Source organism: Zonotrichia leucophrys, chromosome 2 (genome assembly GCF_028769735.1).
Source record: "Zonotrichia leucophrys gambelii isolate GWCS_2022_RI chromosome 2, RI_Zleu_2.0, whole genome shotgun sequence".
NCBI lineage: Eukaryota > Metazoa > Chordata > Aves > Passeriformes > Passerellidae > Zonotrichia > Zonotrichia leucophrys.
The window spans coordinates 26,168,416-26,281,539 of record NC_088171.1 but is presented as its reverse complement, the minus strand read 5'-3'; the positions used below and the strand labels follow the sequence as shown (position 1 = coordinate 26,281,539).

General features: G+C 45.1%; 2 protein-coding genes and 1 long non-coding RNA gene across 5 annotated transcripts; 2 read left to right on the top strand and 1 right to left on the bottom strand.

Moving 5' to 3' along the window:
* Positions 1 to 24,448: 24,448 nt before the first annotated feature.
* On the top strand, positions 24,449 to 27,303 carry DLX5 (distal-less homeobox 5). The gene is made up of 3 exons (XM_064704352.1): positions 24,449 to 25,005; positions 26,150 to 26,334; positions 26,556 to 27,303. The coding sequence occupies exons 1-3, from the start codon at positions 24,651 to 24,653 to the stop codon at positions 26,886 to 26,888; spliced, it is 873 nt and encodes a 290-aa protein (XP_064560422.1). The 5' UTR covers positions 24,449 to 24,650; the 3' UTR covers positions 26,889 to 27,303.
* Positions 27,304 to 32,022: 4,719 nt separating this feature from the next.
* LOC135443754 (uncharacterized) lies at positions 32,023 to 109,000 on the top strand. Of its 3 annotated transcripts, none has more exons than XR_010439103.1 (2): positions 32,023 to 32,161; positions 105,976 to 109,000. It is a non-coding gene; the product is annotated as an uncharacterized LOC135443754 (long non-coding RNA). The 3 variants fall into 3 exon arrangements; XR_010439104.1 differs by lacking the exon at positions 32,023 to 32,161 and adding an exon at positions 33,623 to 33,888; XR_010439105.1 differs by lacking the exon at positions 32,023 to 32,161 and adding an exon at positions 40,320 to 40,641.
* On the bottom strand, positions 34,668 to 39,500 carry DLX6 (distal-less homeobox 6). Its single transcript, XM_064704353.1, has 3 exons — positions 38,640 to 39,500; positions 37,553 to 37,746; positions 34,668 to 35,770 (listed from the first exon to the last, which is right to left on the bottom strand). The coding sequence occupies exons 1-3, from the start codon at positions 38,998 to 39,000 to the stop codon at positions 35,519 to 35,521; spliced, it is 807 nt and encodes a 268-aa protein (XP_064560423.1). The 5' UTR covers positions 39,001 to 39,500; the 3' UTR covers positions 34,668 to 35,518.
* Positions 109,001 to 113,124: the final 4,124 nt, after the last annotated feature.

Here is a 113,124-nt window from a genome sequence, read left to right as displayed (position 1 = left end):
TTAACTGGCCTCACGTTAAAACACTTGGCATCACCTTTGATGTGCAGCCTTGGATAGGCATCTCTTGTCTCTATCCAGTTTCTGATGTTGTAATCAATCAGGAAAACAAATCCAACATGAAACTGTGTAGCTCTGAAACTGTTTGTGCTCTTTTGTTGTGTTCCCTGCCCTGAAACTCAGCACCACACTGCAAACTGGGGGTGTATCTGGATGGCTACTCATCCAAGGTTTATTATTCACTGGATCTGGTAATATTTGTAATTACATTTCTTGATAGTCAGGATTTTCCTATGTGGTTTCTTGATATAACATCTTGTGTTAATGGTTGGGATTCAAGATAGAACTATAGGATACCACATGAAAAAAAATTATTTAAAAATATTTAAATAAATACTCAAGGTTCCTTAAACCCTTTTTATCCAACATCACTATCACTGTTAATCAGTTCCTCCCTCCACCCCCTCCCCAAACCACCTGAAGGCAGGATCAGTGGTGATCAAAGGACACGTAGCATTTCTTAGTATTGAAATTATCACCTCAGTGAGATATGGTTTTTAATAGTGAGTTTATTGCTGTTGCTCTGTGAATAATGGCTTTTCACTGCTCCTAAACCAAAACAAAATTTATTTGCAAGGTGCCACAGGAATAATTTTTAGACTGAAAACAAGTTAGTGATCACAAATTGCTTGTTGCTTTGTGGAAGTGGCATTTGGTTTTTGACTTCTTTGAGATTTGCTTTTAAACTGAGATGTTGAAAGATAACTTGTTCTTGTATGCTATGGATCAGTAGCAGCTCCAGGTGCTGTAGAAAGCACAGACCAAAATGTAGGGGAAAATTTTCAACTGTTTCATTCTAATGTGTTAGACAGTAGGAGATCACAATCTCTTGAAAGGAAAAAAATTGGAGACTTTTCACTGGTGGAATATAGCAATTACAAAGTGTTCTAGCATTGTTTATTCTCCAGTTTTATTTTCCCACCATATAGAAGTTAATCTTTTTTTATATTCATTAGTAGGGTGTAAAGATAATGTACATTTTAAAATCCTTTAAAATTAATCTTGAAAGCAAACTTTTTAATGGTGCAGCAATGTACTCCTGGAGTTTATGGTGAAAACAACATTCTGTAGGACAGAAGATTTTTCTGTGAGCTCCAAAATTCATATAATTGCTGTGGCATCTTGAAAACTTGGAGAATCCCATCTAGGTCCAGGGTACAGTGTCTATGTAAAATATCAGGCTGTGATATCAAAACATGTTCTTGGGGAGGTCAGCACTTCAGAAATTCTTCAAAAGGACAAGGATTGTACCCCTTCTGTTGTTCAGCTTCATATATCAAAACTGTACTCTTCTCAGCTTCCAGAGGGCTTTGCTGGGACTCATTTACTGTCTTCCTGCACTCTGCTTTCAAAGTTATGCCCTGGGAGCAAAACTTCTCATTAAAGACCTGGATTTCAAAGTGCTCTGAAATCCACAGGCATCTCCAACATGTTTTGAAAATTGTTACACCTCACCAGAGCCAGAGGCATCATTATCCATGCAGGTCTGAAGTCAATTGGTCTAACAGGTCTTCAGATAATACCCCTTCTTTCAACCTTCCCAGGAGAGCTGCATTTTATATGCTTGAAAATCCACTGGGATATGATGATGGTCTTGAAAACTTAGTCGTGACAATAACTGGAACATTTCCCAGTGTAAATTTGGAGTAATTCCTCTCTGCCTGTGAAACTGCTAAGCAACTTTTGGTTCTTGATTTTTTAAATCTTTTTCTTGTAACACAATTCAGAGAAATCTGAGGGTATGAAACCCATGAAATATGTACTTATTGCAGACTGATCTTAAGCTGAATTCTTCAGCTAACCAAACAGACACTTGAAATTGGTAAACAGCAAGTTGAAAAATATTTAACACTAGAATGATAGCTCAGAAAAAGCAAAACAAAATCAAAAATTACTTTTCTGATACTAGAACATGAATCATTTCTCTTGCTGTCAGTAAATACTTTCAATTCCTTTTCAAGTATTGTCTGTTTGATTCATGTGCTGCTGTACAAGCAAAGGAATAGACATGCCACACAAGTAGTATGAGCTATATGTGCATGTACCTGTTTTTTTAAAAATGTATATACATATACTTACCCCCACATGCCCCTCCAAACTCAGTTATCTATGACCATGGACACAAATACACACACACAAGTGCACACAGAACTTTGTTACTGTAACTTTCTGAAATAACATAACAAAACCTTTTCCTGGCTTACTTTGTAATCAGATTTTTAATATGTGCTTTTTTTTTTCTTTCTGGTAGCTCTTTCCAGTACTTTCCACAATATAAACTGTGTCCTGTGCATGTGTACTTGACACTCACTGATTGGTTTGCACACTTGCCTATCAAAATGTGCCTCCAGGTGCACTGAGATTGTGTGAGAGTACCACATCACCATTCAACATATTGAAAACTTGAGGAAGTGGGTCATCATGCCAACCTAGCCTTCAGTAAGACAGTGTCAGAGATGGTACAACAACTTAAGGCTTTCCTGTGTCTCAGTTCAGTGCTTCAGTTAATAGTTGATATTGTCTCTGAGGTTTGGACAACTTTGTATTCCACATTCTTATCAGTGTGTCAGTTTTTATTTAAAACTTTTTGGACAATATATCATTGTCATCATCATCAGATAGATTACCTGTACAAATCAACCTAAAGCCTATGAGGATTTTAGTAAATGCTTTCTATACATCCTATACAGGCTCTTTCAACAACAGCAACGTGCAGCTACTGAGATCTGAAGCCTTAACCCTAAAATGAACTGAAAGGTGTTCCCACAGCAAAGGTGGAAATGCCCTAACAGCAAAAGACTTGAAAGATACTGATTGTCTCTATCTGACATTCAGTAATAGAAATATATCTTAAGGCAAGATTAAAACATTCATTAAAGAGTGAAAATAAAACATCATTACAAAAAAATGAGGTTTCCCTCTTACTCTTTAGTAGTTACAAAACATTCTTCTGGTTCTTTAATTGCTGCTTGCAAAGGCTCTGTACTGAGTCATTTCGCTTCTGAAAGTAACAACACTGTCCTAGCCTTCTTATTGGCATCTACTCCTATGCCACCCACATTGAGCTCCAAATCTGGATGCAAGGATTGCTGAGCTGTGAAGACTGTATTTGTGTAATTCTGCCAGCAACCACCCATATAACCTCAGAAGAATCAAAGAGAACTAAAGATATGCTGAAACATTCAAAAGTCATATGAACACCAACTACGAGGAGATGCTTACAAGCTTAAGGATATTTTATATACATCCTGTTCCATTTTCTGGTTGGTCTTTTCAGGGTGGAGAAGGATGGGAAGTGGTCAAAGATAACTCTTTGTATTTGGTCATTTAGCAAAGTGGAAGTTTTTTATTCTATGCATCTCATCTCCAAATGGTGGTAAGCCAAATCTCAGCATTGTGCCACACTGCAGGACCAGAGAAAGGCAGTTGAATGTTGCCACAGGATGAAAAAAAAATTATTTTAAAGGAGATGAGGACTAAAAACTGCTAAGAATTATTAGCATGGTTATGTTGTTTAGCCATTCCACAGTTGGCTTATTCACTGTCTAGTAATTGTCCCTTCCTCACTGGGTGTCTCCTTGCTGAAGAAAATGAAGAGATTTACCCAGGACCAACAAGGGATCAAGGCAAGATGAGAGTAGCTTCAACATCAACATCCTCACCTGCCTCTCTTGGCTTCACCCCTCACCCAGGGTGTTCCTGTGCTCAGTTTTGCATGTCCTCGAGGAGTTTTGTCTTTAGGCTTGACAGATGAGGCTCTAAGGCTGGAAACAGTGTTCTTCATGCCTAGAGTCTGGATTAAATGTCCCAAGGATGGTATAGGCTCTGTACTCCCCAAAAGCAGGATCTTCCAGGATGTCTCAAAGTGAGCACAAAATGAATAATGCAGTTCAGCCCTGAAGTGGATCCTGCAGATGGAGACTGCAGTTCTGTGCATGCAAAGTTCTCTGGTTCATCTCTACATATGTATATGGAGAAGGTACATACTTATGCAGACAGATCTCTGTATTGAAGACAGAAATGAAGAAAATTATGTAAAAGGCTCCTCCTAACTTTGTTTAATTGGAAATAGCAGTGATCTAGCACACCTGAAGACAAATGTTCTTCCAACGGTGTTTTTAACCAGAGTGCTTAAACCTCCCACCTTTGCTTTCTGAGATTTCATAAATATTTTTCAAGTATTTAGCTGCCCCTCTGTACTTTCTCACTCTTCCAAATTAAACAAAATTAGTTGATTCATTGCAAGTTTAAGTAATGAATTTCTCATAATTTTTACTCCCTAACTCCCATGCTGCATTGTCTGGGATGACTGGCTGAGTGGAAGATGTTTATTTGCAATAAGGATTCAAGAAAATCCCCTGTATCCACTGGAAATTATAAACATAGAAATGTCTCCAGGACTCTTTGGTTTGTTAAAAGAATTGTGTTTAAAGTTGCTATCTTTAGGTCCCAGTTTGCCATCACAGTATCTCTTTAAACAAATAACCCAGGCAGTGCAATGCTTTTTGGAGGGGGAGTGAAGGTTACCAGTGAACATCTTCTTGGCTGGCCAAGACAGTCAGCAGATTTTTGGGGTTTGGAAGGAAGAAAAAAAACAAAGCTCACCCTTTATTATCTAAACAAATATTTTTTAATATTTCTATAAGTACATTCATAGGAAATGTAAATGAAAGTCAAATGAGGGAAGACAATAACTAGGGGGACTCCACAGAGTCCAAGTAATTATTCTGGTAATAATTATTCCCTAGTAATTATTCTGGTAATAATTATTACCCAGAATTGTTGTGGAATGCACCCATGGGCACATGGTGCACCCGCCTGCCAGCATGAAAGACAGAGGGTTTATATTGGTACTGAACAGGGACATGAGTATCACACTGGCTGTTTTCAGGCTGCATCCCAGCTACTGCCATGTGAGAACCACTAACATACATGACCACTTGCAAAAGTCATGGATGGTGTGATGACAGAGGACAGCAGCCCAGAAATCTGCATCTGATTTATTTTTTACTCACTGTTAGGTGTCACTATGTTTAACATGACAATTCACATCCCATAAGAGCTCTGTTTATAAAAGTTACACATATCATAAAAATATGGAAGACATTTCCTTGTTCTTGGTTATGTTTTCTTGTCTCAATAGAATGTAGCCTTTCAGAACCCAAATTCAGGATGACATATGCAAACAAGAAGCTTCACAGATATACACATTCCTGTTTTGTCCCACATTCTGAATGCTGCCAGTCAGGAATCAAATGCCAATTCTGACGCTCTGAAATTATTTGAGGAGGGAAATCCAGCCCACAGTTGTCCCATTGCTATACAATGTGCAGAAGGAATCATCTGCTGTATATGGTCTGGTAAGAACTTCCTGCAATATTTTGATGGTCAGACCACTTTTATCACAGATTTCTCTTTTATTGCTATGAGGAGGACCCTTTTAGACCTTTATAATCACAGACTGAACCATTTTTTGCTTGTTTGTGTTATGCCATCTCCCTTCTCCCCTTTTCTTTTCTTCCTTGCAACAGCACTGTGAAAGGCCCATTGTTGAGCAGTAGGGTTGTGACATTAAGGTCAAGTCCTTTTGCTCACATTCCCTCATCTCCTCTGTAGGGGATGAAATCTAAGTGAGGGAGTGACATGCAAAACTGTACAGAGCTTTGGAGCATTCACTTACATTATACAAGATGCTGCTCCAGTTCAAGCACATTCTTGACTCCTGCTAAACCCAACATGAAATGGTACTAAAGTCTCCATGGATTGCCGTGACCACATTTAATGCATTGCTCATATTTGCTACTCTTACTTCCATGCACAATATTCGTTAATTTTAGACAGCCTCAATTTTCTTGTCACCACCTAGAAGCCTCTAAACCATGGACAGGATCTAGTCAATGCTGCATTCGTTAGTTCTGGATTGATTTTCTTCCATGGATGGAAGCCAAAGCCTTCTTTTCCACTCAGTTCCTCTTCTGGATGCTGCACTGATATACTGGCTGTATAACATTTCCAACCCAGTGCCACTTACTCAGTAAATTGCACAACCTATCCATTTTAGAAAGCTAGCATGATGATTTTCAGAGGCGCTGGTTCTGCTGAACTGCATCATCTTGTTGAGGCAACACAACTAAAAATTATAGGAGCAGAGTTGATAGAAGACAAGGGATTTCAAATCATACACATTTTGAACATAAGAAGTGTGAGCTGGTAGAAAATTCATTCTCAATTAACTGCTATTGTTAGCATTCACAGTTTCAGAAACAGACAAGTTTTGATTGCCTGCTTTATTTATTTTTAATAGCACTATTTGCAAGAGAAATACCATACTGCTGGAGCACCATGCCTTTGGGGTTGATTAGGTATAGTCTTCTGCACAAGACTTACAGAGATTGCATGCATCAGAGAAAAAATGCACTAATATCAGTGCTGTGCAGAAGTGTGTCATTTCAGGGTATCAGAAAGTCCTGCCTGCATGCATCCCTTTTTTAGGAGGAGAGGAGGCACTTGTGCATTCTGGATCTGGTTTGTGAATTTTAGCTGGCTACACCCACTGTAAATTGCTTCAACTTTTTTAGCTCTGACAGCCATTACTGAGGACAATAGAGAAAATTTGCACCATCAGAGGATTTGTGTTGTTTGTTTGTTCGTTTTTCAACTAACAATAAACAAGTGGTACCTAAATAAAATACCTTATATTTTCTGGTTTTCAATCTCTATTGTATTTCTTGGGATATCTGTGGGTGTTGTACTGATTTATCATCCTGCCTCTCAGAAGAATGCCATGCCCTTTCCTTGCAGAGTCGACTCTGGGCTTTTGTGCTCCAGCAGACACTCTGACAGCCATCTTCATTGGCCAGTAGATGTCATTGTGTTTCCACCACAGAAGCACATCAAACATATTCATCTGGCTGCAAATGCCTGTCTGGTCCTGCAAACAATACTGTTGAGTATTTAGGATTTTCTCTACCCTGCAGCAAAATATTTCTTAAAAATTCTTAGCAAGAAAAGAGTGAAAATTAAGTTCCAAGCATTTGATAGCTGTGACTAACTAGCCAGAATACCCTTGGCTTCAGCTAATGTAGTGCCAATGGTGTTATACAAACACAGCTTACTCAATAGGACACAAATCATTGTTAATAAACTATTACAAAAGATGCCAACAGAAGAAGATAGAAATAATGTCTCGTAGATTAGCCAGCTTCTTCAGGCCACCAGCTCATTCTGCTGTGAGGTCATCTGTCCTTCAATACTCAGACAGGATAGAGAATTTATACTTCAGAAGTTTTTAGACCTTCAGAGTGTAATGAAAAGAGGCTGTAGTCTGTTATTTTTCAGTTATTTAATTCTGAACTATGTTAACAGGTTCCAAATTTGCATGATATAATATTTGTGATGTAATTAGAAAGTTCCATTTGAAGTCAAAACTTGCTAGCAATAGAGAAGGAAACACTTGGCAGTGGTACAAGATGTAGGGTTTTCCAAAAAGTCTGACATATTTTTTTATCAGTAAAAACTCAAGAGAAATCATTTAACCATCATCTTGCAACATCCATGCTGGAAATGGCACAGAGGGCCGAATTCCCTACTGGCAGCAACCAGTGAGGCCCTGTTGGCTCTAACAACACAGGAGACCCTTGACAGATTCAGCAGAGCACTGGTGTTTTGCAGTGTATTTTGAGTCCCAGGGGCCAGTGTGAAACTGAGTGAAGTCAACGGAAATGTTTTGCTTTTTGGCAATGGGCTGTGGATGAAGCCATGAATCAGGTTTTCTGCAGGCTGGCGCAGCACATCTGTCTTGGGGTGAGGCAGCTGAAAGGCATAGGCTTGGATTTGAAAGGACAAACTTCATTTCACAAGTCTCTACTCAGGCTTCACCAGCTCAGGAATACCCTGAGATGGTGCAAGAGAAACTCTGTTCCTCCCTTGGAGTGGCTCATTCTCTTGGTTGATCATGGAAACATCTAAAACTCTTCCTGGACTTGGAGACTTCTGAACAGGTAGGTGGCTGGTTTGGGTTGAGAGGGTCCTTTAAAGATCATCACATCCAACCCCCTGCCATAGGCAGGGACATCTTTCACTCAATCAGGTTGCTCAACATCCCATCCAGCTTGACCTTGAACACTTCCAATGGTGGACAGAGTGGCTGGACAGTGGCCAGGGAGAAAGGGACCTGGCCTTTCAGCCGACTGAACATGAGCCAGCAGTGTGCCCCAGTGGCCCAGAAGGCCTGAGGCATCCTGGCCTGTGTCAGGAATAGTGTGGTCAGCAGAAGCAGGGAGGTCATTCTGCCCCTGTACTCAGCACTGGTGAGGCCACACCTTGAGTGCTGTGTCCAGTTCTGAGCTCCTCAGTTTGGGAAGAACATTGAGATGCTTGAACACATCCAGAGGAGGACAACAAGGCTGGTGGGGGGCTTGGAACACAAGCCCTGTGAAGAACAGCTGAGGGAGATGGAAAAAAGGAGGCTCAGGGTGACCTCCTCACATTCTACAACTCCCTGAAAGGTGGTTATAGTTAGCTGGGGATCAGTCTGTTCTCCCAGGCAACCACTGACAGAACGAGAAGACACAGCCTTAAGCTGCACCAGGGAAGTTTAGGTTAGACATCAGGAAAGAAAGTCTTCACTGAAAGAGTGATTGGGCTCTAGAATCATCTGCTGAGAGAGGTGGTGGAGTCACCATCCCTGGATGTGTTCATAGAAAGACTGGACGAGGCACTCAGTGCCATGGTTTAGTTGATGAGATGGCGTTAGGTCATAGGTTGGACTTGATGATCTCAAGGTCTTTTCCAACCTAGTTCATTCTGTGATTCTGTGGGTCACTCACAATTATGGATGGGAACTGCGGCTGTTTCCAAGCTTGGATAGGAGGTGTTTGGCATACATACATAGAGGTCCTGTAAATGAAGATCCCTTGGACAATCTAGACCACCAAACTCCTGAGCTTGGATGAACAGCCAGAAGTCCACAGGTACTACAGCAGTGTCCTCTGGGCTGTATGTTTAAGGATCACAGCAGCTTCACCTGCTGTCTTACAGATAAATTCACCTGCAATTTTATCTATCCAGGGTGCAGAACTAGTCTTTATTAATATTCCAAAGTAGTTTCTTGCACAAAAAAACCAAAAGAGTTGTGCAAAACATCAGCTTAATAATTCATGGGTCAGGCTACAGGTGGCTTACCCATTTCCTACACACCACTCCACATTCATGACATACCTGCTATGGCTGCTCACTTTCCAAAGCACATGGAGGAAACTTTGTGCTCCTCAACTGAGAGCAGTGTCAGGCTGCTGAGCTCCCAGTGCTGTGCCTCCAGACTTTCACATTTACCTGGGATTTCTCATTCGAATAAGATCATTTAGAACTGCCCCTGGTAATTTTTTTGATCTACATCATCTGATCCATAAATATCAAATAAAAAATATGCAGCACTGTCTTAAATAGTTGTATTCCCAGTTCACTACTTCCTCATCTGATTCCTCTCAGTCCTGTTCCCTATCCCATGCAGCCAGGGTTTGCTGGAACATTTATCTGAGGATTTAGCTGACTAAAACACACCATAAATTTTTCTTCTTTCAGGTGCACATTTTTTCACATGCAATTGACTATATCATTGCAGTGTGAAGGTGTAAAGGAGAAGAAAAATGTAAAGGATAAAATGTAAAGGAGAGGAAAATAGATCTCTGTTTTTCTATCTGCCTGAGGATATCCTCACAGAGGTGGAGACAGTGGTGAGATGGATGTGGGAGTCCAAATTGCTGACTTTAATCTGGACTCCAGTAAATGTCCTCTGTCTCATTTTCCATCTAAAACAGTGGAAGTAATGCTATTCACTGTCTCATTTCACCTTAGGAAAAACATTATCAAGGTTGTTAAAGCATTTTCATACTACAGAAAGTAGAAAATTCCCACTCCTGCAAAAGACCATGAAGAAATGACTGATTCTACTTGTTGTACCAAAAGCACTAGTGAAGAAGATCACTAATTTAAAAATGAGAGTAAAGATACTGACCTATCTCACTTCCTAAGTATGCCTTGGATATCCTCACCAACACAAATGTTCCAATTTATTATTAAAAAATAGTAATTTATGGTGTAATTACAGCCTGTGTTAGAACACACTTCCAGAAGGAGGATGAATGAAGACTTTCTGAATATCTGTACATTTTAATAAATCTACGTTTTGCTGTATTTGATTCTGCTGCTATTTAAATATTCTCTAACTTTCCTTGTAATTGTGCATGAGTTTGCATATCTTTTCTTGCTTAGAGCTAATCCAAGTCTGGGAACGCTCAGGTGCAGGTGGGGGTTTTGCAGCAGAGTTCAGGTTTTAAGGGAACGACCCTTAGATCCCAGATAGCCAGATCCCAGTCTGAGCACCCATTCTGAGGCCTCTGCCAGTCACATTCCCAAGAGCAGAGACTGGGACTGCTGGGACCAGAGGGCCTTCAGAGAAGGCAGCTCCAATGGGAGCCCCACTTGACTCGCTCCACACTGCACTCACACACTCAGGCCAGGTTCCCTTACCAGTTTGGCTCTTGTTTTCCCATAGCAGAGTCTCAGATGTCTAGTTCCATTTATTCACAGCACAGTAACATAGAAACTGCCAGAGCTGGTGTGTCAAAGGAAGACCCTCAACAAAGGAATCTTCACCTGTCTTCATTTCCTTTATTATCCAAAAGGTCAGCAGTTCCTGGCTCCTGAAGTGTCTCTTAGTGTCCCTTCACCTTGACTCTTCATGGCCTTTGTTATCCCAAAGGTTTGGAGTCCTTTTGTCTCAGAGCTCAATCTGCATTTCAATCTGCATCTTAATCTGCATCTTGCAAGACCAGCTACCTGGAAGAGAGGTGTTTCTTGACTCAGGGAGCCAGGGACACCAGCCATGGCACCCACGGAGATGCCTGATCCTGGGGTGGCTGCACTGCCAGCCTACATGAATGTCACCTCAAGAGCACCTCTGCCACCATGGATTCCCTCTAACCACAGAGGCCTCAGAAAGGCATCTGTCTTAGACTTGTCACTTGGGATTCCTTTGCACACCCTAGTGCAGCCATGAATCTCTAAGACACAGCACTAAGAGACATAAGAAATGTGTTGGAGGTTAGGGGTTCTTCCTTTTTTGTTTGTTTTCTGTCATGGCATTTTTCTCCAGTTTCCTTTTTTTTTTACCTATTTGGCTAGAACTAGACTCTCCTAAGTTTAATTTTTTTTTTTTTTAATTAAAGCAGTGATTCTAATTCACAGAATCATAGAAACATAGAATGGTTTAGGTTGGAAGGGACCTTTAAGATCATCTAGGTCCAGCTGCCCTGCCATGGGCAGAGACACCTTTCAATTCTCCAGCCTCCTTCTGCAGTTGGTACCACCATGGTCCCAACAAAATCCCATCACACCTCAAGAAGCTGGTCTAACACTTTCAGGTCAAGCTCCCTTTGGTTCCTCCTGCTGTCTGTGATGGGAACTGAGACTCCTGGGCACCTTGCTGCCCAGCTCAGGCACCTGACTTCCAAGGAACCAAAATGATGAACTGACTCGGAGTGAGTGCAGTGCCCACTTTTGCTAGCTGTAACAGCAGTCAATGAACCCACCAGGATTGCATCCTTCAGTTGCAAGGTAGCTTTACCTGTAACTTGAATCTCTTGACCAGTTGTAAAAGATAGAAAATACAAAATTTTGCAGCAGCTGAAAATTTAAGCAAGAAAACCTGTTCATGCTCATGCATAATAATTAATCTTTAGTGAGGTTATTTGTAATCATGTTAATAACCTATTTATTCTAACTGTTCTTAGTACAGCATCATCACAAAAGCCTCTTGGTGTGCTCAGTGTGGAAAGTTGAGATGCTATAATGATGTCAAAATGAAATGCTGTCAGTGCAAATCCATAAAATGACATAACGGTGTCAGAAATGAAAGGGAATCATATCAGAGTGTGTTCCAGCACCACACAAAAATTTGTGAGAGGAAAAGGTCCCACAACTGGGGGACAATATTTGTTATGACAGAAATGCTCAAGAAGCTAAAAAGGGAAACTATGTTTACCAGCCATATCAATTTTAAATCCAGCAGATTTATTAAGAAGTTGTGCTAATTTTCTCTATAAATATCTCAGTGAGCAGAAGAGTGCTTTGTGGTGGAGAAAGTGGTTTTTAACAAGTTATAATTCCAGGTTTCTTCTGAAAGGGAATAGAAAGTTTCATTGCATTGTTTGTATAAGTAAACAGTCATTTTTCTTTTGAAAGAAAAAGAAAACCAAAATACTTATCCAGTTATCCCACTTAAGGAAACTCGCATCCCGTAACTCAAATACCATCCTAAAGAAGCAACTCTACGCATTGCAGGACAAATCTGTCCCTATATCTATTTTTTAATGGTTACAAGTTCTTAGAAATTCACACATCCTTTCAGGAAGGATCAGTGTTTTACAGCTGCTCACCTCCTTACCTTGTAACATCACGCTCAGCAATGAAACCTGAGGCAGAAGAAGGAGGGATGCAGAGCCAGTTTCCAAGTTGGTCAAGTTCAGCAACTGCCTGGGCATTGGTCTGCCCATGGGAGGTGGTGAGTGTTTGTCTTTGCTTTGCTTGCTGTTTTTTCCTCTTTTCTTCACCAATGAAACTGCCTTTCTATCACTTTGAGAGTTCTCTTGCTCTCTTTGCTCTTCCTATTTCTTCTGGGTGGGGAAGTGAGTGAGCAGCAGTGTGGGTACTGAGATGCTGGGCAAGGCCAGCCCACCAGGGATGTGAACTGAATGAGTTAAACACACACCTCCCAACTTTAAGCAATTGCTTGCATTTACCTTATTAAATTTGTGACACAGACTCTAAGAGCTAAGCTCTCTCATAACCAAAAGCATTTCTAAACGTATCTCAAAGTCTTATTTAAAGTCAGGTGCTGTGGAGAATGTAGTAAAGGGTGAAATAACGTGCTGTAAGAGCAAGCAGCCAGCTTCATCTGCTGCAGCAGAGACACAAAATTTCATCTGGTCACTCTCATCATGCCTTATTCAGTGACTAAACTAGAGCCCATGACAAGAAGCTGAGTATTTGCAGAAGCTGGGTGCTGACCTGGCTTGGCTTCTGGGGAAGGCTCCCCTGGCACCAGTGGGAGCAGCCTGGCTCCAAAACACTGTTGACATGATTTGCTGATGGTAATGAATTTGTCATTACATTTGTTTAGACTATGGTGTCTGAGGTTTAATTTTCTTCATTATTAAGAGTTGTGTCAGTGCTGTTTGGAGTATTCTGACTTTAGATTCTCCTGAAACCAAACTACACTTGTCCCTGTAATTGACCACCTGTCCATAGTTCCTGGAGTGGCACTCATGCTAGAGGATGAGTTTAGCTAAGAGTTTGAAGAGTCAAAGACTAAACTCATGGAATATGCGCACACAGAACAAAACCACCCTTATTTACTGGCTCTTGGTGATTGTCCTGGATTATATGCCCATACAGTGCTAAATATTCAAACTGTGTTATAGGTGATCTGGAAAGTGTTCCTGACAGGTTATACTAGCTTACATTAGTATCCACCTGTATCCTAAAAACTTGAGTGTGACCATATTCTTGGTAGAAGTTCAGGGTTGCATCCCTACTGCTGTCCCATAATGTCTCTCCTAGTAGAGAGTGATCCCACCTTGAGACACATCCAATCCTTCTTCACGTCAACAATGGAAGCTGAAGGTACTGGACTCAACTTGAAACCTGGATTTTATGTGGCTAAAATAAGACTAGCCTCAAAGACCAAGTTAATGAAGATTACTGACCAGATTATGCCCAAGGTCTATGGGCAGAACCTTCAAACAAGACAAATGAGATTGCCTACAATTTCAGCTGCTAAGAACTTTTAGAATCACAGAATCATAGAATGAATTGGGTTGGAAGTACTTAAAAGATCATTTAGTTCCAGCCCCCCAGCCATGGGCAGGGACACCTTTCACTAGACCAGGTTGCTCAAAGCTGCCTCCAAGCCGGCCTTGAACACTTCCATGGATGGGGCAGCCACAGCTTCTCTGGGCAGCCTGTTCCAGGATGTCACCACCCTCTCAGTAAAGAATTCCTGCCACATATCCAACCTAAGTGTCCCTTCTCTCAGTGTGAACCATTGCTTCTTGTCCTGTCACTGCAGTTCCTGACAGAGTCCCTCTCTGGCTTCCCTGTAGGGCCCCTCAGATGCTGGAAGGTTGCTGTGAGGTCTCTGCACAACCTTCTCTTTTCCAGGCTGAGCATCCCCAACTTTCTCAGCCTGTCTTCATGGCGAGGTGCTCCAGTCCCCTTATCAACATCATGACCCTTCTTTCCTAAGTGCCTGTCTGCTCTCAGGGCTTACACTTCATTGGCCAGTGCTTGATTTAAACAACAAAGTAGGTTCCTATCACTTGTTTTCAGCCAAGGCAGCTTTTTTAACAAAAACTGTAAATTTGATAGTCAGAAATAGTCCATCACTGGATTTTTGAGGTTTTTATCTTCAGCTGCCCATACTAACGAAAAAATAAGACAAAATAGTATGGAAGACTGAAAAGTCCATGTTGATGTTTTAAAACACATTTTCATTCTGTGATTACAAAATTTCTTTCATTTTCTTTACACAAAACAAAAGAACTGAAAGAAACACTTGAAGTTGAAATAAAATGTTTCATTTCAGTCAGGAAAAATGTATGTTTTACATGACCTAAAAATTTTGTCAGAATTTCTGATTCCTACAGCATTTGGAATTATTATTGAGTGATGATTCAAAGTAAGTTTTTAAAAGATCATAAAACTTTCCAGTGAAATAAAATCCTAAAAATGTCTGAACTTTTTGAAAAGTGGTTATATCATACTAGCAATGGGTGAAAATCAGAAAGCAATATTGACTATTTCAAGGGAAGGATACTTTTCTGCAGTGAATTTGCAACTTATTTCTTCTACAGAAATGGCAGTAAAAAAAAATTTAATTTCTCAACAGATATTCAAGAAGCTTAAAACTCTCCATGAAATCTCTGCTGATTTCAACTAAAAATCAGATATTTTCAATTTTGACAAAATATTTTCATTTTACTAGGAATAGCTCATTAGGCTATCATTTATGTAAAATATGCTCCCCAAAGTAGTAAAGAAAGTGGAAGATCGTTATTCACATTATGGTAAAATGGGGATCTCTTTTAAAATTTTTCCATTAAAATTTTGATTTATTCAAGAATGTTTGAATATTTTTTAACACCCCCATATGAGCAGAATTTTCACTCAAAGAAATTCTCCAACATCTTATGTACATTCATATATTTTAAAAGTATGTCTATTGATGTGTCAAATGTATCTCACTGGAAAAAGCTATTGACTTTTCCATTCTATTTCTTTAATTTTCCACTACTCCTGTGTGTTGGAATACTCCAGGTAGGTGCTGTGTATGCTTCTGATTATGCTGTGTTTCACAGCAGGGAAACCTCTTATCTCAGACTGGTTGCCTGGTTAAGGAAAAAATAACACATTTAAGGTTGTAAACACAGCTGTGGAAGAAATATTTTCTATTTCCTTGCTGTTTGTTTTAATGTACTAAAAAGACATAATTACAGAAGTTTGCAAAAATGCCAAAGTGTAAAACACAATAGTTGGTTGGTCTATGTGTTTCTATTATATGTCTGTATGTCTTCAAATGAAGCTTTAAACAGTCCAAGAAAATCTTTAGAAATGTTTTCTCTACTTTACACACTGATTTGCCCTCATAAATAAAGAATTTTCAGAAAAAAAATAATTTAAAAGTAATCTCATAGCTGCACTAGTATTAAGAAGTGTTCAAATCTTGTTCTTGCCATTTTTCATGCCAGCTTGAAGATTTGTGTTTCTATTGTTTCCTTTTTGACTCTGCGCAAATACTTTAAAGATAGGAAATTTGCAGATCTGTGGAAAAAAAAAAGAATAGAGGTTTTGTAAATCTAACCACTTCAACTTCATTTGAAGAAAATGAAATCTGAACTCTGAAAGAGGACAATGCCTTTTTTTTTTCAGCTTGCAAAGAAGTAGAGTAATGCAATCCTTTTTATTTCCTATTTAAATAAAGGCAGAAGCGTTTTCATCTGTGGCGTGTAAAGTCTGCTTTGCAAAGAATAAATTCAGAGCACACACATTGTAAGTATTTGCCAAGAGCAGTGGGTTTATATTGGTTGAGTAAACAGCACTATAATATTACAATTATAAAAACAAAATGTGCAGAAAAATGTGATTCTCGCTCTTTTGTTAACACTCTATTAGTTTCTGAAGTCCTAGTGAGAAAAGATTAAATGTGAAGCCCTCAGCAAAGAGCTCTGCTCCATTCAAGCTGCAACACCACCAATTACTTCCCCAAAAAAAGAACTAGGTTTGATAGAGAACCTCAGTCCAAATTCTGGTCATGAACACCTGAAGCCATCTCCCCTGAAATCCTATGTAAAATAACACTAATGACATCCTGGTCACTTCAGTCCATGGAAGATTTCACCTTTTATATCACAGTGTAAAAGCAAACAAAGGGCTGCACACAGTTCCTTTGACTGCGGCTGGAAAGACTCACACTGGCACCAGTGCACATTTGGATCTCACTGTGCCATCCTTTCACTCCACCCACAACTATTATTTTGTTGCCCAGAATTGTTGTAATATGACTGCTTCCCTTCATAATCTCTGCATTTTATCTAGCTTCTTTTCCAAAGCCAGAGAGGATAATTGTCATCTTTTGTATAGCACAGCAGAAAGGCTGAGGACAGGCGTAAGGGCAATGGCTTTCTCAATCTGTACCTTCTCCAGACTACAAGTTCACTGAGGCAGAGAGCAACAGCAAGCATGACGAGGTTTTCTCAGCTGTCTAAATTCAGTAACAGTGCCAGAGGAAGAAAAGATTTTGTCCAACCCATCACAGTGGAGCCCTGCAGCAAAATGGGATGGAGAGAGGACAGCTGAGAGCCAAGCACCAGTGCTACAATGAGTAGGGTAAGGCAGAATCTACAGCTCTGTGGCTCCAGGTATTGAACAAGGAGAGGGAAGGCGGGCACACACAGAACTTCCATCTGCTCCCACTGAAGCCAATGGAGACCCTTTCTGTTGGTTTAGCAGGACGTGGATCATGGTGGTGGTTTGTGTCAGGTGGGTTCCCCATGGAGATTAGGGGAAAAGGAAGATGTGGCCATGCACACCGTGTTGTACAGAGCTGTAGGGTTAACTGCTGCTCTTTCACGGGAGGAAAAGTCCCAAAGCCAGGCTTCATCACACACCCACCATTTCTAATACAGAATAATTCTGAAATCAGGGTGATGTGATGTTGTTTGGCAGCATGGGAGGAAAAAGTGGAACTTTTTATGAAACTGACAAAAAGATGTGAAGGCCAGAAGGGAACACAGCAATCATTTGCTCTGGTTTCCTGTACAGCATAACCGTGCAACCTTGTTTGGTCATGTCTCCATCATTCTTTCTTCTTCTGCTTGACCCAAAGATCTCACTTGGAAAAGGAGGCATCTTCATGAAAAACAATGAGTCATGCAGAAGCAACCATAACCTTTTGGACTTCTTTTCAAAAATTAATTTATGCTTTTTGAAAGAAGGAAAGAAAAATTGTAAAACATGTCTTATTTCTAATCCAAATGTATTTTCACTTAAATATCTTTAATGAAAATTCTTTTCCTTCTGTAGGTATCCACCCAGGGGATACTTTTCTTCAAAATATGTGCCTGCATATTCAAAATCTGTCTCTGAAGAAAACCACTTTATTTCTCATTCCCAAACCAAGACATTTTCTTAAAAATACAAGAATGAGCGGGCTTACAGAAGCCCAAATTATACAGCCCCAAGAGGTATTTTTCAGTCACTGACTAGAGAACATTGTGATAAAGAAATCTTAGCTGAAGAAGAAAATAACCTCCATTTTTCCAATAAATTAACATCTTCACAGGAATGTAAAATGAATCTTAAAGCAGAGCATCTTGATGTTTCTTGCAGCAGGCCCTCTTTCAAGGACAAGGATGTAATTCAAAGATGAAAAAATGAATATCAGGAGAAGAAAAGTCTTTTCCTCTGTGCTTATAAATATGGTGGTGACCTTACAGAGCTCCTTGAAGAGACAGCACTGACAACACAGCCAGTGACATCCAACTTCCCTGCAGGCTGCTGGCAGCTGCAGAGTGGATTGTGAAAGATGAAAGAGAGGAAGGTCCTCCTGTACTGCATAGGGAACTTTTAGGAGACCAAGTTTGAATTATGGTAGTGTACGTTTCAGCGAAGAACATGAAACCTAAGGCAGGAGATGGGATTATATGAAATAAAATAAAATAATGCAGCCCTGGAATTGCATGGGGAAAGCCAAGCATATACTTACTTTAGAAGTATTATTAAAAAGGCAAAGCTATAGCACTTGACACAACATGGGTTTTATGTCAGATGCCAGATGTTATGAAGTAATTTTCTAGATATATTCTACTGCTAGCTAGACTATGTACCATTGGTGAGTGCATATTGATGAAATTAATAGGTAAGGCCAGGCAGACCATGTAAGGAATAAGTAATAGGGACAGAACCATATGACAAGACGTGCATTTGCCATTTTAATCTTTAACCTGCACATTGTCCTTGTCCCTTGTTCAGTGTCCCTTCTCATATTCACTGCTCCCACTGTTTAATTGCTGTTGTTAATTTCTTCGTGGATTTCTGTATGGTCTGACACTGCCTGACTTGAGCTGATTGCACACACATTAGCTAAGCAGGAGTTTTCGAGATTTTTTTTCCTAAGGCTGCCATCATCTGCAAATCCTTCAAGGTCTAAATTATAAAAGTTTGGCTGACCTCTGTAGGAAAACAACGTATTAGATCATTATAAAAAGAGCAAAAGGAAAATTGCAAGCTTAATTCCTGAGATTTGTAAGCTAAAATCCACAAGGGCCCGGAGGCAGGCTTCCCTGAGCCCCTGAGCCAACAGCCCTGCCCTGCTGAAAGCACTCCAAAGGGCCTGAAGAGCTGTGCCTCGAATTCCTTGAGCGGTCATCTTTTAACAGGGATGTCAGAGGTCTAGGAAAGCATTCCTGTGGCATTGGGATGCAAAGGGATTTATCTCACATCTGAAGTCCTGCAGAGAGGCAGCAATCCTGCTCCTATCTGAGAGGCCGACAAGTGAGTTACAGCTGAAGGAGATGTGACAGGAGGGAGAGAATAAGCAGAGAGAATGTCTGTGCTGGAGATGAATCAACCCTGTTCCTCAAGGAGCAACTGCCTTTGGCTACCCAGAGCTGAAAGCTACAGTAATAAATTTTAAGGCCTGAAAAGATCATTGCAGTCATCCAGCCCAGCTGCCCACTCATCCAGGATGCTGAATTTCCTCAAGTCGTTCATGCCTGCCCCTCCTGCTGCCACAGCTGAGGTCCTTTCCTCCTCTGCTCTTGCTTGGAGGCCCTTCCCAGGATGTCACTGCCATTACTGCCTGCCGTGCCAGATGTCTGCCGTGCCCTCCCTGTGGCACCACCTCTGGGCAGCAAGAGCAGCTAGAGCAAATATTTTCCCTTTAGTGTTCCTGGCAAAGAGAGATTTTACATTCAGATCTCTCCAGAGCTCATGCTCTGCATCAGAGCAGCAGCTTGGCCCACGCAGTTCCAGATCCATGCTCAAACATCTGTTATGGAAACTTCGGGCAACTGTGCAGGGAGCCTTGATTCTGCAGATCTCACTGCTGACTCAAACTGCAGATCTGGAGAGGGCTCTGCCTGGTTTGTGTCTTGGCTTTCCTTGAAACCACTGGGCCTCACATCAGTTGAAGCACCTACAGTCCGTGGAATAACAACATGCAGCTGCCTGAGGAGCAGGCAGGTAGAAGAAAAACACCACTGGGAGAAGTTGGGTTTTCTGATTCTGGGTCTCTGCTGGCCTCCATGACCTTAGAAAGATGCCAGTGCTACATTGCAATGGAAGCATGTGGGCTGGGGAAAAAAAACTAGGATAGACTTTTCCTGAAATATCCTGCCCAGGGCACATCTCCATATTTATTGAGATGGGTCCCGTCCATGTGGAGCCCATGAATGGAAGAACAAGGTGAGCTCCCCATCTGCTCCTTGAGCTTATGTGGACAGAGCTCCAAAAGGTAGAGGAATGGTCCAGTTCACTGAATATTTCTCTTTCTGGAGGAGCAGGCCATGACTCAGCTGGGACTGCGAGGCAATGCCCTGCCTTGGGAAGGCTGTGATGCATCAAGAAACAGCTAAGCAAGCCCTCAGCAACCCTGGAAGGCATGCCCTGAGATAGGAGGGAAGGGGGGATGCAGGCAGGAATCTCTTAACATCATCTTGTGCCCCGCATCTGTCTCAGCCTGCTACAGCTGACATTAACAGGAAGCCCAAGCTCCACTCTTCAGTCATCTGGTGCAATCTGGGGGAAATGGGTGCAAGTGTACTCTTTTCCTGTCAGCTCCTTGGCAACTGAAAGAGACAGTCACAGGCTGCCCTAAAAAGCAAATTCTAATTCCTAACATTGCATGTCATGGTTTTTATGTGCTGTGCAATTTACAGGCTGGACAAGTGAGGCCAGCAGAGCCCAGTCTGTGGCCAAGCCTGGCAGGGAATCCATCAGCCATGGAAATGCCAAAGTGGCAGGTTCACTTCATTAACCTGAGGCCCAGTGATTCTTGGGCACCCATAAGAAACTGGAAGAGAAGAGGCTGTTCCAGGGATGGGAAATGACCCTTTTGGATGGAGGTCTAAAACAGTGCCTGCACCAGCATTTGAGGGACCACACAGGCTTTGATCCCAAGTTCACATGTGCATCCTTCCATTAAGACAAATGGTCACCTTCACAGGAGCACAAGCATCCTTTCCTTTAGGAGTGACTTCAGTTCCCCAAAGCAGAGCATGTTGTGCCTATGTGGAGACATGACCATTTTCCTCTCCCTGGACCAGCTGCACCCAAAGCCAGAGGCTCTTCAGAAAGCTACTGAAATGTGAGCAAAAAGTCTTAGATGCAAGTCAAACCCTCCTTGAGTTTTCTGTCAAGTTTATTATCCTTCTCTGCTTGCAATTGCTGCTTTCCAAAATCCTTTCCTGCATTTCTCCCTTTCTCACTGTCTCGTGAAGATTTTTCTGGGCAGTTCACTAGCTGTCACCACCCTGCTAACTTTTGCCCATACTGAAAATTTCAATACTTTTGTAGCGCAATTTCTTTTTTGGCCTTAGGTGAGAATACAAGGACTTTCAGTCCCTTTGCCTCTTCATTCAGAAAAAACTCCTCTAGGTAAACAAGTCCTAAGCCTACGATGAGGAAGGTCCTCAGTTGTAGAAGTTGTTGAATGGTAATCACCATTTTCTGATGCTGTAAAACAAGAGTTAATCTATGTTTCCACTGCGGAGGGCTGTTTGGGGCTTTTTTTTTTTAAGGAAGGGAAAAAATTTCCTTTCATTCTTTGCCAGCAATTTCCATGCAAATAAAGTTTCCCAGCAAAAAACTCGGTGCCCAAGAGAGAATATTTTATCCAGAAAGTGAAAGATTTTCTGTGAACAATTGTAAGATTTTATCCAAAACTCTGAGAGGCTCATCCGAAATATTTCTCTCGTTGGCTGGAAACAAAGCGCTGCGGAGCGAGAGGGGACGGAGGGTGGAGGGTTCGCGCGGAGGGTTCAGCCGGTGGGGACAGTCCCGCGCAGGAGCGGGGCAGGGCGGGGCGGCCGCGGGCACCGGCCGGGGCTCAGCGCCCGCTCGGCCGCGGGGCTCGGCCGGGGCCCCAGCGCCGCCCCCGCGGCAGCTCCCAGGCGCGGGCGGGAACAATCGCCGCGTTGTCCTGCCGCGGCCGCCGGCCCGGCGGCTCCCGCGCCCCGGTCCCCGTGCCCTGAGGGTGCAGCGCTGGCGGGGCCGCCCGGCTCCGCGCCCGCCGCCGCCGCTCAGTCTGGCCCCGGCGGGGGCGGCGGCGGCGGCGCGGCGGCGGGGGCGGGGGCGCGCAGGTAGCGCGGCTGCGCTGCCGCCCCGCGGCCACCGAGCGGCGCTCTTGCCACGGGCACGGCCCGCGCGCCTCCGCACAGCGGCCGCGGGACAGACGGACACGGCGGCGCTGGGACAGACGGACACGGCGGCTGCGGGACACACGGACACGGCGGCGGTGGGACACACGGACACAGCGCCCACCTCCCCCGGGGGTCAGCGGGGCTCGGGCCCGAACGGGCCGCGGGGCCCCGGGCAGCCGCTCCGGCGGCGCGGCGGGCATGTGCCGGTAAACAATGACCATATTGTGAAATGGAAAACAGACTCCGGCTCCCTCCGAACCGCCCGCTCCCACCGGATGTGTTAAATAAAAACCGCTGGGGGAAAACAGCAGAAAGGCAAGAAAATCGGGTTCGGGCTGGGAAGGACGGGGGGCAGGAAACCCGCAAACAGGCGGATTTGTGCACCCTCAGCCCGGTAATCCTCGCACGGACTGCAACGGCTGCGGATGCCTTCAGAAAAAAAATCAGCTTGGGAGGTTTGCGGTTGGCTCTGTTGGGCTCCTGCCTTTTTTTCCCTATTAATATCGAAGCTTTTTGTTTGTTTGTTTGTTTTTTGTCCCCTGCCCTGCTACTGAATAAAACAAGAGGAAACTTTCTCTGCTGCAGAGATGCAGATTTCCCCGGTGAGCTGTTCAGGCAGCCTGTCGGGACGGCTTGGTCGGGACCCACCGCGGCTCCAGCGCTGCCGGGGCTGGCTGGGTGCGAGACCGGCGCCCAGCTCCTCTCCCGTTCTCTCCCCTAAAACGGCACCTTCCTGCCCGAACGTGTTGAAGTGCAGTGCCCTGGAATTTATGACACAAATGGGCTTTCCTCCCCCTCTCCCCCTCTTCGTCTGCTTAAAACCTCTACCGTCCCTTCCAGCTGGATGCAAACTGGGAGCTTTTTTTCCCCTTCCCCAGTCATAAACATATATCCCTCTCTGAGTCCTCTCTTTACAATAAAAAAGAAAAAACTGGGGGGGAAAGGGAAGAAATAGAGGAGGGAGAGATATTTCCAATGGATTTAAGTAAGTGAATCATGTAATGAAATGCTTAGGGATTTGTTTAATGTGATTTTATATGAGCTGTGGACATTTCCAAAGCAAACAATAAGTTCAAGTACAACATGCACGGTTGTGTTACAAGTGTTACTCAGCTGGCTGGGAGATCTTCGGTGAGCAAACAGGCTAAATCTGGAGAGTAAACAACTTCAGAAAAATCTACAACTCCAGGTCACTGAAAACAGCCTTTTATTTGTTTTCCTTAGTGTCTAGTAAAATTTGATCCTTTTTTTTTTGCAACACTGCTGTAAAATCAGCAGGGACGGGCATCAGCAGCCCGTGGCTCTGTCCGGCCCGGGCATGAAACACTCTGCGGGCACCTGAGAGCACAGATGGGTGCAAGAGGACGGGTGCAGGTGAAGGAGGGAGCTGCGGGCCCGGGGGCTGTGGGGACGATTCCCCGCACAGCGCCGGCCGCTGCTGTGGGGCTGTCACCAGGAAAGCGGGCTCTTGCACAGCCTCCGATGGAGAAGCCCCACGGCGGCCTCACAGTGATCCAGTGATCCCCACGCGTGAGGAGGATTTGAGCTCCCTTCGTGAGGGGGATTTGAGCGCCCTTCGTGAGGGGCTCTGACCACCCTGGGCCGGAGGCGGACCAGACGGTGAGCATCGCCCCGGGGCTGCAGGAGCACACGTCCGTGGGGCCGAGCGGTCACAAGCCAGCCTTGAGGGGCTCCAGAGCTGGCGAGAGAGTCGGGGGCTCTCCAGCCGCGGGCATCGTGCCGCAGGCAGGCTGTGTTTCGCGAAATCCCGGGGTAGGTGGGTGCCCCTAGGCCGGATGGTGCCCCTGGCAGCTGCCCCACACCCCCACGCAGGGCATTATGCCGGGAGTCTCCCGCTGGCTCCGGGCCGTGCCGGGGTCTTGGAAATGCAGGAAATGATGTAACTAAAATTCAAGGTACTTGGGGGTAATGGGGTTTGCTGTGTTTAGCGCGGAGGTCCCGGACGTTTTCCCGGGAAAGAAGGACGGTCCGAGGGACGCAGCCCGGCCAGACGCTAATGGTCATTGTCACCAGATCAGAAATAGAGCTGGAGCCAGGAGCGCCCGGTGCGGTGTTCCCAAGCCATCGGCGTAGCCAAGGGGGACCGGACGGCAAATCCGAGCGGCGTGGCTGCAGCCTCCCCCGGGGCGCTGCGGGCGGAGTGCGGGGGCACCGGGCTGCGGGCTGGCCGAGCCCCCTCGCCGGCTACAGGAGTAGGGGGAGCCGGAAACCTCCCAATCGCGGCGCTCCGACTCGGAGATTGCTGTTGGTAATCACTTTAAAAAGAGGTTGAATGGGACTTTTTTTCCTCCTTTTTTCCCCCCTCTCTCTCTCTCTCTTTTTTTTTTTTTTTTTTTTTTTTTTAAGCCGAAGCTTTGTTGTGCTAAACTAGTTGGACGAGTTAGGGTGTCGCTGCTCCCGATTGCTCTGGCCAATGGAACCCGATCCACCCTGCTGTGCGTAAGAGCGCAATTAAGGATTTAACCAAGCCTATGCTGCGCCCCAGCCAGCAGTCTGCCGGAGACAGACACCGCGCCGCAGCCTCCTCCCCCAGACATGTCTGCTTAGAGCCGAGCAGCCCCGCCGCCAGCCCCTGCCCGCCGCCGGCCCCGAGCTATGACAGGAGTATTTGACAGAAGGGTCCCCAACATCAGATCCGGCGACTTCCAAGCTCCTTTCCAGACGGCTGCAGCCATGCACCACCCGTCCCAGGAATCTCCCACTTTACCAGAGTCCTCCGCCACGGATTCCGACTACTACAGCCCGGCGGGGGGAGCCCCGCACGGCTACTGCTCGCCTACCTCGGCTTCCTACGGCAAAGCGCTCAACCCGTACCAGTACCAGTACCACGGCATGAACGGGTCTGCCGGGAACTATCCTGCCAAAGCCTATGCAGACTACAGCTACGCCAGCCCCTACCACCAGTACAGCGGCGCTTACAACCGCGTCCAGAGCTCCGCCAGCCAGCCAGGTGAGGGCCGGGGACCCGGGGTGTGCGGGACCATCCCGCGGCTTTGGGGAGGCTGGGGGAGCGCTCCCCGGAGGATCCCTGACCCGCGGAGCGCGGGGATGCGGCTTTCCCTGAGCCAGAAGGGAAACTGAAAATAAATAAATAAATGGGGGGGGGGGAAAGAGAATTGGGAATGGAAAAAAAAGTGGAGAACTGGTTTACTCGTCTACTTTTTTTGACCAGCTCGCATGAGCTAAACTACAAATTGTAGAACTAGCGCTTTAGCGCTTCTGTCAGCTGCCCCCGGGCCCCCACGGCTGCCTCCCTCCTCCTTCCCCCCGCAGGAAGAGGGAGAAAATAGCCGAGCCTTGTTGCGTGTCTCAAACTCAGGTTCGCGGTGTTGAAGAAAGTTTCCTTCCCTCTGTGCTGGAGGGGCGGGGGAGGAGACTGGGAGGGGGAGACCAGCAGTGGCGGGGCTGCGAAGCCGGGAGCGTTTTTCGCCAGAAAGCGTCGCGGTTTTAGTGCTTTACTTCTTTGTAACTTGCTGTAGGGGAACAAAAAAAAAAAAAAAAAGAAAGAAAGAAAGAAAAAGAAAAAAAAAAAAAAAAAAAGAAGAAGGGGTCAGGGAGGAAAAAAAAATAAACAAGTCCGTGGTAAAGCCAAGCGGCTGGGGCTTGGCTGGGACGAGTGCGGTCGCGGCGGCGCTTGGGGACACGCCGGCGGCGGCAGGGGCTGGCGCGGCAGTGCGGAGGAAGCGGTCGGTGCTTGGGTCCGACCTCGCTCCGGACAGAGCTGTTCCCAGCAGGGCCCCCCATCCTCGCACCGCCGCGCATGCCCTGCGCTCCCGCCCGCGCCGCGCTGCGCGCCCGGCAGGATGCCCGGGGCGGGCGTGGGAGGCGGAGGAGGAGGAGGAGGGCCGGGGGTGGCCGAGGCCGGTGTGGAGGGAGCGGGTTCCCCCCGTCTCACCGCGGGGAGGCTGCGCGGGGCCGCGCCCGGCTGCCGGAGCCCCGGGGGGAGCCGCAGGGGCCCGTCGGGCCGGCGCCGCTGCCCAGCCCGGCCCGGCCCGGCCCGGCCCGCGGGCGGGATGCCGCCCCGGCGGCGCGGAGCGCAGCCTGTCCCGAACTTAACAAGTGTGCGTCTCTCTCCCGCTCTTGCGCCCGTGCAGAGAAGGAGGTGGCGGAACCCGAGGTGCGGATGGTGAACGGCAAACCAAAGAAAGTGCGCAAACCCCGGACTATTTATTCCAGCTTTCAGCTGGCAGCGTTGCAGAGGAGGTTTCAGAAGACCCAGTACCTCGCCCTGCCCGAGAGGGCCGAGCTGGCAGCCTCCCTGGGACTCACGCAAACACAGGTACCGCGAGCGGCTCGGCCCGGCCCGGCTCGGCCCGGCTGGTCCAGAGCCCGGGCTCACCCCGGCGCGGCGGGAAGGGCCGGATCGGGCCCCGGAGGGCGGGAGGGCGGCGGGGCGCCGCAGCCGCGGAGCACCGGCTTGCCAGGCGGGCATTAATGGTGTCGCTTTCCCTCCCCACTCCCCCTTTCCTCCCTTCTCTTCTCCTCCCGCCCTGCTCCCAGGTGAAAATCTGGTTTCAGAATAAAAGATCCAAGATCAAGAAGATCATGAAAAACGGGGAGATGCCTCCGGAGCACAGCCCCAGCTCCAGCGACCCCATGGCCTGCAACTCTCCACAGTCACCTGCGGTTTGGGAACCTCAGGGCTCGTCCCGCTCCCTCAGCCACCATGCCCACGCACACGCTCACCCTCCAAACTCCAACCCGTCCCCTGCATCCAGCTACCTGGAGAGCTCCACTTCCTGGTACCCCGCTGCCAACTCCATCAACTCTCATCTCCAACCCCACGGCTCCCTACAGCACCCGTTAGCGCTGGCCTCTGGGACGATTTATTAGAGCCTGACCATTTTTTTTTTTTTTTTGTTGCTCCTTGGACTCCTGTGTTTTACTGTTAAGGAATAATAACGAAAGGAATGCATATGGGGAATTTTTAAAAGGGAAAAGAAACAAACAAAAAGATTAAAATGTGTAAAGCTTGTGCATGTAACTTATTGCATTTCAAAGGAAACCCTTTTTTATACAATACGGACGTTTTTTGGCTCAGCTGTGGACACTATCATTGGTGCCTTGAAATCTATGACCTCAACTTTTCCAGAGACTTTTTTCAATGTTATTTTAACCCTGTAAATAATTGTAGATAGAGGAATTAAACTGTATATTCTGAATAAAATAAAATTATTTCGACCAAGAGAAATGTTTCCAAATTACCCCTTCTTCTATTAATAAGAGGGAAAAAAAATATAATACTGATGTGCTTTCAGAAAGAAAGTGAGGAAAGAGGCCGGGAGCTGGGAGTTCGTGTTCTGCTCCAGTGCCTTGCGGTGCCCCCGCAGTCCGGCGGGATCTGGCCCCTGCAGGTACCCGCGGCGCTCTCTCCCCGCTGGGAAAGGGGCTCTGGCAAGACCGCGTCCATCCCATGCACAGCGCTGTAGGCTGGAGGGAAAGCTGCCCATCCTGATGCGAGAAAGCGAATCTCTCGCCTTAAGCCGCCCTGAATCCTTTCCTGAGAGCAATTAGCGTCGAGAGCTGCACACTCCACAGCCCATCAGTCGCCCGTGTGCGCTCGGCTAATTATACAAATTACGTTTCCGTCAAAGGGAGCCACTAAATATGAGAAAAGAATAAAATGAGGGCCCCGCTCCCCTCGCTCCTGCTAAAAGCCTGCGGCGGCTTCGACTGAAGGAGGAACGTTTCAGAGGTACTTTTATTGTCTTTGTTTTATTTCTACACGATTTAGGGAAAAACCCGTGCGTCAAAGGGCTGCCCAGTGCTGGGGCACGGCGTGGCCGGTGTGCTGCGCGGACCCCTCGCACGGAGCACGGGCTCTCTCTCTCTCTCCCAGCCGGAATCCCGGCCCGGGGCCCCGCGGCCATGCAGTTCCCACGGGGACCCCCATCCCGGGGGCAGCGGTAACTCACGGCCGTGCGGGTACGGCGGCAGCAGTGAACGTGCCAAAGGCGCCGCTGGAAGGATCCCCGAGATGAAAGATGCCCCTCTGGCAGCTGAGGCTGGCGGGGAGAGCGCTGGAACGGGGGGAGGCGAGGCCTGAAAAGGCACGCTCCTGCCCTGGGGCGCCCTTACCTATCTCCACTCTTCCTCCCCGCTGCCCTCCCCCTCCTTTTTTCTCCTTCCTCTCCTGCCTGCCATGTTTTGTGCGTGTGAGTGTGGTTTGTGCAGTTTTCTCCCCAAAGAAAGAAGCCCGGTTTGCTGTTGTGTAGCAGGTTTGGGGGCTGGTAAATGTCTTGCAGTACAATGGAGCAGTTTGTTCGGTTGCGCTCCCTGCACGCCGGGGAGGCTGCGGGGGTGCCGCGGGCGCTGCTGCCCACCCCTGCGGCCGCCGCTCCCCATCTCTTCCGCCCTTCTGGGGACCGTCTCCTGCTCTTTTAACTCGCAAGGTTTCAGGGACTTCCCGCGACTCTGGGGCTGACGAAGAGCTCGGCTTCATCTCTTCTGCTCACTTCCATCCTGTGCAAAAATTTTTTTTTTAAAACTTGACCCTTTCATTTTCTTCCGCTCTTTTCCTCATTTCCCTCTAGACAAGCATTCAACCTGCAGTGAGAAATTCTCCCCTCCCGGAGGTCACTTCCCTTTGCAGAAAGGTTTGGACACAGGAGGTGGAAGTCAATTTCCCAGGTGGGTCCACCCACCCCTTTCTCTGAGGAGCTGTCGGGGGCTGTTGGGTTACGGTAACCTGCCGGGGCCGGGACGGCCCGGACGGACAGCGCAGGAACAGCTCCGGGAAGGCGGAGTGCCGGCAAGCAGCATACCGGGCAGAGATGGGAATTCACACCGCGGCCGCTGGACCAGGCATCGCTCTCCTCTCCAAGCCAGCCGAGTCAGCTCGGCTTGGTTTCCATGCCAGTCCCCCACCCTGCTTAATTTCTCCTCCTCCCAGAGCGGGTTGGTGTTGGGCAGGTCGGGAAAAGCCTGGCATCCCTTCCCTGGAGAGGATAAGAAAGAAATGCCCTCGCCGGGGCTCCCAGTCTCATGGCCCCGACCTCGATGAACGCTGAGCGCCGCCCGCCCCTCCGGAGAGCCCCGGGCCGAGGGGACGGATGCTCCTGTCCCCTCTGTCCCCGCACACAGGCAGGCACACCCCGGCGCCTCTCCTCGCCTGGGCGCACCCCCTGGGCTCCGGCGGCGGCCGCAGGGAGCCCGGCTTGGCCAGGCCTCCCCCCTGCTTCCCCGGGAAAGGATGGCATGAACTGTCCTTTGTCTGATGCCGGGTTTGGGCTCGGCGGATTGCTGGCTCGGGGCTTTCCCCGCCCCTCCCCCTCTTCCCCTCCCTTCTGTTTTCCTGGCGGCCACTTCCATGTGGAGCCGGGGCAGTTCGGGGAGCAGAGAGGAGCCACATTCCTGTGGGTGCCGAGCGGCTCCAGGGCTGAGCCACAGGGCCTGACACACACACACACACACACAGGCGCGCAGACACACAGACACACACGCACAGGGCAGTCTGCAGCCCCCGCTTCCCCAAATCGAGAGCTCCTGACACCGCCTGCCCCCCGTGGGGCTCTCCCGCAGCACATCCACATATCCACCCCCGGCCGCGCCAGCCCCCGGCCGGGACGCACCCCTACATCGCCCCCAGCCAGACACACGCAGTGCCCGCCCCCCCTCGCACGGCGGCGGGGGCAGCGCCTTCCCGCATCCGCCCGAGCCCCCGCTCCTGCCCGGGCATCTCCCGCTCCGCCCGCGGGCACGGCCTCCATCCTGCCGGGCACTGCCGTCTCGCCGCCGAGCGCCTCGGTTCCCCTCCCGCGCCTTCCCGGGGAAAGGAAAAACACCCCTTCCGACCTGTCACGGCGGCAGGGCAGCCCGCTTGTCGCGTTCCTGTCGCCCCCTTACTCCCCTGGGTGTCCCCCGGGCATTCGCTGCCCCGCGGCCGCGCTGCCTGCGCGGGCCTCCGCGCTCTGCCCGCTCCACCGCCGGCAGCGCTGTGTCCCCAGAGTGCATCCCACATGTGGCATCAATTAAAGATTTCTGCCACGCAATTTTGCGACTGACAGACTTTAGGTGTTTCGGTTGTGGATTAAGGAAAGGAGATCTATTGCTTCAGGAAAATCGGGGCGGGGGGAGTGGGGTGTGGGAACCCCCTCTTCTTGCTTTCAGTCATTTAAGCGATTGCTTGCAGTAACTCAATAACCTGTTTTATAGGTCAGATAAGAGCTGTGAAAATAGGAAACGCGAAGTTTACATTAAGCCCCTCTTTCTCTTTTTTTAGGGAGAATCTGTGTTGCATCAGTTAAATAGTTCTCTTTGTTCCGTGGTGTGTCTATTTACATGCGATTCAGGGAGGATGATAAACAATAGTTTATCTGCCTGGAATATAGACCTGATAAATCCCGCCATGCACGCACGCCCCGGCTGTCTGTGAGAGCACCTTCCACTGACACGACCCTCAAAGCCGCGGGTAAAACTCGCGACTCCCTCACCTCCTTCATCCCCTTCAGGTGAGGGCCCAGAGTGCCGGCCCCGGCCAGAACCGGCGACAGATCGGGCATTTGGCGAGGAAGAGCTTGGGGGTGGTTTCTGGCTCCTCTCCCGCTGCCGCCTGCCCCTCGGCAGTCCCGGAGAGGCTGTGTCAGCCTCAGCCTGGGTTTTGCAGGATGGCTCCGGCAGCCTCTCCGGGCCGGATGCTGACCCGGCTTCGTGCTCTGCAGCGGCATCATCTGCCTGGCTGCGGAGCTGGCCCTCCATTCCAGGAGAGCTTCACGCTCTCATCGATACGCGCCGTACAACGCGTTTTGTAGGGTTTTCGCCTCGCTCTGTCCACTGAGCTTTCTTTTATTCTCCTGTTTTTTACTAACGCGCAGGGAGAAAAGGGCGCGGGGCTGGAGTGCGGGCTGCCAGGAGTGGCTGCGGTCGGGAGAGGCCAGCAAGGGCCGGGGACGCAGCCCTCCTGCCCATGGGGCCGGCCCCGGGCGCTGCTTCTTCTCATCTGGACCCTGCGGAGACCAAGCGGGGACCAACCGGTCCGGTGGCAACGGCGCTTTGATGATCTAGGTCATTAAAAAATGAAGCGAGTTTGTGTATTTCGTGTCCAGGGTTAATAAAAGTTAATCAGGAGTCGAAAGCCAAGCTAGCCCGGTGAGTTAACCTCGCTAGCTGCAGGTAGTCCTGTTAGCCAGGCTCTTTTGATTAATTAATTACAATTGAGTCAGTTCTGTGATAATTTCCCTAAGGACCCCTGAGGACCGGTCCAGCGGGGGCGCGGGGGCGCATAGGGCTCCGCGTCCCGCCGCGGAGAGTGCCCGGCGCCGCATCCCGCACCCCGCGCCCTCCTCCGCCCGGTGCCGGAGGTCCCGAGGCCGCTTGCCCGAAAGTGACGTTCAGAGGAGGCACAAGACAATGGCGAGCTCTCTTTTGGGGATGGGTGGGGAGCTCGGGGATGCTCCGGGTGCCGGGGAGAGCCGAGCCGAGAGGCGGACTGATGCGAGGCGGGAGCCGAAGCTGCAGTCCCTGACTGCACATCAGGCTCGCAGTCGTTGAGATTTGGACACGTAACGCTGCAGACCACTGATTTGCTATTTTCTTAATTCCCGCTCTTCTCATTCCCTATGAATCAAACAGTCTTTTGTCCTTCAGAGTTTGATTTGATCGCTACTGTTCACATTTCACTTTTGTATTTTTCCCTCCCTATACCATTACTCATTGAGTGCCCCGTGAAATTACAATCGTACATTTTCAACTCAGCAACCCATTTGCAGTGCAAAAATAGGGTCTAAATAATGGCTGAATTAGCCCTACTGGACAGTTTCAGATGTAACACTCTGTAATAATTATATTGCAGGCTGGATTAGGATGCTATTATCATAATCTGGACGTTTACAATTATCTGTAATTTGCAAAGATGCGCCAGGTCTTGATTACAGCAGGTTTTTTTTATCAAGCTAACCATCACTAAACAGTGACAGTAATAACAGCTAATTTTGCTGGCAATATAAGAGGTGCTGGGGTGTGCAAACAATTTCACACCTGGATGTGCTCACTCAACCAAGAATATAGAGAAAGAGCTTCTGCCCTGAGACTCAGAAAAATATTCTCCACTGCTTCTGTTCAGTACAGATTTCTAGACCCCGATCCTTGCTTAGCAGATTTTCAGAGGGGTAAGTTTTGGGGCTCGCTCGGGTTTGGGGCTGGTTTGTGGCTGCTCCGCGCCTCGCCCGTCGAGGCACGCTCCGTCTGTTCTCCCTCCCCACACCGGCGGTCATTCCCGCGCAGGTGGTTTCCCTCGCCGGCCGGACCCCCACGGATAAGCGCCCCCTTTGCCCCGATGCTGCCGGGGATGCGGCGGGAGCCCCGACGGGACGGGCTGCCGGAGGGGCGGCGCGGGACTCGGCGGAGGAACCGTGCGAACCCCGGGCCAGCCCGGTCCGCCCGTGCCCGCGGAGGGGTGGCATAAGCGCCTTTCCGCGGCTCCGGGGCGGCGGCAGCGCCCTTCCACAGCTCCCGGGGCGGCGACAGCGCCTTTCCGCGGCTCCCGGGGTTCTGGCAGCGCCTTTCCGCGGCTCCCGGGGCGGCGGAGCCCGGCGGCGGCGGGCGGGCGGTGTCGGGGCCGGTGCAGGCAGCCGGCGGCGGCAGGTTTGGCGCTGCCGTGGGAGCTGCCGGGCTCCATCCATAGATGACGCTGTTTCACGAGAGTCTCCCGGGGCGGCCGCCGCGCGAGTGGGAGCCGCCGCTGCCATTCACTCCCACCCCGCTCCCGGGCAGGCCTACCTTTCCCACCTTCTCCCACGCCACTAAGCTAATGGGGCTTTTATTATTGTTGTTAGCGTTTATTTGCTCGCTCGCTCGCTCGCTTGTTGTCTGGGCTTTTTCTGAGCCTGTTTGAGGAATCGCTGGCGGGGGAGGAGGGCACGGCGCAGCCAGAGGCTTTCCGCGTAGGCACCCACGCGCGGCGTGTGGGGGAGGACGAGACCCCTCGAGGGGCAGCGAACCTCCCGCTCCCCGCCCGCAGCGCCAGGACGGGCGGGCGGACGGACGGACGGACTGCCCGCAGCCACCCCGCGGGGCGCACGCAGCGAAAGGGTTAAAGAGCCTGCGGGGGCCGTGCGGGCCGGGCCGGGCTGGGCCGAACCGGGCCGGGCTTCCCGGGGCATCCTTGGCCCTTGTGCGAGGCTAGGGGAGCCCGCACAGGGGCCGGCGTGGGGGAGAGGGGGGGTAAAGCGGGGTTTTCTGAAAGATGCACACAATGCTGTTGGTTTAAATGTATGGTAGCTTTCTCTCCAGTGTCATTTGAATAATTCAGTGAGCCCCACTACCAGCTGTACTTCTGAAGCCTCTTCCATTCTTTTCAGCATTATAATTTTGGTTAATTTTCAATTTTAGGCCCTACGTCTCTGCAATTTGTGTATGAATAACAGAATAATTTTCCTCTTTTGTTTCGCCTTTCCTGTTCCTGAATCTAAATAAAGATGGCTTTTTAGTATTAAAAGTGGAAGAAAATTACAGGTAATTATCTTTGACGGTAAAAACGCTGTAATCAGCGGGCTACATGAAAAATTACTCTAATTATGGCTGCATTTAAGAGAATGGAAAAAAACCTTCTTGTGGATAAAAACCTTAAATTGTCCCCAATGTCTGCTTCAAATTGGATGGCACTGCAGCTGGAGGCTTTGTTCAGAATTGATCCTGGGGAGCTCTGAACCCAAAGTTTCACAGTGGGAAGGGGAAAAAAAGAAAAGAAAACATTTTTCCTAATGTAACAATACGAATGGTAGAAAATGACAAGACTGATCGGTTTTAAAGCACTCTGAAGACTGACTGAGCGTGGAAGTTGCTCAAAAAAAAAAAAACCAAACCAAAAAACACCCCCCAAAAAACTGGTATATTGGTAAGTAGTCTTTGCTTTGTGTCTAATTATAGTGACTGTCCTTTTGCACGACTGTATGTAGCTGTCATTATATGGAGCACTCTGAGGATCTCTATTGACTTCTGATAAATGGCTCAGTGGTTTCAAGGTTCATAATTTGAAGGATGCCCAGGTCTCTAGCCATTAATTCTCGCAGTATGGGGCACCCAGCTTGGATGAGGAAAAGGCTTTTCATTGTCAGTTGTTGCTGTGCTTTCCACAAGCCGGTGCGGCTGAAGCTGGCTGGACAGCGTGTTGTGTGCCTGGGCACCTCTCAGGGCTTTGCAAAACATTCCTCAGCTTGCATTGTCTGCTCTTTGAAACAAAGGAGGGCGCCTCCTTTCTTAATAATTTGGAGTCTCCAACCTTTGGGAAGAAAGACAGGGCTCTGAGCTTTGCCTCGGCGAGGAAGCTCAGTTGAGCAGCGGAGCAGTGAAATCGCAGCAGAAATGGCCGGGTGATTAGCAACTTCGTCTAGGCGTATCTTTGTGGACTCGGTACTCCTGTCTTTCAGCCGTAGCCTTAAAACCAACTAAACCACCAGCTACCCCACCCCACTTCATCCTTTCTTTCTTTGCTTGCAGATATATGCTTTGGTAGGGGTGTCTGTGCACTCAGGCAAGCTGGGCACAGGGATCCCTCTGCCCGGGCTGATCTGGGGGGCAAGTCGGGGCAGGTGGGGATCCGCTAAGGTGAAGAGAAATAGGAGCCAGGCGGGCGTTTTGTGGCTTTTACTCTATATATGAAAGAAGACAAAAACATACAAAGTATATGTACAACTAAAATTCAACAATATATACAGAAAGGTTGCTCGGGGAAAGGTCCCTCTCGCTCAGTGGTTGAGGCTGCCGCCGGGCAGCGCTGAACCGCCCTTCCCCAGCCCGCGGCGGCGCGCCTGGCTCCGGGTCCGGCCGCGAATCCCTCGCTCTGTCTTTCCTGCTCGTCTCCGGGAGTCCGTCCGGCTGTGTGCGGTGCGGGGCTGTGCGGGTGAGGGGGCTCTTCGGGTGAGAGACGGTGGTTTCTTCTGAGCCGCAGCCCATTACATTTTGAGAAAGCATGCAGATTTTGCTTCGTGGTAATGTTCCAATCTTACAGTATATTTGCATTTTTTTCAACCAGTTCTCCTTTTCCACTCCCCAATCTTAATTTTTTTAAAAAATCACTTCTTCTGTCTTTTAATCCTTTCCCCAGTTCGGATTTGGTGAATAAAAATGAAGGAGCTTTGACTAGTCTCTCTTTCATCATGTAATGTCTTTAGCTCATTAAACAAGTAAAAACGGCTGCCATGGTAGATTCAGGTTCTTGTGGGCAAAGTCTGTAAAAAGTTTGTTTTGACGTATACTCCACAGAGAAAGAGGCTGGTGCCTTGGAGTCCAAAGGAAAATATCCTAAAGAGAAGTGTCTTCTGTGCGCCAGAATGAAAATTGTGTCTTTCTGTTCAAGATCAATCGCTGAGGTTACTTAAAAAAAAAAAAAAATAAAGCCACTCTGTCTCTTTGCCGCATCTACAAGTTCACACAGAGCCTGTTAGCTGGCACGGCTTGGCAAAGCAGGGGAACTTCTTGCCATGTCGAGACGAGGCGTTCTTGGGAGATTATTTCTCTTGGACAATTCACATCATTTGTGGTCTCTGCATTGTGTCTTGATGTGGAGAAGAATACCAGTGAGAATAGCCAGGCATGTAGCTGTTTGGAGGCATATTGACTCCCTTGGCAGAGGCTGAAACGTCCCAGACTGGAGGCAGAGCGGGAGAGCGAGGGGAGAGGGCAGCGGAGCCGGGCAGAGGGTCGCTCTCGTGGGGGTTACTGCCCTGCTTCAGCAGCTTCTTGAATTTGGAGCGCTTGTTCTGAAACCAGATCTTCACCTGTAAACCGAAACGCATCAGATATTAGATATTAGGCTGCCGTCAGCGCCCAGGGCACGGCAGGGAGGACCCTGGGGGCCGGGGGTCTAATCGGGAGAAAGTCTTGAGGGCACACGCCACTCGGGTGTGGAGCTGGCGATGGGAGAGGGGAAGGAGGGGTAGCTGCGGCTGCTCCCGGGCTTTGGATGCAGCTGGAGAGAACAGGGGAGGCAGAGCAGAGCTGGAAAGCGAGAGGGATGCAGGTTTTAACCTGGGATGTTGTTTTCCCTAGCAGGCCACGTTGTTGTTTCCCTGAGCAGACCACATGCTCTGAGGTGTCCCGTTTTAGCACCTCATTCAGAATTTTGGAGGTCATTTGATCGTTCGGGCAAACTGTTGTCAAACATGGGCAATCATATGATTTTGTGCCAGGAGACAAGAGCCAATAGACAAAGGGCATCTTACAAAGAAATTGTGCTTCTGAAATCCTCACGATCAGATCAAGCAGTCCATGCTGATGTGGCAGGGGAGGAGGCATAATAGAACGAGGATTGTGGCTTTATATTAAAATGGATTAGTAAAGAAAGAATATTTTTATTTTCTCTATGAGTAATAGTATATCAATATTGTTTTGGGTCTCATTCTGCTCCTAACCCAGCAGAACTCCCGAGGAGGGAGCCTGCACTCGACAAGGTGTGCAAGGATCAGGCCCACCGGCAGGTCAGAATTATCATAGCAATTATATATAGGTAAAGACATGTATACAGAATGTAATTTTTTTAAATCAATCAAACAGAAAACAATTTCCCCATGCGTATTTGACCTCTTAAACTTTGCAATCATAATGTATGGGGATAAGCAGGGGTTCTTCTCTAGCTGCAAGATCAGGATCGGGCCCCTAAAAAAAAATCTATGCATACGAGCAAGAAAGAGAGACAACAGTGAGACAGAGCGTGCATGCTGAGGATACTAAAATCCCATTTGCAAAACCATCAGGCCCATTCCCATTATTAATGTTTGCTCCGTATTTAAAAATCGCTGTCTGTAAGAGACTGTTACCAATGACATTGATAAAATCCTGAAGTTATTTGCTAGGCTCATAGATTCACATGATAACATTTTGCCCGGATTGATCCCATCTATCCATGCTCTTCTCCACAAACCCCAGCCTGGTAAGCCTGTAATGCCTCGTATGTCTTTCAAGCTTAAATTAGCAGAATGGCACAGCTACTCCAACCACACTTAACTATGGCTTAACCTGCCATAATTTTGTACACGGCTGTCTTTGATCTTCAGATCTATTATCACCTTCCGTACATTTTGCCCAAGGCTAACCACTGCATTTGCGTTAGTCATCCAGGGTGAATTAACTATTGATTTAACAGGTATTTCCTAACGCGTTCCTGCTTCCCCTCTACCTATAAACGTTGCGAGGAGGCAGCTTTGCTTTCAGCTCTACCTCAGGCCCAGCGATTCCTTGCCTTTGTTTTGTTCTCCTTTTCACAGCTGGGCAATTGCATCCCAGTGCCGGAATTATCTGAAAATACAGGCAATTTTAAAATATCATGTGTGGCATCAAAAGGGAGCGCTTGCTCGCAGCCGGCTGAGGGAAGGGCGCTTTCAGCTCTCTCTGCCCGATCTCTGCCGCGCGTTAGGTGAGTCCCAGCGTGCAGAGATGGGAGCCGTGTGCTTTACCTTTTCTACCGTTCCCGACAGAGGCCAAAATGTTTAGGGAGCATCATACTTTGCTTGGCCTTTGTTGCTCGAGCAGGGTTTCGGTGATTTGGAATTCCCAGTAATTACCTGTGTCTGGGTAAGTCCTAATGAAGCTGCCAGTTCAGCTCTCTCTGGAAGTGCCAGGTACTGAGTCTGCTGAAAGCGATGATTTAAAGCCTGGAGTTGTAGACTAGAGTAAATGGTTCGAGGCTTCCGAATCTTTTTCCCTTTTCCATTAAATCTGATTTCACCGTTTTCAATCACTGTGGTTTTTTGCTGATCTGCAAGCAAAACAACACAGCTGAAACATCACCCTCCTTAGCTGTTAAACGCGGGTATTTTGGCTGCCACGGCTCCTGAAAACGCCAAAGCCCGTCCCGACGCCTGTTTAACCCCACGGCGCAGGCACAGGCTGCCGCTCGGGAGCTACCGGGAGAAAAATCAGCTGTCCGGGCATGGTGGGCACGCTCTCCTTCTTCCCGGGAAGAAAAACAAACAAAAAAAAAAAAACATTTTTTAAAATTTAAAGTGCAGCGCTGGCTTTGCGAAGGTATGCCTCGTTCCAGGGCCATCCAGGTTTTACTCGGCTAATTGACTTCGCGTCGCCAGCTCGGTGGTCAGTGAATCACCAGTCCGAGACTTTTAACAATGCTTTCCCCCCCCCCCCCCTCGCACCCCTCCCGTGCCCCTCTGGATGGATACGTACGTCTCCCTGCAAAAAAAGAAATACATAAATCAGACGGCCCCCGAGCGGAATGCGACCCGCTCGCCTGGAAACTTTCACTCCTCAGGTGTTAGCAGGAATTTTGCCTAAAGCCGGTCCCGCCGTAACAAAGGAGCGCCGAGCGCAGCCCCTCGCCGCCGGCCACGGGGAGCGGGGAAGGCGCCGGTGGCAGCGCCACGGTAGCGCCGGCAGCCGCCCGAGGCGCGGAGGGAGCGCGGCGGCCCCGCCGCCGGTACCGCGGCACAGGCCCGGGAGGGGCAGAGGGAACGGGCACCCCCCGCCGCTCCTCCCGCCGTCCGCGCACCCGGGGCTGGCGCCTGCCTCGGCGGGAGCGGGGGCACGGCGGGGGTCGTTCTGCAGGTGCCCGGAGGGGGGGCCGGGAAGACGCCCGGGGATGGAGGGAGCGGGGGGAGAAGCTGGCAGCGGGTTCGGGAAGCGGTGCCGGCTCACCTGCGTCGTCCGCCCGCGTCTGGCTGGCCGAGCTGCTGTTGTGGTAGGACTGGAGGTAAGGGCTGTGCTGCGAGTGGCTCACGTAGGGGTAGGCGGCCAGCGAGCGGTGGTTGTAGGAGCCGGCGCTGCCGGAGTAGGGCGAGCTGTGGTGGTGATGCTGGTGGTGCGGGTGCGAGCCGGCGGCGGAGTGCAGGCAGTGCAGCGGGTAGTGGGCTCCGGCCATCGCCGGCGAGCTCTGCTGGGAGTGGGGCGGCGGCGGCGGCTGCGGCGGCGGCGGCTGCTGCTGCCCGAACTCCATGAAGGCGGATTTGGAGGAGTCTTGCGCGTCCAGCCCGTCAGCCATCGTAGTCATGGTCATCATCAAAGTTTGGGAGGGAGAGCGCGGTGCTCCCCGGCTCGCCCCCCGCGCTCTGCCTCCTCTCTGCCCAGCCACCGCCGCTCCCCTTACCCGCCGCGGCACCGCTGGAGAGGCGGCGGTGATTTAATTTAATTTCTTTTCTTTTTTTTTTTTTTTTTCTTTTCCGCCTTTTTTTTTTTCCTTCCCCCCCTCCTCTCCAAGGAGCCGTTGTGCGAGGGGCCTCGTTCACTGAGGGAGGGGAGGAAGGGGAGGGCGGTGTGCGGGGTGTGTGAAGGGGGAGGGCGGGCTACTCCCGCCGCTTTTTTGCGCCGCTCTTTTCCCTCATCCCCCCGGCGCGTGGGGTGGGTGTTGTTTTTTTGGTTTTTTTTTTAAGGTTTTTTTTTTCTTTCCTGGAGGGGGGGGGCGTGGAGGGGGGGGGCAGTTTGAGGTGGGAGCCGGGAAAGTTGGGGCTCCGGCGCTCCGACTCCAAGGGCAGGGACGCGCACGAGTCGAATGGTTCGGCTCCGGAGGGCAGCGCCTCCCTCATTGGTCACTCGGCCCCCTGACGTCATAGCCGGCAGCGCGCGCGGAGCCCGCGCCCGCCCCCCTCGCGCGCCCCCCCCCCCAAGAGCCGCGCGCGTTGCGCGCCCCGCGCGGGAGGGGAGGGGGGGGGAGCGCCCGTGCCCATCCCCCAAACCCCCAACCCCCAAACCCCAAATCCCAAACCCCGAACTCCGCATCCCCCCCGCGCACCAACCCCGCATCCCCCCGCACACCAACCCCGCATCCCCCGGCGCACCAACCCTGCCATCCCACACCTCCCCCCCGCCGCCTCCTTGCGCGGTATTTTCGCCGCGGCGAAGCGACGCGCAGCGCATTTTCCCCCGCTGAACGCAGCAGCAGCAGCGGCAGCAGCTCCCGTAATGGCTTTCAAATATATGCAAATGGCTACGTGCGGTTGGCGGTTTTGGCAAAAAGCTTGATTAGGATATAAACGACCCAAGGAAAAAAAAAGTGCCTGCGCCCTAAATTTGTCTTTAGATTACAATTCCAGTTGATTTTATTTTATTGTCAACATTGTTAATGATAAAAATAGAGTCGTTTTACAGTTATTTTTACTTTCTGGAAGGAGGCAATTAGACTTCTAATCAGGAATACACAAAAATCTCCCATGATTAACTGCAGTACTTTGTTCAAATTGCTGCTATAAAATTCAGAACAATTTGCCTGTAATGATTATGGACTGGGTTTATTTTGGGAGGTGGAATAAAAGTGGATATAGCATAAATTATCCTCTAATTATACACCAGTGTCGCCTCAATTATCCTCTTATCAAAATGGTTGTCTAACTGCCGCATTTAGTTTCAATTCTCTCCTTTTTTCTATAAAAAGAACTTCATACCTTGTTATTATTAATCCATTTATTATTTGCAAGGGGATTTATATCCGAACATCCAGGTGGTATTACCACTTCTCTTTCAAAGATGGACTAGGGAAAGACATTAAGTTTGATCCAGCACGGCGGAGGATCTCTCTCTCTCTCCTCTCTCTCCCCCCTCTCTCTCACCCCCTCTCTCTCTTTTTTCCCCCCTTTCCCTCGCTTAAATCTCCTCGCGTCCAGCTAAGCATGAACTCCAGAGACAGACCCCACCGGAGAGGACTGAGGTAGGAAGGACCCTGCGGAACTCGCTAAGCCTAAAGAAATCCGAAAGTTGTTCTAGATGGGGAAAGGGGCTGGAGGCTTCGGGCTTTGAAAGTCAACACCGGCACCAGCAGCCGCTGCTTCCAAAACCTCGCGCAGCCCAGAGACGTCCCCAGACCGATCCCAGGTCTTGACACTGGCTCTCAATGCGACATTCCCTGAGGATTGGTTTTCAGATTCTGCAGATGTTTATATATATATATATATATATATATATATATATATATATATATCTCTAATATATATTTTTTTTAACGTGTCGCTTGTGGAAGTACTTAGAGGGGTTCAATTTTTCTTTCTGGGATTTTTTTCTCTTTTTCATTTTTTCCTTTATCTTGGAGTTGTGCTTGCCCACAGCCCGATTATTAGCTCTGGGAAGCCGAAGGATGCGAGCCCCCTCTTCGCATACCGTTGGGGAGGGGGGGAAGAGGGGGAAGGAGGATGCCAAGCGATGCTCTGTCGGTGGAAGGGCATAACCCGTAGTGTCTCTGCGCTTGTAGTTCATATGGCTTGTTTCAGGGGGGCATGGGGGAGGCATGTCTTTTTTTCCTGTGTGGCTGGGATGTTCTGAGCCCCCTTAGCCACCCTCTCATCGTTGTTTCACTTCTTGAGCCCTCGGAGTCGGTTCAGTAACTCTGAATGCAGTTGTAAGTGTCTTGCCTTGTTCTCCGGCTCTTAACAAGGGTTCCACTTTAACACGCGAAAGGGTAACCCGATCCAGGCGTTTACAAATCTACAATGAATAAAAATATAGAGAAAAGGGGACGAGAAAGGAAAGAATTCCTACTGAGACTCTTTATTCATAGGTGTAGGTAATGTACTCAACAGGAACAGGTACATTTGGCAGTTTTATTGCTTTATACCCTCCAGCTTGCTGTTAACATCATGAAGGCGTTTTTTCGCAGGTGCACATACTAGCATTTTCTCCAGCAGCAAGAGCATGCATAACAAAAGATGTCAGAAAATAGGCTGGGGAGTGTTTGCAACACGTTGTTTTCTTGTTTCGAAATAATTCCTGCCTCGTAATGGATGCTAACCCCGGAATGGGGGAAAGTTGGGCAGGAGAGGAAATCGCTTTGAAATAATACCTATATGCTGCCTTGGCGGAGGGAATAAGGCGTCTGAGTGAGACAAAAAGGAGAAGAAGAAAAGACAGGGAGAATCTGCGGGAACCGCTTCCTGCCATAGGCAGCAAACGGAGTTGCTTGTGCATCCATCTCTCGTTCAGCCCAGCTGACGGACGAGATGCGGTGGGGCGAGCGGGACGAGCAGCGGCTCCGGATGTGGCCCGGGGGGATGCGGAGCTCCCGCCGAGTCCTCGGTGGGCGCCGGCAGGAGGGAAGAGCTGCCAACCCGGCGCTGCTCTTCCCCCGCGCTGCTCACACATCCCCGTCTGTCGTCAAGACTGTTGACTCCGTCCAACCTCACACCGATAATTTTGCTCAATTTAATTAGGCCCACCGGGGGTCGCGGGGGGCGTGGGGGTGGAGTGGGGAGCAATAGGGACCCGAGCCGTGCCCCGGCAGAAGCGGCAGCTGCAGGGATATTTCTTTTCCCAGGTTCAGGTGCTGAGCCCGCGTTCTGGAGGGGGATGCCAGGGCACAGGGAGGTCCCTCCCGCTGGGGACACTGGGCTGCCGGGCACTGCTCCTCCCCGGCTCCCATTTGCGCGCAGCCGAGCTCCGTCATCGGCCTCTTTCTGGAGAAATTAGACCTGAATCAATAGCTTTGGACGCATCAGAACAGCGGAGTGTCCATTTCCCAGGGTGGGTGACTCGTGAAAAAGGGGTGGGGACGGGCACCCCACACCTCCTAGTCCCCTTGCCCTGAAGTGTCTCCGAAAGTGAGCGGGCAGAAGTCACGAGTGAGGGGCGGGAGCCCACGAGGGGAGCTGCCTTGCTCAGCTGAGCTTCCCGGGAGCCGCGAGGGGCCGGGCGGGCAGGGAGCCTGGCTGGATGGGGCAACGTGCCAGTTAGGGGGAGGCTGGGCACTGTCCCGGGCCGGGAGCCCCTGCACGGCCTCCGTGAGCACAGGTCCGTCCCTGGGAAAAGGCAGCAGGAATTACCCGCATGCCACCCCTCTTCCCGGCTTTCCCGCTCTTTCCGGGGCCAAGCCGGGCTCCCGGAGGTCTGGGCTGCAGCCCTGCTCGGGGGTGATGGGGATATGCCCTGTGCACTGTTCTGCGCTCTACTCCCTCCATACCCTCGGGCCCTGCCCGCGCCTCCCTGGCGGCCTTCTCCTCTCCCCACCCCGCGGTGTAATATTCCCGGAGAATGCTCTCCGCAAGTCACTCTCGCTCGTATGGAGAGCAAGGAGGCCTTTGCATCCCGAGCGGGATTAGGGCCGGTATCTCTGCACGCCCGGGCTGGCTGAGAGCCGCGGGGTCAATGCTACGCTCCCTTTCCTTCTCCCCGCCGTCCTCCCCTGCTCCGCTGTCGGGCACCACGCACGGGCTCCCTGTGCCCCAGGACGGGGTGACTTCGTGCGACAGGTCTTTGGTGTCACCTTAAACCGCGCCGCTTTAATGATGTTTGTGGGTAATACTTTCAAAGGGCCAAAGCGTGTTTGCGTGGTTTGAGGTCACATTTCTGAGTCGAAAGATGTCACACAACAGACACAACAGCTAGAAGGAGCTGACAAACAACAGGAAACGGGGTGCTATTTTTAGGGTGTAATAGGAAGTTAATGTAAGCGGTCAGAAGCTTCCTATATGCCTCCGAGCACCTTCTGTTCCATTCATTCATTCATCCATTCATTCATTCATGCGTTCAACAACAACAACAGGGGAAAACAAACATTCCCGTTCCGTTTCTCATCCCATCCCTGTCGGGAAGTCCTGCTGAGGCGTTTGCAAGGGTGGGCTCTGCAAGCGGAGTCCCTCTTTCGGGTTTTATCTTGTTTTGTGGTTCGTGGGGAGGGGTGCGATAGCTGACGGCGTTCCCCAGGCGAGGTTCCTCAGAAGGAGTGTGCTCTGGGATTATATATCCCCTCTCCCCAATTCACACCAGAGTCCAGGAGAGTGCTTTCTGTCTCACACCGGTCAGAGGAGCTGGGAAGGTCCCAGATAAACTTATTTCAGGAATTACGTAGGTTCGTGTGTTTTTGCGTGAGAAGCCCATGTACCCGCGTGAAGCAGATCTTGCAACAGGATTTTTTTTTAAGTGGCAGAGAAATGCCGGGTGGGGCGGGGGGGACGGGAGGGAGGGGAAAAGGCAAAGATTAGATTAGTGAGGGATCGCCTGTTTTTTTAGCAACAGTACGGAATCCACAAAACATTCGAAGGTGCTCGGGGAAGAGCGGAGGTCTCCGGCAGAGCAGTATGTGGAAAATCTCGAGGGAAGCGGAAAGCCAGAAAATATTCCGGCTGGCAGCGATCTGCTCCAGATGCGTTTTTGCGGAGAGGCTCCCTCCGCGGACGCACGGGACTTTCCCCGCAGGAGCGCTCCGCGGGTGTCCGCGGCCACAGCACGCTGATGTGAGAGCAGCTGCCCGGCACGGCTCGGCAGCCGCTGTCCTGCCCTGGCAGCGCAGCTTCGCCCGCTGTATTTACAGCTCCCAGAAGCTCAGCAAAATAGCTCTCCTTGCATCTGCCGATGATATTTTTTTCTCCCGGCCTCTCAAGCCTGTTTACCCCAAAACACAGGTCCTCCTCTCCTTCTGCTAGTATGTCATATTGTCCTGATAGCAGCTGAACGGTGAGGAAAGGCACCGGCAAGAGGAGTTCACCTCCTCACGCTGGAAGAGATTCATTTTAAGGAGAGACTGCGGATTTTTAGCGCTGCCAGCGCGAGAGCAAGAGCGGAGCGGAGGCTCCTCTGGATTTCAACCCACTAACATTATAACAGACAGGCAGGCGTCAACGGCTTTCCATACCGCGAGTGTGAAGGAAGTGGCAGGGAAGCGGAGGGGGGGTAAACCCCAGCCCAGCCTTGCAGATGGATCACACACGCCGCTTTCTATATTGTAGCCTGGGTCAAAATAATAGGAGTCAGAAGGGGAAAGATCCAGAGGGAACCAGCCACTGTCTCTTGTACAGATTTGTAGCGAAGCCTTAGCTGTGATTAAAACCTTACAGATAGATTCATTCAATGTGTGGCTCCGTAGAGAGTCGCAGATTGGGGCTTTTTGTTTGGTTAATGTTTTGTTGTGTTGTCGTCGTTGGTTGTTGTCCCTGATGGGGGGTATGTGTATGTGGGGGGGTGTATACCTGCTTTAAAATGCAATTAGGTTTCAAGCGAGTGGCTGCTCAGCTGGAGGAGGGAACCCCCGCGGAGGCCCCGGCCGCCCGCCTCTCCCGCACCTGGTCAGGTGTGCAGCCACACCGCCTTCAGTGAAACCCGCGGACAGCTCTCTCCCCTCTGCCCGCACGGCAATCCTGCTCTGGGCATAGGTGATCCCCGTCGAGAGACCGAGCGGGGGCCGTGCCTCCTTCGCCCCTCCGCCGGGACCCTTACGTGGCAGCGGCGTGGGGGGATCTTCCCCTGCGAGGGCCAGGGACCTCCCCGAACGCAGCCGCAGGTTTGCAGACCGCCGCCTGCGAGGCTTTCACTTGGCAGGCGTCCCCGCCTGCCCGGGTGCTGCTGAAGCAGATGTTTGTTTTAGCGGGGACTTATGTTGTTTTGTTTTCTTTTCAAATGAAAGAAAAAAAACCCCAACAACAATTAAATAAAAAACTTTTATCTGGCAGAACAAGATGAAATGCAATTAAAAAATAAAAACAAAACAAAACAAAAAACCCAAGCCACCACCGCTCTTAAGTGCCCATCTTGGAAGGGCTCAGAGGAGCATGGAAACTCGCGGCTCTCTTAAGTCATCAGAGAGGCTGCAATTTCTCCTGCGGTAGCGGCCAGTCTCAGCCCCGAGCCAAGCGCCGCGCCGAGCCCTCCCGAGCCCAGACACGCCGGATTCAGCCTCGGCTCCCACGGCCACTCGTGAGCTGAGCCGGTGACACCAGCGGGGAACGTGTCACCCCGGCTGCGCTCTGCAAGTCTCGGATTCCGGCGAGAGAAAGCAGAGGCTTTAATTACGGCAAACGAGCGCGGTGTCCTCTCTCTTCAGTCTCTTTGCCTTCGTTTATTTTTAGTACACTTCAAATGTCTACACATTTCCCTTGTTGAGATCACTGCAATTATTTACTCTGCCTTTAGGGATGCATTTACCCAAGCAATGAATGGAAATGTAGTAAACACTGCGCAAAGTCAATGCAGTTATTGAGGTTTATTTATTAGGAAAAGAAGTAAATATCTCGGCTTTACTTGTTTCTTCGGGCAGACACGTTATCTAGAGTAGATTGCAAGGAGAGTTCTTCACTTATTCCCGTGTAATGAGCCTGCTTTATACGTTTATCTCGTATCTATATCTAGCTACAGCCACTTTTGTCAGGGTCTCAGCGGACTATAAAAACAAATCTAAAAGTTAATTTAGAAGGATAATCCGGAGGGATGCATTATCTGATCTCTCCATAGAAACTTAGCTAGGTAAGGTCCCGTATCTGAAAGCGTAAAGAGATACATACAAACAGAGCATCGCCTCCAGCAACCTGGATCCCGCCCGCATCTACCGTCCGGAGCGGGAAAGCTCCTGACACTGAGAGAGCGGTTTCACTGGCAGAGTGAAACTGCTTTGCCGGACTGACTGGTCCTAGTGTGACCACGGCGTTATCCTCCACACCGCAAGAATTATTATTATATTTCGCGAGTTGAGACCGTCACCTTTCTCCACCTGCGTGCCCTGACCCCTCTCTCCCCGGCCATCTCTGTCACGGAAAAAAGACAGGAGGAAGGGACGCGGGGGGACGTGGGCGGTTGGAGGGCGTTAGGGATCTGCGGCGTGAGGCGCGGGAGGTATTCCGGGTTTCTGACAGCTGGATCTGAAACAAATCAGATCTGGATTATCTTGCCTGTTTTGTGAATTGTCTGCATTTGAGCAAGCAGCCCTCACCCACTCCGCTTCTGGCAGGTTTTGTTACACGTGCCTCTATAAATATATTACCCCAACCCTCTTTCCTCGTTGGAGATCTCTGTTTAACAAAACAGAAAACAGAACGAGGAGAAGCGATTTTCCTTTTTAAATGAAGACATTTATAAGTAACCTAATTTCGTATCGTGGAAGTAAATTTCATGCTAGGATATATTTTCCACAACATGTAATCTTTTACAGCCGGAAGACATTTAATTAAAGCCATATTCGGAGAAGTACGGCTTCAAAGCAGTCAGACGACCACATACCTCATTCATATTCAGGATCCGTGCGCGAATTCATATTGTTCTAACGTGGGACATCGCCCCTACGGCATAACTCTGCAAGGCCTGGGCAGTATGAGAGATAACACAAAGGAGGGCAGGCACGGAACAGCACGGGCGCGCTTTACCAGGCACAGAGGTGTCTGTTTAACCCAAACACCACCGCTTCCTGCTTCTCAGCTCTCCACATTGGGTCGGAGGAACTCCCAGCAATTCACATGCACTAGCTGGGGGCTGGGAGGAGAGGGAAAAGTCCCCCGAGGATGAGCCGGGGTTAAGCATCCCGAGTTGGGTGCTCCCACTTGGTTTCCACACGCTGCTGCCCACTTCATGTCGCCATGGGAAATACGTGTGTGGGACAAGGTTTGCTCACACACTTTGCCACCTCCACAGACTAAGGCCGGGGATCTTGTGGCAGCCCCATTTCCCAGCATTTCGGGCTGATCGGGAAGCGGTCATGCAGACTCACACACCCTACGGCCAAAGGGGGGTCTGTGGAGAGAGAGGGGATGGCGCCCTGCCGGCACTGCTCACAGACATCTGTGAACTTTTTATCGCGCTCACACCGTCTGAAGGACAAACACACTCTCTGTTCAAGTTTGTGCCCAATCTCCTGCTCGACTGGTGAGTTACTCAGATGGAGATCAGGGGCCCTCGAGAAATGGGGGTGAAGGAAGGGAATAGCCTAGGCCCGAGATGAGAGCGGGGTTCAGCCGGACATCCCGGGGCTCAGGTGCCACTGTCCCTGTCCTTCCCGGCTCCGTACATGGGACACTAGCTCTTTCGTTGAAATCACTGGTAAAACTGCCCTGAATTCGGGAGAAGGGAATCGCCCCCGCCTCCCTTGCACAGTTTCTCTATGGTAACTTTTGCCGAAGCGGGTGCTTGCTGCCTCCCGCCTCTCCCTTGCCATTCCCGGGGCCGCTGGTGCGAAAGGCTGGTTCTAGGGGAGCCGAGGCACTTGTGTGCTCCGGGGTCGTGTCAGCAAGCACTTTTGTTTTCTTCTCGAAAGGGATGGCAAAATGCTTCCAATGAAGCGGGGAAAAGCGAAGCGAAATAAACCCACAACAATTTTCCCCCCTAAATAAATCATCTCCCTGTCCAGCCCGAAGCAAAATAAACCCGCAGCAAAACGAGTCGCCCCCGCGGCTGCCCTGCCTCGAGTCGGGGCTGCTTCGTTTCAGGGGTGATAAAATTCAGCAGCGAAATCAAATCAGAAAGGTTCTGGTTAGTTTCCTTGTAGTGGTAATTAAAAGTATTAATTGGTTGTGTCGACAGCTTAAAAAGACAGGTGTTGCTAAAAAAGCGCCATTAATCTTCCAGTCATTGCCAAGCGGCGATGGGAACGGGACTGGGAGAAGGAGCCGATTGTTTACGAGGGTCTTTCAAGGTTTAAGAATGGAGATTATAATAATACTACTGCTAATCGGACGACTTTCTCCATTCCTTTGAAAAATGAAAATAAATCAAATGGCCTGCCTGCAGCCCTCAGCTAGAGCAGAGCAGGAAGTCTCTCACGGACTTCGACCAGTTTAAGATATTTTAACGTTAATTTTTGGTGCATATATATACGATTAAAAGTGGGGACAATTATTCATTCTTCCTGTCTTCGGATTTTTTTTTTTTGTCAAGTGACCTGTGGCCCGTGAATAAAATAAGTTTTACACAAGTTTTCGGCACAGCAATCTAAACTTCAAAGGCTCTGACTAGCTACTTTGTCCATTGGGCAAAGTAGGAGTCAGTGGCATTGCAGCCTAGGTGTGTAAAACTCCTAGGAAAGGAGTGAATCCAGGCCCCGGCATGAGACCCGAGGCCAGCTTCTCAAGTGGGTGTCTTGGGGGGTTGTTGGTTGGCTCCTTTGTGGTTTTGGTCCACACAGCCGCGGGTGGTGGGACCGAGCAAACCTCCCTGAGGCGAGAGAGCTGCGGGTGTGGCGGGGGAGCGGCTCCCCTTGTCCGTGTGCGCACGTCGGGCGAGCCCAGAGCCGCCCTTCGAAGGCGATGCCCGGGGCTTCGGCTGAGGCCTCCCCAGAGAGAAACCCGACTGCCCCTGCTGCCTCCAGGAGACGCGGGGCCCGGTGCCCTCCCTCTGCTCGAGGCAGCGTGGCCGAGAGCCGGCGCTGCGGGCCGGGCTGCCTGGGGCGCTCGGCGGGGCCCAGCGGCCTCCCCGCTCCGCCGCTCCCGCCGCACGTGACGCGGCGCGGAGCATGCGCGCGGCGGCGGCCCCGACGGCCGCGCCCGAGGACAGCCCCGAGCCCGAGGGCGGCCCCGAGCCCCCCGTTCCGCCGGGACCCCCGGGTCCCGGCCCGCAGCCTGGCCGCCAAGGCCTCGCGTCCTCACGCCGAGGAAAGCTCCGAGGCGGCGAAGCAGCCTCTGAAGCCGTCCCGCCCGACGGGTTGTTTTAAGTCCTCCCGATGGGGCTGTCCAACCCCTGCCCTCCTCTCGGTGTCTGCGGCGCTCGGGCCGTGCCGGTTCCGTTCTGCCGGGCCCTTCCTCTCCCCGGCCTGTGGCACCTCACGGCGTGCCCGTGTGCTTCTGTCCGCACCGCCCTGCTCTGCTCCCTGGGCAGGGCCGCGGGGTTCCCACCACAGCTTCGAGCACCGTGAACGCCCCCCACGCTCCTGCCTCAAACAGTCTCCGAGCGCCTCCGGTCCGCTCGCACGGGCTGTTCCCGCAGCCGTGTTTGTTACCAGGGCTCCTGTGGCGGCCGGGCAGAGCCGGCTCTCGCCGCTGGCACCCCGCGGGAAGGCGCCGGCGTTTGCGGGAGCTGCTGGGGCGAGGGCCGGGGATGAGCGGCCGGGGCAGCCCCCCAGCCCAGCACCCCGCTCCCACCGCAGCCTTCCTGACGGCTCCTGGGGCCGAACCCCCACGGAAAGCAAAGACAGCACACGCACAGCTTTTGCCTACTACGCATCGGTAATGACTTTCCCCCCTACTTGTTCTAAAAAAACAAAACACAGACTTACCTGAAGTGGTTTTTATTTTCACAACAAGGGATATTCCCTGCATTGCACACACACAAACGCATGCACACGCGCGCACACAAACACACAGGCACACACACACACATATTAACCAATAGAAAAGCCAGATATGAGGGTTTGATGCTCTGCTGTGACATGAATAATTGTTGCATCGTGTAACTTCCTACATCTTGGTTTTAATTTGCAGTGAACCAAACAAAGATATTTGCAATTTTTAAATAAGCACTCTATGTAATAAATGGGAACATTGTGCATGAATGCTGTTTCTTCCCCTTTTCTTTAGAAGACATTATTAGCTCTGACAGCATGCAGCTCAGGTTTGGAGGAGAGGATTTTGTAAAGGGATGATAGACAGGAAGGGCAGCAATCATGGGCTTCTTGGGCTAAAGCTTTTTTTCTTTTTTATCAGAATGTTCTGTTCGATGCCATTTATCCTTGATGATAGAAAATTGCTCTGTTGCCAGGACGCTGCTGCTGAAATAGAGGGCAGGAGCCACATTTCCATTTTGCAGCTTGAAAGCTATTCAAATGAATTTGCAGAAAGGGGGAAAAATCTAGAGATAAACAAATGAGAATAAATCGAGTTCCCCTTTCCTCTATTTTCTTTCTCTTTTTCTTCCCTTTTTTTTTTCTTTTTTTTTTTTTTGAGGTGTGTATGTGTGTACGTGTGAGGGACCTATTCATTTTCTACATAAGGATTTTAGTTCATCAGTGTTTGCAGCACCTGGAAAGTGCTCCAAATCAGGGAACACTTATTTTGCTGCTGTTCCCACCGCTGAACATATAAACATATTAGAGAAATTTACCTGTGTGTGTAGATATGCAGGCACCTAGGATTTCCTTACACGTGTGTATATACAGCCAGACCCAAAAATGCAGTGCTGTGTGTTCCTCTGCGTGGATACCAAAGCCATGCACGACCACCTTACAGTAAATGTGATTTCTCTCAGCATTTGTTTGTTGATTCTGGTGAAATACCTCGTTGTTGTAAAACAATTAAAATCTATGCTTAACTTATAGCACTGTCCTTCCATCATAGCTAATTGTGTGGGAAATCTTCATTTTCCCTCCTAGTCCATTTAGATATTTCCGGAGTCCCAAGGAGAAGTAATAACGCATCTGGCTATAATCCAGCACGCAGCCCAAGGGCTAATATTTAATCATTATTTTTAAATTAAGCATTGAATAAAATAAAGCCAGAAACATTATTTATAAATTGGAATGAATATAATGACAAGTAATTATGCTCTTCCTTCGCTGGTGATTCAAGGCTCAGCTCAGCTCCTCAGTTCAAATCCAAATAAATGAAACGTGTGAAGCCTGTTAAACACTTCCATTTCATTTACTTGTTCAGTCTGTAGGCTGCTGATGTGTCAGGCTGGAAATATTGGACATACCTTGACTGGGGCTGTAAAAACTCTCAGAGGTCTGAGAGCCCGCTTACCACAAAATAACTTTAAATGAATTCTAACTTCACTTCTCTGAGTAAAAGCCGGTGCCAGTGAGTCATGGGGTTGAGAGGATTATGCAGCCTTCCCTTAAATATAGGATTTTAAACGAGCATAATATGTTTGATGACATACTATATTTGATCACCTTGGGTTTTTTTCACTATGTCACTTCAACAGAGTTTCACCTCCTGTTAATCTATAATTAGCATGTTGGCTTCAAACATGATGTATTTTAAAGTGGCATCTTGTTAGATGTGGGTTCCCTTCTGCAAGGAAGAAAATTCTGGAAGTAGAAAAGAAACAAACAGGACTGAAAAAGGGGGATTGATTTATTGGCCTTGGCCAACAGCTTTTCCATAAGTGTCCAAGCAGTCAGGCATGTGACTTTACTATTGATTTTTAAATCTCCCTTCAGCTGAAAAGTTCAGCGCGCAAATAATAATAAACTCTAATCACTGCTGCTATTAGATTAGGCTAAACATGGGGATCCGCGGGACCGGCCGTGCCCAGCTCTTCCCCCGGCCCGGGGCAGCGCCGTGCCCCCCGTGCCGCGGGGCTCTGCGGCGGGACCCGGGGGCCGCATCCCCGCTCCGCTCCTGCCGAAGCCCGATCCGGGGGCGAGGGCACCGCGGGGCCCCGAGTGCGGCACCTCAGGGAGGGCGCAGGGAGCGGAGCGAGCGGCCCTCGGGGACCCACGGCCTCCCTTCCCCGCGTCCCTCTGCGGGAGCCGAGGGCGGCCGAGCTGCCGGGGCCGGGCGGGAGTGGCCGCGGGGCCCCGGGCGCGGCGCACCTGGGGGGACTTCCCGGGCCCCGCGGGGCTGGCGCCGGGCAGGCGGCGGAACCCGCCACGCCGGGAACGCGCCGCGGCCCCACCCGCGGCCCCGGCCCGGCCCGGCCCGGCGCCTGTGGCTGCAGCTGCTCCGGTGTCAGCAGCCCGCAGCTACCGCGGCCCCCCGCGCTCTGTCATGCGGGCACAGGCGGCGGGCAGGGGCACCAGTCCCGCCCTCATGCCGGGCGGGCCATCCCGGCGGGTCCCGGGCTGCTCCTGCAGCCGAATGAGCGCTTTGCGGGAGAGATCCATCGGCGGGGGCCGGGCTCCCCCTGCCAGGTGCCTCACTGTCAGTAGAAAAGTATAAATTTTAATTCGAGGGCCGAGATTAAAGCCGGCCTGGCCTAGTCTCCTGCTATTATCTGGGAGATGAGAGCCTCTGTCTGGGCTTCCTCCTGCCATCCTTAATGTGGGGACTCGGGCTCAAGGAAGTCAGTGCCTGCACGTTGAAGTGATTGTGGGTGTCAACCCAAATATCTCTAATACCCTCTGCGGTTCAGAGGGTGACAGTGCATTTTCAGGCAGCAGGTGATTCGTTGTAACAATTATTTGTAGATCTTTTGTTTAGGAAAAGTTCAGGCCTCCATGAGTCCATGCTTGCTTAGTGACCGCTTTTGAGTACTAAAAAAGCAAAGATAACTGGAGCTGGGTGTAAAGTTTCAAAGGCACAAGGCTGAACAAAGAAATATGTAGACAAGAGATGACAAAAGCCATGGAACTGCCAGGAAATGCTAGAACCACCAAAAAAATCCTAAAACCAGCAACAAAAAACAACAACACAAACAAAACCCCCCAAAAACGACAAAAAAACCAAAACAAAGCACCAAAATCCCGCCAAAACCCACCACAACTTTGCCAGTAATGTACTCATAATGTGAACCAGATTGTCTCAGAAATCAAAATGGGTCATAGACTAGTGAACCTTGGCTGCAGCCTGCCCCTGTTCACAGTCATTTCCTTGGTGGTGTGCAGCAGGCCATGGTGCTGCAGCCCAGCCTGCTATCTCCATTTCTCCTCACTTGTGTCTGCAGGGGCTTAGGCAGGTGGAAGGGACATGCTGATACGGCAGCAGGGCATTTCACAGCCTCCCACCTCCTGTCCCTGGGCAGGGCTGGCTCTCTCAGCCCATTACTTGCCATACAGACCTGATCATTCTCTTTTGTCACAACCCTCCAACACAGTGCATAATACTGCGCTTTGCTCCTTTAAGTCGTCAGGCTTGCACTGTCTTTGTCTTGTGGAAAAAAATGTGTGTGGCCATGTGATTAAAGCATGTCTAATCATGAGTTCACCTAAGGAACTGAATTTGGGTTGCATATGTAACCAACCTCATGTCTGGCGCTTTCTACCTTTTGAGTGACTAACTTCACAACCTTATTGTTCTTTTGGCTTAGAGGTATAGGTGTGTGAGAAAGATCTTAGTGTAAACCAAAGCAAAACCAGCAAGCCTGCCATTTTTATAAAGTTGGCTTTTTGTTGTTTTGTTTGGCTTTTTTAGTTTTTTTTTTTTTAAAGAAGGCTGTCTATAGTTTGGTTTTGTGCCCTGAAAGCAGAAGTTTGTCTTCTCTTTGAATTCTAGCAGACACAGTACCTAAAAAAACCTCTCCAATTTGGGTTCAAATACAGCCTCAGTTTCATGAGAATGGCTTTAACTCACAGCCCAGTTATCACTCCATCTCTGGCGCCTTCTCTTCCCCAAAAGAGAATTAGAATGCCACTTTTCTGATTACACTCATTTAAGAGATTAGGTTTGGAAACATTAAAGAGATAAACGTTTGAATATGCATCTGTCTCCTTATTACCACTTTCAAATGGTACATTCCATTAGTAAACCATTAACTTCAGTTTAAAACCATAAAGTTTTTGCTATATAAGAATCTTTTAAACAGACTTACATTGTTAATTAAGGGCTTAGGAATGCATGAAATCTTCAGTTTACAGATCCACAAACTTTGTGAGACTTCTGTCACTGAGAAAACCACAGACCCGATTTGGTTGTCCAAAGTAACACTGGCTTGAGCAAACTAGATTTTAATTTCTCAACAAGTTCTTTTGCATTTTCAAATGCCAAATAGTTCTGCATTCAGGCTGGTCAGATTCAATACCAGTATACTAGTTTATTTCAGCTTCTTTGGGGCTTCTTTGCACCTTCCTTGAGGAATGCTCTTCTCCAAGCAGCAGACATGCTTTGGGGATCAACTCAGCCAGGTACGGCATCAGGGTAAGGACGGGGCACATACACGCAGACTTCTGAGGTTGATGAACATTCCAGATCCATCAAGTATACAGTTTTTAACTTTTTAAAAATTTTTGTTGAAGCAGATTCAGAAAGTTACCTTGGTAGAGGCCTATTGTAGGAATCTGGTACTGTTAAACAAATGGTAAAACTTCTGGGCTATAAATGTTTCTGTGTTCTATACTGAGTGAACTCTCTAAGGTGCTTTAATGGCCCTCCCCATCACAAAACTTTCCAAACACAGCTCCGTGGTAATCAGCTACATGTGAAGACTGATGTTTTACCATCAAGTCATGTATGTCTCAGATGAACCTCAAGCAGGGTCAGACAACAAACAAAAATTCATAGCAGTTTTATTTGAAAGCATCCGTGGCAGAAAGTTGTCATATTGGCTGCTTCCAGACAGTTGAAGATCACACCCATGTTTCTTAAGCATTTAAAAACTGTGGAGTTAAGGAAAATTAACCTAGAGTTTGTAATGAAAACTTCTTTTTTTCCTCTTTGAGTTACTCAGTAAACTGTGTAATTTTTTGTAGGCTGCTAGAGAAGAACTTCTCCCAGCCACCACATGAAGAAAACATCACCAATTTTAATAATATTTAATATAAAAAAGAAGCACACCTATGGTTATGTTTTGCAATGGTTGGTTGTGGCACTGAACGGTTACTGTACCAGCTATGCAGAAGTGAGGGCTCCTTATGAGGTTAAAAACCTGAAGATTTTTGTCATCTACTGAAGACAGTAGGAAAACCTTATGTTGTCTGTATGGGTATTTTCACAGGCTTTCAGATGACTGAGCAGTTTCTACCCCACTGCTGAATATTCCCACCCTTGGGGAAGACACATTTGCTCACCATCCATGGTGTCCTTTTTGTGTTGCAAATGCGAAGGGAAGTGCGAGCTGGCTTTGCTCAAGCCAAGCACTGTTGACTACTGGAGGATAAATTACATCTGTTCATTCTACCGATATTATAAATTAGATACAAATTGTAATAATTATGCTTAATTGCTACTTAATTACTGATTAAAAGAAACGTTTTTATGATTCTTTATTACAATCCCATGCATTTTTTTCCAAGGATGTTTAATCAGGCAGACGTTCTGAAGAACAGCCACAAATCATATTTTAGTGGTAGGATTAGAAAGATGGTGTTGTGCACACCATTTTGAATATGAGCATTTGCATATGACCTAAACTTCAATACAGTTGGAGCATTTTTGTCCAAGTGTTGCCAAAAAATGTGCAGCTTTTCAGAACAAAGATATTGCAGATATCCAGAGCACGCTAGGACACTAAATTAGCAATGCATTCCCTCCCCTCCCCACCGCCCAGTATCATAGCCCTTTGTTAAGCAGATGAACTTGCAGGCAGCAAAAACAAAGAACTTTTAAAATATACCTGGGATTTTTGCTCTTACCAGTAAAGTCCTCAGTTCAGTGAATCAAGAGGAACAGGGGCGAGGAACTTAATTTTTGTGTTTGGTTGTAGAGTAGGGAAAATAGATGGGGATTTGTCTGCTTGAATCCAAAGAGCCAGGTGAGTAATTAATCAAGATCATGTCTGGATAATTGGCCAAAGAGCAACAGCAGGGTTGATCCTACATTTACAGCTTTGAGAGAACAGCTCATATCAAAATGACTTTGACTGTTCAGCAAATGCTGATTTGGGCCCCATTCTTCTATATGAATTGACTGTCCTTTTTAAAGTCAGCACAGACACGCTACTAACAACTGCTGATATTGGACTCTAGGAACTTAACAATCGAAAATAATCCTATTCTGTAGCTACGAAGTCTATTTAAAATAATTTTCCAAGCATTACAGAGACTAACTGCTACTAGTGGTTTTGAGTGTTGGATTAATTCTGCCCATTGCGCTGCACAATATAAAGCATTTATGATTACTACATGGATTGTTTATCTGGGGGGAAGGGGAGGGTCTTGACATTCAGAAAGGAAAAAAATAATCACCCATTTTTTTATGTCTCTGCTTGTTACAGAGCCCATTGAAGTCAATGGGAGCGTTGCCATTTTTTTGTGTGGGCCTCCATCAGGTCCTGTATATGCTGCTGTGAGCTGGAGGGGGAAAAGGAGTATTCTTAAAGGGAAGAGAAGCAAGAGGGGAGGAGTTAAACAGAGGTGAAGAATAGAGGTCTTTGTCTATTAATTAGGAAAGCAGCATTCCTCCAGCACTGGGTCCCTCTGCTCCACTATTACATTTTTACATCTTCTGTGCTAGTTGCTCTTCAGATGGAAATAGTGCTCATGTATTATGCACTGAGTAGCACTAACCATAGCACTCCACTGCTCTGGTGCACAGGAAAGGAAGGCACTGAATTGGACAAGCTTCTCTTGGGTCAAAAATGCTTTCTGTTTCTGCAGATGATGCCCACTCTCCCTGAAACATATTTTCCAGCACAACACCTACACATATCACAAGAATTTTTCTCTGAGTAACTCTATCTAATCACTTGCTGCCTATAGAGAAACAAAACCTGGTGAAACCACGGAGTTCTCCTGACAAAGTCTTGCCAACATGCTTCAGATGAAATTGGAAGGGCTCACTGGACAGTGCTAGTTCATTCCCATGTCCATTTTCTCCTGGTTACACCCACCAAAAGACAGTGACAATTGGTTGCAATTAGAGAGGAAAAGTGCCATTGTATTTGGCACTAGGCTGGACTCTGGGGATGTTCTGTTGCTGGGTGTGTCTCAAACTGCTGGGTGACCTCGGGTAAGACATTTGGGACTCAGACTTATGATCAGTTTATAACAATTTAACAAGCTATTGTGTCTCAGTTGAACAGCAGTGACTGTCCTTGTGTGCACTTTCACCCAGAGCAAACGGGCTGATGTGACCCAAAGTGTAGTTATATGAACAAATAATCAAATCAGTGCAACCAGTTCTGCTGCCGTGAGATCGTATCCCTGAGAAGGCAACTAATCTGGTTTAAAATTTGTGAGGTTTTTGTTTTGTTTTGCTTTACTTTTTTTTTCTGAGTTGTTTTTAATCTTCACCAGTTCCCCAGTGCATGTCACTGGAGGAATGTAGGTCTTTTGGTAGAAATGTTGAGCATAGAGTGGCAGTGCTGATTTAACCTGTAGTGAAACAGGTCTTGTTACTTTGACATTACTGTGGAGTAAGAGGATGTGTATAGAGCAAGCAGATAAGCTGGTTGAAGATATTTCAAATTTGTTGTGAGTCTGACCAATCAGATCCCAACCAGCAAAGCACCTAAATGTCTCTATGAATCACAGTATTTGTTCCTCGTGTAAAAAGGGAGGAGGTTTCACCTCCCTCTTGTTTCTCTGTCCAGATTGTAAATTGCATAGTGGAAATGTTCGCACTCCATGTTGGTACAGAGTCCAACGCAGTGATGGACTGTTCTTATCAGGGGTCTGCATGCAAGTACAGATAAATCACAAGACTAACAGAGGGGGAGGTGTTCTCACCTGTCAGTGGAGAAAGGCAATAATCAACCTCTGAATTCATAGGCTTTGTTGTCTGCCAATTAGCACTAACCTCAGAGTAGTGATAAAGGTATATCCTGAGCCTCCTTTCACTAGGCAATTTCCCTCAGTAAGATTTTTAATTATTATCTGAAGTGCTTTATTTATAATCATTTTGGTAGAGAAATATTATCTTACTAGTACAGTAACATGTGAATTACCATTTTACACCACACACACACACATATACTTCCCATTCTTGGGGCAGTATTTACAGCAGTTTTGGTTTTTGCTTATCAGGCAAAATGATGTGCATTTGCATGGGTTAAGGACCTACTTGAGAGCACTGAAGAAGGATGAAGTCAAAAAAGAGCTCACAGAGGAGGACAGGTATCTGCTACCACAAAGAGGAGCCTGCTCCTCAGGAGCTGCAAGGTTATGTCTCAGAGAATAGGAAAGATGAAGTCACTGGGTTGTGAAAATAAACCACTTATTGCAGAAAAGGCTGCACATAATTTTTATTGTATCAAGTTATTTTCATGTCTGTAGGTCTGCTGAATTGATATGTACTAGTTTCAAAGAAATTGTTCTTTGTTCAGCTGGTATGCAGTCAAAAGCAGAGTATTTACAGTTTGTTCTTAGGTGCTGAGTAATAACAATGATGTGTTGGTTCTTATAATTATGATCACATTTTAGTATGACAGTAAATACTAAAGTTTAAAAGAATGTGTAAAGAGAGGGATCTGGATGGGTCACAGTCAAGCTGTCTCCCAACTCTTCTAACAAGGGTTCACACCAACATGTTCCAGGTCTCTGAGATGATTTCTCTTCTAATGTAGTAGCTGCTAGCTAGCAATTAAATTTCTGTCTATAGAAAATGAGTCCAGCTGGCTTTGCTTCCTCTCCCTTGAGAAATTCTTCAAAGTTCTAGGTTCCCACAGCAAGGCTTCCATGGCTTCAAAGGCATAATTTGGCACATGCCCACTGGGCATGCGTTTGTCAAAGTACACACACAAAATTTCACTGTTGAAGATCTGTGCCCCAGGGAAGCTTCCACTCTGAGGTGAAATTACTTCTTTCCAAATGCCATACTTGAACTATGAAAGGATACACCCTTTAACATAATAATAGTGACTTCCAAATGCAAAGACATAGCCTCTGATTTACAGCAAGCATACCCACCGCAGATTAGCTCTTGAGATATCTGAAGGCAAAGTATTATAGCAAGAGCTATTTATCCTAGATTCTGCCTCATTACAAATCATCCTTGTACATTACACTGAAGGAATAATAAAACAACTGCCTATTATCCCTTACAGAGTGGCAGACAGATCAAAACGCTCTCATCTCTTACTAGTCCTCATTCAGACAACTGTGGCTCTGAAGTCTAACCTGAACAAGCCACACCTTTTGAGACAACACCAGTGCTCTTGTTTCTTCCCACCACACACAACTTTTTATGAGAGAGGAATACTGAATGACAAGTAGTGCTCCTTCATGCACAGAAGCCATGTGAGGTTTGTTCCTCATACCCACCCAAGCAGCCTGTCTAATGGCTCTTTTCTCTGAGAGCTCTTCTTGGATCTCCTATTTTCGTGAGTTTATTGCATTTGACAGTGTCTTTTTTGACACACCCAAGAAAGGTTACACAAGTAACCAAGATGCCCTTGAGAAAGATTTTGAAGTATATCATGGCCCAGCACACAAAAACTTGTGTAGGCCTTGTCTGCTACTGTCCCAAAGTATGTGTCCAGACTGACTAGCTGTCTAGGTTCCCACTTCAGTCAATGCAAAAAGACATCCTGAACTATTTTTCAGAGATGTCCAACTTGAAATTCTCTGTGAGGGTATGGCGATATGTTTCTGGAAGTGAACATCTACCTCCATAACTAAAAAGAAGGCAGAGACCACTGCTTTATCCTAGATGCCAAATTCTTAGCTAAATCTAAGTAGATAGGTATAATCCAAGTGGATGAAACAATACCCAGAGGGAAAGTAAAAATGTATAAAACTTTCAACTGTGACTGGATGTTTGCCATCCTAAAAATTTTGTTCTCTGCCTAGTTTGTGAAAGATCAGAATAGCTTCCAATCAGACCAATTTTGTTTCTCAGTTACAGCTGTGGAAATGCAGTTTTAGTGGTTTTAGTGCTAGAGATCCAAATTATAACTGCTCTTTAGGAGGGTGATGTGTACTTCTTGGTGGCCTGGAAGAACAGAGCAGGTACACTTCAGGTTACTGCAGAGGTAATTTCTGTGCTCATCTCTCCAACTGATTTTCATCTCCTCAGCTTCAGCAGGAAGGCTGGTGCAGGGTTGAAAACTGCAAAATGGTAGACCCCTCTCCGGCATTTTATGTGCCATTTGGTACATGACATGTGGTCTCATAGATTATTTCAGGGGAAGGAGTGGATGGGGCCTTAAGCACCTAATTAGGGCTTAGCTGTATAAGGCAGCTTTGGGTATGAGGCTGAAGCACCTATACAGTGAGCCTGGAGGGACTTTATTCTCACAGAGGAACACTGCCCTGGATCTTGCCTCCCACTTTTGTCTTGCTGAACCTGAACCTCTCAGCCTGCAGAACAATAGAACCTTCTCAGTCTAGTTTTTGAGGGCTCATTTAAGCTTTGGGGGGAGCTTCTTTTAGTTAAAAATGGAGTGCCAGTGTTTCTATCTGGTGAAGCATTTTGTATTTGCAATAATTTCTGTACATATGACTTTTGATTCGCTACAAGAAGATTTAATTCATTACAACATCCTTAGCTTTCTCAGGATACCATAGGTTTGTCTGCAGTCTTTCCTTTAGTCTGCTTTGTTATCTATAAGATTTCTTCCTTGGACACAGATGGTCACATATCAGAGCTTGTTCTGGTTAGGAAGCTAAACCATTGATGGAGTTCAGGCCCTTTCTTGGCTTCAGTTCTACCTATTTACAAAGAACATGCCAACTTCCCTTTCTCAGCCTGCAGATGCAATCAAAAACACCAAAGACAGTATATTTGCTTACAGCATCACTTTTTTTTTTTTTTGTGTTCAGTATTCCCAGTAAGTTCTCCCTTTAGGCTTTATGCCCAGATAGTTTCCTTTTAGCTGCTCTGTTTAGAGCTTATTTCTCTTTCTGTTTCAGCTACCTTGTTTTCTTGTACATGCATACACACAAATACACCCTTACCCAAAGCAATAACCATCAGTACCATCTGCCTACATTATTCAAGATTTAGGGTGTACTTTTGCCTTGTCTCAGAAACCTGTATTACCTCATCAAAGGACTACTTGGCTCTGTTATCTCAGATGAAGGGTGGTGGTTACTTCCATCAGCCTCAATGCCTTTTCTCCCAGTCTTGAACAATAGTACATGATGTTCACCCTCTCTTTGCCCTCACAAGATTTTCTACTTGCTTATCTTTCATTTATCTCTGTATTGCTTTATTTGGCACTAAAATACAGAATGGACATGCTGGGACTAAATTCCCCTCTCACTGACAGTTCTACTATTTTCTGTCTCCACAGATAATAGATAGTGGAAATACTTTTGATGTACATCCATAAATGAAAGAAGAGATAGAGCTTTGTTTTCTTCATTTCTTTTGTCAAGTCCTACTAGGGTTTTTGTTTATTTGTTTGTTTGTTTGTTCTCTTTTTGATTTCTCTGACACCTCAGCTTTTTTTTTTGGCTGGCTTTTAAAGGGAGCTTGTAACTTTAAGCAACACTAAGGGATAAGACTATCTGCAGACTGCAAGGAAATTACATATGAATTAAGAGAATAGAGGTTAAAGCCAGTTTTTTTGTCTATCAAACAACCATCTCTGGAATTAGGAAAATAATGCTCTTACAGTTAGAAAGCTATTTGCTGTTAAAGCTTTTAGATGTTTCCCGTGTCAAACAACATCTGATGGCCAAAAGCCATGCTGACAGGGATTCACTTATGTCATAGGCTTTCTTTGGAGAGAAATACAAAGAAACATATGGGTCATTATGACCCACCCCTTCATTACCACTGTGGAAATGCAGGTTTTTTACAACAGAATAACATCTCTGCGATACCTTGGTTGTCAGAAACCACAATTATAGCCATTGTTTATGCATTAGGGAAACCTCATCCTAAATCTGGCACCATATGGGGGTGAAAAGAGCAGCTGCTGACATTTCAGGATAATCATTACGATCTAGATGCAGATATGACTCAGCATGATGAGCTTGACAACAAGAACAGGAAAAAAAAGCAAAGTAGCATAGGCAGGTTTCAAATGTCCCTTCAAGGCACCAGCCCAAATGCATTTCTAAGGGGAGAGGCTTTCAACATGCATCAAGTGGGACAGCTCCTTAGGAACTCCACATGCAAAGCGTGAGCAGGGCTCCTGGCCAACACAGCCAAAAGGGTTGTTGATATTTATGTGTGTTGTAATCCAAGGGAGAAAAATAATTATTAACTGTCCAGAAAGAGTTTTGGAATATTGTTTTTTCCCCTTATTTTTGTGAACAATGAAACCATGCCAAACAAAACTATGCAAACAGCCCCACCTCCCTGTTTTCAACCCCTCTCTGAAGCACTAGCTCATCACTTTTCAGTCACTTTGGAGTTCAACTGATTCCCTTTTAGCAGAAAATAACAGAGATACTTGGCTTCTTCTATGCAGCCCCACTGGTATTATTTAGTGTCCTTGAATTCTTTCACCAGGCCGCTACCTCCTCCACATTCAATCTGCCTAGTCTCTTGCTATGATGCCTGCAGAAAATGGCGCTGTTGATGACCTTCTGAATGTTCTACTTCTTGGGCCTTTTTTAGCCCTTCTGTTCTTGGCCTGTTATTTCCCAAGGCAGGGATGCTCTTTTTGTGCATGCATCCGAAATATGGATGTCATGGGTGAAACATTGTGACAGAAAAGCACTACACACAACTTCAAGAAAATGCTAGACTGGTGATATGTACATCCAAAGCCTTGTTCTGGCAACAAATAATAGTTGTGTTTGCTCCATAAATATGTAGTCCACATTCCTTGTGTCAATCTCAGCCTTTTGGTTTGGGAGATTGTGTCATTTTTAAGGAAGAAATATGTGCTCTAACCTCTAACTCAATGAGAGGCATATCCATGAAAATGAAGAAAATGAAAATGCAAATCCTTTCTTCAGAAATGCTTATTTTGGTAAGCGATGAGGAGTTCAAGTAGTGCCTGTAACAAGGCTGAGGTTCACACACACTTTTGTCACAGGGCTTTTCACATCACCTGTCCATCATGTGGTGGGGATGTGCCCCCGTTAGGATGGATGTAATTCCTGGTTTGTAATGGTGTAGAGGCCAGATAGCCTTGGGCAAAAGCAATGCTAAGACCAAGCTTCTGACCACTTTTTTTGTCAATCTAACAGCTTGCAGATAATCATTTGCTTCTGACTGAATGTCTCAGTAAAGGACAGGGCAGCAAAATGTAGCTATTGGTTGGATAAGCTATTCCGGCTGGCCTGGAGGCTATGGGTTGGTCATTTCTCCTTTATTCCAAAAAATCAACAAGAAAACAAATACCAACCAGACAAATCAAACCCCCCAAACACAAAAAAACCCCCCAAACAAATAAAAAACCTCATAAAAAACCCCAGAAAGTAATATATAGAATCAATAGAGTAATAATCTGAGCCCCCCAGCTGATTTGTAGGTAGATGCTAACTTTTTAAAAACATTGCAGGGAAATTAGATTTTTCACAACCTGACCTGTACAACTTTAAACTAATATCTCTGCTGTTTTGGTTATTTCTGAAGATTCTTCTATGGCTCAAATATTCTGTTTGCTTCTAATATTATATACATTCTCAGTTTCACATTAGCAGCCTGATTCTCCAAATTTCTGCCATGCCAATTTGAAAATATACTGTTTTCCGACAAATAAATATATTTCAATATTTTTCTGCCTACTTTTGGATGTGTAGGAGGGAAATGAAGCTAAAGAGTATATGACCTGTGCTCTTACAGTAGACAACTGAATATTTATGTGTTTATAATGGATGCATGTTTAAGGTTCAGCATTGCTATCTTTACCTATTATTACTGTTGTGTTAACATCATTATTAGTTTGCACTGTGGTAGAGATCCCCCTAAAGATCAAAGTCCCTTTTTGTTATGCTCTGCATGAAGAAAATGAGAGGCCCTGCTCCCATGCTAATCACCTCTGCTCATGCTTCAGCTGCACAAATGTTATATTTGTAAAGTAGCTTCTGAATGTATAGTCTTGAACATCAGGGGTGGAAAACACATACCAGATGAACTACCTCTGTCATGCTGTTCTTCAGAGAAAATGACTATGGCTACATCTTTACAGATGCACGGCTACATCTGGTTTTCTGCAGTTTGGCTTGTTTATGTACTCTGTTCATCGCTCTATCAATGGCTCTTTAATGATTTGGCCATTTTGTCTGATGTATTCCTGCACAACATTGAGATCTTTTCTCTGTAAAGTCTAAGTATCACATGACTTGAGTTTTTGGAGCATCCTCTGGAGTTCAGGACACGGAATGTGGTTGTCTGATTAGTGTTGAAGGTTTAGGGATGTGTGAATGTGGAGAGTTTTCATACATAAGTTTGGTGTCCTTCAATGAGCAGGTGCTTCTGGGAACCTGCTCTCTCATGGTGCTGACAGTTCTGGTGCATACCTACAGCAAATGCAGCTTTCCTTGCAGGAAGTAATAAATGATTCTAATTTAGCATGGACCATGTAGATAATTCTTCTCTTTTTATCATTGGAAACCTGATGTATTTTCTCTACATTAACATGACATCCATGGGGCACTCAAATGACTGTTGCTTACTGGGAAGTCATTTAGAGAAAGCTGTGCCTGACCTGTAGGACTGTTCTGAGGACAGAAACACATTTATGCCTGAGGTGTCAAGTATGACTGCTGAATTGCATTGTCTTCTCATGAGTTTTGTTGCTTCATATTTTTCTTTCTCATCAGTGTGAGCTGGTATAAAGAATGGGGAAAAATACAACATATTGGTTGAAAACCCAATATAATTATATCACAGGCAGGACCTTGCATTGTGGCTGGATAACATGCTTTGTCAGAACAGTGAAACTGATACAAATAACTCATAGGGTTTTTGCTCACCTTCAGCAACACCTTCTAAACAGTTGTAATATCTCAACTAAAGCTTAATTCTCAACAAGCTGCTGACTCCATACCCTACAGAGGGAGAGCTGTGTTTGTGGCAGCCCTGGTTAGAAAAGACAGCTGCTTTTCCAGCTGTGATGTTGAAATCCTGATTTAGATGCCAAAGTAGAAAAAGTTGTTTTTTAAAAACAACAATGGTAGCAAAAACTGTCCTTCTAACAAATGTATGGTATTATTCCTCAATTCATTTTTAAGACATTTTGTTTCACTTCCCACTTAACAGTATACAGAAGGAAACAATAAAACTTGCATCACAGATCTGAAGAGTAGCTCTTGGGCTAGTCTAGAGGAAAATAAGGAGCATGAGGCTAAGCCAAGAACATGTGTGGAGACTTGGCACCATGAAAATACTCCAAATTCCTGCTCCCATCCCCTCTGCTTTTTGTATGCCCATTCTAGGCAATGTGACAATGTGTTTTCTTACTGGGTACATCACTGCTGGAGACAGGATGTCCTCTGGGGCTCCTCCAATAGGAGGATGATTTGTTGGTTTAGCAATCATTAACTCATCCCTATTTTTTTTAACGCAAATTAGAGTTGGCAGCAAAGTAACCTCATGCTGCTCCTTGGCAGCTCCTTGGCAGCTCTGTGTTCTCCCTGGTTAGGTCCCCTATGCCAGCCAAGCCATGGACTTCAGAAATTCTTTGGAGTACTTCAGCTGGCTTGCAATCACATGTATGTTCCCAGATCTGTACTGGCAGATAACTGAAAGGCCTCTCAGAAAGCATCTAGGGTTTTCATTAAAACCACAAATGCGTATACTAGCAAAGTTATTTACAACTGGGAGGAAGGAGATGGACACCATGTACAAGTATCTATATAGTAAAAGAAGAATTTTAGGTTACCAAGCAGTTAGAACTAGAGTATTTAGGTACATGCAAATAATTTCGGGTTAGGCTGAGGTCAGCAGTCTCCACTGGTTTCTAAGGCATTGATGGGAAGGTATCTGTAACATTCAAAAGCTGCTGACAACATCAATCAAAACCTATTATGTGACGTTATTTACTTGGAGATCTGCTGTATTAAGATGCCGTGTGGTTGGAATCAGATAATTTTAATTGTTATCACATGTAATTGTCAGCCACATAATCAGGTCTTACGGATCTTTAACAGTGTTTGTTTTTCAGACTTCTTTCCTGAGGCCCGAGCTCTTTGTGGATTATTTCAGTGGTCTTTTTAATATCAAAAGGAAAACTAAACTTTTCAGAGACCGGACATCACAGTGATCCTACATCTAAACAATGGACTGTCTGATGTTAAACCAACATTGTAATCCGAATTTCCCAAAAATTTCAGAGCTCATTATAAAATGCTCTTTAGCTGTAAAAGCAGCAATGGAGCTTTTTGTTCTAACCATGCAAAAGCAAACAGACAGATTCTGCTTTTACTCACATTGTTTTGAATGGATTTACTCTCTGTTTTCAGTAATGTCACTGACCTAGCAAGTTTCTGGAAGATATAACATGTTCCAAAATGGAAGAAGGAAGGATGCTAACAGCTATTAATTGTTGTTTGATAGAAGCAGAAAGTATCTGAATATATATTATGATTCTAATTATTTTAAAAATAGCACTGGGGCACACATGTATTTTGAAGCATATATGGTGGCAGTATTTTCCTGATTAATCTATTAAGATTTGTGAAACTGAGATGAATTCCATTTCTTCACTCTCATTTACTTCAAGTTTGTATCTTAAAAATAAAGGCTACTCTCTCCAGAAATTTGCAATGTTGCAAGATAAGTTGTATCTTACACTGTGCTGTACTTTCTAAACTGTACTAAAATGTTTGATAAACTTTTTATTTCATAATATCTCTTAAGATTAAACAATGATAACCCATGTATTTGGAAGACAGTTGTTAAAAGGCAGTTTTCTTAATGAGACACATCACAGGCAGATGAGAAAACATTGGCTCTGGTTAAATTTGCATGTATTTATAGTCATAAAATATGATTAATTTTATTATATCTCCACTATCTATCTCCATTATCTCTTCTTAAGTTAAATTAAAAAAAAAAAATCTAGTTTTGGCTAAAGCAATATTCCTCTTGGCCTTAAGCGCTCATAAAATGTATCTAGTAATTTTTTCTCCAACTCATAATCACCTTTATTCTTAGAAAGGTACCTTACTTTCAGTCTGGCTTAAGTTTCCAACCCTTGGTGCTTCTGCTAGATGGGAGAGTCCTTTTAAGCTTGGTATTTCCCTGCTGTGAATCTTTCCTGTGAACAACTAACGTCTTCCCATCTTCCTCCTGATAAAATCAACATGGAATTACTTATTTTTTAGTTTGATTTTTGTTTACTGCAAGGAATTCTTGTTTGAATAACTTTGTGATTCTTTCTTTTACCATTGCTGGTTTCTGTTGACTGCCCAGTTTTCATCATCTGCCAAACTCTTGTCATTCAGAGATTGTATTTGGGGATATGTTTACAAGGCCATTGGTGAAGTTATTAAAGAACATGAAGCCTTGCACAGAACTCAAAGGAACATTGGGAACATCCATTCAACTGAAAATTCCAACTAATGCCTATTTTTTTGAGATCTGTCAGACAGTTTTTAATGCATTTGATATGTTTTATTGCTATTATAAAATACTAGAATCATAATAGTATGTCAATTCCTGTAGGTATGAATTTAACCCGTCCTCTCTTGTTGTTCCTTCTGTACTACTGTACTAGCAGAGTGCCTTCCATGTAGAATAACCACCAGTAAAGGAGTCCCATTGAAGAGTCTTGATAGACTTGACCTGGGACTTTCTCTCCATCAGGATTTAACAGCAAATACTTTATTTGGCTATTGAGCACATTTTTTTACTGGTTGAATAACTACTTAACTAAGCTGATATCAGTAAAGAATTTGATGGTGTGAAAGCTTAACTGCAAATATCCATTGTGAGTTACCTTCCAGTCTTCACTTTGATTTGTGCTGAATATTATAGTATATATCCAGAAAGCAGAAAAAGCCATTAATGACACACACACAAAGACAGTATTACATTTGAAATTGTGACTCCGAAATTCAAAGCATGATGATTTTAGTGTCTCGTGCTAAAAGCTGATCCATTGTGAGCACTAAAACAAGCATATGCACTATTGAAATCGGGAATCTGTGTTGTTGGTATTCTTCAAGTTGCATAATTGAATGAGACGTGCACAACCAATTTAGCTATAATGCAATGACAGAGAAATTAGCTTCTACAAGCTCTGACTATTGAGTATGTTTAATGTACCTAGGGCCCCAAAATATATGTATTTATTACCAAACCCTGTGCATAAACAGAAGTAAATCGCCCTGAGAAAACCTGCTGCTAACAGTATTCTGTGGCTGGCATTCAAGTTAAATTGTTTTCAATGCAACTACTGTGGAGCATTTGTACCTCAGGTCTGAAAGACATTAAATATGAGACTAAGTAATGTCCTATAGCTTATATACATTAATACTAACAGCATGTATAACATAAACATGCCTAAGCAATTAGTATAACAGTGCCAAAGGTGGTGAGAGGAGTTAGATGCTCACAAGGCAGAGGTCTGTGTATCTCCATGACCTTGCCATGGCCATTACAGGTTTTCTGACCTCCACATTCTGCAGAGGTAAGGAATCATTATGGTGTCTCTGAGTGCAAGACTTCTTCATTTGCATCAGATTTGATTCTTGTGGTTTGAGTTTTTTTTCAACATGTGTGTCTCTGGCACATCCTCTCTAGTTAATTATCTGAAGAAGACACTCGATTTCATAAAAAATGCCAGGGTAAATTAGGACAAAGTCTACAGAAAATTCTTGTTTAATTTAGAAGGAATTTCAATTGTGGACAAAAATCTTCATTCTGCCTAAAAATAAATTATTTTTTGACTGCAGCAACCTTAAAAGTGAACATCAGACAGATCAAATGACTCCTGAATTCTAGAGGGAATTAATAGTCCTCAGCTTTAAAAATACTTAGAGATATTGTTGCAATAACCTGGAGTATTGACTGTACATCAGAGGATGGCTCTTGATCATTTTCTTCCAGATCACTGTTATGAAAGGAGATTCCTAAAACAGAAACATCTCCATCTCCCTCAAGCAGTAATTAAAAAACCCCAGCAAAACAAACAAGCAGTTGGCTGAATTCAGTGTTCACCTACATGTGCTGTTTCCCGTTTGCAATCAATGAGTAACTTCTGCATACAGCCCAGGGCAAAGTTTGGCTCATCATAGTAACACTTTAACATTAATTTAGGATGATTAATGATCAAGTCAGTAGCCGTGTAGTATTTGTGACTTCTATCCTAACACTGCTTAACTTTATATTATTTTTTAATTTACAGCTGCCATGGAAAATGACCAGAAATCTACTATCTGAGAAAACCCATCCATCATCTTCAGGCAATCTTCCAATCTGTTAACTTTAGCTGCTACTAATAAGTGTCTCAGTCCAGGAAAAGCAATTATTACGATGTTTCACAGAACAGCTTCCAGATAACATATGATGTAAACTGCTCTTGGGCAACATTTCTTCTAAGGAAACTAGCTTTTTTTTTTTTTTTTTCCTTTAGTAAGCAACTTTACCAATGCAACTGTGATAAAAACAGAGGTAAAGAGGAAGAGCTGTTGGAAATGGGGTTTGGCCATAGCTACTGCACACCCATTAACACCTCCCAAAGACTTGAATTACAATGCTTTATAAAGCCCTTGTTATGGGTTTGATCAGTGTGCAGACTCTGTTTGTGAGGTTGAGAGAGCTTACTTGTGACTGAGATATCGTCATGAATGTGTTACATCACACAGAGCCAAACCAGGCAGCCTGGTTTGACTGCAGGCTCACATCCAGAGAGTGATATCTCATCCATCTACTATCTAACATACCAACCAGCAATGCAAAACAAGCCAAGCTGTGTCTGTTGGCATCTCTATTTTGATTCTTACTGAACATGGAGCACCACAGTGGGCTGCTGCCTGCAGTCAGTTCCCTGCTCAGGATGCTCACACGTGGCAGGCACTTGCATTTCTCACTCCTCAGACCCCACAGCACACGGGAAGGCTGCTGTGGTGGTGGAGGTGCCACTGGGAGGCATTGCCATGAGGGTGGTGCAGGGATGGAGGCCTCTCCAAGGTAACAATGGATCATTATTGGGTGGCTTAGATGGATATCTTGATGGAGGATGAATCCACCTGATCTCCCAGTGCAGAGAGCTTCCTATTAGAAAAGGGAAACCAACGCAGGAGAGTGTCAAAATAGCAGTATATGGTTTATCTATGACTATCTTCACTGTAGCCTGATTTCTGTAATGAGACATCTCTGTCAAGGGATTGAGGAGGAAAATTTTGACAACTCCTCTATGACAAAATACATACATTGATAAAGTCTACTTTCAGATCCTGGAGCCAATACATTTAGGATCAGTCAGATAATAATATGGGGGCATCTCACCAAGCCTCTCTGATTAGTTTTGAGGGCTGGTTAATACCACACATCTTTTTATAAAGTTCCTCATGGCTAATACCTGGCTGTTCTTCACAAGTCCTTGTAAGCAGATGTTACCTTGTGACTAACTTTCTGTCTGCCCTTGCTTGACTCCTTGACCTTGAAGCTGACAACATTTAGCATGATTCCAGACACCCATTTATCTCATCAGACTGAATGACTTGTCTTTTCAATTCCACTTCTCTAGTGTATTACAGATTCTCTTGGTTTGTTTAGATTTCTGGTTGTAGACTTGCTTTCTTATCCTTGAAGAATTAGCTACTAAAAGGAAAGCATGATCTCTATTCCTTCCAAAAATTTCAGATTAGTGTGCTAGATCTTTCTGTGTAATGTGTAATCCAAACCTAGATACCTTTTACTTTCTGAGCAAAGGTTTGGCCTTTGCTCTAATGAGTACCATCATTAAGCTGTTTGCCTTTAATTGTCAAAGATGGATAGATACCAGCAAACAATTTGATTTTGATGTCTAACCAGATGATAAGATACATTGCTGAAAGGTCAACAGTTAGTGTTTGGGAGTTCTTGGCCCCTTGGACACCCTGCCAATAAGTGCCTGGAAAGGCTGATTTTGCCATATGGGATGCAAGTTCATCAGGGTTTGGTTATAGGAAAGTCTGCATTCTTCTTGCAGTTCTTAGGTGGTTTAAAGTATTCACCAATTAAGATTCCTTTGTTCTGCTAGGCAGTAGTTCTACTGTAGTGAGATGGAAAGTGTTAATATTACTTTCCCTAGGATAGGACATATTGAGAACTTCTGCCATGTATTTTTTTTAATTTTAATTTTTTTTTATTTTCTTCATGTGAACAGTTTCTGGGCATCACTGATGTAACATATTAAAATATGATCATGAAATTGTGAGCAGGAAACACTTAATAGTACCTGCTTGATTCCTGACAGCATTATGCTGTCTGTAATGATGAGAAAGGTAAAAATAAAAATGACATTTCCTTTTTGGCAGATGGCCTGTAGCATTAACAGGGAGTCCATCGATTTCAAGGATAGAGATTCTTATATGCCTAGTGAACTGAAAACGTGCAACTTCTTTCTGTATATTACAGGAGGAGATTTTTTTAAAAAAAGTAAATTAATATATCAAATTTAAACTTATTTTTTGCTGTTAGTTTGAAACCAGAAATTGTCACTTCTTTTCTAGAGACATCCATTTTCATTGGGAGTGACTCTGGACTTTCTGGTATTACTGTTGTGTTATTTCTCAGCAATGTGCTCAGCATCTACAGTACAAACCATTAATGAATATATTTTTTTCAGATATTCATTTTCTTGTATAAGACAGTATTATTCCCAAAATCTTATAGACCTATCACTCAGTTTATATGCACAACAGGTCTTTGACAGTTCTGTATTTCTCACTAAAGCCAAAAGTCAAGAGGAAATAAAAATGAATTCTTATACCTAAGTATTTGAAAATTACTCTGGTCTAGATGTCACTAAGGCACAAATGTTGTACTACATATTAAAAAGAAATCTCCAGATGCAGAATACAACATTCCAGATCACCAGATTGTATTCCAATTCATACAAGCCTTTTGTTTGAGTAATTTACTCTCCTGAGAGTTAAGGGAAATTGGGTGACAATTTTTCAGTTTTGTATTTTGCAACCTACTGAGGTCCCCAAATTCATATTTCCTTACACTCTTCTTTTGTGCTGACTGTGTTTGTCAGAAGACACGTGTGAGTGAAAATGGACCTGAAATTTGCATTGCTTTTGGGGCTTGGTTCAAACAGGATCAGCAGCCATAGAAGGATCTCACCAAAGGTTTCCATGACTTCCAGCTGGGTCATGAATGAAGACCTTTTAAACATTTTGGTCTTCTGTCTTTCATATGAAGAGGAATAATGATCCTGCATTTGAAAAACATTTTGATATTGCCAGGGACATAGACATTAATCACAGTTATACCTCTTTGCAAAGAGTAAGAAATAAAATACTGTTTAACAGAAAGACCATGCTTCATTATATTTACAACAATGGAAACTGGAATATAACATTTTTATTTAAAAATCAAGCCACAGATTAAGTTTTGATTGCAGTATTTTGTACTGAAAATAAGAATAAGAAAGCAATTAAGTATTCATAGTCATGCTCTCACACAAACACCTTCCATGGTGAGCCTGTTTATGCAACTGAGTATGCCATACAATTGCTTTTATTACCTTCTTATAAAACAGCCTGTATAAACCACTTTTTTTTGATTGTTTCTTTGTGTATTGTTGAGCATGTTTGCATTCTAAAGGGCTTTGCCTCATTAAAGCAATTACCATAAACTTGCTGTAGTTTGTTTTTTTTCCCCTTCTCCCTCAGAGCACTAGAAATATCCATAAAGAGCTCTTGCCCAGCCGGGATGTTCTGTGTCTCCCAAGGCTAGCAGTGGGAAGCTTCATTCTGAGGACAAAAAAAATCTGCAGAGATTTTCTTTAGCTGGAGCATCAAAACAACAGTGAACCTGGGCAGGAAGGGGGTGAATGGGGTTGAGCTCTGCCAGCTCCAGCAGGGCTCCTGACCTCTCTCTTTTTGACACAAGCACAGGAAGAGTGGAGACTTTCAAATACCAGTTTTGCCACGTGAGGGGAGGAAATAAAGGAAAGGTGGATGGGTTTGTTGTAGGGTAAAATTTTGATTGATTCTCTTCTGGGTTTTGTGGTTTTCAAGGAGGCAGGGCCACTGTTTACCTGCCCATGACAGTCCCTACCCTCTGCATCCATAATCAGATGGGAAGGGACCTCCAGTTTAATTCCTTAATACCTCAGGTACAACTGCTCAGCTCGTGACATGTAAGATGTGTATAACTCCTGTCAAGGATTTTAGCAATTTGTTTCCTACCAGTGTTGAGGGATGAAGCTAGAGAACTCTCTAGGGTTGCACCTGGGTGAGCATAAATACAAGCTGACCAAAAGCATGGTGAAAGCAAAGGCAGAGCTTGTCCTATGGAAAGACTGATGAAATAGTCTAGAAATAATTTTCCTTGAATAAGCTTAACAAAAATTTCTTAGAAAAACTAAGACTCACAGGTAGAGGAACCTGCTGAAGATAAAGGTGACAGGGAACACAGATGTCTGGAAGGTTTTTGAAATACAATCCTCAAATCAGAAAACACTGATTTGTCAAACTCAGAACTTTCAAAGGGAAGGTGGTTATAAGTTCAATGAGTTTGCGGTCCAAGTAAAAGACTTTGATTTGCTCTCTCGGGGCAGCCAGAACTCTGGATTGGATATTCAGATTCAAAAGAGCAGACCACATGTAGGACTATAATCTCTTAAAGATGGCCCAGGGACATGGAAGTCAGCACCCCACAGTCTGGGTGGGTTCTGGGCTGCAGTCTGCTTCAAAATGAGAGCTTCTCCTGTTGGAGATGCTCCAGTTTGCATAGATGCCAAAGCTTTCATTAGGCAAGAGAGTGAAAAAGCCTGAGTTGGCAGTCCAGGAATTACATTACCATGCTGAGAGGAGTAGATGGAAGTCCAGGTCTCTTCCCATGGCTGACATGTCATTGCTTGTGTAGTGAAACTGCTGCAACCAGGGAAATGAGCAAAAGCATCCTGCCCTCTTCCAGCACACTGAGCTCATCCTGGACTAACACAGATTTTATTCTGGTTTTTCTTTATAGAAATATTTTTTACCCAGTTCTTCAATAGCTCCAGTAAGAGTCTTAATCCCTGGCTGTTGACTGCTCAGAGCAGGCCCTATTTGAAAGGACTTAGTAGCATCCTGAAGTAGAACAGCAGTGAGACCACTTGAAATTGTGAGATCTTTCACTCTGCAGGGAGGCATTTTTCCTACCTAGCTCAAAGAAGGGACAGTTCAATGAAAAATAAAAAAAGATTTTAAGGCCAGGAAAGTATATAACACTGTAGCACTCATTAAAGGGGCCCTTTGTTTTCAGGAGTACGCAGGAGTAACTAGCATGAGTCTCTTGATGTCTACAGAAATCCTAAACAGAGGTGCAGAGAGAAGAATTAGGCAGGCCTGTAGTGTGCTCAGGGACTACCCCTGGGGAGGAAAGCCATGATAATTGCTGCTGTCAAACAACATGCAGTGCCATACCCACCGGGGTTCTTCCCTTCAGATTGCAAACTGAGGCAGTTGGAGGTGAAAGGTCTTATTTCTCACTATTCCATAGTCTCTTCAGTCCTTCACCTCTATGTAGGGGAATTCTAAAGGCTCAGTGGCCTTTAGAACCTTTGCCTGACTACACTGGCTGCTGTGTCCACCATGGTGCTGTGATGAAATACATGAGAGACACATCAAAACCCGATGGGCCTTGTTAGGAAGCCGGTAGAGAACCATCTGTGTATGAATGTGAGAAAATGAATTTAATCCTGCTTTCCTGTTTCACACAAACTCCCATTTAACTGGAATATTACCCCACTACATGGTCTTGGATCACTACAAACAGTAGGTTAACTCTGCTTGTCTATTCCAGTGGTGATTGCCAAGGGTTAGTCCAGAAATCTATAATCTCTCTCCTTTCCTGGTGAGTAATTGCTGGTGCTGTTGGCTGTAATCCCTGTGAGGTGCTGAACACCTACCTTTCAGCATCTGACTCCAAATCTCTAGTCTTTGACTAAACCATAAACCCATGAATAGTTACTTTCTTCATGATCATGTAACTTCTTATACAACAAAATTCCCTCCAAGTGCCCACACCAGTTCTGAGTGTTCCTTAGCATTTTTCTTTATTTCAGTTATATTACTCCAATGCAAATTGTTCAGAACATCTGCACTGTTATCAGAGCTGCTGTGATTTACATGGAAGCAACAATAAGAGTATCCTGCAGCTTTAAAAGTACTCATGCCAGACTTGACTCTTCTTATCTTGACACCATCACACTGCTTCACTACATCTAACTCTAAAGAAGTGGCTTGTATTTATTTGTTGGTTGTCTCAATGATTTTGGAAGCTGCCAGTGACTTTCCTAATTCAATAATGCTGCTACTACAGCATTAATCATTCATCATATCCTGAAAGCAAAAGCGGAGTGATTTAAGAACAAAAGGATTTAAAGAAAAATAAACACATGACCCACTGCGGCTGCTTTGGGGAAAGTAGCAATATATGCATGGCAAAGGCAGTAATGAATAGCATCTGCTTTATCTGTGGAAGAGCAAACAGTGTAGACATTGATCATTTCTCAAAAAGAGTGGCTTTGACCAAAAACATGGAGGAAAGCCATCCAGAAGCTATTTTGTGCAAATGAAGTGCAGATTTGTGTATATGAGTCGATACACCATTTGCTGTTTCCTTTCATTAAAACCACAACATTAGCACTGGAAAATTATTATAATGGTTACAGTCAAAGCCACTGTAATGCTCAATTCTCAGAGAACTCAGAGTGAAGGGGAGGAAAAAAATCCTTCCGATCTCAAAGAAGTGTTCTTTAATGTAATGAAGCTTCAGTGGAGTGGCACAGGTATCTTGTCTTTTCATGCTCTCACCAGCTTATTGTGTAACTCGTTCATTGCATCCTCAGGGCCACCCAATGGCACAATGGGATTTCTCAAAGCACCCTGTTACCACCTCGGCTTCCTCATTGTATTGAAGCCAAATCCTGCTTCTTTCAGGATGATCTACAGTGGGCCAAAGTAATTCATGGTGTGCCTTGGCTGGCTTTCTCCTGAGGGTTATTTTAGCCCCCTGGCTCCTAGAGGCAGAGTTCTGCAGCCCTCCCAGCAGCAGCACTGGCCTGGAGTCTGACCAGAGCTTCACACTAACCTTGTTCCGTGCCCCTGTCTGTAGACAAGCAGAAGAAGGCACGGGAGTTGTGCAAACTAATACTAGAGGGAATCTCTTTGCTTTACATTCTGACATATTCATACACGAAGGGCTTCTGCTCACGCATAAGCATTTGCGATGTGCATTATTCAGTGCCTGTGAGGGGCTGGCCCTGGTGAGATGCTCACAGGAGGAGGGATGTAGAGGAGTACCCCATGTACCCTATGACAGTGATATCCAGCCTCGGAGCAGCTAAAGAGCTCTTCTTTTTTTCCCTATTCAGTGTTGGCTTGTTGCTGCTATGAGGCAGATTTTACAAGATTGCACAAGCTTTCTGTGTTGGGCCAGAACTTTTCCTTCAACAAAACTAGGAGCAAAACCTCCACTTGCCTCCATTGCAACCTGGAGCCCAGGTTTCACTGTGCCTACAGCTGTCCAGTGAAATCCTCCTCAAATTGCCTTACAAGCCATTCCTTTCCCTGGAAGTGCTCAGAATCAGATCCTGCTTGCCTCTTAAAGACCAAGCAAACCCCCTACCCAACATAACATAATGCTTGTAATCTGGAGGAGCAACTGCAGTACAGTATCCTCTCATAACAGGGGACTTTTCACACACACACAAACCTTTTGTGATACTTTCAAAGCTGCAGTGTCAGAAGCCTCTTAGCCAGTTTGTAACTCAAGTTGTCCACCTCTTCCCCCATAAGGTGACCATAAAGGCAAAAGGGCAAATGAAATTTTCAGCACCACTTTTAGACCTACATTGGGTGAATGGCTGGTCCCATGGGCTGACTCTCTTCTTGCCTCCTGTAAATGTGCAGCCCTGTGCCTGAGCATAGCTGGGGTTTGGCACACTTACACTCCACCTCTGCATTGCTGGGAGAGGCCACTGAAAATATACAATCCCCAGACGGGAGCGATTTAGTGAAATTAAAAACAGACAGGGGGCATTGAAACAAGGAGGTGTCAAATGTTCCCCCTGCCCCACCAAGATTTTGATGTGGCTGCTATGTATACCTGTCTGTCTCCTCTTCACCGCTGTCTAAGTTTGAAAGTTAAAATGCACAGAAGGAGTGGAATTAGAGCAAAGTAACACACCTCTCACAGACACACACACATGCGCTTTTAATTGTGTGTTATTACCAGTTAATTTCAGCTTGTCCAGAGGCAGGAGGAAAACAGCCTATAGTGGGGCTTGGGCCTCCAGAGGTATTGTAAAACATAACATCCAAAGGCCTTCCTTGACTCCATTGCTTCCTCCAGCCCACAAAGAATGTATTAATTCACATTGTTTGATTTTTCCAGATGCTGCCGCTTTCCCACTGTAGTCCTTCTATTATTTCTTTTTTTGGTTAAAAAATGTACTTTAATGCATGAGCGAGTGATAACGGTGCTGCCTTTTGGCAAAGAAAAGCAAGAGGAAAATTAAGAAGTCAAGATAGCTTTTTACAGTCCCAAGTAGCTGCATATCTCAAACAGAATAAGAATGCTTTATTTGAATATATCACAAACTTGGAGCCTTCAAGGGAATCACAGCATTGCTTGGGCTCACAGGAATTGAAGGGGGAGCTAAGAAAGATATTTATTGCATAAGGTTTTAGAAAGTTATATATTCTTCCTGTCCTCTTTTGCAGAAGTAGTAATGGTACAGAATGTGAAACAAAGGTGTCACTGAAGCAAGGCAATAAATTAAAAGCAAATTACTACCACAGAGTATAAATCTACCACTGCCAAGTAGATTTGCATTTCCTTATTACTGGTGGGAATAAGAAAAATTCTATGAGATAGAAGACATAACATTTAAAGCATTAGGATTGTGCTTAGACTACCAATATTTTAAAATACAGGGATAATTTGGGATTTGTGAGCCAGTGGGAATCTTATCTGCACCCATTAAATTCATCAAATGGCAAGTAAAAATAAAATAGTAACAAGAGTAAGTGAGCAGGAATATGTGAGTTTGGTGCAGATTTTGCCAAATCTCACTTTGCCTCCCTAATCTTTCTGAATCTTTGCTATTGTCCACAGAAGGGTGGACAGAGGTGAACCAGAAATCCATTTCTCTAGACTTCCACTAACCTCTAAAAAATACACACATGAGTCTAAGGGAAAAAAAGCCGACAGCATCATGCAAGTTAAGCTGAATATTTCTATCAATCAAAATCATCTGGAACATAGGAAGCAAAGTACTCTTTATAGCTAGTGAATAAAAATTACTCCCATAAAGATTAAATGGCCAGCTTTTACCAAAGTAAGAGGTTTACCATTGAGATGCTCCATTTATTAGGATCAATGTCATTACTTACTGTACTGTTATTACTATATTGCTATTACTACTGTGTTTACTATACAGCTGGGAAGTGTGATGAAAAATATTAGGACATAGCTTAGTTTTGTTTGGTTTTTTTTTGCTGTGTAAAAGAGCATTTTGAAGAGGTTCATGTAGTTGCAAATGTATCAGTAATTTAACAAATTGAAAAGACAGTAATAAAATGGCAGCTAAAATTCAGTGTTGATAAAATGTTTATATAACCAAAAAGGAAAAAAACCACCCGCCTTTTTTCAAAGAATTCTCAAGCACTGATTTAGAGGGGAATCCTAGTTGGCAGTTCATTGAGATACTCTTTTAATATGAAGCTGTGGGTTAAAACCCTTGATGGGATTTAATGGTATGGATGAGGAACAGGGCAGCAGAGTGCTCTTACATAAATCACTACCACCACTTCCTCCAGCACTGCATAGGTAGGACTGGCTGTTCTGTCTGCAGAAAGAAAAAGCATTTGGAAATGAACTCAGAAATTACTCTGACTCATTGGCGGAGAAATTGGAAGACTGGGATTTTTTTCTCTTTGAAATGGAGAGAAAAAGAAAGGGTCATGATAAAAGTAGAGAAAATAATCAGTGTTCCCTGTAACACATAGCAAAAAGTAGACACTTGATAAAAAGAAAAGGCAGCTAAGTCCAGATCACCAGCAGGCAAGTTTCCTGCTTCCTGAGGGCTCACACGGAGTCAGGCTTTGCCAGAGGATACCAGAATTCAGCAGCAGGAACTCAGCAGAGTCTGAAGAAATGCTGAGCTTCTTTTTGGGCAGTGATGCTATCTGTAGTTACAATAATTAATGCCAAGAAAAATAACATTAGAGAAAATATAGGAACTCGTAGTTGAAGCCAGCACTCATTATTTTAGGGACTATTTTGCAATCTTCATTGGACTGTTGTCAGGGCAGGTAATACATCATGTTATTCTGAGCTCTGTCAGATATGGGATAGCAAGTAGATGCATCAGGTTGGTCTAGAAAAGCCATATTATTGTCCTGTCTAAACTATAAATATGCATTTTTGTTGGGCCATCTGATAGCAATTATCAGTTTTTGCTGCAATGGCTTTCCTCCTGTACTTTGTAGTTCATTTTTGTAAAGAAGGAAATAAATAGGTTTTTCCAGATGGAATTTCGAGCATGATTTCTCTCTGATGAGCTGCTGACAAATACATATGCATATTTTTAATTGCTATCCTCATTTTAAAATCAGACTGGTTCATTAAGTGATGGAAAATGGCTCAGGAAAGACAGTGCTTTAAGCCCACTGCTTCTGGAAAATGGTTCAGGAATGTCAGGCTGTTCTTTAAGCCCTCTGCTTCTGTTCCCTAACTTTTTACAACGCACAGGATCTGGGATCCAGACAGATAGGACACTTGGTATCTTTTCTTTTCTTCAAATTCTCTGTATTTAAAATACTACTCCAGTGGTTTCTGACAACTGCTTAGGGCAATTTTGCTTAGCCTAGCGGAATGTCCTGGAAACTACTGGCAATGATTTAGCTCCCAAAATTGGAACACATTTAGCAGAGACAGAAAGCCTATGAACAAATAATGGACAAATGCCAGAGTAAATAAATGTGGTTCATGAGCTGTGGTCAGAAATGTCTCTCTTTCAGTATGCAGTGCAAATCTTTTGCCAACATTTACCATAAAGTTATTACACAAAGCAGTTTTTCCTCTCAGTAAGACAAACTCAGTGAAAGACTGCTTCTAGTCTAGCAGCCTAGCATTAGGCTGCGATAGCCTGTCATGCCACGAGGAAACCTGTGTGCACTTGGTTTGCTTCAAGCTGTGCTTTGATTTTGTTACTCAGCCTTCTGCACAAAAAGAGAGAGGCAGCAGGAGAGAGCATCCCTAGAGTTCGGCACTCCTTTAGGAGACCATGGAGAACCACAGGGCAAATTTTAGGCATCTTGTCTCCCAAGCCCATCTCTTGGCCTGGCAGCGCAAGGCCTCTGAAAGCACTTTCTCACTCTGTCATTTTGGAGAGAGGCATTGCAGGCATTGCCACCACCCAGCAGCATCGCCTTCCTTTTCAAATGCCCCATCAATGGCTCCAGGAGAGGAAAGGGCAGGCATAAATCAATGGCAAGCTATTGCTGGTGCTTCTTCCTGAAACTCCTTCACCATGTGCTGTAGGATGGTATTTACATTATCAATAGGTGATGGTTGCTGGCCATGGGTCTAAGTGGTCAGAACTTCTGCTCTCCTCTATGTCTTTGGAGGAACTGACTGATGTCATCTTCCAAATTCTGCAGGAGAAACCAAGAATTTGCAGAGCCTCTCTGTAGCCATAGGAACCCTGATTCCAAAGGTAAACAGCTAGACATGGCTGGGTTTGGCTGCCCTCCCACCAAAAAGGCCCTTCCCAGCTACCAACCTCCCATGCAAGAACAGAGGAAAAAAGTTTGGTGGAAGGGCTTGCCTCACACTCAGGCTGTTTGAGGTTGACCCAACACCAGGGTAAAATAGATGAGGGAACCAAAATGAGATTGTTCTGCTCTGCATAGCTTTCCTTGTACTCGTCACTGAAAATGCAGAAACAGAGACCAAATTAATTTTGTGTGTTGCCTATGGATGTTAAGCCTCAGTTGAATGTATCAGCCCAGGCACAATGCCATATGAAACGATTTTCAGCTCCATCCCTTGGCGTGTGAATGAGAAAGCATCTGGTTGAAGAAGAGTAATCTGAATTTTTGTTTAAAATCTTGCCCCACCTCTTCTTCCACACATGAAGATATGTAACCATGCACTGTGCCCCAATATTTAGAGAAGGATGAGAGTCAGACCAGAACAGAAATCCCAACTGAAACAGTTAAATAGGAATCCTAACTGAAATAGTTAATGGGCATCTTGTAATTTACAACTTTATGAAATCCTTAATAAATACTGTTCTAGCAGTTTTCTGGATTTTCACCACTGACAGGATCCAGGCAAACAAAGCTAAATTATTTTGATAATGCCAGATAGAGGCCGAATTGAAGTAACAGGGAAAAACTGTTCTGCTTTGAAAATGTGGAGTATTTCTGCATATGAAAACATCTAAACCCACCCAAGCATTCTCTAACAGGGACTGAATAAATTTGCTGTGCTCTAAGCACATTCCTTTAATGAACGAGCGTCATTCTGTGCTGTGCCCGGCAGATGCAATAATAGCAATGTCTGGTGAGCTTCTGCAAGGAGCCCTGCAATGAAAGCACCTTCCCCTCCCGCCAAGTTAAAAGAGAGCAGGCTGACATGTATTGGAAATGCACGGGCAATATAATGATAGCAAATTGCTTTGGAAAGAAAAAGGTTGTGCAGCGCACATGTCATTTCCATCCCCAGCTCAGAGGCAGCACTTCAGCTCCATCCTTTGTGTCTCCCTCCAGATCTACGCCCCTCCTCACCCCTGCCTTTGGGGAGATCAAAAGCAGCATCTTCACTACAGAGAAGGAGAGAGCTCACGAGTCTCCACTGGCCCGCCTCCCCACCCCCCTCAGAAAGTGGCAGCTTTGTTACCCTCTTCATCACTCTTTTAAGAGCATATTGGAAAAATTCTTTCCTTTTGGTCCCTCCTGATGAATTCCTCTGACTGGGACATTCCTGCTAGTGCCTGTTTCCCTGTTCAGCCCTGTCCGGGCTGTGCCATGAGGCTTTTGTCACAACAATGGTTCTTCTGAGATGGTGACAGAACATCATCTAACACCCAGGAAAATGGGGCTTAGCCATTATTTCTAGAATATATTTAAGCCCTTTGGGAGGTTGCTATTGAAAAGGCCAGGGATGCTGACTATCTTTTTTTTTTTATTCTGATGTCTAACAAAATATAAAAGTTGTCTGCGAGCCTGAGGAGGAACTTAGGTTTCAATACCTCGAGTGGGCTGCCACTGTGGGTCCAGAGCTGTCAGAAATTAAGGGGAGATCATATTATCCCCACAATTATCCCTTTGGACACATTACTCATCCCCCCTCTACTTCCTTGACCCTCGGGTTGTGTTTGTGCAATTCCAAATGCATTTTACAAAGTGCTGTTTTTATTTTTGCTCAAAACTTTTCAGCTTTTTCAGCTCTGTGAAAAAAATCCCAATTGCGAAATGGAGTAAATCACACTCATCCACCTTTCTGATGTGCAATGCAGTCAGAGTATCTGGACATTGTCAGGGCATTGTAGCTCATATCCCAGGGTGACTTTGTTATAAGAAAGGAGTTTAATTTTTTCCTCTTTTGTAACCTTGTGAAATTTCCACATTAAAAAGCAATCACATCTTTCAAACCAGCAATGATTGTGTTTGGCATCATGGCTGCAAACTCCCAGTGTGCAGGGCTGAGCTTGTTTTCACTAAAATGAAATCAGCTTTCAAAATAAACGATCTGCAGCAACATTATATTCCCCAAATCTTATAATCCTATTAACAGAGTTGGAATTTTTTTTCTTTTTTCTTCTTCTTTTATTTAATTATTTTTGGGGTTTTTTTTTGTTTTTATTTTTGTTCCCATTGCCACCAGACTGACAAGATTGGCCCTGTTTCAAGGGGTACAAACAGCAAGTCAGTTGAGGATGTAGCCAAGACATGCACTGCAAGCTGAGGACCAGCTCTGCCAGGGCCTGTGGTTAGAAGCTCTTAACGACTATTGTAAGCCCTTAAATATAATCATCTGTATTTCACCTCCACCTAAGGTAGTTCATGTGTAGCATGTTTATCTGCTCACACAGCCTTTCAAGAGACTCAACAACCAGCCCTGTTTGCAGGAGTGAGAGGGGAACGGGTTGCCTTGGCTCTCCCCATGAATGAGGCTTCTATCAAAAATGACACGGCAGTGCCAATGTGGTGAAGGGAAATGTCTCCAAATTAGCCTGGGCAAAAATCTCTTTGCCAGAAGTGGAAATTACGTGGTAATATCAAAAGGCAACTTTACTTATATATAATTCCAGGTTTCTCTGCAAGTATTTTTTTTGGAAGAAAGTCAGAAGGACTCAATCTTGCTCTGCTTTTGCTGGTCCTGCCTCCCGTGCCCTTCTCATGGAAGGGACTGGGGCCCCCTCCTCTCACAGGCACAGTGCACCTTGGAGTCACTCAGTTGTCTTAAACCCTGACTAAAAAGGTGCAAAAATTGGCCCAGGAGATAGAAATCCTCGTGATCATGGCAGAAGTTGTATATTCATTTTGGAATCAGGAGGGAGCACACAGAAAGTGCTGAGACCATCCCCATGGAAGGGTCCCTATCCCCCTGCAATTCTTCTGTGGCAATGTTTATTTGGGGCTTGCACTTCCTGCTAAACTGGGTCCCCCCTGCAAAACCCATGTTTCTGAGGGGTCACAGCTCCCAAGGACATGGTGGGTCAGCAGCTGCTGTAGGCTGCCAAGTGCTAGGGTGCAGAATTTGCAATGAAAAGGTGTCAGGCCCCTCCAGCTGCTCTTGGAGTGCAGCCTGGAGAGAAAACTGGGATGCATGGGATCACCAAAGTTCAGATACCCCTGGCCCTCCAGGACAGCTTTTACTACAATGACAAACTGAGTGGGGAATGTAAACATTGCTTTTATTTTGTAACCTTTTCTATTCATTAGTTGATCAGGACAGCAGTGGTTTCGCTAGGCTGTGGCTCTGAAGCTGAACGTGGAGCTGGGCACAGTGGCCTCTGTCAGAAGCTGCAGTTGTGATAGCAGCTGCCACCTCCCTCAGAGCCACTGCTCCCTCCCTTGTTTACTGAGTGGCTTTGCTATAGCTTTTTGTGAAATTTAAAACCATAAAGTAAAAAAATTAGATTATGAGGTAAACAGGCACAGTCCTTTCTGTTAAAACATAGCACCTGCTTCTCTTCTCCTCACCTCTTCCCTAAAACTGCCAGCTGAAACGTACTTTTGACAAACTCTGTGATTAATAAATCACATCAGGTCAGATCTGCTGCCACTGAAAGCCAGGAGAGATGTGCTGCTGATGATGTTGGGAGCCCCTCAATCAGTATTGCAGTCCCAGTTTTGTAAAAAAGCAGTGCTGAGAACCCTGGGGTAATATGCTCAGTTTAAAAATCAGGAGATTTTTAGGTCTAGGAAACAGGGACTTTATTTTATCCGAGTTTTGATTTTTAAGCCTCTAGAAGATTACATGGCTGAGCTTTGCTGTGTAACCAAGAAGATTTGAGGCTTCAAAAAGTAAACAAAGGAAAGATGATATTCTGCCAGATTGCTTCTGCCAGGAGCTGGGGTTTCTGCAGGGCAAAATAGTCCGAGACTTGTGACAAAATCTCCAGAGCTACAGCATAAGAAGGCCCAAAGACCAGTCAAAACATTCACATGTAGCTGCAACAGTAAAATTGCTGGTTAAGCAGGTAATTTTAGGGCCAGACTCAAAAATTATTATTACAGTCTCTTCCACTGTTCTGATTTTAATAACTGCACATTCCATGCAAATTGCTATTGGGATATTGTTAGCCTTCTGATAACAAATAAACGTACCTGCTGAAGACACAGCCAAACTGCATCTGCTCACTGTATTCTTTAAGTGCTCCTCAGCTGTAGGATCAGACACTGAAATTAATTACATGAATAAGGTACAGATTTGCCTACAGTTTCTCCAGTGCACTCTGCTTAGGCATGGCTTCTTTTCTAACATAATCTTTTATTAAAATATAAAGTTAGATTTGACAAGCATTCATACGCATCTCAACGAATCTGCTGTGGTCTTGCCTGCATTCCACTTACAGACATCCTAGTAAAATCACAGAGTAGATTTATTTGGAAATTACATCTAGATAGTGTCTGTTGCATAGTTTCTTTTGTTTTTACAAAAGAAATTATTCAAAAGGCTGTCTAGTTTTACATACTGAAATAGTTCTTCATTTCAGTAGTATCATTACGAACACCTAACACTGTGTATAAAATAGAGCAGATCCCTCCTCTGTCATTGCCCTCATTTTCAGGGGACTCAGACCACCTGAAATCTGAATCTGCTAAACATTGCCTCGCTTCCCTGACTCCCATAGCACCCCCTTCATCTTAATGCTGGGGCAGGCAGAGTGAGTGCAGACTGCTGAGTGCAGAATAAAGCATTTGGAAAAATGTCCTGCTGAACTGGAATCTTTCTGGGAAGGGCTGGATGTGAGAACCAAATGCGAGGCGGATGCTGGGGTTGTATAATATTTTTCTTTTCAGAGCTCTTCGCCATCCAAGAATTGGAATTGTTGTAATAACAAACAAATGCAGGCAGGCAATGATTTGGGAAGAAATTTAGGTGAGATTTGGACAGGAGCACGGGAGACTGGGATGCATGAGTCACACTTTTTATTTGGGATTGAGTAAACTCAGATTCTTAAGCAGATATGATAACGTGAGTGTATATGCTAATTCCTAACTATGAAGATTTTTACCAGAAACAATGGTAGAAAAAAGTAGTGTAATAATTATGAAAAATATACTGACATCTTCCTTTTAAGAAATTTCAACTTTTTTCCTGAAGAAACAGTTTTCTAAGGCAATTTACTCAGACAATAATAGAAGTGTATTTATGTAGCTGAAAAGATTAGTAACTCTCCTGAGAGAAAACAACAGATTCCATTTACCCATCGGGAAACTACGACAACTTGCAGCTGAGGAGTGAAAGAATAAGATCTGCTGGAGCTTGTGCCAGGAGGAGCTGCCTTGTGCCCCTGCTCACTGGACTGTCCTCTTCTGGCAGCCCCTGTGAACCTTCACTGCCATGTGCATGAGCTACGAGTCTCAAGGCTGGTGTTTGCACTGCAGAAGTGTTCAGTCAGCACAGCACAAACTTATAAAGTGCTCTCCAAACAGGCAGAGGGCTCGATGAAGTTTCCTCTCCAGTTGTTCCAAAGTCCCAGCCAAAAATCTCAGTGGGATTTCCCGGAGGAATTGCAGATCAAGCGCAGCAGAGCTGCAGCCAAACACCAAGGCTGGAGGTTTGTGTGTTTGCTGCTTTCTTCCTTGGACTCCTGGGTCAGACCTCACTCGTGGGTTAGCTGAGACTGTCACTAACCCTGCTTGGCCACTCTCACCTTTGCCTTTGCCACGATCTCCCTTCCTCTGTCAGCTCTCTCACTGCTCACCATCTTTCATTGTTTGAAAGGGAACCTCTAAAGGGTATTTTTTTAAGGCTCAGTGCCTAGAGCCACTTAATTGCATGATAATCTCAGCTTTTGTTTAAAAAGAAATGTGCTAAGCCCTCACGATGGTGGGGAGAAGATTGTACGTTTGAATCTTTGGGGATTATAGAAGGCAAATAAAAATATCTAGTATATATATATGTTTAGTTTCATGGTTTGGAGGTGGGAGAGTAGCATTTTACAGTATCACAAGATTGGCAATAGCATACTTGGTTTCCAACAGGACTGACTTTTTTCTCTTGGCCCTTGTTTATTTCTGCAGCCTGATGTGCTTGTGGCTTGGCAAATAAGTCTCCCTGGACCATTGTAATATTTTATTGGAGCATATATAACTATTGGGACAACAGCTGTAAACCAGAAGTGAATTCTTATTTTCTTTTTTGTTTCATACTCTGGCATGGTAGATATTAGAGCCTTGGTATTTTCTGAAAAGGCAACAAAAAGTCTTATATTTCCTGGTATGAAAATTATGGGTACAGGAAACAAACACCTCTAATCAGTGGCCTTTTAACCTAATGGCTCTTTACAAGGTGGATGACTTTAATACCTTTCTGTGCTTGCAAGGCCACATACTTCTTTCTGATTCTTACTCTAAAAGCAGGGGTCATGCTAGGCCAAATATGATTGTCCTCAGCTAGATTTTATCTCCTTTCAGTGGTAGGAGAACAGGCTTCCAAGAACTCTGTCTGGAGGGCTCACTACCTTTCTGCAGCTTTCTCACTTATAAGCTGTGGTTTTCTATTATTTCCTCCTCCTGTTTCCAACACGATAGTGCTTTTAGATTATAACAAAAATCAGTTCCTCACCACCAGTACATGATGGGAGTGAAGGAGAGGCTAGGATCCTGTACCTTACATGAGGTCCATGCTCAAGAATGACATTGGGAATTCAGGCAGTTTTTACATGTCTTATTTCCACCCTACATCCAAAAGAGAGGGCTACCCTGTTTGTTGTTGTTGTTTCTGGTTGTAGATGTCAAGGTATTAGTACAGAGCAGCTTGCTGGAATACAATGTCTGTCTTCTACTTTGTCCCATCACATAAATTGTTGTACTTCAGAGAAACCCTTAGGTATTGAGCCATGCTAAGATGGGATCATGAAGTGTTCAAATGATGTACAGGCCATTGTGTTGCAACAGCCAAGACAGGTGCCCTTGTAATTTGCCATAGATACTGAGGGGAGCTCATCAATGACCAAACTTCATCAGCTACAGACACATAAACATAAAAAAAAAATCCAAGACAACCAAAAATAACACTGTATAAAACAGTAGATATTTCTGATGAAAACATGACAGACCCAACTGGAGAGAGGACTGACTGCTTAGCTAGAGATGATGGGGATTCTTCAATAGTCCTTATGCTTGCATACCCTGCTACTTACTAGCCTTGGTCCTCTTCCTGAGGAAGCTTTTAAGGTTACTAGCCAGGCTGAAAGCAAGGGGAAGAGCTCATCATGTTAAAACCTATAAACAGGCACCAGGGAATCAGGGATGAAAGCTGTAATGGAAATACTCTAAATCTCTATCACCCATGATTTGAATTATGCTTTATAGGAATTACTATAGCAAGAACCACATAAAGAAGTGGAGGATGAGTCTTGGGAGAAGCAAGTGCAACAGTGAGCTGACCTGAGCTAGTTTTGGTGCCCAATGACACATGTTAACAAAACACTGCCTCTTCTGTCCTAAGTGACTCCCCTGACAGGTGGAACTCAAAGTCATGGATGAAATTACCTCAATGGACATTTTGTGGCTTTTTATGGGTGTTTTATGAACATATAATACAGGGATTGTCCATAGACTAAGGGAATTATATCTGTGTATTCCATCAAAGGATGGGAAGGGGGTGGTGGTTAGTGAGGATGAATTGGAAGGTGTGGGATCATGATGTAAATGGTATGGAATAAGGGATGGAGAATGTGCTGCTTTTGGCTGGGATAGAGTTAATTTTCTACATAGTAGCTAGTATAGGGCTGTGTTTTGGATTTGTGCTGGAAAACAGTGTTGATAATTCAAGGATGTTTTAACTATTGCTGAGCTGGGCTTGCACAGAGTTGAGGCCTTTTCTGCTTCTCACCCCACTGCACAGCAAGCGTAAGGAGCTGGGAGGAGACGTGGCCAGAACGGCTGGCCCAAGGGACACCCTAACATATGGTGCCATGCTCAGCATATAAAGCTGGGGGGAAGAAGAAGGGAATGTTTGGAGTGATGGTGTTTGTCTTCCCAAGTCATCATTACACGTGCTAGAGTCCTGCTTTCCTGGGGATAGCTGAACCCCTGCCTGCCCATAGGAAGCAGTGAATGAATTCCTTGTTTTGTTCTGCTTGCATGTGCAGCTTTTGCCTTACTCATCAAACTATCTTCATCTCAGCCCATGAGTTTTCTCACTTTTACCCTTCTGATCCTATTCCCCATCCCACTGAGGGATGAAGTGAGGGGGAGAAAGTGAGAAGCTGTGTGGAGCTTAGTTGCTCTCCTTAGTTGTACTCCTTCACTAAGTTGGCAGTTTTGTTCTTTACATTTTTCTTTGTTTATTCTTTCCTGAGCATGTAGTGCTGCAGAGGCACAGTTCTGGTGGTTGAACAGCAGCCACAGGGGAAACATAGGATATCCATGAGGGTGACAGTGGCCTCTAAGGGAGGTGTGATTTATGGAGACAAACTCCTTTCCTGCCAAAGTGGTGGGAGGAAAGCAGACCCCAGTGCTGCTGGAAAACATTCTGAGAAATCTCAGTAAGTGGTTTCTTGGCCTCAGTGTGGGCTTTTTTACCCCTCTTAAAGGTACAATTTTACTCTTAAACTGTGAATTACTTTGTTCAGGAATTTCTACCTTATGCCTTAAACATTGATGGCACTTAATAAATAAAGTGCTGCCTCTCTTCTCTTCTGGTCCCTGCTTCTTTATTATTTCTTTTCTTGTTGATCATTTGCTCTCAGTTCAGCTGCAGAACTCATACACCTTCACTCCAGGTAATCTCTGATCACCTCTCAATCTTCCTCTGTAATAACTTCTCCCTTTGAGTTCTTCATTTTCAGTGCAAAAATCTATGTGGAAAGTGACACAACAAAAGCAGGCCAACTGGAAGCAAGGTAAAGCTGAAAAGGCATGGGATCAGCTATCTTGCTTTTGTTCAGTGCTTATTTATTAAAAGGCCTTGTATTTAAAACATAGAAGAAGCTTCTGCAGAACGCATCACCTCCTGCACCAGATAATCTAAGGCTGCTGAAACTGTAGTTGATAAAGCTGGTTTAAATTTCATACCAAGTATGCTCAATTTTTAAGTTGTTCATTAATTTTAGATGGAACTTCTCTTCATTTAACATTTACCTGCTTGTCATTTGTTACTACTTCATTAAGAAATTAACTGAGATCTGACACTGAGTATGTAAGGAGGTCTCTGTCCCAAAGAGCTTCAACTCTAGATACACAAGACAGCACCAGCTGGGAACAGGAACAGAAATAAATAGATGCAGGAATTTGTCCTATGACAAATGGCAGGACAGTAGCAGTGATGTGATGAGAAACTAAGTCTCTTAGCACCTAAGTCAATGCCCTTTTCACTGGGCTACAGTAATAACAGCAGTGAGCCCTGCTAACAAGGAGGTAATTTTGGTATTCATAGCAAGATTAACCAACACACCATGTCCAGTAGAGACAACTCAGAATTCATATACACAAAGGGCACATTTGTTACAAATTCACTGAATCCTTTTAACCTTTTTCCATTTATGTCTGAATATTAGCACTTGGAAATATGCAGAACTGGGGCTTAACAAGCTCAAAGAGTTAGATTATGGATGTTACTGTGCTCCTTCAATTTCATTAAATGGCATGCAAGGTAATTATGAGTCACTGAGTTTCCTATCCTCAGAGACAAACCAAAGGGGCTCAATTATTGCTGCAAAATCTAAGAGGAAAAAAGAAGAAAGTTTAAAAATATAAGAGTCAAGAGCATAGTGCAGGTGGACTGTTCCAAAGGGACCACCAAGCCATGAAGCCCTGCAAGATAAGCAGTGACTCCACATGGACATGAGTGAGTCCAGTGATCAGATAGCAGAACTTAACTCTTGAATGTGAGAGAGGGAAAATTACTATTTCCCCACCTTCCTCCCTCTTGCAGATGAAGGACAGCAGAGTGCTTGGTGGTCTGGCTCACAGAAGGGCTGGGATTCATTTTCAGCATGGACAAGTCCAGTAGCTGTATCCTCTGTAAAGACTTTGAATTCTGTATGTGGGAAAGCTGCGCCAGGTGTAGAGATTCCTGTTTGTATGATCTGATTTTGTCTGGGAAAAACTGATTTGTTTTTTCAAGTAACTACCATCTAACTGAAATTGCTTTTCTGCTAGTGGTAATGGTTGCTTTCTTAATCAAAAGATACATTTGAGAATAAATCCTGGTTGGTGTTTTTTGGGGGAGCACAACTAAAATTTCAGAGCATTTCCAGTTGATCATGGTATGAACAATAGTGTAAGTAAACCATCAGATTTTGGATGTGAAGTTTCAAAGAATCTCTTCACAAAGGAGAGCCATCACAATTTGCCCGTGAAGGACAGGAGGGGCAGGACATGGCCACCTAGTTCTGGATGAGGTTCCCTTTTGTTTGTCTATTTCCTTTTCTTCTCGCAGGTTGTTACTTACAATGACAAAAACATTTACCAGACACCTTGAAACAGGCAGTATTCACAGCAATGCAGAGGTATCCAGTAAGATTTCCAAATTGTGAGTATTTTGTCTGACCTCCTGGTTTCCCACAGCATCTGATCGGTGCTGCCTAATCTACAGGGAAAATGTATCAGGGAAAACTCCAGTTGCCAGTGGGTGACCTGGATGACCCTCCAGTCTTCTTCCCTTGTGTGTTTGGTCACTCTGAAGCACACACCTGGGCATGCTGCAGCACTGCTAAAAGCACAGGCAGAGCAATGTGGGGTCTGCATTTGGATGGAGCAGTTTGGAGACGTGGGATGAAGATGGATCCAAAAGATGACTTCTTTTCCAGAATAAGCTGACCATCTTGTAGGGCCCCACTGGCACACCAAAGCATTTTGGCAGACTTTCAGAGCATAAAGTTATATCCTGACAAGATGGAGAGATGGAGGGGAGGTTGCTAGAGCCATCTGAGTAGGGAAAACAAACACAAGCAGGAGTAAACTGAAGAAAATTTTTCTTCTTACATGTCATCTCTGTGCATGTTTTCTCTGAGACCATTTGTTCAGCTGCCTGTATACACATCTGACCTTGAAAATTTGGCCTGAGGACCTGAAACCACTCTTTGTACCACTTGAAACACAGACTCCTGTTGTCATCATAGCTAGGATTAAAGCCTGTTTCCAAACATATGTCCTGCTGCAGTTAAAAGTGTTACACTTCTCGATGTCTCAACATAAAGTATTTTCCATGTGGAATTGGCTGAACCCATTCTATCAGTGATCACTGTACCTAACATATTTACTGTGGAAAGATGACTAGACCACTAAGAAGAAGGGATACAGTTCAAAGGCTCAGCTGGTACATGCTCAGATTTCATTGTCTAAGTATAAATAACATTATAATAAATGCTTGAATCAAAATTGTGAAACTTAGTTGAGGGTAGTTTCAGGATCCAAACCTAGAAGTGCCTAGGAATTTCATAGCTGGTCACTCCTGTGGGTTGCCCTGCCCACAGAAAAAAAAATAGATTAAAAAGGCAGATTTCCAGCTCTGATGCCTGTTCCAGGCCTTGCCAGAAAGAGCAGGCTTGTGGCTCAAAGACCCTGGTTACCTTTCCTAATATTTGAACTTTGGGAAGTTGCTTCATCCTCAGGATACTCTCATTTTTGTCTCTGAAAATGGGAGATAATAGTTCTCTAAACAGTAGGAATAAAGTCTGTATGATACTTCATTAATTTATAATGACTGCTCTATTAAAACCAAATAGAGAAACAAAACCTCCAGCACAAACCTATATAGTCTTCTCAGTTTAAACAACTTTCGGTGTCCATACTACTTCCTTGAAGTTAGAACTCCACAGAGAAACCAGCCAGGGTGGTCCTAATGTGATAATTCTGGGTTTCTGGTGGCAAAAAGTCCCTTTTCTTTTCCAAAAAACAGTATTTTTCTTAACATATTGAAAACCAGCCACACAAAAAACAACATTCCCTAGAGTTTGCATAAAAAAAGAGATGTACTCATAAAATGCAGATGACGGGCGGCTTTCCTGTAGTCACAAATCAGTGCATTCAAGCACTAACATATGTTATTTTGTAAAAGTAAATACCTATATTCAGATCAGTTTTGTCTCAAGGTTACTTTTATTAGTGATTGAAAAGGTGGCAACTTCTTCATCAGCTCTCAGATCCAATTTAAAAAAAGATTCAAAGTAAATCTGAATGAGATCTCAATTTCTTTTGAGTTGATTTTTCTCATACATTCAAATTATTTTATAATTAAAATTCACTGTTTTTATATCCTCTATTCATGTCCATGTTATTTGGACATAAACTTATGTGACTTGGACATGTTATTTATTTGTCTCTCAGTGATCAATAGGATTACCAGGTCAACAGTCCCATCATAATTGCTTGGTTTATGTCAACAGTACTCATGATCCCTAAGTGGTCTTCCATTCCAGCACTATTCAGGGCCACAGCATTTAAACATCTAACATCAGGCAAGCATGGAGCCATTATAGCCAGTAATGCTAAGGCACAAATGAGATTAAGGTAATAAATATCAGATATCAAAGCAGCTTCAAAACAGCATATACCGGAGTCATGGAAAGAAAGAATTTTTCTGATTCATCATCAGCTCCAAAGAATAAAAAGCCTTTCTGACCACTTAAATGAAATATTCTGTTTGATCCCCAAATGAACTGTTTTATTTTGAAACTGAGATTTTAAAAAATGTTTTCAATTTTATTTCAAAGTATGCTGAAATGCATCTCAAAACAAAAAGTTGTTTTTGTGAAGAAACATCAAGTTTTTATTTTTGAAAATATTAGAACAAAAGATTTTTATTTTGAGGGAATTTCTTCTCAGTTTTATATGTGAAAATAAGTTGGTGAAGTGGGACATTCCTGGAAAGTTTTAGTGTTGACAAATATGCATTTTTCATCTAGCAGAGTCCTGGTGAAAAAATATTGCCCATTCTAAGTGGTCCACAATTTCATAAATCAGGTGCCATTCCTTCCTTTTCCCAAAGGAATTTATATTTTGAAGGCAAATGCAAAGCTCTCCTTAGGAGGAACACAGCCCTCAGCAGGAGAGGCCTCTAAATAAGTCCAAACCCAGGACGAGCCATCCTGCACCGTGAGCTGCTGACATGGCATTGATGCTGTGGGAATGATGCAACTCACACTAGAGTCTAAAGTCATGTGGCAGTTTTCTGTCAGTGCAAGGTCATTGAAAATGTTTCATATTCTAAAGTGAGACAAGTAAACCCTGCTGATGTCACCAAAGTTTAGCTCAAGACATTTGGTTTCCCATTGCCCATAAAGACCTGCTGGTGCCACAGGACCTTGGAAGGACAGCACTGCAGCCTTAGATTTGTGGCACTCAGTCCTTCTCATGTGACAGCTGTGTGGACCTTGCAGAGGGGTAGGAACCCCAGTCTGCTCAAGAAATGCAAGGTGCTGCAGCATACCTACTTCATTGCACGTAATTATACCATTACTCTTAACTACGTCTAATGCAACTTATAAAAAACTTCAGGATTTGCTTTTTAATTTTTTGAAATTGCACTGATTACTTTCCTTGAAATGAAACTCATTTTGAGATATGATGAGTTCTATATTTTCCACAGATTTGGTAGCTGATGGAAAATTATTTTCTTCCAGTGACTTGAAGAACAGAAAGATGCTTCCTAAGGATGGGGTGTAAGATACTTGACTTCAAAAGCCAAGCTGACAGAATTAACGAAGAGTTTTGTGATTAGTATATATTGTTCTTTGTTTGAGACTCTGAAAGAGAAAGTCATAACTACCTCTGCTCCTCTACAGAGGTAATGCTTTCACAGGAGTGTTTCATGCCAAGCATGTGTGTAGGTGTGGATGTTCTACTGGAAGGTTTAGAGGAGAAATTCTGTAGCAATCACACTGATCTTGCGTAGCAAAAGCTGCCTTACAGATTTGTTTCTTTCTCTGGTTCCACTGTGAAATATTTTCACTTGCTATTACTCTAACTCATTTGTATCAGAAGTGCCATTGTGAATAAGACTTAGAGACAAATGTTTTTATCAGCTTCTTGAGTGAAAGAAATACACCCTGTACCACTGGATCCTTTGCCCCATTACAACTCCATCTCTTATCATCCCTCCCAAAAAGATTTGGTTTGCTGCTGAGCAGTCTGAGAAACATGGCTTTGATCTGTGATTTCTGAATGTGTGCAGAATGAATGAATAAGTACTTATAGGTCACAAAATGGAGGTTAGGGATAATATCCAAGTTAGCACACTATGGAGCTTAATTAGTGTTCAGATGATATTCTCCTGAGATGCTTTAGATGCTCTGGAGAGCTTACACTGATTTGAGCTATAAATCTTCTCCGGTGTTTAGGTCTTTCCTGAGAGAATGCTGGGCTGATGCTGTCAGCATTTCCTCTTCCTTCCTTGTCACCAAAAAGAGACGTGTGCACTGTCCAAGTCACTGCCTCATTTCTGAATCAGGAGGTGTACAGGTACAGGAGGGTGAGCTGCTGCCCTGGAGAAGGGCATGGCTTTACAGTGCTTCTGTCTTTGGCAGCTTCAGCTGACCTCACTGAAGCCTCTCTCTGCTGTGAATTTGGCCATTAGAGTCTGACTGCAGTCACACCTGCAGCCAGCTGCTTGGTTTTTCAGTGGAGCAGGACCAGCTTTCATGATGTCATTTGTTGGTCTTTGGATTAAGCCTCAAGAGACAGTTTCCAGGACTGAAGCTGCAATCTGTCATTCATGCCCAGCTTCTAGGTGTGTAAAAAGCAAGAAGTAAGGACATACTGAGCCTCCCCAAATCCTCATGTTGGTGTGTCCTTTTTATTACTGAATATCAAAGTATTCAAAGTTAATCCTGCAACTCTTCCTGCAGGACAAACAAGTCTCTGAGTCAATTGCAAGCTCAGAAAAGAACTTCTTCCCCTCCAAAATAGGGAGGTGCTTTATTACAGAAACTCTGCAGAACACACACACTTCCAGCAACCCACTGAAATCAGAGAACAATGACAGAGACTATATTTATGGGGTTTTTTTCCCTCTTACCTCTTTGGCAAAAGGAGAGTGGGCGGAGACAGACACTTTGGCTCCACATTCACCTAAAAGCCCTTTCAAATGCCCGGCGTGTTGAGCAACACGGAGGCAGCAGTTTCTATCTTCATTTCTGTGTGTTGACAGGGAGAGAGGAGAATTTGAACTGGATCAGCTCGTTTCCCGTGGTGAGGTACAGTTTGCATGGGTGTAGCAGTAGTGAGGTGCATGCATAGCCACGAACGATGGCTGCCGCAACCCAGGGAAACAGCAGCAAACCTGGCCACATTTTCATGTGGATAGCTGATAGCTGGTAGCTGTTGCTCCAAATCCCAAACTGAACCCAAACCTGAGGCCACCACATTAAAGCAGTGTGAAGCTCCTGGTCCGGCTCACACCATCCTGTGATGCATAAGAGATCACCTGCACAAGTGGAAAGGTGTTGGATCTCTGAAGACTTTCCAAGGAAGAAAAAGAATTGTTGGGTGAGATTGCAGCCCAAACCACTTCCATACAGGGCCTATGAATGAGGTCTGTACCATGATATCCTGCCAATCCCTGATTTTTGCACCATTTCTCCACTGAAAGAAGATCAGTATTATTTTTCTTGCTTGGACTGCGCAGAGCCGACCTTGTCTTGTGTCAAGTGTCACAAGTGTCCTGCCCCTGTAAAGAAAAGGTCCAAGCCCAGGAAACGGAGCTGGTCTAGGGGGAATAGAAGAAAAACTGGCCCTGACAGGAAACCTGGAGCATATGCTTGCTTCTAAGACCAATTTGCCAAGACTGAAATGTTCTGGAGGCAAAGGGATTATACCAGACATGAACCTGTCCTGCTGTGTTTTGTAAAAAATTGGGTGTGTAGAGTACAACTGCCTTCAGGCACGTTCAGCCTGCAAAACCTGTTAATCTTGGTAGAAAATAGGATTTACTGCCCTCAAATGCACCACAAGAGCTCTGCTCCCATTCAGGGTAGTATTTGTGTTATTGAAAATAATTTCTAGCATTACTTTAAAAGTCATATAAATGGAAAGAAATGTTTTTCCTGCCTCAGAAAACATTGAAGAAAATCTTGACCAATTTAAATACACCAACATGCATCCTCACATGGACACTGAAATATTGCTGGTCTTTATGACAATTTAATTTTTCCCTAATGATTTTCTCCATCCCTTTTAATGATGTACAAGCAGCACCAACAGCAAAAGTTCACACTTCTGCTTAATGGTCATATTAAACTTCTCTATTACAATCAGTGCCAGATATATTTGTAGATTAAAAACAACCTTTAAGCTTTAAATAACATTTCCATTTCTCTTATGACAATTCAGTTACTTGCATTTTGTTCAGTCAGTCATATCTCATAATATCCCAGATGAAAATTTTTATGTACCTCATCCAAGTCTGAATATCTGTCAAACTCTTCCAGTGAAGAACTACTATTGCTTAGAAAATGCTGTGAAAGTGATAAAACCCCAGATGTGAACATCTGACCAGTTGGGCTTCAGCTTGCTTGGTCCCCAGTTCCCGCATGATGTTGCTTTTTGATGCTTCATGTTTGGTTCTACGGCTGTGAGGTCATCAGGGGCACTTCCCTCAGTGACTCATGGATCCATTTGGACCCGAGGGGAGGAGGTGAAAGGGGAGAAGGGACGTGTGTGTGTGCGTGGGTACGCGCAGAGCAATCCAGGGCATGCAGTGCAGGGGGTGAAGCAAGGCAGGCAGCTCTGCTGCACCGAGCCCAGGAGGGAAGGCTGCCTGCTGCAGGTGCTCTGGGCACACCTTGCCAAAAGGGCCACAACAGCTGCCACCACACATTGGTCACTAGGTGGGATGCTTAGGGTTATATGCTACAAACACCCCTCGTGCCCAAGAGCCCTTGAAAGAGTAAAACCAGCAAGGCCAGACACAGGCATAAGCAACTCCAGGTGGTTATTTTGGGTCCTACGCTTCTGGCGTCCTCGGGAGCCTGTGTCTTCTGTGCCTTGCATCCCTCCTGGCAAGTTCCCTCTCAGTAGCTGCTTTGCAAAAGCTGCTGCCTCCCTCAGCACAGTGACAGGAACCTTTGATATGCAGGGATGGAGGTTACCACAGACCAGACAGCACAGGGCAGCTTGCTCCACCCTGGGTGACTCCATGCACTCCATCCTGAATGGGAATAAACATTTCAGGGAAAGAAAGATCTCGAGCAGAAGGCTTGGAAGTGAAATCTTCATTGGGAGAGCTAGGATGCTTACAGAGAATTTGGTGCTGTAGAAGGGCCTGGAGATGTGAGTTTTACAAAGAGGAATTTAAGATTCTGCTTCTAAATATATTAGTTCACCAAAAGGGAAAACAAGGACCAGATTCTGATCTCAACAATATCATTGTAAATATGGATAATAGCACTGATTTCAGCTAATTCTAGAAGTGATGATCTTACATTAAAATTCAGTGGAATTGAGAAATCACCTCACCAAGATCCAAGTGCAATGCATTTTCAAATGCCAGAAACACAGCTGTGTCCTTGTCTACATCCCAGTCAGTAATTTCAACCCAAATGAGATGCCCTATAGTTGCAGCTAAATCTAGCGTATGCTTTGAAGTGAGGTTGTGCTCTTGCAATTATTTGAATAGTTGTGAAAAATAAATCGATTCAGCTCATTCTCATATGCCAGTTGGCACACAGGACAACAGGACTGGAAAGATAACTCCAGGGTCACTGATTCTAACTGCTTGGTCGTGGGCACCAATTCAAGTTCCTTCATGAAAGGGGAACATCAAAGTGATACACAGCATTTGAGATGAATTCTCACCAGGGACTTGTAAAATGTCATTAATACATCCTTGTCTCCTTTAGCCACTAGTTCATATGGCATCTCCAAACACAGTAGAAAATAAATCAGACCATTGATTTGGAGTCAGCTTGCAATTTACTGTGAAATTAAGTGTAAATTGTACATAAATATTTTGGGTAACAAAATCTGTTGCATTTGAGAATACTTAGCTTTCTGTTAATATTTCTATTTCAAAAGTACTCATAAGATGGGCAGATGAAATCTTGTTACTTAAATTACAATGCATTGAACAATAACATATCTCTGTCATAATTCTGATATTATTAGCGTTTAAAATGGTCAATAACAATTATTAAATCAATAAAGCTTCTTGAACAATCTATAGTCAGCAAATCTACCTAAGAACCTGAGATAAAACATGTGTCCATAAACAGCCATGCTGAAACCTTGGCTTAGTTAGCATCACTATATTGCATGCCAGCAGAACACCTGATAGTGAGAGAAGGTGGCAAGCTGCTTTCCATGGGCAGTCAGTGACGTGTTGGGGTGTGAGCCCAGGGGTGCTGCTCAGGCACCCCCTTGTGAGAGCTCCTCCCTGGCCAGCAGCTCCTGTGCCCCTCTGTCCCACTGTGTCTGTGGGCCTGGCTGCACAGCACTCAGCATTGCACATGCAGCACATCCCATCACCCTGCACACAGGGGGCTGCTGCTCCATGGCCCTGCCCGGGGTCCTGAGCGCAAGGCTCTGCAAACAAGTGATCAGAAGTGCTCCAGCATTGCCTGGCAGTGCTGGCCATACTGGCAATCAAATGACTCCATACCCTGCTCACCTGACTGAGTGGTAAGTGGACGGTAAGTGTTAAGTACACATGGAGACCCTCAACACGATTGTGTCAGGATACAAATCCACATCCCACGTCACACCTCATTAATGAAGGTGTACATAGCTGAGCAGGGGGATGTGCAATGGCTGCTTCAAAATATGTCTCTGTCTTGAAGCAGGTGACTGAGTTTAAAAATGCTGTGGCATGCTGTTGGCACTGGGGAGTGAGAATGTTGGAGATGGCGCAAGAAAAAGAGGAAGAGAATTAATTTCTTTTTTACCACCTGCCTTGCCCTTCAGTGCAGGAGCTCAGAGGTATTCATTAGAGGAAAAACCAAGCAATTTTCTCCCTTTCAAAAATTAACTGGGGATGTCCATTCTATTATTAGAGATGTTCAGTTTCCAAGCAAAACTACAGCTGAGCATAAACCTCAAGAACTACTGGACTGACTTAGTGTCATTCCAGTGGAAAAAGGGATGGTTTTGAGTAGTGCCATCTATTTATTCTTCTCCTATAGGAAAATGAAATATAGCTGGGCTGTTGCAGGCCAAATGATGTAAGAGGATGTCAGCACTATTCCCATCCACTCTCTGGGGCTGAAGCAACCCTTGAATAGCCCATAGGTCATACACAGTCCCATCCTCCCACAAGATCTGCTGTACTCTGCTAGCCAGTGTGACATGGGCTGTGACCCACAGGAGGTAATGGAGAGGTTTGACTTGGAAAGGCCAGGTCAGCCTCTCTGTGCTTGGCACTTTCCCAGTCAGCAGAACCAGGCTGCTCTGCTGCGCCTTCTCTGAAGTTCCTGATGTCAGCAATCACTCTGCTGTGGAAACACAGGGCAAGTGGAAAATCAGCTTGGTCAGGGATTCACCCAGCTGGTCTGGAACTCAGCCTCTCTTCCTATGAGAAGCAAACGAACCTGTACCACAGGCTGGGCAGTGTCAAAGTACATGGAAATGTAGAGCTGCAGACTCACCACAGCCCATCCCACCATCTTAGGCTCCCCATCATGGGATAAGGCATTGGGTTTTATAACTCCCTGTCTCCTACCTCTTACTGTATTAACAGTTGTCTTGAAAGTGTTTGTGCTTTTCCTCTTGGGATTCAAAAAGAAGGGTTACCTTCCTGTGCAAAAAAATAAGAAGAGGATAAAAATAATAGAGTGAGAAGCAGTGAGGAAAGATAAAGTGTCCTTTCTCAGGTGGTCTCCAGACTACTGTTTGGAGAAGAGACAAGGCTAGGAACAGTAAAACAATATTTGGAATTTCTATGATGTTTGTCCTTCTTTGTGAAAAAACTTAACAAGGGTTTACATTAATTGTGCTCAGAAAGATTTACAGTTCCCACACATTTCTGTTTTGTTTTGTGACTTATGGCAGGTGTTGTCAGCTTCACAAATCACACTATGAAACTTTACAGCTATAGTTCTTTCTAACAGCATCATGTTTCCATGTGTTTCCATTCCCTTCCATCTCCCTACAGCATGAGACATTGCCCCGGTGTGCCAACAGTGGCTGCTTACAGCTTCTCTGACCTCATCCCAGGAAAGTATCTGTAGAAAGTGTCTTGGGAGACTGCCCTCCAGAGTTTGCCCTTGAATTTTTCCATCATTACAAACGGCAATACAACTCCAGTGGCAGCAGGAGCCTGCACTGCCACAATGTGTCCTGGATCCTGTGAGGTGACAAAAGAGTAGGATGCCTGAAGATCTGTTTCCACAAGCCTTCTATCAGCTCTGTGGAGGCACCTCTGGCCACAGCCATGCCCTGTTGCAGGGAAGGAAAAAAATGTTGGGTGGAGTTTCCTAGAGGCTACTCTGCATGCACAAGACTGCCTGGTTGCAGGAAGGAATGTCCACATGCTGTAGGCATTACCTGAGGTGCAAGCCATGACGCTGCCCACGGGGCAAAGATGTACCTCGAGTGCTTGGGAGGGATGGCCAAATGCCTGAGTGTGCCCAGACTCAGCTGTGCAGTCCAGACAGATTGGATATAAAAGTTTTCTTTGTCAGCAGATGACCTGAGCTTGGCTTTACTTGAACTCCTTGCTGGTTAACCTGGGATAGGACGTGTGAGCTGCCACATGCCCTCTGGGGTCCTCCATGGCAACAACTTGCTTCCAAACCTGCAACTTCTGCAACCCATGGCCTCCCTTCTCAACATCTGCCTAGACTCTGCCACTGGCTTTAGTATCCTAGACACTTCTTTGTGCATGGAAATTGGTCCAGCTTTTCTGTTTTGCTGCCCTTTTTAGAAAGGTACTAAAGTGAGAGAGTATCTATGCTCCCCCAGAGTGTTTTCCAGGGATTGAAATGAAAGTTGAGATTTCTCTAACTTTTTACAGTCCCTGTTTTGTCAGTGCATGGGAAGCACGTTTTGGGAGTGATGTGTATCATGGCCCTGATTATTTACATTCATCTCCTGGTTATTTTTATCTGAGTCTGATTTTGCGGGCTAATTACACAGGCACACGCACACAGACAGAAACCACTTTGGCCCATTCCCAGAGATAAAGTAACCTAAAGCATGCATTACCAGCTTGCTTAAAGCTATGTTCTACCATTTATCTGATAGATCTGAAAAATAAAATGGTTTAATGCGCCTTCAAATGAAAATACAGAACCACCATAACAAGGATTTCCATGCTGAAGGCAACCAAATTACAACACATCAAAGTATTTTCTAATGCAAGTCATACTACCTCTGGGTGCCCACCTGAAGCTTCAGAAACCACAACCCTTCTCCATGTGGACACAGACACACCACATGGCATTTCTCACCCCAAAGTAGGTGTCAATCCCCTCACCTTGACACAATCCTGCTACTCTCACTTACTGATTGAATTTAAATTGTGATGCTTTTTTGGCTGCATCACTGATAGAGCACCTGGACAGTCTTAGGAGGAAGAGAGTCTCTTATCCCTGTAAGAGACTCTTTAAATTGGGAACATGCCAATATCATCCCTGTCTCCAATGGTCTGAGCCATCTTGGATGTCCTTTTTCACCTCATCCCTTCTGTACCATCATTTTAACCTTGTGGGAGCCTGACAAGGAATGTAAAAGCTTTCTATGAATGACACATTTAGGGATAAATATCTGGACCATACCTTTGGAGAAGAGGTTGTGGTGTGGCTGTGGCTGAGCATGGGTACACCCAGCCAACAGGGAGATGCAAGTGAGGAGCTGTGGGGGAATAGAATGTGTGGATGACATTGCTTTTTAATAGCCACTTGTTTGGTGGTAAAATGTGAACATAAATTTACTTAGGAGAATTTATGAACTTAGGAGAGCTTTGAGAGGTTTTCTTTCTCTATAAGGGAGAGAAACCCCCCCTTCTCCTCACTGCATTAGGTCACTTGGAAAAGGTGACTTGAAGGCAGAAGCGAGAGTTTTAGGGAAATACCTTCAGACTGGCACTCCCAAGGAAAGGTAGACAGGGGACTTGGCCCACATAGGACTGGAGATGCTTCATTTCTGGCATGCCACTGATCTGGGTGCAAGCACTTTATGTGTATTCAGTGAACTCAGAGAAATAGCAGAAAATTAGAGAGATTTAAGAAATGTGTTTGCATTGTATGTGTGTTAAATTGCTGTTTTTAAAACTTTACCAAAAGACCAATGTTTGAGGCTGTTCTTCAGTTAGGCTCTGAGGTGTACCATGTAAGGTTAAACATTTTTATTTATAAACTATGCTAAGAAATATGACTCATTTTAATTTTGGTGGCTTCACTACTGATCCATTAAGGATGTCCAAAAAAGATGGAAACTGAAATGGTGAAAAATGCATCACGAAGCAGACAAGCGTACATTTTAAAATAAAAGAAAAATTATATAAGAATAAGTCATAGTGACCAAACCTCATAGAAGCAGCTATGAGTGATTTTGGGTCTGATTCTGCAAGGGCATTTCTTGCCTGTACTGAAAAGACGTCAATACTTGTGCAAGTAACTCACTTTTGGAGTGTAGTATCAAATATCCACCCATATATACACACATATGCTAGCTGTGATAGAAATAGATATGCCAGCCACAGACTGGCCTATTTTGATCATATTGCCAATGCATACTTTTAACTTTCTGTACCAAAAAGCTTACTATTGCTCTGACTTTGGATGCTATTTTTGTCCATTTTGAAGAGGATATGCTCCCTGGTTTGTGTGGCATCATCCAGACAACAGGGCCCATTTGCTTTTCTCACCTGCCCTTCCTGCAGTGCCAAAGCATGCCTGCTGTGGTGGTTGCTAGGGTTCACATGTTCCCCTCTGCCTGGTTTTGCCTTCAGCTTTTTTTTTCCTGGAAGTGTTCTCTTTTCCTCAGGAAACCAAACAGCTCCTGGTTACATCCAGCTCTCCCACTGGCAGTGTCGGGGCAGAGATGCTGTCACTGCTCTGGCACAACCAAAGTGCTCCTGGAGGTCACTGCTGCAAGGAGAGCACAACAAAATGGAGAGGTTTGTGAGGAAACAGAGCTCAGATTGCAAAGGACTTGGTGGTCCATTGGGACCATTTATCACAACATCCTATATAGAGGGATCTCTTTGGGAAAGAGATATAGGATGTTGTGATAAAACCATCTGTGTGATGTCAGCTGTAACACCACAAATACAAAGCCATATTCATGGAAAATGCAAGTTCAGAGGCACTCTTGGAGAATTTGGGTGCAGGAATGCTGATAATAACAAAGGAAAAAGTCCTCCCAAATTTTAATTTGCATACTACAATTTTTAACCCATAAAACCTGAGTAAGTTTTACATCTCAGATCAAGGTGGAAGGAGTTTGCCTTATCCCCAGTATTAGGAAATGGCAGCACAGCTCAATCTCTTGACAGTGATGTGACCCTCTGAAAGCATTTTTATGGTCAGGATTTGCTTCTACATATAAAATTAACTTCAAAGCAATTTTTCCCATCTTCTAAAGAACAGAGGCTTTGGATTCAAAAATAAATAATAGAAGGCGAAGTAAAGGAGACCAGATCTTAGCACTTCCTAAAGAAAATGAGATTAAGAAGTATTTATAAGCCATGGACTCACAGCCTTCCCTTGATCTGTATGTGCACAAAAATGAAAAATGGCATATTTAGTTGTGAAGATCCCTTTTAGATGGTGAGATTCTTTTAAAATGGTAAGCCCTTTTGAGAAGGCAGGCCATACTTTTCCCTTCTTGGGTCAGACTTGATGTACTATTGACACTTAATGGTGCTGGGGACTCTGGACCTATGTTTTCATCTTTTAGTTATGGTTCATTGCCATTTATCTGTATAAATTCTGTATTTCCCAGCCATGAAACATGAGATTTGTAATGGAGACACTACAAATTCTGTCTCCCCAATTTCCCTGGCATGCTCTGCAACAAACAGGAATGATTGTGTCACGCTATTTTGTGTCACAAAATAATAAAAATTTTTATGCAAAGATGCCACTAATATACGCAATGTGGTTTGAGCCAGTGGACTGTGGTAGCAAGATTAATGAATTATGGTGTTCAGAAAAAAAAAGGAAAGCAAAGGGTTTTTTTTCTCATTTGTGATACCACAAAAGTCCTTTAAAAAGCTGGCCTTTAATTCCAGTGATGCGCTAAACCTGAAGAATGAACCAATCCAGAGGTCCATTTAAGGACAAGGCTCCTGTCTTTCAGAGCTGCTTTTCATCCCTGTTAGACATACTGGAAATAACCCTGCTGCCTATTTGTTGGATCTGCTTTCCCAGGATAGTTTGAGAAGCTGTCCTGCAAAGGCTCTCTATGTGAGTAAGTCCCCATGGACAAGGATTCACATCCAAGCTAATAAAAAGAAAAGGCTGGAAGGCTTATCTTTTTTAATTAAAAGAGAAGGCTTTGAAGTCCAGAAGGCCAACTCAACATTTCCATGCTGTCCTTGAGACACACTTGTCCAATTGGTCCATAAGAGTTATTGCAACAGCTGCTTGACTGCTTTGCCAACCAACCTCAGTGCTCCACTACCTGCAGTGTTAGAAAGATTTTTCTGAAAGTGCTTAGCCTGAGTCTTTCTGGCTACAATTAGAATGTGTTGCTGCTTTTTGTCACCACAGAAACAGTGATCAGATGTTTTGCTTCTTGGCAAAGCCCTTTTGCATGTTTGATGGTGTTTCCCATTTGGAGTCTGTAACCTACCTCTTGACATTTCTTCAGTCGCTCCTCAAAGGATTCTTTGGATTGCTTACCTCTGGGATGTCTCTGAGAGGTCCTCACTTTCCCTGATGTGCAGTAGCCAAACTTAAGTGCATTGCTGCACCTGAAGCAGGACTAGTGCTTTGTAAAGCAGAAGGATGCCTGCAGATGCCCAGCAAGCTGTGCTCCCCAAGAGAAGCATTCTTCAGATACCTAACACAAAGTCAGACTTCTTTGCCACTGTGTGACAGGGTTGACTTACTCAGCCTGTGCTCCATTTTAATGCCTGCCTTGTCTTCTGAACTGCTCCCTAATCAATTTTATTCCATCTTGTGCTTTTGCTTGATCATGGTTACCTAAATTTAATACTTTGCATATGACTCTATTAAATCTTCTCTTTTTCTTTTTTTTCAGGCAATTTCTTCAGCTTGCCAGATCAATCTGGATTCCAGCCTGTCCTCCAATTTGAAAGCAATCTCTGCAGTATCATAGAATCTGTAGCTGTAGTAAGCATATTTTATATTTCATCACCCAGCTCACTAAATGGAAAAAAACCCCCCGCAATGTGTATAAGACAGAACCTGTCATGAGTGAGTTTTGTATTTGGACTTTAATGTTGAAGGACTGAAGTTTCCCCTTGGTATGGTAGCCAGCTAGTTAGGCACCTATCTAACAGTATTTCTCCATAGGACGGCTCCTTACAAGGAGAGGACAAAAAAGTCACTAAGATCCAGCTGGACAGTCCTGCTAGACCATGTAAACAGAGCAGCCTGCTGGCAGCTCTCTGCCCTTTGCCATACCTGTGTGGCTACAGCAGGGAAGGCATCACCCAGGCTGCCACAGAGGTCTGAGGCCCTCATGACTTGGAAGAGGTTTAAACAAACTTTTGGAGGATGTTGGTGGCTGTTCATAATGCCTTGAAAGCCACCTGCTGCAGAGAGATCCTGGTGATGGCTAGAGGCTGAGGGGTAGAGCAGAGACTGTGCCTAGCATTACCTAAAGATACATTTTCATGGGTCATCTATTACTTGGGTTAATATCCACTTGTGGCAGATAATGAAAGTGGCCATCCTTTGGTCTAGATTTATCTAAGGTGCTGAAAACCAAACAGCCAGTGAAGTCTGAGCAGTATCCTCAATTCAGGCATTGACATTTCGCTGTCCCTTCTTTAAAGGCTCCACACCATTTATATAATATATAATATTATGTGTGAGTTGGTAGTTCTTGCTATGAAAAGGTCATACCTTGATTTCTATTATGTTTAAGTGGATTTTTCTTTTCTGCAAAACTGTAAGCCAGAAACATGATTGAAAGGCCAGAGTAAGGTAACAAATGTTCATTTTCTTGTATGGTATGTTATATGTTGTAAGTGAAAGCCAGAAATCAGAAGCTTTTCAATTTGACACATAATGATTGCCCTTAGATATTGGCCTGCTTTATTTACAAGATGTTAAAAATTACATTGTGAATACTCATATGATCATAATAAAATGATTGCCTGCAAAAGTGTGAATTCCATTTAGCCTTTACAAAGAAGCACTTAGTGGGCTTTGTACTGCGTGGGCATGACCTTAGAAAAGGCCTATCATTTGACTATGAAAACATGGCTTAGTTCCAGTGCTAACAATATCGCTCTGCTAAAATAGCTTTGGTGGGCACAACGACCTATAATTTTTGTAACACCACTGAAAAAAAATTGTTTTCCTTACAGTAGTGCTAATTGTGTACAGGATAGATTTTTTGGAGTATATTAATATTGGTTTGATTAGCTATATTTAACAAAACTGTGAATTGTGAACAAGCATCTCTGGATGATTTTTTCAGTGAAGGGTGAAAACACTCAGGTCCCACATTAGCAGTGTTCTGTACTTGATTCTATTATCTCACCATTTTGGTTTTTTATGTGAATCTTAACAGAGCAACCAGAGCCACATCAGTAATATACTATCAAATGGTACAAAAATATGATGATGACGAAAATATGACAGTGGACACTCAGAATTATAACCTGAAAAAGGCACCAATGGAATAGAAATTGTTCCTCTGACCTTGTTCCCACTCAGCCTGGTTACAGAGCAATTTAACTCTGAATACCTCCGTAGTAATTCCTGATTTTCACCAGAGTGAATATGGCCCAGGGAATAATATATTTGCCATCAGTTCACACTGACTGTTACCTTTTCTTTACTTCAGCTGACATGTATGATGAGACTGACTATTTTCTAGGCTGTATCCTCTAACTTATGTCACCACTGACGGCAGTAAAATGAAGAATATAAAATACAGCCATTTCAGCTGAGTTGTGAGCTATGACTGCATGAGGTTAAGGGCTCATGACATGTATGCATGCTTGCTGCGAACACTACAGAAGAGGTGTTTTTGTATCAACTCCAAAGAATTTAGGTGAGAGCAAATGCCTTTTTCACTTTTTGGTTCTGTTTGCCTTGACATAATTCTGCTTTCCAAAACCCCAAGGGAAAATATTTCAACAAAGAGACAGTCTTCGGTGATTAAACTGTCATGAAACAGAGATGAAGTTGGTGGGATTGACTGGCTCTCACTGTGCCTTGACGCAGCTGTGGCTTGGATGAGCAGGACTGGTTATGAGTCAATCTGACTAGGATGGGATCATGCCAGAGGTCAGGGGAACCAGCTACTTACAGAAGCACAGGCAGCTATTTTCTCCTTCAGGTTTTCCTATTTTAATGCTGGTGATTTGTCACACTTACTGAATGAAGAAAGTGTCCCCAGCACAGTCTTCATCTTCATGGACCCCTGTTACTTAGAGTGATGCTGCTGCAGTCCAGCACCTCCAACCCTCACCTTTAGCAGGACCAATGCAAGGACCTGAAAGATCTCTTTGCAAGAGACAGCCAAAGCTAGGTTACTTGAGCAGACAGGCCAGGACCTCATTTTAAGGGATTCTTACATGGCTCCATTACTGAAGCAACGAAAAATCATGGAAAACGTTGGTAAAGGTGATATCTGTCATTCCATATTCTGGCTCTGCCCTATTTTCTTCTTTGCCTTTTATTTTATCCCTCCTGAAGGAACAGTGTCTCAGCCTCATCCAATAGTGTCCTCGTGTAATAGCAAAGAGGTTTCAACTGCTGACTTTGAGACATGGTCTTCTGTTGAATAGAGAGGGAACTGTATTATGGAGATAAATTTTTATCTCAGTTCACTAAACTCCACGATTTGTTGACCAGCAAAAGATGTCATGAAGCCTTTCCCCATGGGGCACAACGTGCAAGAAGTACTCGTGGTTCCTTCTCTTGCATGGGTTTGAAAGGATCTGGAAAGACTGCTGCATACTGACATGAAGAGACTGCTTTGAACACAAACACGTATCACAGCAAAGTTTAAAGAAACGTCAAACTTCTGAACTAATAAAGTAAAACTGGAATGATGTGCATATCAATAAAGGCAAGAAACTATGCCCATATGGCTTGGCTTAGTGGTCTTTCTGTGCAAATCCTTAAACAGGAATGAATTCACTCTCTAGCTGGGTTTTGTTAGAGTTTAAAAAGAAACTCAGCAAGGGCTGACCCAGACCGATGCTGCTTAAATTGAATCTAAGCTGTAGCTTCCATAAATCATGTTACCAGATTAAAGTTACAATTGAAAGGTCTTGATTTGTAGGCACCAGACTGTAAATTAGCTACTGAAGTAGAGGGCCGTGAATTTAAGAACCTGACTGGGAACACCCATCCCATATTACATGTATTTGGCAATAAGCCTCCATTAAGGGACCAAAGAAAACAACACAGCCGTGACTGATCAAGTGGAAGAGAAGTAATACAAAACACCCACCAGTTTTGTTGCTTCTAGAATATCCTGGAGGGATCCAAGACATGAAAAGTAAGCAAGAGAGTCTGAATCTTGTCTTTTGGTAAATAGTCATCCTTCTGCTGGTGCAATTCCTAGTTTTTGCAGTATTCCTGAAAACATTTTCTCAAGTTCTTTGGGCAGATTCAGGCTCATACACAATTTTTTCAGCAGTAGGCCACTCTCTTGGTTCACTATGGGGGCCCAATTTGAAAGGTTAACTGTGAATGCCACGTTATAATCATCTGCATCTACATCAATTAGCTTTTATGGCTGCCTGTGCTAAATATCTGGAGTTCAGCTTTGCATTTAACACACTCCTAAACTATCTGCAATCCCTCTCTAAGCCTCCTCTCTTCCCGCAATTTCCTTCACCATAACATTTATTCTGTGCTTGTTGTTTTCTTCTCACACAGTGTAGTAGGCTTATGGTACACTCTCTGTTTTAGTAAAGTCTGTTTCTTTGCTTGGAAAAGCTGCAAACAAATGGCATATTTCTTATGTTGGGAAGAATGAATGTGGAATATTACATTAATCGCTAAGTACAGAACTTCTCAAGTTTCCCATATTCACTGGAAATATATGGGGCATGAAAACTTTAGAGAGACTGAAGAATGTTTGAGGAGGTTATTGAACAGCATACAAATAGCTGTTGGGAGCAAATTATGTCATGACAGCATCTTGTGATGTACTTTGTGCAGTTAAATGGTCATATTGCAATGCTGGCTAAAGTTCAGGGGGACTTTCTTCTGTAAAATGAAGTTTCTATTAAAAAACCCCAAGCACTTTGAGTAATTGCTAACAATAACCTGGACTATAGTACTTCAATTGTACAGTTCAGGAACATTAAACCTCTTAACCTTTGAGTTGCCTACTTGATTTTAAATGAATATGGTACTTAAGATGATAACAACTGTGCAGCTTCATTCTTTATTAAGGACATACATGATTTCTCCCTCGCACATTAACACTCTCATTATAATAATAAAGAATGGCAAAAATACAGGTATCAAAAGATTATTAGTACCTTCTAGACACAGTCTTTTCACAGTTCCTGTTTCCAGAACTACACCACTCTAATTAGTGTAACAACTATTGCTACATTCAGAGTGTCAACAGTAACATTTGATGACACAGAAACCTTGAAGAGACTCATTTCATCCATTGTTCTGTCAAGACTTTGTCTGAAAAATCTAGTTTATGTCTGCTCTTCCCCTGTGTTTCTTCTAGAGTGTGCAGAGAAAAGCAACAACAGTGGCATCCATTGTTGGGGTTAAGGTGAATCCAACTATATATCATGGAGAAAATCTGCTTTCTTCCAGAACACCAATGCACGAACATACTGCATCCAACATGAACCATTCTGATGAGGATAGATGTATTTGTATGTATTTGGTAAAAGATCTCCACATCAAAATGTAGATGCCACACAAAACAAAAGACAGGCCAAGAACAAAAACATGTCTTGCTAGCAACAATAAAGGCAGCTTTGCTTCTGGTAATTGATAAGATGTAGTATTTTGCCCAGATTCACCTAACTCAAAATACAAACGGTAACATTCCTACCACAGGATTTATAATAGATGTTGGCTGCATGAATCAAATCTCGAAGTACTTTTGGGAAGGGTGTCCGTGTGGACTGCCCCAGCCTCAGCAAGGGGGAAGGAGGGAAGGCAGGTCACAGGCACACTCTGAGCTCTCAGGGCAGCCCGGCTGTGGCAGCCCATAGAGCACTGTCAGGACAGCACCAATGCAGCTGTGAGAGATGAGCTGGGCAGGGCTGAGCTCCCACAAAGGGCTCTGGCTGCCCAGGTCCACCTGCATGCCTAGGGCCAAGAGAGTGCAGGAGACACTGCTTCTGGCCCTCAATTGGGCAGCAGTCTGCAGCAGGGTGCCTCTACCCTATCCTGTAGGATCACCCCAAATCTGAAACACAAGGCAATTTTCTCCAAAATGAAAAGAATTTTTACTTAAAAAGACTAGAGATGTTTTACCACAAGAAAGATTTGATGAGCAGGCACAGACCAGATTAATTACCCAGCTTGCAGCAATTCTATGCATCAAGGTATGGAGGGAGGAAAAGAACCGCTTCTGTTTTTATATAAACACAGTGTAAGAGTTCAGCTCACCCTCAGGACACAATCTACTCTGACAGCCACATTCTAGCCACCCTTCTCTGTAACTGAATGTAGTCTACAAGGGCAGAGGGTCTGATTTTTAACAAAGGATTAAATATTGCTGCATAATCCTCACTGGACAAGCTCAATAAACAGGTTTTTTTTTTCTCTTCAGTTGGATCTCTCCTGGCTTTATCAGCCTCTTTCTTTTCAAGTCCACACTTCCTTCAGATCACTGTTCCAGCATTTCAGATATTATCCTTACTTGCATGCAGTGGATTTGGACTAGATTCACAAAAAGTTTACTCACCTAGCACCACTTACCTGCCACTGTATTCCTCAGAACCACCATTTGCGTTGAGCTGCTGCATATGCCTGGAGGTGCCTATTTCTCTGCCAGAAAAATTTCTAAATATTGCCCCTGAACTTGCCAAGGTCATAACAGTGTGAGCCTCCAAGCACCTAAATCACATCTAAGCTCTTTTGGGATTTGCAAACAAAGTGTTACCCCCTACTTCCAGGCCTGACCTGACATGCATTTTCAGAGAACACCTCTCAGATCAGGCATCACACAAAGTACAAAGCTCAGTAAGAAAAATGATGGTGAATCTCCGGTTCAGAGCATCCATGCAGCATATATGGAATGAGGTTCCTCCCTTTTGAGCAAGGGGAGCCTGTCTGTTTTACAGGCTCTGGTCTCAAGTAATTTCTGTGGTTGGAGGTACTCCTCCTCTTGAAGATGCCCCAGTGGAAGAGCCAGTCAGAGGTAATCATGGGGTCAAGTGGGGAGAAAAGCAGGAGAGAAATCAAGTGCAATCAGCATGGATGAAAACTCCAGCAGTGGATTTACTGAACTGAAGTGAGAGCTACCCTATTTCTCTGGTTGTTTTGCTCTGAGGGGAGAGGCATGAGAGACAATGCCTAGTAACTGCAGAAGTCTGGCAGGACAGACAGCTGGCCTTCATTCTCTTGGGAATGGTAAAAAAGGGAAAAAAGTTTTCTCTGTCACTTCATAACAGCTATGTAGGTTGCTGAGTACTGTCTGAAAGCATCCTCAGTGTCTGAACCCGAACTCAAATTGTATTCCAAGTGGGATGAAGCAAGTTTCTAGAAGCTTAAAAACATCACAGGGCAGATGAAAGGGCCTTGTATGCATGTTGTGACTTCCCACTACTTTGGATGGATAACTGTCCCACGGATTCTTTGCTTTATTTGTAAGATTTGTTGTGCTGTGAATGGCGCAAAGACCCAGCTGTATGAGGAATTCAAGTAATAATAATTTTTATATTTCTTAAAAAACATTCCAAAACAGTTCAGATCAGTTATGGAACCAGTCAGTGTAAAACAAATTTGCACAATCAGGACAGATTTCATAATGCCCTCTGGACTCAACTAACTGGGAATAGAAATGTTTGAAAATTACTTCCAACCAGCCATTAAAAATAATGGCATTTGCATCTGATGTGCTTGGGGAAGATGTCCATTGCTGTACCTCATTACAGGATGTAGGACCTGAGCCACACTGAGCACTCCACAGCCCCAGATGGAGAAGAACAAGAGGGCAGCCACCACCTGCATGAACTGTGTCAACCTGACCACATTAACCAAGATTTTTCCA

What these genes read in the sequence shown, in the direction of transcription:
- DLX5 (XM_064704352.1), top strand. Translation starts at nt 24,651, where the DNA reads ATGACAGGAGTATTTGACAGAAGGGTCCCCAACATCAGATCCGGCGAC. An exon ending in GAGCTCCGCCAGCCAGCCAG is followed by an intron (nt 25,006 to 26,149) that starts GTGAGGGCCGGG and finishes GCGCCCGTGCAG; the next exon opens with AGAAGGAGGTGGCGGAACCC. An exon ending in TGGGACTCACGCAAACACAG is followed by an intron (nt 26,335 to 26,555) that starts GTACCGCGAGCG and finishes CCCTGCTCCCAG; the next exon opens with GTGAAAATCTGGTTTCAGAA.
- DLX6 (XM_064704353.1), bottom strand. Translation starts at nt 39,000, where the DNA reads ATGATGACCATGACTACGATGGCTGACGGGCTGGACGCGCAAGACTCC. An exon ending in GACGCGGGCGGACGACGCAG is followed by an intron (nt 37,747 to 38,639) that starts GTGAGCCGGCAC and finishes TTTTGCTTGCAG; the next exon opens with ATCAGCAAAAAACCACAGTG. An exon ending in TAGGACTTACCCAGACACAG is followed by an intron (nt 35,771 to 37,552) that starts GTAATTACTGGG and finishes TTCGGTTTACAG; the next exon opens with GTGAAGATCTGGTTTCAGAA.